The sequence below is a fragment of the Leucopleurus acutus genome, assembly GCF_964270905.1.
Source record: "Leucopleurus acutus genome assembly, chromosome: 1".
Classification (NCBI taxonomy): Eukaryota; Metazoa; Chordata; class Mammalia; order Artiodactyla; family Delphinidae; genus Leucopleurus; species Leucopleurus acutus.
The window spans coordinates 43833489-43977667 of record NC_139142.1 but is presented as its reverse complement, the minus strand read 5'-3'; the positions used below and the strand labels follow the sequence as shown (position 1 = coordinate 43977667).

Sequence of the window (144179 nt, the reverse complement as noted above, 5' to 3'; positions counted from 1 at the left end):
CAGATCTTGTTTAGAATAACATTTAAAACCTGGAAATCAAATGATATGTCCAGATAATTTCTGTGGTAAACCGCAAACCAGTTACGCTTCGGGTTAAGCCTCTGCATTTCTAAACAACATGCCTTTATTCTCTCCAGGCCAATGCTCGGACCTTCCTGCCAGCAATATCAAATAGCAAGAGGCTGAATGTACCCTCTGTGTGAGCATTAAAGGATAAGCAGGCGAGGAAGACAGCGCCTCTCAGCCGAGGACATCTCCATCTTTGAGACACCGCCTCAATACACATGTCCAGCTGGCTTCATTCGGTTCCTTGGTTCCTTGAGTTATTTGCTAATCTCTAAAATTTGAAAAACAAACCAAAACACGAAACAAACCCCCAAACATCCCATCACTTCATACAAATAGAGCTCTTAGTTTTCTGAATTTCTTTTCTTTATCCCTCTCACTTGAACAGATCTCTCCTGGTCATTGAATGGCATCTTCTTGCTGTATCCTGTTTCACAGGATCAGAGTTTGGATGCACTAGGAAAACTGACAGAACCTCCTGGTGACCCTCTGGGGCAAGAAAATTAATCCAATCCTGACAACAGGGCAAGAAAAGGGGCAGCATTGGTTTATGTCATTTAATCCTCATTTTATCATGGAGGAAACCAAGGCCTACCAGGTAGTACAGTGTCATGATCAAGCTTGGAGGATGCGTCCGTGTTGTTGACGGGGCCTGTGCGAATGTATGTCCCTTATGAATGAACCCCCTTTTCCCAGGAAATCGCTCTGCCCTTCCCTCCTGCCTCCCATAAAGGAACCCATCCTGTTAGACATGTGCTCATGGTCACATCAGGCACCAGGAGAAGCCTTGAAGCATCCACACTGGTTTCCTCTGGATCCCTTCCACTTAAGATCAGAGCTCATGAAATGAATTGCTAAGGTTTTCTGCTTCACATACTGCCCCAGAGCACTATCTGATGCAGAGAGGGAAATGTATAAACTCGGACAGCGAGCACATTTCTGTCCATTGGGGCAGGGACCTACCCTCTGCAGAAGTCCACTAGGCATCATTTTATCACTTTCGAAGTAAGAGAAGGATATATTTTTTTCCCCTTCGGGTAAAAAATGTTGCCGTAGATCCTTTTGCTAAAAGAGTCATTTAAATATTACTGGTCACGTCACATTGTAGTTGTTTGGAAATAATTATATCCATATCACAGACAGTAAATAATAGACGTACCTTCACTAACGTTTTATTCCTGCTCTGTTTTAATATGGCAAACTTAGAAGTAATTTAATCTCCCAGTCAATTGAAGTGGTAGGGGGTTCTTCACACAGAAGACTGCACGTTATTAATTCCGGGCAGTCTTCATCTTGCACAATTAGTCACTGTTTGCAGCCGGCAATGTTTTATTAATTTTCCATAGTAGTGGATTTTCCACAGTTTTCTCAGTTTAAATTAAGCAGTGAGAGCTGCTGTTTCTTCTTAAATAAATTTTCTTTCCACAAAAATACATGCCTCTGGCTGTGTCAATTTTCCCATTTGATTAAAGGGCCACCAGGCAATTAATAACTGAATGCATTTTAAAGTACTTTTGGAAAAAGTAATTTGAATCGCCAAACTTGTGTATTTGAATTGATTGTTACAGAAGATTTAGCAGGCATTTGAAAACCCTAGAACCTTGGAAAGGACAAATAGAGCCCAGAAACCAAGTCTGGCGGACTGTGGGGTGGTCTCCCTAAAAGGCACTCACACTTTGGGGTGGTAGGGGCAGGAGACCACCACTTTGCAGGAGGCTGGAGCAAGAAAGGCAACCTCAAAATGGGGGTGTACAGAAGACTCTAGGCTACGATGGTGCGGTCTGAGTGGGAAAACCATTTCAAAAACAATGAGACAACATGGGTGAAGCTTGAAGACATTATGCTAAGTGAAATAAGCCAGATAAAGAAGGACAGATATTGTAGATTTCACCTATATGAGGTGCCTAGAATAGTCAACTGCATAGAGACAGAAAGTAAAATGGTGTTTGCCAGTGGCTGAGGGGAACGTGGAATGGGGAAACCTTAGTGTTTAATGGGTACAGAGTTTGTTAGTAGTGATAAAAACAAAGTTCTGAAGATAGTGGTGATGACTGCACAAGATGAGACTGACTGAATGCCACAGAATTATACACTCAAAAAGGCTTAACAGGGTAAATTTTATGTTATATATATTTTACCACAATAAAAAAAAGCAATACAGCCTTTTTTCATGTTCGAGATGTGGAAGCAAGGATGTGGTGGTTCCTCCCATGCAGAATTCTGCATTTCTGGGGTCTTCTGGTAGGAACCATGATGAGCTATGCTGACAGCACGGGAGCCAAAATTCTGTGTACTATCTCTGTGTAGTGGATGGAGGGACGGTTGAACAGATTCCTGCTGCTGATGCAGGTGACATGGTGATGGCCACAGTCGAGAAAGGCAAACTGGAGCTCAGAAGGAAGATACATGCAGCAGTGGTAATTCAACAACGGAAGTCATCCTGGAGAAAGATGTTCCTTTATTTTGGTATCATGTGGAGGTCATAGGAAACAGTAAAGGCAAGAGGAGAGGCTCTGCCATCATAGGGCCAGTTGCAAAGGTATGCGCAGACTTGTGGCCTAATTGTGTCCAATGCTGGCAGCATTGTATGATTCTCCAGTGTTTTTGTTTAAAAAAAACCCATCCCATTAAAAATTATTTGCTCCCAACCCCCCCCAAAAGTAAGTAATGAGGATATTCAAAGCTAACTGGTTTCCTTTTTTAAAGAAAACACACACACAAAAAGGAAAACATGCCCTAGTGTCATCTATGGTGAGAGTTAGGGCTTCTGTTTGACAGTGGGGTCTCTAACTGACCTCTGCTTAACGGACTCAGAGGATTAGCCAACGCCATCTGCTGCATCTGTAGGATCTACTGACCAAGGCTCAGGAAAAGCTGATGCGCCTCACCACTACATATGCTTGTGCATTCTGCTTCCACCGGTTTGTTGAATGCCTCCTAAGATTCGGTTAGGATTGTCCCCAAACCTGTTTACACCAGGTTATTTTAATTATACAATTTAATTAGATATTATGTAAGATGAAATGTGAGCTCACAAGGAAAGAGAGTTGTTTCTATGAAAACCAGATTGAATGCCTTAGTAAAACTTGATAAAGTTGGGCTCTAAAAAATATCGCAGGGCTTCCCTGGTGACGCAGTGGTTGAGAGTCCGCCTGCCGATGCAGGGGACGCGGGTTCGTGCCCCGGTCCGGGAGAATCCCACATGCCGTGGAGCGGCTGGGCCCGTGAGCCATGGCCGCTGAGCCTGCGCGTCCGGAGCCTGTGCTCCGCAATGGGAGAGGCCGCAAGAGTGAGAGGCCCGCGTACCGCCAAAAAAAAAAAAAAAAAAAAATCGCAGATGTACTAGGTAGGTGTGGACAAAGTAAAGTTAAACTGAAGGGGAACATTACAAAAATAAAAAGGAATTCTGAACTTAGGTTGCTTTATAGGTGTCTGTAATGTTTGTACTTTACTTGAAAGACACTAACTAGGAACCATGGGGGAGGCAACCTGGGCGTGTTTTAAACCTAGATGACTGGAAACTCCAGCCGACTCATACGCAACAGCCATGGCTCCCATCCAGCCGCATTGGATAAAATAACTGTCACCAAACTTTCAAGCGTCCAGAGCAGGGCACCAATAATCATTTTTAAGGCATAGTCAATGGATTGGTAGGAGCTGCTTAGTTGGTGAGTTGAGAAGTAACCGAAGTTAAATCTGAACTCAGTAAGCAGGAGTGCAAAGAATCAACAATGTTTTTCAGGAGTGTGAAAGGGAAACAGAGTAAAAAAGTACCACATATTCACCACGTGTACTCTGCAAAAAGATAGATAAGCACAAATTAAAAACCAGACATTCTAACTGCTCGTTATTTTCTTTTAGCTCTTTGCCAGATCTAAGCCCAAATCTACTTTTACTCAAATAAAATGGCAGGAGTCGTCCAAAACGCCCTTCTTGTTTCAATCCTAGAGCCATCTATTCATGATCATAATGAGACACCCCTTGCCTTGTGGAGCAGTAAATTAGGTTCCACAGATGCCGTTGCCCTACCCCTCCGAACTCTCTGCTACAGAATATCTTATTTGCTCATCGTCTTTCCAAAGAAATGTCAACGACAATTATGTTGGACTTCTTTTGAAAAGTTCATTCTTAGAAGCCAGCCAACTTATTCCTTCAATCATCCACCTGCTTAAAGAATTTTTAAAAATGTTTTTGAAGAATAACATCTTGTGCCTGGGAGATGGCGTTGGATTATTTTCCTAACACTGAGCTGACACATTCCTGACAGCCCTAGTGTGGATACTGAATCATGTGCATGGTCCCAGGAAAGAAAGGAATGGTGATTTATGTTGTGGGTATCAGTTTTTCACACATCTAAGAGTGTGATGTGCACCAGCCGAGGGCTTCAATTCACTTAGTGCAAGAAGAAATGGCAGCTGGGTTGCATTCATTAAAAAATGTCATGGGTGGGGGGGGTGCTTCCCTGGTGGCGCAGTGGTTGAGAGTCCGCCTGCCGATGCAGGGGACACGGGTTCATGCCCCGGCCCGGGAAGATCCCACAAGCCGCGGAGCAGCTGGGCCCGTGAGCCATGGCCGCTGAGCCTGCGCATCCGGAGCCTGTGCTCCACAACGGGAGAGGCCACAACAGTGAGAGGCCCGCATACCGCAAAAAAAAGCAGATATATCTTTTCAGATTAGCTTTGGCTACATATAAGAGCATGACCAAAAATACCCAAACAAGAAACCAAACAGAGGCTTAAGTGAGATAGAGGTGTCTTTCTTTCTCTCATAAAAGAAGTCAAGGAAAGGGTGATGTTGATGATGAGGTACACTTTGCATATGTAGTGGCAGGGAGCATAGGAAAAGTCTCTGTACCTTCCTCTCAATTTTGTTGTAAACCTAAAAAAATGTCTTTAAAAAAATTTTTTTAAAGAAGAGAAAGAAAGAGAACAAATATTGCAGGTAAATAGCATTCTTGCCCTCAAAGGAGCAACCATAATCTGTGAGGATAATTTTAGAGAAGGTAACTTTTGTACTTACCTTCAAAATTCCCTTGTTGATATTATAAGAATACATACATATTGAGGTGGATGGATCCTTGGAGGGGTGCAGTCTGAGTTTCTTTGCTAGAATTTTGTTTATAGAGCACTAAAGCTGCTCTCACCACCATCACCTCCCCACCAGATGTGAAATGTTTCAGCTAATTCAAGGCGGCAAATTCAGAACACTTTGACAATTTTTGTTTTATTTTGCTTCTTAGGGGAGTCCCAAACCATCCCTGTCCTCCTACCCCATCCTCAGAAAATTTCTAGACCAAGAATCGATTATGCCTTATCTGTTAACACTAAAAAAGGAAAGAAGACCTAGTAATGCAAATTTCTATTTACTGAAAAAGTTAAGTACAGTTTTTATGGATAATATGTAGAATTTAGGAGGATTGCCCTTTCTTTCCGCCATCTGTGAGTGTATATATTTGGTTTTTTGGCGGGGATATTCCCCCACCTTCCTTAATTCTTTCCTCCTTCCTTTCCTTCCTCCCTCCTTTCCTTCCTTAATTCATTACAAAAGATTCAGAGTCGGTGTACAATTCCTGACAAATGCAAAAGCTCTAAACCTCTGATTCTGTGATTGCTGAGGAAGAAGAGTTCCCCTGCTTGGGGCAGCAGGAGACAGCTGTCTGCTGCAGGCTTTGGCACCAGGTCTCCCATCCAGGCGTCCTCCGATGCCTCTGCCCCTAGCCCACTGCCAGCCAAGGGTACTTCAGAGAGAGCATCTCTTTTCTGCCTTTCTGAAGGGTTCTTTTCCCACTGAGTTGTGCCCCTGCCAGTTCTATCTGAGCTCACTTGCATTGATTCCTAAAAATCATCAACATCTCAGCTTTTTTTCTTTATTCAACTGCTTGCAAATATTAAGCATGGGATAACTTTTCTGAAAAGTTAAATGGAAAAGGTGAGTTAACAGGGTATTGAATGTAGAACGCCCTGTACTCTTGGTTGAGGGAAAGAGCATTCTAAGCAATAATTTTAAATCCTTTTTAGTGAATACCTTGAAGCAATGAAAAGAGTAAAAAAGCAAGCTCAGTGGAGAGCATTAGGCAATTACCATTGAAAATTATTTAAGCTTAAATAACTAAAATAATTTATTCTATAAAATCATATGAAGTACTGGAAAGGATTCTGCATGGTTAATTTGCTTTCCTACGTACCAGCTAAAGAGGTTAAGCAAAAATGTTGAATTCTGAAACTCTCAACTTAGTGAATTAATATAGATTTGGGAGTGGCGTTAAATACCTGAAGACGATGAAGAGTGTTTGCCACAAATGGGATTAAATGATTTCCAGTGATATGAAAGCATAATAAAATGGAAACCCTGAGTCCCCCACAAGTGATGAGCTTCTCCCCCCAATTCTTCTGCCATAAAATGAACACTTACTAGTATTTAGAGAGAACCACTGGAGCGTGGTGGTTAAAACATAGACTCTAGAGCCAGATCGCATGAGTTTCAATCGCAGTTCTGCCACTTCAAGCTATATGCCCTTGGGCAAGTTAACTAAGCACTCTGTGCCTTGGTCTCACCTGTTAAGTAGGGCCCATGTGTGAATTACTAGTGTAAGTGCTTAGAGGCGGGCCAGGCACACAGGAAGCACTATGTGTTAGCTATTCCTATCTGTTGCACACGCATTCTTTGCTTGTTGGAACTGTGAGCTCTGGCGGAGCTGCGTCCATCAGCACGCTGGATGCAGTGGTCCTTATAGTGGGATGCTCACATCCCGTGGCTCCTCACCATTCCTGGAGCTGGGGGTAGGTTTATGAGCACTTATACTGGAGGTGGGGGAGTGTCTTCTCATCTCACTGTCACTGCTCAGGAGGTTCACTCCCATTGTATGGAGGGGTCCAGTGGTTGCCTGTTCCTGCCCTCAGGACTCCACTCGATAAAGATTTCTTGAGTACCTGCCATGTGCCTGTCCCTGCTGAAGCACTGCTAATACTGAGACTGACAAGCACCACATATTCTAGAGGCCACAGTGAGACACAGTGTGACATAATGAGACACAGAGACAAACACACAGAGGCAAGCACAAAACACCAGGAGAGCCAACAGAATGTACCAACTGGGCTTTGGAAGGATGAGGAAAGACTTTACCCAGAGGATGACTTACTAATTGAATGTTGAAGAATTGATGGGATTCTCCAGACAAGCAAAAAAGGATTAGACAGGAGAAACCAAGCACCAAGTTGCCTAGAATGTGACTAGTTTGGGGAATAGTAAGTCATGTTCTATGGATCTTGCCCTGGTCTTAGGTCAACTCTCTGGCAAGACTGGCTCGTCCACATGACACTTTCCTAGGTAAGAGGACAGAGTTCAAGCGTGGTGAGTTGAGCACGGGATGGACCACCCCTACTGCTCCTGGGCTGGGAGCCCTGTGCTTTGGTCCTGAGCTCTGGCTCCCATCTGTTGCTGTCGTTCTCCTCAAGGTTAGGGACTACACGTGACTCTTCTCTCTATATCTTCTGTGACAGCATCTCAAACTGGATTTCTCATAGCACCTACAACAGAATCACATGGGAGCATGTTTAAAAATGCAGATTTCCACCCCCTATCCAGCTCTACTGAATCAAGTATACTGGGGTGAGTGACAGAAATCTTCATTTTTAATCAAGAAAAGGGCTAGAGTAGAAATATATTTTTTAAAACATATTCCACCAGGAATTCTGATACTGTAGTAAGGAAACCACTGCCCAGTAGGGCCCAGTAGAGTACATACTCAGTATTTAATAAATGATAGACTAAGTGGCTATCTAAGGGTGGAATGTGATCCAGACCAAGTAGGGCAGAGGAATGGAAAAGTCCCGGAATAGGATAATGGGCAGTTATTTCCATGAAAAGGAAGCTTGACAACCTAAGTGTCTATCGACAGATGAATAGATAAAGAGGATGTGATACATATATACAACCGAATATTACTCAATCATTAAAAAGAATGAAATAATGCCATTTGCAGCAACGTGGATGGACCTGGAGACTATCCTACTAAGTGAAGTAAGTCAGACAGAGAAAGACAAATATCATGATATCACTTATATGCAGAATCTAAAAAAAAATGATGCAAATGAACTTACAAAACAGAATTTACAAAACAGAAATAGACTCACAGACTTAGAGAATGAATTCAGGGTTACCGGGGGGAAGTGTGGGTGGGAGGGATAGATTGGGAGTTTAGGACTGACAATGTACACACTGCTGTCTTTAAAATATATAACCAACAAGGACCTACTGTATAGCACAGGGAACTCTGCTCAGTATTCTGTAATAACCTAAATAGGAAAATAATTTGAAAAAGAATAGATACATGTATATGTATAACTGAATCGTTTTTCTGTACACCTGAAACTAACATGGTTAATAAACTATGCTGATATAAAATAAAAATTTGGGGGCTTTCCTGGTGGCACAGTGGATGAGAGTCCGCCTGCCAATGCAGGGGACACGGGTTCATGCCCTGGTCTGGGAGGATCCCACATGCCGCAGAGCGGCTGGGCCCGTGAGCCATGGCCACTGAGCCTGTGTATCCGGAGCCTGTGCTCCGCAACGGGAGAGGCCACAACAGTGAGAGGCCCGCGTACCGCAAAAAAAAAAAAAATTTTTTTTAATTAACAATTACTCTTAAATTTTTCAGGGTTCAAATTTACATGATTGTCTCATAAATATGCATTTCTATATGTATTATATATGTTAAATAAATACACACACACACACACACACACACACACACACAAGGAAGCTTGAGGTCCTGGGGTGGGGGGGGAGGAGTGGATGTGGTGTGGGCCAATCTGAGTCTCCTTTCCAAGGCAGCATCTAGGTGGAATCCTTGACTCAGAGCCCTCTTCTGCCCATGCCCACATCTCCTTTCCCAGACCTTGCTCTCCACAAGGCACCTTTCCCCTAATTTCTTCTCCAGGGCAGGGTTAGACAAATAGTTATCTTTGTAGCTACAGTGAGCACAGAGACAGCATCACTACAAGCACAAGGTTTGCTGTGGTTAGTGACACCCTGGTTTCTCAGGCTCCACCCCACTCCTCTTTTCAAAAAGGGAAAAATCTATTTCTTCAGACCTCTGCAGACCAGCAGATGAATCAGACAAAATTTTCCACAGGTGATAACAAGATGAATATGGTTGACCATTGAATAACACGGGTTTGAACTGCAGGGGTCCACTTACATGTGGATCTTTTTCAATAAATACTTCTTACAAGGACTTCCCTGGCAGTCCAGTGGTTGGGACTCCACGCTTCCACTGAAGGGGGCCCAGGTTCAATTCCTGGTCGGGGAACTAAGATCCCGCAGGTTGCCCGTCGTGGCCAAAAAAGATTTTTTTTAAAGAAATACTTCTTACAGTACAAAGGTGGTTGAATCTGTGTACACTGAGGGCCACCTGTAAAGTTACACGCAGATTTTAGCCTGTGGGGAGGGTCAATACCACTAACTCCCATGTTGTTCAACAGTCAACTATATATCACAAATTCCTGATAAATATATCCAAATGAATATATTGCAAATTCCAGGTAAGAGCACCGTCCTTCCAAAGCCCTGGTTTTCAACCTCGGCTGCACATTGGAATCACCTGGGGAGCTTTAAAAAGTACTCCTGCCAGGTCTCAAGTCCAGAGATTCTGAGCTACTGGTCTGGGGGTGAAGCCTAGGCATTGGGGATTATTTTAAGTTCCTGAAGGGGATTCTGTTGTGGGTTGAGCATGACTGCTGTAGAGACACCATCATCTGAGAAATTCCAGTGGTGGATTCTTTAAGCCTCCTAACAAGTCAGTCCACGGAAGGGTAGTTGGGAGCACAAGGGCAAAAAAAACCCTCACTGGGGCCACGAGCTGGATAAAGGGAAGCTCAGCAAAACGTGCTCACAACCATCTAAAACATCTCTAGAAACAGAAGGAGGTGAAGAATTGCAACAGGTTGGAAGGAATTCTTAGATAAATAGCTTGATGTATAAAACGATGACTCTCCCAAAGGGCACGTTATGAGGGGCAATCGATGGTTCCAAACTGCCTTATAAGAAGGAGCTCCATTAACCATATGGGTTTTGCTTTACTGGGTGGGAATTAGAAATTTGGGGCCAGAGCTGAATTGTTGATACCAGCAGTTGGTGTTCTCCAACCTTCTCACGTAAAGCCTTTGGCGTTTCTACATTTTGAACAAAAATGTAAAGAATATCACTTTGAAAGGGATCCAAGTTATTAAGTTCTCTTGTCTTAGTCTGTACCTGTCCATCATTCCCTCTACCTCCTTGGAGAAAGGCTCTGGTCCAGGTCCTCCCTCTGCAAAGACAGTGATGTCCAATCCAGACTGCTATTGACAATGAAGGGGGAAGCTCAAAGCACACTTCTTTCTGAGATAGCATTTTTATTACAACTATCGTAAAATCTCTAGCCAATTTAGATTACTTTTAATTGTGCAATTATAAAATACATTAGCCAACATGTTTCCATTTTTTAAGAAATCCTTACTAACGTTGGTACTTAATAAGCATTTTTTGTAAAGATTTTACTTCTTTTTTAAGTCAATTCTTAATCTTTCTTAACAGGCACATAAGTGAAAGGATAGGTTGCCTGAAAAGGGATCCTGAGCAGAAAGTGGCATCTTTCTGGCTATTGGTTGGATGACAAGGTGATAAACAGCTAGACTCCCCAGTGGAGGGGAATCAGAGATCGTGCAACTGTCATCTGAAGTCAACCTGGTTGCAACTACACAGCTAGTGCATTTTCAATGTCATGACCCCTTAGCTTGCATATAAACTACTAAGTAACCTAATTTAACAGCCACGTATTTGAAACCAAGCCCTGAAGTAAGTGTTCGGCAGGTGTGGTCTCTCTCTCTAACACCTTATAATCTTAATGGGGAGAGAATGTACGTTTTTCCATACTAAGCAGTCATGAAGCCAACTCTATCTCAGCGTAGATAGGTGATAGACCATGTACCTACATTTTAACTCCATTATTTCATCTGCAAAATCATGATCCTTACACACTGGGTTGTTACAAAGTGAAATAACTGTACATCATTGAAATAAGATATTTAAATACCTGAGCATTAAGTAACAGCTCAAGAAATGTTACTTCTTCTCCATCTATTAATCAAGGGGAGAAAGAACTTAAAGATCATCTGGTCTAGTACCTTCATTTTAAAGATAAGAAACTGAGGCCCAGCGAAGTAAAATGACTTGCCCAAAGTCACACAGCTAGGAAGAGGCAGAGCAAATAAATAAAGGAATCATATGTATTTTTCTTTGGATTTCTCAGAAAGCGATTGTCAGAGTTCTTCAAAATTGCACATTGTCCTCTAAAATGAGTGCCCCAGAACAATGACCTGAGGTCATTTAAATGACAAAATATAAGTCCCCCTTCTAGGTATAAAGCCACATTCATCTGTTTTCAGTTGAGAAATCTGCTAATGGCTCTTACCACGTCTTTCCCAGCGGAAGCACAGAACTAAAGCATTTGCAGCCTAAGGATTCCCTCCCGCTGTTTGTAGATCAAACACAAACAGAAACAGTAGGAGGCCGGGCCATCTCTAACTGAGAGAATCAATATCAATGAAACAGACAAAATCCCAAAATCTCAAAAATAATGAAAACAAAGATATCCAAGTAATAAAATCTGCTGGAATCACAAAGACAACACAACCCCGATCTCAGCTGGCTCAAAGAAAGTGTCCATTAACAAGGGATTAACACAAGGGAAGTATACAACCAGTCAATAGGAAATGAAAGCATTTCAGTCTAGCCCCATTTGAGCCCACCCTCGGATTATGGATGAGGGTGTGCTGAGATGGTGTCGTTCTGACTAGAGAGAGAGTCTCCAGAAACCGTTAGCTATATGCCACCTTAAAGAAACATCCCAAACCGCTATTAGTTGGACTGAAAATTTGGAACTGATGAGCCAGAAGATGAGACAAAGCGCTGATTAATTGCTGTTTTTAGGCTTGTCCGTTGTAATTTTCAGCAGACCCTTGGAAAGAAAGCCTCGATCACCGTAGTACCTTTTAAAATGTGCATGTTAAAATATCAAAGTTCCAGAATGTCAGAGATTTGGGGGTCTCTGGGAGAGAGGGGAAGGGAAAAATGAAACAAAACAAAGTAAAACAAAAAACTGGAATAAAATTTTATTGTCTTATCATAAAATAAGTAAAATGGCATTCCCCATGCCCTATATGAAGATCATGTGGGCATTTGTCAATATAAAATACCATAGTGTGCATGAAATCAGAAGCAAATCTCCAATGAATATAGTTGACCTGTGAGCATAAATTAGTATAATAATTAAAGTCTTAGAATGGTGGTAATACTTCTAGTTAATAGCCACGTAGCCCATAGATTTGCATTAAACGTATGACATTTATGTGATGAAATTCAAACATTTTACCAAGTGTTAACACATAAAAAGTAAAATAATTCTTTTATTTATTTTTTGCTTATTTTATTTGTGGGAGAAGCTATGACTACATCCATTTGATCAGCATATCTGTAACCAGGTACAATGACTTCAGAGGAAATGGATTTTGTGAGTTTGTTTGCTGATCATTAGGAACGCCAAAAAGAGCCTCCATTTAAAAAGATTGCCTGGGACTTCCCTGGTGGCGCAGTGGTTAAGAATCCGCCTGCTAATGTAGGGCACACGGGTTCAAGCCCTGGTCCAGCCTTGAATGGGGGAAGATCCCACATGCCACGGAGCAACTAAGCCCGTGCACCACAACTACTGAGCCCACGTACCGCAGCTACTGAAGCCCTCACTCCTAGAGTCCATGCTCTGCAACAAGAGAAGCCACCACAATGAGAAGCCCGTGCACTGCAACAAAGAGCAGCACCCGCTCGCCACAACTAGAGAGAGCCCGCCATGCGCAGCAACAAAAACCCAACGCAAACAAAAGTAAATAAATAAATTTATAAATAAATACATGTTTAAAAATAAAAAGACTGACTGGCACTGTGGCCACAGCAAACTCTGTGGTCTGACCTGCAGAATTGCCCTGGCGTGAAAATTTGACTTTTACCCTTGGCAACTTATTACAACAAAAGGAAAAGAGTAAAGAACAAAGAAGAGGGAATGGCCAAACTTTGAATCCCTCACAGACAGCTTAAAGAGGTTCAGGATCATTTTAATTGAAAATGTCCCAATGCTCACCAGTAGCTAAGGGGCCATATTTCACACATGACCGGCTGATCAGGACACACCATCAAATATCTGATCTGCAACAGGACAGAATGTTTAAAATTGGGACTGCCCCAGAAGGTCTGACAAATCTGTGAGTTTCCCTATAATGGATTCTGTTGCTGGCCTAGAAGAAAGTCATGTTTATGATGGCTTCTCCCGTTCCTGGTCCAGGCCAGTAAAAAGAGCACCTATTTGCTAAGGGGCCTGTTTGAGGAATGAAACCTGGAGCTCTGCAATCCAGAGTCTAACTCATCATCTTCTGTCCCTGAAAAATCTTTCCTCCACAGCTTTTGTGTCTACGTGTTTGTATACACAGCCTCACACATGTCACCCACTTGTTTTCCAATTACTAAAATAGTCCTCATTTTGTCTACAGCATCCCATGTCTGCTAAGAAGAAAATGTTATTTTACCAAAAACGTGAAGCTTAGTTCCAATAACTTGCTACCCAAAGGCAAAGGATTTGAGGCAGCTCTTTGGGACTAAAAACACATTAGTAAAAGCTTAGATAGAATAGGGAAAATAATTAGTTTTGGAATTGTTTTCTGTATCTAGCTGTTGGGAGAATCTTTTCATGTAGGTGGTCTCCAAACCTTGAAAAAAAAATCACTTAGCATTCTGTCTTTAAAAAAAAATTTCTCTAAACAGAGACTATTTTAATATTGCACAACTGAACTGCAGCCAATTGTGCTGCGATCACCAACATCCAAGGAGGGTTATAAGGAAGGTGGGATACTAAACCTTCGCTGGTGGGATTTCAACATGGTGCCTTAAGTCAAAAAACCTGTGTGCCTACCTGCGCCCATTGAGTGTGGGAATGTGATAAATAAGATAAGGTCCTCAGGAGGCTGCAAAGCACTTAAGACATGAGCATGGGTTTTGGAATCAGATAACCCTGGAATCCAACCCCAACATGATAGATGCTAAAATTACTTGTCTAATCAGTCTCTTCTTATTCTTTGCTAAAAGAATCCAGCTTTACAGTTCATTGTTCAGATAAAAATACTGATACTCTTTCCTGGCTTTCCCGGCAGACAGAGGTAGCCATGAAACATGCTCTGGCCAATGAGATGCCGGATATGATTCTGGGGAAACTTTTTAATTAAGAAGGGCAGCCGCAGCTGGCAGGGTCCTTCGCCTCTCAATCCTCCTCCCCTCTTCCTGCTAGAGGTCTAGCAGCCACATGGCAATGACGAACCCAAGGACAAAAGCCAACACACTCTGAATGGCGGAGTGGAAAGACACAAAGAGCTGGGTCTTTGAGCCAATGCAGCAACCCTAGGTGGCCTCCCTTCAACAACTTTTTGCATAGACCAAGTAAACTCCAACTTGCATTAAGCCACCAGTTGTCAGGTGTTCTATTATTTGCAACCAAGCCATTTCTGAATGATAAATCAATGTCTCTGAGCTTCATTTCCTTATCTACAAAATGGAGATCTAATCTTTATCAACTTTGAAGATTTGCTGTAAAACCTGGTTGGTACATGTATAATTCCTAGCCCAATACCTGACTCACGGTAATAATTGGAGGCTATTATTATTATTTATTGGTAAGATTGAAATGAGTATTTCTTTTTCTTTCAGGAAACTTAAAGCAGCAGAGCCCAGCTTTCCCTGAGATGGGGACTCTTCTGGGCAAGGTGCTGAGGTCATACTGGGGTGGAAGCCTTACCTAAGTAGGATGGTCTATAAATAGTCAATATCCAAAAACTGCATCCTTCTCTTCTTACTTTAGGAGATTTTTCTGGCTTATTGCTAATGCACACTAGCTGTTTTTTTTGGTTTTTTTGTTTTTTGTTTTTTTTTTTCGGTATGCGGGCCTCTCACTGTTGTGGCCTCTCCCGTTGCGGAGCACAGGCTCCAGACGCGCAGGCTCAGCGGCCATGGCTTACGGGCCCAGCCGCTGTGCAGCATGTGGGATCTTCCTGGACCGGGGCACGAACCCGTGTCCCTTGCATCGGCAAGCGGACTCTCAACCACTGCGCCACCAGGGAAGCCCACACTAGCTGTTTTTAACAGCTTGTTTATAGTGAAGCTGAATTCCTTGGCTATATTTCATTCCTGAGCAGTAATAGCAGCAAACTGCAAAATTAGCATCTAATAGGGCATTTCAATTAAAAACCAGAGAAACGTTATTTGGACCACAGAGTTTTGCCTCCAAAGATAGCACTTCTTTTTTTTCTTTTTTTTTTTTTTTTCTTGAGTATGTGGAATTGCCGTTAACTCTGCTTTATTTAGTGTGATATGCTTTTGGCCTCCTGGTTTCAATTTTGGGGACAAAATGATCAGTTGTTGCTTTTTCACCTTGTATTAATTAGTTTTAGGAGAAGGCTGTTGATATTTGGGGTCCAGCACAATCAGTACAAGGGGCTTAAAAATAAATCATATGTCGTGATTTAGAGCATCCCTGGCCATGTACATCACAGCAGCAAGGCGCTGGGCGTTACTGCCCTACCCCTTCTGTTACTTTGCTACAACTCAGCCCAATAACTTAACAGTAACACCTCTTTTTCTGAACTTCAGCTAAGCTAAATTTGGAATGCTAGCCAATGAAGGGTGAGATTTGGTCCAGGCCAGAAAAAAGAGCACCTATTTGCTAAGGGGCCTGTTTGAGGAATGATAACTGGAGCACATAGCTATAATGAGTCTCTCTGTCAGTAAAGCAGGAGTTTTCCACACTACAAAAATTCCAGTCAACTTTTCCAAGGTATTTTGAGTTTCTCAGTTTCCTAGAGGCAGGTGTATGCTAGCACTGTCCAGCAGAAACGTAATGTGAACCACAAATGCCAGTCACATATGTAATTTTAAGGTTTTTAGTAATCACTTTTTTTTTTTTTTTTTTTTTTGCGGTACGTGGGCCTCTCACTGTTGTGACCTCTCCAGTTGCAGAGCACAGTCATCCAGATGCGCAGGCTCAGCGGCCATGGCTCACGGGCCCAGCCACTCCGCGGCATGTGGGATCTTCCCGGACCGGGGCACGAACCCGCGTCCCCTGCGTCGGCAGGCGGACTCCCAACCACTGCGCCACCAGGGAAGCCCTAGTAATCACTTTTTTAAAAAAAGTAAAAAGACACAGGTAAAACTAATTTCAATAATATATTTTACCCCAAAATATATCCAAAATATTATCATTCCAACATGCAATCAAAAAAGTTAATGAGATAGTTTTACCTTTTTTGTTGTTGTTGTATTAAATCCTTAAACTCTGGTGTGTATTTTACACTTACAGCATATCCCAGTGCAGACTAGTCACATTTCAGGTGTTTAATAGCCACATGTGGCCAGTGGCTAACATACTAGATTGTAAGGCCTAAAATTTCATGTGCTGCCTTGATATCTTTGAGCCTCACAGGGCCAAGTCCTAACTCTGAGCTTTCCTGCTCTTGCCAGATATGCCTCCCCCACTAGGGAGGAAAGGCTCCCTAGCCAGCTAGTTCCCCTAGCAGCCAGACCAGCTGCTCCCTACCTGGTCCTCCACCTAATGAGTTTCACCTCTCTGCAAGCCTGTGGCATTATTCAGACAAGAAAATCACATCCTCCTGTGGGAACCAGACATCATCCCACCCTCTTACTACTACAGAGCTTGTCTCCTACAGTCCCTGCTGCTTCACTTTACGACCTGTATGTGGCTCTGCATGGTATGTGGTGTCCTCCCCCAGGCTGTGAGTACATGGGACCAATAAACTGCTGTCAATCTCATCTGTTGTGTCCAGTGTCACTTATTCAGTTTTCCCTGGAACCTTAGGGCAAGACTCTCTCTTGCACCCACGAGGTTAAGAGAAGATGAGCAAAACAATAGCATGAGTCTATGCTTTTAAGGAGTTTTAGAGTCAATTTTTCAAAATATCTGGAAGAATTTGGACTCATCTCTTAGGTTTCCAACGTTTGCATTTATAGCACATTGTCTGTGATGTACATTGTCTGAAAAAGTTTAGTGGTATCTTTGTCATATATTTTCTTACTTTGTTAACATTTTTGGTATTGCCTCATCTTTTAGCTCAGATTTGTAGGTCGTTCTGTGTTGGTTCTGTATTATCTTGTTGCATCTTCTGTCCCTAATTCCTACCTAAAAGAAATGATAGATTGAATTTAACCTATTAAAAAAAAAACCCACACATTGCAACATAGGACATTGTCCACGAGGAAGCACCTGAGTTCTCCCTCTAGGACCATGCATAATCCCCTCCATCAGCGATGCTAGACATAACAGGTAGCTTTGAGTCATCAGCTGCTCCCAACAGATTTATGTGGGTGATTTGCTTTATCAGTAAAAGTAGCTATAAGGAAAAATTTCATCTATAAACATACGATAAAATAAAAATTGGATTTCACTTCATATAGTCTATTGAGGCTCAGCTTTGTGAGAACCACTCCTAGGACAGTGTAAAGAACACCATTTCTGTGTTCATTCAGAAGGGACTGGAAATCCTAGCTTTATCAATCAGTAGAGATGTTTTACTTCTCTGGCCTCAGTTTTCTCATCTGTAAAATGCAAATGATAAGTTGCCTACCTCCTAGAACTTTTAAAGGATATAATGAGAAGATCCACATTATGTACTTACACAGAACATATAAATGGTACTATTACTGTATGTCGCATGCTTTTTTAAAAATATTTATTTATTTATTTATTTTTGGCTGCATTGGGTCTTTGTTGCTGCACGTGGGCTTTCTCTAGTTGCGGCGAGCGGGGGCTACTCTGTTGCGGTGTGCGGGCTTCTCATTGTGGTGGCTTCTTTTGTTGCAGAGCATGGGCTCTAGGTGCATGGGCTTCAGTAGTTGTGGCACGGGGGCTCAGTAGTTGTGGCTTGAGGGCTCTAGAGCACAGGCTCAGTAATTGTGGCACATGGGCTTAGTTGCTCCATGTCACGTGGGATCTTCCCAGACCAGGGCTACGAACCCGTGTCCCCTGCATTGGCAGGCAGATTCTTAACCACTGCGCCACCAGGGGAGTCCCCACATACTTATTTTTAATTCTAACAACTATCACAGGAATCTGTCTTCGAAAGAAAACTCTCTGATTGGAAAAAAATACTTTAATAAATGCCCACTATAGAATATGGGACCACAAAAGTCTTTTTTTTTTTGGCTTGTTTTTCCATATCACAAGAATACACTATTTATGACAACCCCACCAGTGATTAGAATCAGAGGGGAGCGGTATTTTGCTATCTCCGGTGACTGGCATCTAATAAAAGCAGAAGCCTCCCTTATCTATAGGCTGGTGACTAGGCTTCTGTTAGAGTTTCTTTCCCCATGACAGTTATTTACCTACATTTCTCAGCTTGGATAAATTTCTGTTTTCTTCCTGAAAATAGGTGCTTTAAACAGAAGACACAGGAGCATAGAGACTCACCAGGGAGGGAAAGAAGCATAAGGTGAGGGAATGTGCCCAAAACAAATTTCTCCCCCTTCATCCCTCCCTAAGGCTGGTGCTGAACAAATTATTATCTTAAATAACAAGGAAGAAGGGAGTGAATATTTATTGAGTGTCTACCTCACACGTGTGTTTTGCTGGATACTTTAGATAATAATTAAAACAACAACTTAGCTATCATTTAAAAAATAAGTATTTGCTAAGTATTGTACTAATTGTCTTACATCTATTTTTTTCAGTCCATCCTCATGACAATGTTATAAAGCAGATAAGTAGTTACCTCCGTTTTACAGAGGAGAAAATAGAAGCTCAGAAAGGCTAAGTAACTTATCCAAGGTCACACAGCTAGTTATTCTAATTCCAGCATCTGGAACGGAGAAGTTGGAGCCGCCTGACTCTAGTACACGTGTGTGCTCTTTTCCACCCACCTCAGTACCTCTCAATAGGCAAAGATCTCCGTGGGAAAGACTGCCCTTTCTTATTAATCTTCACATGCCCAGTTCTAGTGGAGTCCCTCACTCATAGTAGGTGCTCAGTAAATGTTTATAGAATGAATAATAGTACAGAATAGACTGGAGAAAAGTAGTATGGTGTGTTAACATACCGCAAAGGAGCAAGCGAGGGAAGGAGACAAGTGGGTGTCCTTCATAATTCAGAGTGACACCATGGAACACGCTGCACCATCCTTGGTCGGCTACATTTAATGACGCCCATACCTGATTTGCATGGTCGGAAATAAAGTCAACTGCAGCGACCATCATTTGGTGAGTCTGGTCGGTCTCTTCGTACCTGCTGATTTCCATTAAACGCTGTTTAGAAAAATAATTGTGTGACTCTGCCCTGTTGGCATTAAATATAAATCGTTGGTTTGGCTGCTAAACTACAACATTCAAGGAGTGCAGAGGCATTTTTTTTTTTTTTTAAAGATCCTTTAGCTGAAGACAGGAGTTACTCGATGGTTTCCCATTGCAATCTGCCACACGTGCGCCGCTCGCTTTGCTGGAGGTGCTGTGCTGCCCGTGTCGAAGAGCCATCAGTCACGGATTACGGCTGCAAGGGGTGCCTGGGTTTAATCTCACTTTTGAATGAATTAATGTTATTAGTTTTGACAAATTAATGGTATTAAATGTGCAAGGTTAGTATGATTTATGTCCACATCCACCTATTACTAGATGTGCCTCATGTGTATGAAAGCTTATTGAATCAATTCAGTGGAATCCTCTCTCTTTTCTGTTTTCTAAATACTTTATTTGAAGTTTTAAAAAATGGACTAGTATACCTATGGACAAGAGTTTACTGATATAAATCTGTACTTCAGTCCATGCTATAAGGGGCTGTATAACTGAGTCAGTCAACAGAGGAAGATAAGATTTTGTGGTAGTTTATTATATGTCCTTACAAATGTAATCACAGGTATGCTCCATCCAGGGAAATCCTATCCTCTAGAAAAGCTTCAAGTCTCCCCTCCTGCCCTTTTCCCTTCCAATTAAAAAAAAAAAAATCAGTGCTAAGATATACACATTTCCTCCACAGGGAAGGAAGGTGGGAAGGAGGGAGGGAGGGAAGGAAGGAAAATAGGGCCATATGCTTCTGTGTATCTTTTTCAATTTGAAACCAATTTTTTTCTAACCTAAGTCTAAATGAAACACATATTGTTAGAGTTGTATGTCAGCAAAACTAAAATTCATGCCCATGGTTGAAGTTTTTGGAGAGATGATGATCAAATGTGAATGACCCCAAATGATTTTTGTAATAGTATTTTTAACTATTAATTTAAGGGGTCATAATGTTGAATGCTGTGAACCTGCTCATTTTCTAACCAGGACACCAGTGCATACGTTGATTGTGGCATACAGCAATTGTCACTTTTATTCCCTGCTTTAAAAACCTCAGATTTTCTTCAGATAATAGGCAGAGATTTCTTGATTTTAAGAAAGGTAGACTCTTCCTACCAGGTCTATGGTAATCTCATTATCCTTTGTGGTGATTCTGGTCAGTGAGATGTAAGAAGAAGGATAAGCTTTTTAACTCCAATGTCAAGTGCAGTGCCTGGTACTCAATAAACATGTATTGCATTCATGAGATATATTCAATCTATATGTTATTAATGGGTATTTAACATAAAGCTGTTCTATACACTTGTATCTTTAATAACTTCTACAGACTTTTCCCTAGAATGTACATATGTGTACTCAAGTGACCTATGATTCCCCTCCTGGATACCTATATCTCTTCATTTAAAACTTCCACCATTTTCCATTTCATTAAAGCCTTTTGCTGACATTCTATAGAAGTGCTATCCAATGAAAACATAATTCAAGCCACATACATAGTTTTTAATTTATTGGTGGCCACATTTAACAAGTAAAGAGAAACAGATGAAGTTAATTTTAGTGTTATGTTTAATCAATATGTTCAATATTATTTTATTTCAACACAGAATCAGTATAAAATTTTGAGATATTTTACTTTCTCTTTTTCATATTAAGTCTTTTTTTTCCAGTGTGTATCATATACAACAGCACATCTCAATTCACAATAGCCATTAGTGGCCAGACTTTCTTTTTCCCAGTCTAATTTATCCTATTGACCAGATAATTTCATATCATGTTCAATGTTTTGAAGTGTTTCCTTCCCTCAGTTATCAAATTTCTACTCATTTTATATCTTTCAATTTAATAAGTATATATTATTTAGTGCCTACTATAAAAACTGAAGGAAATACTTCCTACTTTTGAGCCACTTACCTGTTTGGTAAAGAGAGCCTACTCAGAACTCCTACTTTTCTCTCCCCATCATGCTTTGTATGCACCTGCCTTACAGTAATTATTAGGCCTTCTGCACTTAGGAAATGGCTAGGGAGACAGAGAGCACTGATTCTGTTTACAGGAGAGATTTTTGCCTATGTACTAGTGATAAATATGGTTTTGTATCACGGAGGTATAAACTGGAAGAGGCTTCAGAAGGTGGGAAGGTTTATTTTATGTGTCAACTTGACTGGGCCATGAGGTACCCAGATATTTGGTCAAACATGACTTGATGTTTCTGTGAGGGAATTTTGGGATACGATTAACATTTAAATCAGTAGCTTGAGGAAATGGAATTGCCCTCCATAATGTGGGTGAGCCTCATCCAATCAGTTGAAGGTCTGAATAGAACAAAAAACCGACCTTCCCCAAGTGAGAGTATTCTTCCTGTCTGAAGGCCTTTGAACTGAGACATCAGCTTTTTTCTGCCTTCCAACTCAAACTGAAACATCAAGTCTTCCTGGGTTTCACATCTGCTGGCCTCCAGACGGGAACCATACCATCAATGCTCCTAGGTCTCCAACCTGCTGACTCACCCTGCAGATCTTGGGACTCGCCAGCCTCCTTAAATCACACAAGCCAATTCCTTATAATAAATAAATAAATAAATATCCTATTGCTTCTATTTCTCTGGAGAACCCTAATACAGAAAGCTTTTCATCCAACCTCCCTCATTTTAGAGCAGAATCAGCTAAAGACCAGAGAGATTAGTGATTTGCTCAAGGTCACACAGCCATTTGGGGATGGATCAGGGTCAGAAACCAAGTCCTGCAATTCCTACGTCAGTGCTCTTGCACCCTGTACCACATGTGTACAGCACCACACTGGGATGCTTACACGCTCGCACTTTTTAAAAATGAAAGCAACATACTTCAATGAGAATTTTGCTTTTGTACCCAGCAGGAGATATTTTTGGAACTCAAATCATGATAGAAAGTCCGTCAGTTATATGAAGAGAATTCATTAGCTAGGAGGTGCAATTAAGGTTGGTGGTGAGAAGTCTGAAGCAGCGGGTGGTTTTTCAATAGCAATGGACAAACCTGCCTGGAGTTGTGGCTGAACCTGCGCATCTGGGTTAATGATTTAATGAGTAAGCTGATCTGAGATCTGAGGTTTCTGTTTGGCACATTCTCCTAGTATACTGTGTTCCAACCCAGAGAATCAGAACCTTGAGAAGCTCAGGGATCCATGTTAGAAAATAGCAATGCTGGGGTGAGCTGGAGGTCCCAGCACAGAGGAGACACACAGCTGCTGAGACAGCCTGTCTTTGCCAAGGTGGAGTGAGAATAGTAGCCAACATTTACTGGTTGCCATGGCCAGGCACTCTTCTAAGCCTTTTCCTAGAGTTAACTCTTTTTTTCTTTCTTTTTTTGTTTTTTAAGTCGCATCGCACCACATGCAGCATGTTTGTTCCCCAACCAGGGATCAAACCTGTGCCCCCTGCAGTGGAAGCAGGGAGTCTTAACCACTGGGCCACCAGGGAAGTCCCTGGAGATAACTCATTTAATCCGACACTAATTCTATGAGGAGGTGCTGTCGATACCCCCTTTTTACATGTGGCAAAACTGAGGGACACAGAGGTCAGGAAATGGTGGGTCTGGGGTCTAGCCCAGGTGGTCTGGCTAAAGAGCCTGTGCCCTTAGCACACAGAAGCCTGGGCATGTTTCCTCAGAAAACTTGAAGTTTTATGTTTAATTCAAATATCTGACTTTCTCCACTGCTTCCTGGGTGAGAGTGAGTAGACTTGATTTGGTCCCAGCTCTGCCACTATTTAGCCACCTGCCCTTTGGCAAGTCACACAGCCACTCTAGGCAACCATTTCCTTATATACAGATTATGTTGTTAGTTTACTTCCAACAATCACATCTAGCTATCAAGTTCTATGATCCTAATCACTCATTCTGAGATTATCCTATTTAAAACTTAGTTTTATCATTACATGGATTCTTACTATAATCTTTTTCATTATATTCAGGAGATACCCTTAATAATACATAGGTGACAACTAATTTGTGAGTAAAACTCTGAGGGTATATATTTTATCCTTTGAATGATATTTTAATATCATGCCCTTCTAATATTTTCAAATGGGATCAGAAAAGAAGGATTTCAGAAGGAACGTTTCTGAGACAAGGTTGAGCAATGCATTAAGCTAAGTTTTCTAAGGGTACATGGAAGTGTCATGAGTGGGGAAATACACAGTGCTTTGATTAATAGAGAGTCATTTTTGCCATAGTTTGTATTAATCACTGTCAGTGAAAAGAGCATGGTCTAGGCAGACAGGAGACAGGAACTGTAGCCCCAGCTCTGGCACCAGCTAGACTTGGGATCTCGGACAAGTCCTCTTACCCCCTAGCTCTCAGTGTTTTGGGGGTTTTTTATTGTTTTTTTTTTTTTTTTTTTGCAGCCGTTGCGGAGCACAGGCTCCGGATGCGCAGGCTCAGCGGCCATGGCTCACGGACCCAGCCGCTCCGCGGCATGTGGGATCTTCCCGGACCGGGGCACGAACCCGTGTCCCCTGCATTGGTAGGCGGACTCTCAACCACTGTGCCACCAGGGAAGCCCTAGTTCTCAGTGTTTGAAGAGAGTTGTTTAGTACAACCAATTTCCTTACCAGTATAATGGTGAAGACGTGGGCAGGGCCTCCTGAAAGGGCTCGTTTCTGGGGCCGCTCCCCTAGTGTGGACCACCCGAGGTAATTGCACTCTTGGCATCTTTTACAGGCTCCATGAGATATATCGTTAAAGGTGAAAATTTCAAACTTGCATTGAAATCATGTCGAGAAAAGGGCAAGAGGACATGGTCTCCCTCACCCTCTCTCCAATCCCAAGCACAGGATCCAGGAGAAGCTGCCCAGGGGTCACGCCCAATAGCTAGACTCTAAAGGGTCACCCTTCAAAAGCTAATGTTTTCCTTGAAGTGTAATGGCAGGTTATTGCCTCTTTTGACTATTTCCCTTAGAAGCAGGGCTTTCAGAAACTACTCCCTAAAACCCAGCAGAACCACCATTACCTGAATATTTAAATTCATTTGGCCCTTTACAAGGGAGGTTACTTTACATTTCATCTGGTCTTTCCCAGAAATTCAATTTAATTCCATTCTGTTCAGTTCAGTGTAATTTGCCTCTGAGTACACCTTCTAAGGAGCAGCGTCCCAGTCCTAGCTCTCCCATTCTCTAGTCCCATGATGTTGGGCAAATCACATATCCTATAATCTGTTCTAGCATTTCCCAGTAATGCTCCATCAGAATTCCTAAACTAATCTCTCCATTTTTTCCTGGTTGGAGAACTAGTCAATTAACCACATAAAACGACGTTTCTTTATGTAAGTAGAGACAACTGTTCATCTTCATGATCTTTGTGTGTCCTAAAGCTACTTTCAAACTTGAGTTTTGCCATTCTTGGGCCTCTCACTGTTGTGGCCTCTCCCGTTGCGGAGCACAGGCTCCGGACGCGCAGGCTCAGCAGCCATGGCTCACGGGCCCAGCCGCTCCGCAGCATGCGGGATCCTCGCGGACCGGGGCACGAACTTGTGTCCCCTGCATCGGCAGGCGGACTCTCAACCACTGCGCCACCAGGGAAGCCCGAGTTTTGCCATTCTTAAACAGCTTTTTGGCGCTTCTCTAAAGATTCTGGGTGTTCTTTTTGTACCAGTGTATTTTGTACCAAACCTACTAACCTCCAAGTAGGCACCAATCCCCCACGGTGACTAGCCCTAACCAATATTTAAGTGCTTAATTTTTTTTTCAAGGTCTGTGTGTTTTGCCCATGACACTAATTTACGGTTAGGTTATAACAATGGCTATTTAAATTGCTGGGGACCTTATTTAAGGGAGGAGAAAACCCTAAAGTATTGTTTATTTTTATCATTATTCTTGTTTTAAAATTCTTCCAGGATTTTCTCTCCATACTTCACCTCATTCTAGGTATTTTAGGAATAACTAACAGTGAACTTGTCTGAGTAAAACTGCCCTGAGCTATTCTTTAAGTTAATTATCACTTCTTTTGGTCCTGTGAATTGCTGTTCAATGACTGTCAGCAAGTGGAATGAACCAAATTACTTTAATTATGGAGTAATTGCACGGAGTGATGGTAATTAAATCTTGATCAGTTTAAGTGAGTGAATTAATTGCTCTAACTTGGAATGCACACCACAGCAAGAGGAGTTGTTTTGTAGCTTAATTAACACCATCCACTAAAGTCTTATCATATCTAAAATGTAGACAATTAATGAGTTTGATATTATTCTCACCTTGACAAGAACTAGGACAGAATACATGCTGAGAAAGGTAGTGTACTGGGGCAAAGACAGAAAACTTAATATTCGTGTCACTTGTTTCGATACACTGGTTGCAATCTCTACTTTGCCTTCTGGAGAAATGTGCAAATAGAAATATTTCCATATAATTAGCTTCTGGCTCCATCTCATTTCAGCATTCCCTGAAATATGCAACAGTGTACATTTCCAAATTTGTTAATGTCTTAAATTTCTACCACCTGAATTTCATTGTGAATCTATCCATCATTTCTTTCCTTTTAGTTTGGAGGAGTATTGCCCTTATGAAGGTGTGCCTGGGGTCTTCATAAAATTTGATAATTTATCAATCACTTATTCGATATAGATTTCCATGCTTGTTTTATTATCCATTCGCCAGTCCTAGGAAATGCTTTATGTTTTTAGAGGAACTTTCCTGCCTAAATCTAGATCAGTGATGCTCAGCCCTATGAATTAGACCTACAAAACTTTAAAAAGATTATTCATGCCCAGGCAGCCCTCCAGAATTTAGAGGGTAGACCCAGGCGTGGGTATGTTTCAAAAGCTCCTTCTAATGTACGTCACAGGTCGAGAACCACTGATTTATTACAGCCTATCCATTAACCCTCAGAGGAAGATGGTATTATCACAAATTTTCAGATGAGGACCCTCTGGCTTGGTCAAGTGGTCAGGACAGAATCTGAGGATTGAGACCTGGCTGTAATCCTCAGACCTTCTATCACTGTCTCTTAAGAGCCAATTCTTTATATATGTTTCACAACCATGCTCTAGAATAAATCAAATTGATAATTCCCAGTTTACAAACTCCAGAAGCAAAGAAAATGAACATGATTTATTTACCCATCTTGGACGTTGTCTTATTAAGCTCCAAATAGGAAAAAGATATATTGTTCTCAGCCCCAGGACTATTAATAGGTGTGCAGTTGGTTTCAGGGTTGTTTCTTAAGTGAGAAAGAGGGTGGTAACGATTAAATAGAGTTCGTTGGGGGAATAGCATTTGCTAGTTCAGCCCTAATTTGAGTAGAAAGTAGGCGTCTCAAGGTCATACATTGCAAAAACCAGAACCTGAATCTGGTCTTCTCCGATTTCAATGTCCACAGAGGTTGAGCCTCTACGTCAGAGGCTCTGGCTGAGCGTTAACACAAAACAATGGGAACTTGACCCAAGAAAGTGTGTAGGTTCTTGGAAGTGTTCACACATGACTTGACATGGGAGTTGGATTTTGAAAATTAAGATAGAGTATTCTATGTGGAGAAAGGGAGGAAAAATATCCTGGAAGCCAAGGGAGCTGCCTGTGCTAAAAGATACATGTTTGGGAAACTGCACGTGGGCTTGCTGTGACCAGAGCATCCGCTGTGGAGGGGAGAGATGTGTTAAAGCCCATGGACCAAAACCATCAAGAACCTACACCTGGGCAAAAAGGATAAATTTCTTTAGCTTGTTGTAGCAGGAGAGAATGATCAGCGAAGGTAATAGGAAGTTGAGAGGGGCTCATTCGGGCTTCTGCTGAGTAGTTTTAAGGAGGCTGTAAGCAAGTGCAGGCCTGTTCTGGATTGAGTCCCATCCAGAACGGGCTATTCAGTAGTTGCGTATTTAATTGAATCTAGGAGATGGAAGGATTAAAGCGAGGTTAGCATTGTCGTGGTAGAGTCTTCCATGTTAGTTGGGAAGAGGGGATATTTACTCATTTTTGCGGTTGCGGAGCCTCCTTGTCTGTTTCAGACATGGTCATGGAGAGAAGGTGTCTGATCACTGTTCTGTGAACACAGCTTATGTTCAGTTGGGAGCATCGCAGCCTGGCTGCCCCAGATGCTTTTTACTCTCTCGAGCAACCACTCCCTTGCTATACATGTTGGAGAGTTTTTAAAAGTGGAATAACGTAATAACATTTCTGTTTGGGGAAGACTCCTCTCAGGTGGCTACGTGGAGGATGGTTTTGAATGTGGCAAGACTAGATACAGATGGCGCAACAGGAGCAGAGGAAAGAAAATGCCCTGGGAATGGGGATGGAAAGGAAAGCACTGCTAACAGATGCTTTAAGAGCAGAGAAGAGAAAACTTGTGCTACATAACAATTCAGAGAGAAATAACAATGTAAACTTGATGTCTCTTTATCTCCATTGTTTCGTTGGGGAAAACTACTTTGGGGGGAAAATTGTAAAGGGTTTCCTTTTCTTTGAAAACTAAAACCCGGTGCTTATTAAGTTCCTGCAGGGAAAATATAATTTCTCAGGCACCTGAAACTTGTTTCAGCTATGGTAATGGCCCTACAGTAGCGTTTTCTTATTTCGGATGCAAAAAGTTTGTAATCTATTCATCCTGGTACAATTTAGAGCAAATAGACCAAGCACAGAGACTGCTGATTCCAGGTTTTCTTGGGAGATGGACTCTCTTCGTCCAAGACTGTGAGTCCTGAATCAGCTGCCAGGAGCCTGAGCGGCAGATAGAAAAGGCTGGTGATAAAAGAGAGTCAGGTCGCCCAGCTCCTCGTCCCCAAGGAAAAGAGTAAATGGGCCATTCTGGAGAAACAAGAGATTAGTAGAATGCAGTAGAACCCTGGAAATTAGGAAGGAAGGAAAAGAGGGAGAAAAGAAAGAAAATTTTCTTTAATGTCAGGCAGGAGATTGGTAGTAACTGAGCATAAAGGAGAGGAGACCATCTTAGAGTGCTTCAGATGTAGAGAACAAACATATGGACACCAAGGGGGGAAGGTGGAGGGGTGTTGAATTGGGAGATTGGGATCGACGTTTATACACTACTATGTATAAAATAGATAACTAATAAGAACCTGCTGTATAAAAAATTGAAATTAAATTAAATTTTAGAAAGGAGTGCTACTTATATTGTTGCCCGACTTTTTTATCCATAAAATTGTCGTTTACTGATATAAAAGCAGATGCATAGAGAAGACGCACGTGATAGAGGGGAAAGTAAAAAGAACAATGAAATAAGCAAAATAAATCATTTAGTATTACAACCATGAATGGCCGTAAGATAGAAATTGTAGCCATGTAGAAGGAAAAAGGTTATGGAAAAATCCAGTCTTTCCTTTTAGTCTTGTTTTGTTTGGGGGAGATTGCCTCAAGTCACTTCATTTTAATCTGTGACAGCACATTTACATAAAGAGCTTTGAGCAGAGTGCTCCTAACATTTACTTCTACTCCATTTAACGTAAATATTTTGAGGAGCAGACATTACTTTGAGAGCAACATTTCCTAAAACTCAGATGGCTTATTTACCCAGTTCTCCAGGCCTATCCTACAGATTAATCTTTTCTAAAACTGTCTGTTTAAAGCCAACTGAAACCCTCAGAAAGTGAGGATTCTATTAGTTCACGACCTTATGTTTTAGTGGAGAAAAAGTGGCTTTGCAACCCATAAAATGTATTAATGTAGGGATAGAAATCTTTATCCTTCCACTGATACTAGGTCCAATCGACAAAATGGATTAGACCTTAAGTCATCTGACATTAGTATTAAAACATGTTTAAAAACACGTGTATCCATTACTGGTACACTATGTATGGGGCTTTATTTCTTGGTATTAAGACATATCCTGACCCCAAAAACATTGAGTAGAAATCATGGCTATACGTGAAGTTGGGTAGGGAATACAGATTGTGACTTACATCACTTTTTCAGTTAGTAGCAGAGCAAAGATTTTATGGCCATTTATAACTGATTAGTGAGACAGCGGATTAAAAAGACGGTACCTTGTGACATATTTTGCTTCCCTGCCTTTGAATGTGTCTGATTGCAGTGAAGGACATCTGCCATGTTCAACCAGCGAGTTAATGTTCAGCTTTCACAACCAAACAATGTTTGAACAAGCACAAAAGGCAGGTCCAAGTCTCCAAAAAGCGAAAACCAGCTCTATTATCAACAAATTGGAAGTGGCATTGCAACAGCTATTTGTATGGTTAACTTAAATCATCTTCTGAAAATATGATTTTACGTATTTCAAAATGTACCTCATTTTCCATTCAACTGCCTACATTTTTCCAGTGCCTAATTATGACTAAGTAACTCATTTCTTTAACATATGAGCACCTGCCATTCATTTTCATGCTGACAAACCCCATGGGGTATATAGATGCACATCACATTGTTCCTGCTCTCATGGAGCTTAAAATCCACATGAAGAATCATTAAAGGTTAAATGGTGGCATGTTAAGAAAATAACTCTGAACACATCTTAAGCCACAATATACTGCTTAAGTGTCAAATAAGTGGAAAAGATCGTATATGTGCCCTCAAGCTGTGGCAGGCAGGAGATCACTGAGTTGGAGTTGAAGTTTTATGAGGAAATGAGTATTAAGCTGGTTCAGGAAAGATGGATAGGAGCAGGGGTATGCTGGTGGGCTGGGGGAGCCTGAGCTGTAGCATCCGCTAGTTCCATAAACACTCCCACCATCGCTGATTGAAAGCTACCAACCTGATCTCACTGAACGTGACGTGGGGAGAACTGTTCATAACTGGCTCTTGTGAGCCAGTGCAAGCCGATTACCAACACCACTGAATACACCTACAAGTGACGAAGATTCATTCAGTTCAACAAGTGTTTTGAAAAAAAGAAAAGATGGTGTTGTCTGAGGTCTTCCTAAGAAGTAACTAGCATTTGCCTTATCTCTTTTCCCTCATCGATCCCCAGTTCAAGCACAGTCCTCATTAGAAGTGGAATACTTTTGAAAACTCCAGAAGGATCTTTCCTATTAAAGGTGGCAGTGCTGACCTAGCACCAGCAATGCCCTTGAGGTGCTTTTCCCAGGGGTGGTGGTGGGCTTGCCCTATGTATTTACCCCTTCTTTCTCAGCATCTCTTATGGGCAGGACCATCGGCCCAGATTAGAAGTTCAGGCTGTGTTCCTAAAACAGATCAGAGTTACACACCAGAGCAGAATTAGACTGGATATAAAACTTGGTAGAACCTGGCTGATTTGCTCTCTCTTAGCTGTACATGTGAAGTGTTCGGTGGGGACCCCAAGTCCTGATCCCATCACTAAAGAAATGTTAAAATGCCTCTAGTGGATCTGATTTTAATTCAATGTGACTGCTAAAACAGAGGCTTTGGAAACTAAAGGAGTAGCAAATCTCCTATGTGAGATCAGAACTGGTAGGAGAATATCCTGCAGCAGCTGCTTTGGCTATATGTGTGGATCCAAAAAAATTAAGTATTTCTAGCAACTTTCCAAGTGCAAATGCATGGCTGAGGGGGTAAAGAGGCAATTCATTCATTTGGTTCTAAAAGGATTAGAACAGACCTCATTTTCCTTGCTTCAAACCTTGCCTCCTTTCTTTTTCTTTTTCCCTTTTTCTCCACGTTATCCCGTTTTTGGCTACCTCCCTTGTCCATGACCTTGATTAACAGGCAACCCCCAAGCTTACAAAAACAGCTCTGGAAAGAACGATTCTGACGGTTGCTGGGGTGAGATTGCTCCAGTGATCTCCAGCAAGAATCATGAACACCCAGAGCAATCTCCAACCATTTGCTGCAACGCAAATTTTGCAGCAGTTAGAGATCAAGAAAATTGCAACTTGGGCCAGACCACAGAGTCACATACTCCTCACTTCTCAATTTATAAGACACCAATACTGCTTCCTCTTGGAAAGTTTCTGGGTCTTCAGAGCCAGATTTGTATCAGCTGAAGAAAGGCTTTAACCTCTGTTTGAATCACTTGAACTATTTCTTTTTCCCTCCAACACAACAAATATTTATTGAGCATCTCCTCTGGCCAAGCACTAATCTTGGTGCTTTGGGTACACAAGTGAACACTACAAGGAAAGGACCCCAGCCCGCATGGGGCCTACATTCCAGCTATCCGCAGCACCATGCGCTAACTGATTTTGGATGAGACGACAGGTTTACATGGGGAGTCGAAAGTAAAGGCTGAAGGCAAAATGCTAGGATTTTAGACCCATTGCCTATTCCCTGAATGTTGTTTACGTACCTAATCCTCTCACTGATGTCCCTTTTTCATTCTAAATTGGAATCATGATCTGACTTTTACCAAATACTGGACTTCCCAGAAAGGTGAGTTGAGAGATTGAAAATAGAAAGCTTAACTTATTTGACAGAAGGAATGGGGAAGTCAAATACTTGAGACAGAAAGACACTGATTTCTCTGAGAGTAAATATAAAGCACCCAGCTCATAGTGTTTTGTAAGAATTACTAGGGCAATAAAGGACTACTACCAGGATAATCTTTTATTATCTAGAATTGCTGGTTCACAATGATAGTAAAAAGTGGACTGACTTTTAGTTGGTTTTATTGTTTTTAGATTCTCTCCAGAGAACACCTTCCTTGTGCCTGCACCCGGGGGTAACCACTCTTATGAGTCTGGCCCTCCGCCCCTTGGTACACCACTGCTCTTCCTTCAAACATTTTCTTAGGTTAATTTCATCTATAACATCTTTTTTCGGAGCACAGGCTTCGGACGCGCAGCCTCAGCGGCCATGGCTCACCGGCCCAGCCGCTCCGCAGCATGTGGGATCTTCCCGGACCGGGGCACAAACCCGCGTCCCTTGCACCGGCAGGCGGACTCTCAACCACTGCGCCACCAGGGAAGCCCTATAATATCTTTATGACCAGCCCATGTCAAGCTGACTCCTAGTACTTGTTTCTTCTAAGATCTTGTATAGCCATTATACTCTGTCCATCTTCATTAGCCCTTATCCAAACATAAACTTAAATGTTAATTACCCCTTCCTGTACATCGTGTACCTCCTCAAAGAGCACATAACAAGGATAGGACTGGGTCCCGCATCCGTCACCTGCTGAATGACCTAACAGGTGCACAGTAATTGTTCATCAGTTGGTAGTGGAAGAGGGTGCGGATGGCGATGTGCAGACGAGCACCCCCCCAGAGGCCCTCCTCCTCTCATGGAGGGGAAGCGCATCAGTGTCCCAGCCTGGCCCAAGCTGTGCTCTCTGCAGAGATTCAGCTCTGTGTGCCCAGCAATGTCTAATGACCCGGTGCAGGTGGGGCACAGAGGGAGTCAGGCCGTTAAGCACAACCTGGTAGCAACAGTTAAGGAATAAAGGGAAGAATATGCTTCTGAGTACAAGGCAGGGGCTTATGCCTGTGTCAGAGGGAGAAAAGGAAGCAAGTAAAAGCTTAGTGAGACTTTGGGGCCCAAGCAGTCCTGCCCCGGGAACCTGCGTAACAAAATGTCTCACAGAAGGCTGGGACTCTGCTCATCTTTGCTACGAGCCCCTGTGCGGTCTCCAGACAATGGTAGGAGCATCGTGAGGTAGCAGTGTGATGTGGAAAAAGCAGCAGCGTCGGGAAGGGACAGCAGGGCCTGGCAAACGGAGTGGTTCCTGGCAGGGTGGCTGAGCCGGGCAGGTGTCACCTATCAATGGTAAAAACCCCTAACATTTACTGAAAACATGCCTTGTTCCAAACACTAGGCTAACGTACATCATGTACGTTATTTATTTACTATTCACAATCCTCTGAGGTAGTGTGAGGTCTCAGATACGGTGCAACAGAACAAGGAAGGTAACAGACTGGATTCCTTCAAGAACACACGTGAGCCCACTGCCCCAACCCCAAGAAACAGACACTTGTGGGGTGAGCTCTCCAGAGGCTAAATATTGGGGGTTTTCTGCTGACTATTTTAATCAAACCCCATTGGATTGCATGGGTTGGAGAATAAAATAATCATATTGGGTTAAGGAGAAGGTAGATTACCACAAATCAGAAATAAAGTAGTCCTAGCTCAAATATCCGGAGAGAAGGAGCTGTGCAGTGCTGATGTCCCCGGGGCAGAGATGTAACTAGGAAGAAACTGATTAGCACTGATGGCTGGCAGATTGCTGTTCTGGCAAGTTGGAAAAGAAGAAAGACAAGCCTTGGGGGTGTGCATGAGAGGGGGGTGGGCAGCCTCCCCCCTCCCCTTTTCCTCCCCACCACTCCTGGGGCAGGCTAATTAGCTAGTGCCCATTACTAGGCTCCTTAGCTACAGGTAGACCAGTGGTTCTCAATCTAGGCTGAACATTTGAAGCGCCTGGGGCTTTAGCCCCCACCCACACTCACCCCCTCAGGGATTATCTTTTAATTGGGCTGTAGTGTGGTAGAGGGGGAAGGAGGGCAGAATTGGTTTTTTTCTGAACTCCTCCAGGTGATTCTTTTGTGCAGCTGCCGAGGTGCCAAGTTTGAAAACCCGTGGATTAGAGCAAGTCCTGATGGAGTTAATTGCACCTGATATTTATTGAGCAACTACTATCCCCAGGCACTGCGCTGGGCACTTTACATGGATCCTTTCCAATCCTTAAAATCAACTTGCTGGTAAGTATGCTCATCCCATTTTGAGAAGTGAATACACTAAGCCTTAAGGCTAAATCAGGGTCACAGAGAGTCTGTCCCATCTGCCTGCCCTCAAACCTAATCCTTTCCTGCTCTAACTGCTGCTCCCCTGGAAGGACAGTACCATCATTTCAAACACTGGAAAGAGAAGTAGAAAGAGACCAGAGATGCTCTTCTCAAACATTCTTCATGAGAGACTATAAAGACACGAAGAGAGGCTCTCTGACACCTTTTCTGCCAATATCACGCATTGTCCTTGAACCTAAGTGTCCTTCCTCACAGCTGTGCTGCCATCACCTCTGAAAGGGTTTGCCTCTGAAACTGTTAGTTACTTCATCTTTCTTGTTCTGATGATGGCGCTAGGCTATGTGCTAAGGGGTATACCAAGGAGCTAGAATACGCAGTGCTTGTCTTCGGCAGATCTCTTGTTGAGTTGAATAGCAATTCTTAAATGAAACTACTTTGAAATAATACTGGGGGGAGGGGATGATTATTTGAAAAACCAGTAATTGCTCTAGCCCCTAATTATTATTATTATTTTTATTTATTTATTTTTTTTGCGGTACGCGGGCCTCTCACTGTTGTGGCCTCTCCCGTTGCGGAGCACAGGCTCCGGACGCGCAGGCTCAGCGGCCATGGCTCACGGGCCCAGCCGCTCCGCGGCATGTGGGACCTTCCCGGACCGGGGCCCGAACCCGTGTCCCCTGCATCGGCAGGTGGACTCTCAACTACTGCGCCACCAGGGAAGCCCCGCCCATAATTAAAATGTGGTCCTCAGACCAGCTGCACCGACATCCTCTGGGAGCCTGTCAGAAATGCAGAGTCTCAGGCCCTACTCCAGATCTGCTGGTTCACAATCTGCATCTTACACAATCCCCGGGTGATATATTTACACATTAAAGTTGGAAGGAGTGGTCAGGAGAAATACTGGCATTACTTCTGTCCCACTTTGTTGCTTTAGGAACATCTGTTTTACGCTTTTGCCTAAGAATTTCTCTCATACATGTTTTTTTTTTTTTTTTTAAAGAGCATAGCTGCAATTCTCCCAATTCTCCCTGCCCTTCTTAAAGTACATGAAACCACGATGAGCAGAGAACTGGGATCTTGTTCATAACTAAGTCTTTTGTCAGGTTTCCTTTTATGGCCCCAGGTGCCCTGGCACAGCTGCTGATATTTAGTTACGTTCTGCACCAGCAATTCTAGCATTTGGGAAGTGAAATTCATTTTTCTCTCCCTGGCTTATGAAAGCCTGGGGCAAAGGAGGTGAAGAAAGGGGAGCTTGGAGGAAATCAGCATTGGAAGTACCAGATGTAGCACTGAGGTCAAACCATTTTCGATTTAGGTTCTAGCGTTTTATTTAGACCTTGGCGATCTATCCCTTTAAATGGAGATGGGAGGATTTCTTCTTAAGGCCACACACAAAGGTTTGTAGTTCTAAGGTCTCAACATTTGACTCACAAGTCCTTATATTGAGTTACACCCTAAACAGGGGTTGTGTGCCGCTCTGTGTCTGGAACGATTACTTCGGAAATGTTCAGTGAAGTCCTCCCAAGCGTGATCTTCAGACACTTGTAATGTTAATTGTTCCATTTAATAAGGGAACCGCAGTCCCCCTGAACCTTACATGAAGCTATGATTTGCATTTAGTCGAGTAATAAGGTGAATGGCTTTCTCAGATCCCAGATCTCCTCTTTCATAAACCTGTTCTGCTCCTTGTTTTAGCATTGAGAATAAAGACCTACCTTTGTTATTGAACTGATTCACAAGCAAAACCTACTCAACGCAAGGAATGAATCTGCACATATTGGGAAACTCTTTGGAGTTTAAGGATGTGGGTGACTGAAAGTACTGTATTATTCTTGCAAAGTTGCAGAATTATGCTATATGATGTTCGCATTTGGGAAAGTTAATTATGATCCTAAGTCATGGGTTAGAAATATAAACTGATTAGTGTCATAGGATAAAAATAAAAAGCAAGGCCTGTGACAGCTTCCCACTTTCCCTTGACTCCCCAGAAAGCCTCTTAAAGGAACATTTAAAACATGAGCCTTTGTTCCCTCAATCTATGGTGCTCAGGTCAGGTGGACCCTGCAGCGTGGCTGCAATATTTCAAGCAGGCACTCACAAATGTGTCATTTGACCTGCTGTTCTTCCAAAGAGGTAGGAAAAATGTGTTCCTTGCTGAGATAACTTGACATCAAATAAACATAATCTCTTTAATTCCTTGTAAATAGTTCCATAGTTTAAGTCTAAACACAATAGAACACAAAGCTTCTGGCTTTTAAAAAAAAGTTTTTATTTTTTTATATGTGTGTTGTTGGATTTTTTTTCTTCCAGTTTGTGTTTGTTTGATTTTAAGAGTATAATTTACCTTTCAAACCTAGCGAATCTATTTACTTGGGTCAAGAGTAACACACAAAAGATGGTAACATTGTTACTTGGTTAAGTGGATACGGGTGCTTTTCTAAGAGTGCTATCTGTAAGCAAAGACAGATGTTCTTATTTATATTAACCATCACTTGATAGACCAGAGAAAAGTCTAAACCAAGGCGTGCAAAAAATTGAATATTTCCTTATGTAAAATTGGTTCTGGTCCATTGTTTTTATTTATCTGCAATAATGGTACTCACTCAAGTTTGTAATAACACTGTCATGGCTGAAGGGAGTTTGTTTTAGGTATTATATCTATTATCTGCTTCCTCTCCTTTCTATAAACAGAATCTCCAAGGAGAAAGTCTGAATGTGGCTTGGATTTAAGAAGAAAAGAAAAAACAAAAGCTTTCCTAAATCCTCACTGGGTAGGGTGTTATTTTAGATTGTTTTACAATTTTGAATAATTCTTGTTTGCCTTCGGCATTGAACATTGGATAAAACAGAACTTGCCTTATTCTTAGAGGAGAATTATAAGGCTTGGAGTCATCATAAATGTTCTACTAATTCCCTTAGCTGTTTTGAGGCAAGCCTACCTAACCTTTTGCCCAAACAAGGAATATTTATCTGGCGCTCCCTTGCAGTGGATAAATTTAGCAGTTTGGAAGTATTTGCTTTGCTTCACCACCGCTAGAGTGTGCTCTAGTGCCATAAGATTCAGAATGTTTTCTTTAGGAAGTTGGCAAGGTAGACAGATGAAATGCCTAGAAAAAAAATCTTTTGCATCTAATTTCACAAGTGTCCCTTTAAGTGTCTTCGTAAGGCTGGATTATGTTCGTGGATATGATTAAAGTGGAACCGGAGACTTTACCTTCAATATTAATGTATACTGTTTTGACTGAGTTCATTTTTTGTATTTGGAATTTGCCTCGTTTAGCTCCAATGGTAAGAAATATTTCCCTCTCCATCTACAAGCTATGTTTTCAGGCAGCAAGTCTTGATTTAGAAAATAACCATCACCATGGCCCAGTGCATGGATGTATAGTGACATGACTTGGAAAGAATTCATTCCTTGAGTGTCCCTTGCCCTTGTCTCAAGTTCCTGGCAGAAGACCCCTCCCCCAGTCTTGGACACCCTGATGGTGATGAGAGCACAATCTCAGTCTCCACACTGGGGGCCGGTCATGCTGGAGGACAGCACCGCACTCATCAGTGTGACGCTAGAACGTTTTAGCATCACCTCCTCCTCCTTCAGTCCCACCACTGGAACAGAGTACTGCCTTTCATCTTTACTCTTCCCCAGGAGAAAGTGGCCCCTCATACCTCCACTGACCCACTCTTTTGCTCTTGGGCCTTTAAACAGCTTGAGACCCAGTATAACTTCCTTCTATTAGGCCTCAGTATAGATGCTCCAGCAAAGTCTGCAACACCATCCTTGTAGCTGGGACCCCTTGTCTGCCTGGATGTCTAAGGCTCACTGCCCAGGGTTCAGCGACCACCACCTCTGGGGCTTACATTCTCCTAACCAGAGGATAGCCCAGCTGGGTGGCTGGGTCCTGCCTAGACAGATGGAAACCCAGCCCGGGTCCCACTCCGGAGGCCACCCTGAAGCAGACTGGCCCTAAAGGGACCACAGCCCAGGGTGCTGAGGTGGTTCAGTGTGCCAGGCTTCCTTTGCCCCTGGAGAGACTCCCCCCCATAGGCGCCTAACCACCCCTGTGTGACTTGTGTCCCCTCTCCCTAGGAACCTCAGATTTAGAACAGACAGCATTCCACCCTCTTTTCAGCTGGGAGGTGGTGGTGAACGCTCTTTAGTTCAAAGTTTCTCTTGCACAATGGAGCCACAAAGAGGTAGCTTGGAAGATTTCAGGCCCCCCTCCTCCCTGCAGTCATAGTTACCGAGCAAGGGCTCGCTGCCCGAAATGCACAGAAGCCAGTAACGTGGCACTTTTTGAGAAAAGAAAGAGTATTGCAAGGCTGACTGACAAAGAGACAGGCGGCAAGACTCTCAAACCTATCTCCTAGATCCAGGGTTCCCTGCGAAATTCAAGGAGTTAGGGGAATTTTAAACTCAGAAGCTGATTGGCTAGCCTTGAATCAGTCCATATAAGCTACTCCGGCTGCTCGAAGCCAGGTTTTCCTTATTGAAGGTCTTCTCACTTCGTAAAGGGCACCAGTGGCATCATTTCTATTCTTCGAGCTCCGAAGACGGAAGATTCTTGGTTCTGGGGTCATTCTGGAGGTAAGGGTCCCGGGCTGGCCCACGTGCTGTAAAATAACGCAGGGTTTGATCAATCAACTACCTATTGAAGGAGGCAAACCCAGTTTAAGCTGGTGCTGTTTCAATGTGATTAATCAACCACCTATTGAAGGAGGCAAACCCAGTTTAAGCTGGTCAGTGTCTTAGGTGCTGTTTCATAACCTACACCCAGGCCCTTTCAAAGCCGTCCCAAATAAAAGCAGAATCTAAATAAACGCAGCACACTCGCTACGTCAGTACAGTTTTAAGCCAAGTCACGCGAGGAGCAGCTTCTCTGGCTTCCAAGCAGAGCCCCATCCATGTGGACCCAGGAGCCGTCTTTCTTCCACTGCGGCTCCTGAACAGTCGGTCTTTCTGACTCCCCTTCTAGAAACCCAGGGGAACTAGCCTCTGTGGACTCCAGGTCTCCAGGAGCAAATGAGCACCATCTGTCCCACTCCTGACCCCGAGATTCTATCAGGACCAGAAGCCCCTCAAATACCACGGTTCGGGCACCTCGTTGGCTTCTGAGAACACCCATAAGGATAGTTTGTGTGACAGCAAAGCTCCCACGCTGGTCCTGCCTTTTCTCTCACTCTCAAAGTTCCTTCAGCCTTGTGCTCCTGTGACTTTGGGCAGAAAAAACTAACACAAACCCAGCAGCGTGATGCTAGGTATAGAAAGTGCAGGCCCCAAATTTCTCAGCTTGTCGGTTGTGTGATCGAGGTTTACTCAAACTTTCTCGGCCTCAGTTTCCTTCTTTGTAAAAGAGAGGTCATGTGAGGACCAGGCTTGTGTGGTTCGCTATCAAAAGTGAAAATCAGCGCTGTTAACTCAGGATTCTTCAATCTACAGGATGGTTTCTGCAACCCCATTTGTCAAAAGTGCCTTAAAAAAAGAAGATAATTACTCCTTCTAGGGTTTATATTATTTACCAAACAAGCTGTAATTTCAAAAGCAACAAAGTTTTGACAGACTTAAAAAGAGAAAAGAACTTTGAGATTTGCCCAAAAATAAATGTTTTCCTACTGAACGTATGTTGCCTTTTTAGAAGTCGTTGCAGTTATTTAACATGGGAGAAATTGGCGACATAAAAGTGAAAAAAATAATATGGTTCCAGCTTCTGAGCTGCTCACATCCCACTTGAGGACAGAACCACACACCTTGAACTTGTGAAGAGAGACTTACATAGAATGTATATTGTGCATAATCATGGTTACTCCCAGTTTATGATGATGAATACTATATGATAATGGCATACCAAAACACAAATGCACTTATATTGGGGTGTTTTTCCCCCGAAAGCATTGGACCCATTCAATATAGTGACAGGAAGGTAGAATGTTGTGGAAAGAGCATTGGACTAAAGCCCAGTTCCACTTCTGCCATCAACCAGCTGTGTGGCTCAGGGGAGACGCTTAACCTCCCTGGCATCTGCTTCCTTATCTATAAAATGAAGGGTTGTAACTTTAGATCGGTGGGCCCCAGACCAAGCTAGTCAACAGGTTCACCTGGGAAGCTTTGAAAACGTGAAGACACCCAAGATCTACCTGGAACTACTAATTAAAATCTCCAGGGGAGGGCCCAGGCATTTACATTTTTTAAAAGCGTTGCCCAATGTTTCTGGTGATCAGCCAGGTCTAAGAAATACCACCTTAGAAAACTGGCCACCCTTGGTCTTTCTTTAACACACCTGTTTTCTCATCCTGCTTAAAGAAATCTCTCTCAAATTCATCCCAGTCTCTTCCATCACTTTGCCACTCCTTGCTGAGGGGTTTCATGATGTGCTCCTGTGCACCTGTGGCCACAGACCGAGGTCTCTGCTCCTCCTATGTCCTCAGGTTCCTCCTCCACTGAGAGCCCCGTCACTGTTCCCACTGCTTGGATTCCTGCCCCAACGGCTCACTACCCGCCGCAGCTGAAGCCACTGATAGGATGAACCCAGTCCCTCGAGCACATCCGTACCACCCACATATCCACATACTCAGGCTCCGGGGCGAAGGCTAGCCCAAGACAAGGTCACTTCAAATGCTCATTCAAGGATGTGGTGTCAAAGCAAGGGGTACAGACGAGACAGTTGCCCATCGTGGTTAACGTGTGGGCCCTGAGATGAAATACGTGGCTCCACCAACTAACTGGCAAGTTAACTAACCTCTCCGTAGCTCCCTTCCCTCCTCTGTGAAACAGGAATAAAAATGGTTTCTAGCTCACAGGGTTGCTGTAATGTAAAATGAGATCATGTGACACAGCTAACTTTGTTTTAGGTGCTTACTGCGCAGCAGGCAGCGTTCTAAGCATTGTACGAGTACTGACACATGTCACCAGTGGATGTGGGTCTCCAACCCAGGCAGGTAGGCTCAGACTCCACGGCCTCAGCCACTACTCCATAACTCACATAACACACTTGCTAAAGTGTCTGGCACACAGTAGGAGTTCAATGATATTAATTTAAAGAAAATCTGTCCAGACGACTCCAGGGCTGGCCTTTGTTTGTGACATTTGGACTCATGGATGTTGGCTTGTCCTATAGACGGGGAGGAAGGGCACAAGAGCTGAGGATTTAAGAAACAGAAGTAGCCAAACTAGACAGGTGACAGAGATTTCCAGAGAGACCAGATTCTCAAAGGTTTTCAAGCAGGTGGAGATTCAGTTTCACCTGTTAGCACCACCTGAGACTAAGGACTGATGGAGTGGAGTGAGGGGAACAAGTGTGGGGTACATACACAGAGAGACATCTCTTTGGTATCCAGGTGGGAAAATCTCTGCTGGCCCGAACTTGGCGTTGGCGTAGATGATACCTGCCTTCAAGACACCAGGTGGACTTGAACAACGAGCACATCACCAGAGGCCACCATGTAGATCAAGCCCAGAGTGTGGTGGCTGTATAAGCCCCAAGACTCTCATGTGACCTGGGTGGGATGGAAAGGAGCCCCAATAATGACTGGGTGAATTTCCTGACCACCAAGTGGGATGGAGAAATAATGCCTGCCATACTTATAACTGTTTACACAGTGCACAGAGCCTGGCACACAGATACCCAGCTGAAATTTTTTTTTTTTTTTTTTTTTGCTGTACGCGGGCCTCTCACTGTTGTGGCCTCTCCTGTTGCGGAGCACAGGCTCCGGACGCGCAGGCTCAGCGGCCATGGCTCACGGGCCCAGCTGCTCCGCGGCATGTGGGATCCTCCCGGACCGGGGCACGAACCCGTGTCCCCTGCATCAGCAGGCGGACTCTCAACCACTGCGCCACCAGGGAAGCCCCCAGCTGAAATTTTTGAAGTGAATAATAATAGAACAACAAACACTGCTGTTCTGGCTTACTCTGTGCCAGGCTGGCTGCTAAGCACTTAACCTAGATTATTTAATTCTGACAATATCACCATTTTATACACGGGAAAAATAAGGTAAGAGAAGTTAAGGAACTTGCTCAGCTCGTAAGTGATGGAGGTGGGATTTGAACTCAGGTAGCCTAATTCTACAGCCCATGGACTTAAACACTGCCCTGAAAGGAGCACAGCTCCTGGTAGGCCAGGTACCACCATCTCCCTGGGCTCTAGCAAGACTACCACTCTGCTGAGAGGCCCACCTCACGGTTCATGACCACTTCCTGCACTCCGTGCATACTCTCCGTTCACTCCACGCTCCCCACCTGCTGCTCTTGCAACCTTCCTTTATTTCTACGAACATACATGCTGTATGTGCTACCCTCATGTCCAGGACATTGCCTTCCAAGGTGAACACTCTAGAACTTAGTAACCCCATCTTCTTTCATGTGCACAGGGGAGGAAGGTCTCATTTGCCCCTCAGGTTGCATATTTGAATTTTAATAATAACACTTGATGAATGCTCCCTCAATTAACTCCACTGATTTACCGGCAGCTTATTCCCAATGTCCTGAGCCCAAACTCGTGATTGAACTAAATGATGCACTTCACATGGTGCGTTCCCACAGGGGAGCAAAGCCCTTTTATTGGGTTTGTTGGGGGAAAAATCCCACTAGGAATGGCACTAGTTGCCTAGTCTGCCATACTCCTTCTCCTGACCCCGTGACAGAAGTCTAGTGTATGCAGGCATTCTTCATCTCGGCTTATCTTTGGCTTCACAGGGACCTGCTGTTAACATCCTTCTAAAATGAAGACTCAACTGTCAGCATCCTCACCTTTTCCATCTGGAAACGAGTAGGAGGGCTGAATCTGGGGCATCCTCTTACAGGATGTAATGCCAGCCCCAGAAGCCTTGGGGTGTGTAGGGCTCAGGCTCCCAGAAGGGTCCTCTCTCCCTACTCTACTCAAGCTCCCATCCTTCAGAGAAAAGCCAGTTTCCCACTGGGCTCTATTACCTGGGAAGTAAGGGGCTTCTCCCTCACTCCTAAGGCTCAGGCAGAAGAAAGATGATCCATCTTATCTCACTCAGCAGGACAAATTTAACACTCTTGGGATGTGCTGGTGGGTTGCGGAACACTAAGTTGTCCTTTGACTGTCAACATTTTGAGACACTATTTGCCTTCTTCTAAACCCCAGTTATTAGTGTGTGGCTGATTTCTAAAGGGGAAGAAAAGAATCAGGATCAGAAAATCAGTGATTTTACTTTTCTTCTTCTCCAACTTCCAGGATTAGATCATCACAAGCAAACTGACACGTCTGGAGACAATATTCTCAACTTTGTTGTTTCGTGTGGCTGAATAACAAACCATAGAATTTCGGGTCAGGGAGAAGGTAAAGAACAGGATTACAGCCCAACTGACCACCGGGGTCTTGGGTTATTGACCCTCAAAAAGCACCATCCAGGGACTCCGTTGCCTATACCCAGAAAGACCACTGCATAGTCTATGGAAGGTAGACTTTAATTATATGTGGAATCACTACTTATATGCATATATGTGAAAATATTTAGTTCATCTTATCAACTATGTTAAACTCATCAAGATATTACACATCTATCCTTTGGTAATTTTTCTTCTGATGTTGAAAGTATCAATGCAGGAAACCTGAGAGAGAAGAAAGTCTACCAGACTGGGAGTCAGGTCCTAGACCATTAACTATGCCTGTGATTCAGAGCTTGTAACTCCTGTCACATGGAAGGTCCTATATTTTACTAACTAAATGCCTTTGGTGACTGTGGTATGCTAGTTTGAGCAAGTACACGTGCTGTGCATAAGTGGGGGAAGAACTCAGCGTTTGCAAAGGCAATTTTGAGACGTAAGGGGATGAGGAAGAGAGTGAGCAGGAAGCTGGGGTTGTTGTTTGAACACTTCTTCCCATTTCACTAGAACTCAAGCTTGTTTGGCATGAGTGGATCTCTGTGGAAACTGGAGAAAGGGCTGAGTTTGGGCTAATGCAGCATGATTAAAGAGCTACAGACAGTGTGGGACATTTACAGCAAGATTTCCCACCCCGGACATATTGGAAAGGGCTTTGGGTTGGGGGTTTCACCCAAGTTAGACTAAATCTGTAGGGCGCAAGGAGCTTCTCAGATCACACCTAGGCTGCAAATGGATGGTTCGTTTCTCTCCTATATTTTCATTTCTAGTGAATTAAGTTTTAAATGAAGTAGAAAAGTATGAGTTTCACTTGTCCTATTTAAAAATCATATCCTCGAGTATTTCTCCTAAATTTAGATGATAATAATGATAGCGAATATGTATTGTGGCTCACAACGAGCGAGGCTTCGTTCTTTTCATTATTCTACCTGCTCTTCAGACCAAACTTACGAGGATGGCACTACTGTCATTCTCATTTTTCAGATGAGCCATCCGAGGGCCAGAGAAGTTAAGAGACTTGTTCAAGATCACAAAGATAATTAGTAGAACCAAGACTTAACACAGGTGCTCCCTGAACTACTATGAAAATGCTTAATATAAGTTCCATAATTACTTTCTAAATTACCCCTGTATAGTTATATGCCTCTTAAATTTCCTTTGTCATTTAATTTATCGCAGGTCTGATTTAGGAGAGACCTTCCTTAGGGTGGGTGGTTTAGATATAATCTTTTCTGAAAACAGTTGGCAAAGTTAGATATCCCCTCTACAGCTTTTCTACTGTCAATCATCAAATACTTTGGAGTACATATTATGTTCTAAGTACTATGATAGGCACTGGGGTAAATCCACAGTCCTAGTATTCAATGTTCATTTTCAATCTGATAGATAACTTTTAAATATCATCTTCTTTACTGAATGTAAAAAAGTCATGATTTGAACTGAATTAGAACAAAAAGGTTTTGAAAATAGCTCAAACCATCAAAAACTCTAGTTGAATTAAAGTATAAGCTCACCAGATTTTGGAACAGTTGTACCATAATATTTAAGACTCTTCTGTGTTGGGGCCAGACATTTCTTTTCCTAAATACATATTGGGTTAATGGTTTGAATTTTCCAGACATCTGCCTCAAATGTGTTTTCTTTTGCTCAGGCAGAAAAAAAATAATGTTTGTCCCATATATTTTCTTTATTTTTGTAAGAGGTCTTACTGGAGGATGTATTAAAGATGGCTGTAGGGCTTCCCTGGTGGCGCAGTGGTTGAGAGTCCGCCTGCCGATGCAGGGGACACGGGTTCGTGCCCCGGTCCGGGAAGATCCCACATGCCGCGGAGCGGCTGGGCCCGTGAGCCATGGCCGCTGAGCCTGCGCATCCGGAGCCTGTGCTCCGCAACGGGAGAGGCCACAACAGTGAGAGGCCCGCGTACTGCAAAAAAAAAAAAAAAAAAAAATGGCTGTAAATTCTTTCCTACTCCCTTTGATAGGTGGAGTCCAATTCCCCTCCCCTTGAATCTGGGCCGGTTTTAGTGACTTGTCTGACCCATGGAATACAGTAGAAGGAAAATTCTGGGCTTTCTGAGGCTAAGTCATTAAAACAACAATAACGACAAAACAAACACACACAGAGAAACCTTGCAGCTTCCACCCTTGCCTCTTACAAGTCTCTGGTAAACAAACTTGAACAGGTAATAAGTTCCAGTACCCTGAGACTGCAACATGTGACCACTCAGATCAAAAGTTTCAGCCAAGCCCAGCATTCCCACCATTCCCACCAAAGCATCAGACATGTAATGAAGGCATCTTGGACCTTACAGACCATCTGCCAGCTGCATACCACAAAGTGACCTCAGTCAATGCCGAACAATGCAGAAGAATCTTCTAGCTGAGCCCTGTCCACATTTCTGACTCACAAAATTGTGAGATATAATGAATGGTGGTTGTTATATGCCACTAAGTTTTGGGGTAGTTTTTAACATGAAAACAGATAATTAGAATCAAGATTTTCAAAATACTTTATGAATTTGTCTAATATGGATAAAACTATTTGCAAATTGAAATAGAATGGCTAAATCAGAGAATTTTTCAAATGTAACTAATTAAGAGGGACAAACTTCCAGTTTCAAAATAAATGAGTCAAGGGTATGAAATGTACAGTGTGGGGAATATAGTCAATAACTATGTAACATCTTCATATGGTGACATATTGCAACTAGACTTATGGTGGTGATCAGTTTGAAAATGTATAGAAATATCGAAGCCCTATGCCGTATAACAAGAAATAATATAATCTTGTAGGTCAATTTTACTTCAAAAACAAACAAAAAATAAATAAACAAACATAGAAAAAGAGATCAGATTTGTGGCTACCAGATATGGGGGACTGGGAGAGGAGGAACTGGATAAAGGCAGTCAAAAGGTACTACAAACCTCCAGTTACAAGGTAAATAAATACTAGTGATGTAACGTACAACATGATAAATACAACTAACACTGCTGTATTCTATATATGAAAGCTCTTAGAGAAAATCCTGAGAGTTCTCATCATGAGAAAGAAACGTTTTTCCTATTTCTTTAATTTTGTATCTATATGAGATGATGCATGTTCAGTAGACTTATTGTGATAATCACTTCATGATGTATGTAAATCATTATGCTGTACACCTTAAACTTATCCAGTGCTGTACGTCAATTATATCTCAATAAAACTGGAAGAAAAATAAATAAATAACATGTAATTCAAACAGGAAACAATTGCTTTAGGGCAAATATTTACGTATCTCCTACTATGTTTCAGGCTCTTCACATATATTACAATCTCTAATTCAAAAAAAGCTATGATTTTGGCTTTTTTTTTCATTCTCATTTGTTCCTTTACAAATATTTTCCTATTTTTTAATCAAAATAATACAATGCAGATGGCAAAATATATAGTAGTGCAGAACAACTGTAACAAAAGCCATATCTCCCATCCTACTTCTCCCCTCCCCATCTCCTGTCTCAGAGGCAACCACTTTTAACCTTTTCTGATTTTGGTTCTTCCCATGATTACCTCCCTAAGTAATAGGCCTCTAGAAGATCTGTTGATGTATCACTTTAAGAGATTATCTATTAGTCCCCAGACACAATGAGGATGTGGCTCATTGCTACAATCCTCACCTCCACTTCTAACTTTGATAGTTGTAGGTTTAGCTTTTTTAATTGTTTACTTTTGTGCCTTTAAACAATATTCCTTTTTTGTGTGATATCTTAGAGTTTTGTCAGAAAAAAAATTGGTTCATTAAAACTTTGAGGAATACTCACAGATACCAGACTATGAAACCAAGTATTTATTTTTGCCAAAGATTTTTGCCAAATTGAAGCACAATTCACAAAATTTATGTTTAAAAAGTAAATTGGTTTCATGAGAGAGTTTAGCGCTCTATTATATTATATCACCAGAAGGGATTTTGGAAGAGAATTTACTTTCATGCTGAAAGTTATTTTCCTTAAGTATAAAACACTTCCATATAACCACTTATATTACAGGGAACTAAACAAATGCAGAAATATTCATGAGTTATTGCATGCTAACTCAGGGTAATATTCTTGCTAGCATTCATTACAAAACTATCCATTAGGTAACAGCTCTGCAATCTTCCTTCCCTCCTGTCTACTTTTTTAAATCATGAGTTATATCATATAGATAGGAAAGTATATATTTATAAATAGTTTAAAGAATAATTATAGGACAGTGGAACTTCCCATGTCTGTCATCATTAGAATACCATTTTTTGGATTACTAGTTAGGCTGGTATTGTGATTTTGATTTATTAAAGACTGCAATTTATTTTAAACCAAAAAAAAATCAAAAAAGAATAATTATAAAGGAAATACCCATGTAGCCACCACTCAAGTCAAGAATAGAAACACTGAAGAACAGAATAGCACATAAAGCCCAAATGTACCCCTTCCCATCAAAGCACCCACTCATCTCTAGAGGTAACTACCACTGTCTCAACATCTGAGATGATGATTTTTTATTTTCTTTATAGTTTAAAACTCTATGAATATATCTCTAAACTATTTATCTTTCAACTTTAAATAACTAGAATCATTCTGTGTATATTGTTTTATCACTTGTTCCTTTTGCTCACTATTTTTTGTGGGAGTCCTCTATATTATTCCATGGTAGCTAGCTGTAGTTTGTTCATTGTTATACAGTATTTCATTGTATAAATATGCTAGGATTTATTTCTCTATTCCAGCATTGATGAGTGTCTGAGGTCATTCCTATTTGGGGGCTCTTAGGAACAATATTGCCATAAACATTTTGTATCTGTCTCCTGGCTTCTCTAGGTACAAACATAGAGTAGAACTGCTAAGTTGTAGGCTCTGCATATCTTTGGCTTTACTAGAAAAAAATGTTTGTTTTCCAAAGTGGTTGTACCATTTTGCTCTCCTGCTAACATTTCCATTGTTCTACATGCTTGCCGACTTTATATACAGTTAGACTTTCATTTTTGCTAATCTGGTAAGTGTGTAGTATCCCATTGTGGTTTTAATTTGCATTTCTCTGCTTACTAATAAAGTTGAACACATTTTCATATATTTACTCACAGTTCTAGGTCAAATTATATGAGTATCTTACAGATTGTTGATACACATAGTATATTGCCCTATAAAATGTTATACCAAATTCTTTATCACCAGTACTCTAGAGATATTAAATATCTTTGGAATGGCCATCATCAAAATGTCTACAAATAGTAAATGTTGGAGAGGGCGGGGAAAAAAGGGACCCTCCTACATTGTTGGTAGGAATGTAAATTGGTGCAGCCACTGTGGAAAACAGTAAACTAAAAATAGGGTTTCCATATGATCCAGCAATCCCACTCCTGGGCATATATCTGGAAAAGATAAAAACTCTAATTTGAAAAGATATATGCACCCCAATGTTCATGGCAGCACTATTTACAATAGTCAATATGTGGAAGCAACCTAAGTGTCCACTGACAATGAATGAAGAAGATGTGTGTGTGTGTGTATATATATATAATACATATATACAATGGACTATTACTCAGCCATAATAAAGGATGAAATAATGCCATTTGCAGCAATACAGATGGACCCAGAGATTATCAAACTAAGTGAAGTAAGTCAGACAAAGACAAATACCATATGATATCACTTATATGTGGAATCTAAAAAAAATGATACAAATGAACTTATTTACAAAACAGAAACGGACTCACAGACACAGAAAACAATCTTATGGTTACCAAAGTGGAAGGGGGGTAAATTAGGCATTTAGGATTAACAGAAACATACTACTATATACAAAATAGGTAAACAACAAGGACATACTGTATAGCACAGGGAACTATAGTCAATGTCTTGTAATAACCTATAATGAAAAAGGATCTGAAAAAGAATATATATATACATGTACATGTATATATATATATACATATATACATATATATACACACACACACACATATATATAGCTGAATCACTTTACTGTATACCTGAAACTAACACAATAGTGTATCAGCTACACTTCAATTTTTAAAAATCTTTGATAATTAGAAAGGTGAAAATAGCTTTTCTTTCTTTTATTTTAAATTCCTTTGGTTACTAGTATATTTGAATGTTTAAAATTATTTTTCTAAGGCACTTAACAGGGATGTTTGCATCTTTTGTATTGTCCTATTGTAGATGGCTTATTGGATAGTATTCCATGTATCTAATTTCTATTGTTTCTAATCTAAAATTTCACAGGTATTTGTAAGATTAAGATGCATTTGACTTTATTTCAAGTGGGGTTTTGGGGGATAATGACAACATTTTCAGGTGAATTTCAGTGCATTAATATCTGTGAAGCTGCTCTGAATGTTCAGAAAGAATAAAACAAAGGGGAGGGACTTCTGCTTCCAGAGAGATGGAGTGGCCATAGTTTCCCCTATTCCTCTTGCTAAGTACAACTAAACACCCTGGATATTATATATAAGACAAACGTAACAAGACGGAAAGGTGGAGAGAGTAAGGTAGACCAGACAGGAGCCTTGAAACCTGAAGAACAACACGGTGGTGAGATCCCTGGATTTCTTTTTGCTTCGTGCAGCCCAGACCGTGTGCCAGAGAAGTGAGCAACCCAGAGACACCAACAGCACAGACAAAAAAAAAAAAAAAAAAAGCCTGCTCTCCCTGGTCAGAGGACGAGGAAAAGGCAAGATAGACACATTTAGAAAATAACTCTCTCCTGTAGCCAGAAACCAAAGAGAAAACTGTGGCCATCCACCCCCACTCCAGCAAAAGCTGAGTGGGGAACCTTGACCTCCACCCTCTCCAGTCGCCCCAGCACACCCACCAGGCTGATGGCAAAGAAGGCTGAACAGGGAGCCAGACCTTTCATCCATGGCATCAGTGGAGTCCACGTGGGGAGCACACACTCCCACCCACCCAGCAGTAATGAGCTGCCTGTCTTCTCCCTGCTGTGGTGGTGTTAGAGGGGCCCTAGAGGAGAGTCAGGACTTGTGCCCAGAAAAAGGAGGGCACTTCCCCGCTCTGCCTTCTCCTCACCGTGGTGTCGTGTCGGCGGGGGCTACGGGGGAGCAGTCATGGGCACTCTTACCCCTTTCCCATTTGAGGGAGGTATCTATCAGTGGAGGCCTGGTGGGGAGCCGGGACACCCACCTCTGCCTGGCTGTAATGCGGAGCCCTAGACTGTCCGTAGATGCTAGACTTGGCTTTCCCTGTGGATTTCACACTGGCCTAGCCAGCCCCACAATCACATGAGACAATTCCTTGCAATAAATCTCCTAATATGTATCTCCCACTAGTTCTGTTTCTCTGGTTGGATCCTAAACGATCCACATATTTTTCTGTTGTACACTATGTTTTTTTTATTTTTTATTTTTTATCTTTGGCTGTGTTGGGTCTTCGTTGCTGCATGCTGGCTTTCTCTAGGTGCGATGAGTGGGGGCTACTCTTCGTTGAGGTGCATGGGCTTCCCATTGCGGTGGCTTCCCTTGTTGTAGAGCCAGGGCTCTAGGTGCACGCAGGCTCAGGAGTTGTGGCACACGGGCTCAGTAGTTGTGGCGTGTGGGCTTAGTTGCTCCATGGCATGTGGGATCTTCCCGGACCAGGGCTCGAACCTGTGTCCCCTGCATTGGCAGGTGGACGCTTAACCACTGCGCCACCAGGGAAGCGACACTGTATGTATTATAGTAGCTGTCTCTAACCCACTGTGGAGTGAAACCGAGCATACATAACAGATAAATAATACTCTTTGCATATTTTGCTAGTCTGCCCAAGGATAAGGTCCAACTGTCATGTGTTTCCCTCTTTCTTATACAACTACAACTCTAACATTTTCTGTTTTCATCTCTTCTCTTCTTCCCTCCTTGGTTCCATCCCCTCCATGCTCCAGTACATCTTTATCTCCTCGCTATTTCTCTCCAAATACTCCGTTGGATTACCAAAAACCCATTTGACACTTCAATCCCTGTGACTTCCCACACTACTTCTCTCTTTCCCATCACTGCCAAACTTCTTGCAAATGTATTCTATTTTCCCTTCTTCCATTTCCTCATTTCTTACCCACTATTACCTTGTTTCCATATGTACTACTCTACCGAAACTCCATCCTCAAAGGAGATTAGCCATGAAGCTAACAAAGCTTAAATTTCACAGCCCAAATCTCATGGTTACGAAAGGGGAAGTGGAGGGAAGGGGAGGGAAGGGATAAATTAGGAGTTGGGGATTAACAGATATACACTACTGTACATAAAATAGATAAACAAGAACCTACTTATAGCACAGGGAACTATATTGTAATAACCTATAATGGAAAAGAATCTGAAACTAATACAACATTGTAAATCAACTACACTTCAATTAAAAAAAATTTTCACAGCCCATCACTAGCACAAGCTCCTTCCAATGCCCATACCTAATTTTGTATCTGCAGTTTTGTATTCTTTTGCTTACACGATTCTCCAAATTGTATAAACTTAAGCCCCATAAACTTAGATGTGGCTCTCCTCACCATCCTTCTCCTCTCTGTGACAACCTGACCACACATACATCACTGATACCATTTCATCCTTAGGTCCCTGTGGTGCATCCCTCTCTTCCACTGTTCTCTCCTCTTCTCCTGCCATTCCCTAAATGAAGATGTGGTCTAACATTTGACCTCAACCTTGTTCTCCCTACATAATGCCCCTGTGAACTTATTAATTCATCTCATCCTTACATGACAACTCCCAAATTCAAACTTCCAGCACTGAGCTCTACCTCTCAAACATGAGCAAATGATTATGTGCTTCTCTTCTTAAGGGATCACTTGGAGCCCTTCTTTTTTAAAAATTTTTAAAAATAGACTTATTTATTTTAGGCTATGTTGGGTCTTCATTGCTGCGCGTGGGTTTTCTCTAGTTGTGGCAAGCGGGGGCTGTTCTTCGTTGTGGTGCGCGGACTTCTCATTGCGGTGGCTCCTCTTGTTGCGGAGCACGGGCTCTAGGTGCACAAGCTTCAGTAGTTGCAGCACACAAGCTCAGTAGTCGTGGCTCGAGGGCTCTAGAGCACAAGCTCAGTAGTTGTGGCTCATGGGCTTAGTTGCTCCGCGGTATGTGGGATCTTCCCGGACCAGGGCTCGAACCCCTGTCCCCTGCATTGGGAAGTGGATTCTTAACCACTGCACCCCCGGGGAAGCCCCATAATTATGCTCTTTTGAAGGTAATTGCCATGATAAAAACTTATTTTTTTATAAAGCTCATGAGCAAAAGATGAAATGGATAAAAAAGGAAAGAAGCATATGCTTGGCTCAGTCAGTATTAATCACTGGCATGCTCTTTCAGAAAAGAAATTGAAGGCAGGCTGTCTTAGTAATCTATTGCTGAGCAACAAATTACCCCAAATTTAGTGGACTAAAACAACAACATTTATTATTTCGGTTTTTGCAGGACAGTAATCTGGGTGAGACTTAGCTGGGTCCTCTGCATTAGGGTCTGTAGTCAAGGCTGCAGTCAAGGTCTTGGAGGGAGTTAGTCATTATCTCATGGCTCATGTGGGGAAGGCTCGGCTCCCTAGCTCCCTCGTGAGGTATTAGTGGGATTCAGTTCCTTGCAGGTTGTTGGACTGAGGGCCTCAGCGCCTCGCTGGCTGTTTGGCTGGAGGTGACGCTCAGTTCCTTGCCATGTGGACCTCTCCATAAAGCACCTCACAACATGGTAGGTGGCTTCATCAGAGTGAACAAGTGGAAGGGCAAGAGAGGTAGCACCCGCCAAGGGGAGGGCAAGCAAGATGAAAAGTCGGTCTTTTATAACCTAATCTCCAAAGTGACATCCATCACTTTTTCCTTATGCTATTACAGACAGAAGTGAGTCACTAGATCCTTCCCACACACGAGGGGAGAGGATTACACAAGGGAGTGAATACCGGGAGTCAGGGATTACTGGGGGGTCCATTTAGAAGCTGCCTACCTACTCTCCAGGGCTTACAATATAGCAGAGAAAGCACTATGTAGTACCTGAGATGCTGACACAATGGCTGCCTATCCATGCAAGTGTGTTAGTCACTCTACATTTGAGACTATGTTCCTGTCAGATTGCTTGTAACACGTTTTAGATTGTCACTGATCTTCAGTGTATTTTGAGATGCATTCCAGGGAGGTTGCCCTCCTCTCCTCCCACTCCAGAATAATTGCTATAATAATGTAAAATGTAAGCTTAAAGATCTCGCCAAGAGCCATGCTATGTGGTGACCCAAGAGTCCCCATTCTTTTTTGCATCACAGCTAGTTGGAAAATGCAGTATCTTCAGTTCATTTTCCATCGTGTGGTCAAATCTTCATCTAAATACTTCTCTTCATTAAAGTAGGAGACAACTTTATCACGGTGTAAATTATTTGTATTACTACAGAAACTCAAGTTTCTCAACTCATCTCCCAAGTTTTCCTCATGCTATAAGAAACAAAATAGACCAACTAGCTTATTTTAATCTCTCTGAAAAATAACTCAGCGATTTAACAATTAGCACACGAGCTTATAATTACTCGTAGTAAACATGCGATTAATGTATGTATTGGCTTACTCGGCACTTACTGTGCGCACACGTCCCCTCGGGCTGGCGGTCTGGGGCCCCTCGTGTAGTTCCACCCCACACCGCAGGGGGCAGTCGCGGCCCTTCCTCATGCCCGCTTGGCAACCTGGCTCCTGTCTCTGTCAGACCCGACCAAGTCTCTAGGAAGTTGGGGAGGCCATAGAGACGGAGGCCCTGGGCCCAGGCTTCCTTTCTTAAAAGACTGTCGCTTGTGATGCGCTAGTGGAAAGCATATTATAATTCTGTAAACCCTGGCGCGCGGTACGGGGCCAGAAGGCTGCCTGGGCCTGGCTCCAGCGAGACCCCGCATTTTCTCCCCCCGCGCCGGCGCAGAAGGTGCGGTCCCGTCCGCCCGGCCCGACCCGGAAGCCGCCGCGCGCCGCGCTCGCCCGTCGGTCTGGGGATACCCGGCTGTCCCGAGTCCTGGGGCCTGCCGTGTCCTCTTTCCTCGGTCCCCTCTGGCCCATGGGTCTCCATGGCGACGGCGGGGGCCCGGCCGGGGGGCGGGCAGCCCGAGCGGGGCCGCGGCGCTCTGGGGGCCTCCGCGGTGGCGTCGCCGTGTTCGCCGCTGTGGCTGCCGTGTTCACCCTCACGCTGCCCCCCTCGGTGCCGGGGGGCGACTCGGGTAACGTACTCTCAGGGTCGTGCCTCCTGCCCCCCCTCTCTGGTCCGCACTGTCCCCACGAGGTCTGGTCAGCTCGACCCCTCCATCCACCCGCCGGGGCCCCCGCAGGGTTTTGCGTTCCAGAACCAACCTGTGTTTCCATTCGTGTAATTTTTCTGTAATTCTGGTCTCTTTAGTTCTCAGGCTTTCGAGATGGGGCTGGTTGGTTTCGCCTGATGGGACTTACCGACCTCTCTCTCCACTTCTCCGATCATTTTCCTGGACCTGAGTTTTTGCTTTCCATTCCTTTTTAGTCCGCAAACATTACTTACTGAGTGCTTATCGTGTTCCAGACAAAAAGACTAACAGGAGTGGTGTACAAGTATCTTGGAGAGTGTTGTAATGCGGGCAGAGACAATACTACTGAACAGCCAGCAACATATTAGGTGGGGAGAATTTAGTGGAGACAGAAAGAGGGAAATGTGATTGACAGTGGGGTAGGCAGTGGCTCCATCAGAATGGCTAGTTGGGAAAGGCCTCTGAGGAGGTGATATTTTAGTTGAAACCTGAATGTTGAAAAGGAACCAGCCTTGCAGACTATTTGCGGGAGAACGCCTGAAAGGGTGGAAGCCAGTTGCGGCTTAAAGCTGCTTCTATTGAAAAGCGTGACCCGTGGGCTATTTAAATCACATGAATAATCGTTATGTATTTGGGATGAGAGACAAGATGCAGGCTTTGTTTTGCTGCCAAATTGACCGTCTAATAATGCCTGATAATGATCCGTAATTTTGTTAGAATGGTGCTGTAAATTTGGGTCATGAATGTATAGACTGAAAAAAAACTGAGTGTCCTAGTTCCTGCATAACAAAATACCCCCAAATTGAGTGGCTTAAAACAAAAAACGTTTACTATTTCACATTTTCTGTTGATCAGGAATCTGGGTGCAGTTTAAGCGGGTGCTTTTAGGACAAGGATGCTGTCGTGGTATGGGGTAGGGCTGCAGTCCTCTCAGGGTTCAGCTTAGCGAGGATTAACTTCTAAACCCCATCCAGCTCTTTGCCAAACGGGTTTCTCTGTAAGCTGACTTTTGTCAAGAGGAAGAGATGGCACCTCTGCCTGACAGCTCTGTCATTTCGTAACCTAATCTTGGAAGTGACAGACCACTGCCCTGTTTTATTCTTGGAAGTGAGTCAATATGTCAGCCCACACTCAAGGGCGCGAGGATTACACAGTGAGAATACTGGAGTTGGGACGCTTTGGAGGCCGTCTTCAAGGCTGCCTACCACACTGGGGATCCTTGATGTTCCTTTTACACGTCATTACCTTGACTCTTTCTTTCATGTCCTATTGAACAAATAGGATCAATGTTTCATTAGTATAGTGGGGAACGGAGTTACCGTATTTCTAAGGGTTATACTAAATAATAGAAATAGCTTTATAGTTGTGAGAGTTCTGACATTGGAGAGCATTACTCAGAGGTTGAGTAGTTCTGTAACTTTCAAAAAAACATTGACAGTTCTTTACCATGGTTGTTTGAGCCTGAAGGACGGGATTAGGATGAATAATAATAACACTTATTGAGTACTTACTGCGTGCCAGTGCTGTTCCAAGTGCTTTACGTGAATTATTTTAATCCTCCCAGCTACTACCCTGTGAGGTAGGTACTATCAATTTCTTTATTTTATAGATGACAAAACGGTTAAGCTGTGTCCAGAATCACACAGCTAGAAAGTAGAGGCCGTCAAGGAAAGAAACCAAGTAGACTGACTTTAGAACATGCTCTCTTAACCAGCCTGTGCTCTAAATTCTTTGTTAAATCTGTCATCACGTATTTAGTGATAAAGTCTATTTAAAATGTACAGTTGTGTTACGGAGCCCAAGCGTGGTCTGCTCACCACATGACAGGCCAATAAATCGAGAGATGTGTTGTTAGAGCAAGGAATAACCACTTGAATCGGAAAGCTAGCAGACCGAGAAGATGGCTGACTAGTGTCTCAAAAAACATCTTCCCTCAATCCAAATTTGAGCTCCTTTTATACAGATGGGGAGGAGGAGAGGCCCACTGCAGTGCCAGCCAATGGCTGAGCGGGGCTGCTATAGCTCACACCTGTCCCGCCCCTATTACAGCTGTTGCCTTGTTTTTATTAATACTGTCTTTTTTCCCCAAAAGAATAAAGTTATCTATTCACTTTGAGTTATCAGACTTTTTAGGCATTGTGACTTGTTTAGGTTGACGCTGAATAGTGGTTGCTTCTAATATTTCTATGTTCATTTTTGGGAGTGATAAACTGTTTTCCAAGTGTTGCCAGTAAAATTTGTATAATCATGTCTGATGATTTTGTTTATATGTTGAATGTACTGTTCTCTTTGAATTTTGTGTTTATGAAAAATTTTTTTACCAATAAACAGAACACATCTCAAAACCAACATAAAGCATGTATTCTTCTTCCTGATAAGTCTTAAATTATACTCCATGAATCCATCGCATTGTGTGGCCTTGCCAAAATTTATTTTTTGCACTGCTTGATACACATAGTTGATTTATGGGCAGGAGCACTCCTGGTCCTGTAGAGGAAAGGGTAGGAATCTAGCCTTCACTTCTGTTTGTTATCCTTGGGAAAAATAAATTAGCTTATATATGTGTTTATATATTTTTAAGATACTGTCTTTAACACACTTGATATATGACAATATAATTTTATAATTAATATAAAAAGTATAATATGGAGGGAGCTGGGTTTTTGTAAAGGTGAAGCTTCTGCTAACAACTCTGAGCTTGCCACCCATTTGTGTCCCAGATGAAAAAGCTGTGGTTCTCAAACTTGAATGTACTGGAGAATTGCCTGGGAAACTTGGGCCCCAATGCCAGAGGGTTTAGTGTAGGTAGATTTGGGTTATGGTCAAGAAATCTTCATTTTTAAAAGGCATCTGGGTAATTCTGATGCAGGTTGTAGTAGGACTTAACATTTGAGGCAACCCTAGTGTAAAGGGTTGAGGGAAAGCAAGCACCCTTTTATCATATTTACTTTCTCTTTTGTATCATATTCAATTTTAGAGTCGTGTTTAGCTTTTTATCAAGGGTGCATTCATAGACTTTGAATAGTAGCATCTTTTCTATTTATATTTTAGTTTCACATTTGATAAGAGTTGGTGATGGAGGTTAGTCACATTCCAGATTCATCTTTTTACCAACAACTCCAGCAAAGAATAACAGCATATTGACTTTTCAATGGTAAAAGGAAATTAGAGAAAATAGGCTATTTTTCTTAATGTTAAATGTAATTCTAAGTACATTTTAAATGGAGGAGAATGAATAGAAACCTTGGAAATCTGAACTGAACTGTGCTTCATAGCACCTACAGAAATATAAAAACCAAAAATTGATTAAAACCATTTGGGACTGAAGACATAAAAAGCAAACCCATTCTAGAGTAAAACTATGAAATACTATAAAATACTGGTAACAGCTACAAAGGGAGGAGTTATTTTAAACATTTTAAAACCATAAACAATTTATTTATATAAGATACAAGAAGGGCCTTTGGCTTGTAAGATGCTCTTGAATATCTCCAGTAAACGTCAAAGATGTCCTTAAGTAAATGACTTAAGTGAGCAGTAGCTGTCTTTGGTGCCCTCGGGATTTCTGTGAAGTGAGCAGTCATTCAACCTGAAATGGGGGTGTCTTGAGTAGCAAGGATGACAACGTGATAGGTCTTTTTGTCAGTCTCTAGGTGCGGGGCTTTTCTGTGTGGCACGAGGAGGGAGAGGTGCTGATGTCTTGACAGAACCCTGAAATGGATAGGATATTTTCAACTTAGTGGAAAAGACAAATGAGAACAACTAACCAGAATAAAAGGCAATCTAAGTGCTAAATAGAGAGGTTCCAGCAGGTTCTATGGAGGAGGAGGAAGTGATTCATTCTGATGGATGAAGCTGGGGAAGGGTATTTGTAAGGAAAGGTGTCACTGAGAAGGTACCAACTGACCTAGGCCTTGATGGATTTAGAAGAGAATGCTGGATGAGAAAATGAGTGGTAAGAGGTGCAAAAGAGGACCATTCAGAGGAACAGTGGGTAGTCAGATCTGACAAAGGTGAGCATAGGTTTCATGGACATAAGCCTTGGAAGGGGACCTGGAAGCCATAGAAGGCTTGCATGTCACGCTGAGGAATCAACTTCATTCAGTACACAGAGAGCAGCCATTGAGCAGTTTTAGTCTAAGGAAACAATCTGACCTCTGGGGAGTGGGGATGGCAGTAATTAGTGATTTCAGTAGGAAGATGAATTGGAATAAAACATTGGTCAAAGCTATCGCTGTAGCCCAGGCCAGAGAGAGGAAGGGTCTAAAATACGGTCAGGGCAGTAGAAATGAAGAGTACTGATATCCACTGAAGGATAGAAAATGGACATTAATATATTTCCCAATAGATAATAGTACTTTCATAAATCATCAATTAATATTGATTGATTTCTTACACTGTACTGTATTAAGTGTATAGGGATAATCAGAAATAGTCCCTGTGCTCTGGATACTTAAAGTATTAACAAATAAGCACTGAATTACTACATCATAATTTTAGAAGTAATTACTAATGGTGAGGAATTACGAAGAACTATAAATATTATGATTTATTGGTTTGAAAAAAATGTACTTTGGTAGTCAAAGCTTACCAAAATAACCTGGAGTTAATAAGAATTTGGCAATTGTTTAAAGATATCCAATTGTTTTAAACAATTTGGCAATTGTTTAAAGATATCCAATAATTAATAAGATATCCATAATTAATGTAGAGAATGTATCCAAATGTCAGTTTAGGGCAGAATGGCACATTTTATAGACTGTTCAAATCTCCAGTGTCTGCACATTTTACATATCATAAGGTTGCATCTTTACCGACAGTTTTGTACTAAATTCTTGAGGGATAATACAGCATTTTACACTAATGCTCTGTAAGAATTTTTTTATATTTGCAAGGGTAGACAACTTTCAGGAGGGAAAGTAGGCATATTTTTAAAATTGAAGGATAGTTGATCTACACTGTTGTGTTAGTTTCTGGTGTACAGCAAAGTGATTCAGTTATACATATTACATATTCTTCATTATAGGTTATTACAAGATATTGAACATGGTTCCCTATGCTATAGGACCTTGTTGCTTAAAATAAGCATTTTTAGAAACTAGAATTCACATATATTTACACTGACCAGTTATTAAAAACTAACAAAGATAGTTTGTTCAGTAATACCTAAGGGAGAACATATTCTGAGACTATTTCATGCTGTTAAATCTCCACAGATTTACAGTTTTATCCAGTCAAATTAATGCAAAACCCCAATGCAGGCATTTGGATTTTGAAAACTTTGGAGGAGTGTCATTTTCTAATAGTAATTATTGGTTTTCCATTATTTTTTCACAGGGGAACTGATCACAGCCGCACATGAGCTTGGAGTAAGTATTAGTTTTATTGTTTAATCAATGCTCTCATTAACAGTTTTAGGAATTAAGAAAGTTTAATTAAGCATGGAGTAAAGTAGATTAATTTATTTTCAAACCCCAGTTTTTAGTAACTTATAAGTACAGTACATGACAATTTACTTTAAGTTTTAAATCCAATTAAACTAAATCATAAAGCAAAGCCTTTACTATATATACAGTAGCTGGCTTATTATCACCCCAAATTTTGTATAAGCTATGGAGAATAAAATAAATCGGGTTAACAGTTTTAATAAGTTTATTATTTAATAAACTTTATTGTGGTGCATGATCCCTTTAGGCAAGACCTTAGGACTGTCAGCATGGTGGTAATCCGATAGCAGTGTGGTCTTTCAACTTACTAACCAATACGATATTTCAGAACCCGTTTTTTTTCAATAGCCTTTTAAATGACCCTAATGTACTGTGAACCCAGAGAACAAACTGCTTAAGAACTGACAATGAAATATGTCACCCTTTCTCTAGGTGACACACCATGTGATAGACCCTGCCAAATCCACTAAAGAAAATATTTATTTGTATTGGCACAAGAGGATTACAATAGAAAACCACTATTCAAACATTTAGTCATTGTCTCTTAATCTTTATACTTGCCTGAGAAAAGCGCTGCTTTTCAATTAAAGCCAGTGTGACTCTTCCTTTACTAGATGAAAACCTTCTGACTGTTGCTAATTTTCCCTTAGGTTGCCCATCCTCCTGGCTATCCTTTGTTCACTCTGGTGGCTAAACTGGCAATTATACTATTTCCTTTTGGTTCGGTTGCCTACCGAGTCAATCTTCTGTGTGGCTTATTTGGAGCAGTAGCTGCAGCATTACTTTTTTTCACCGTTTTCAGGTAAAGTAGTTGATTAGTTAATTTTGACTAATTGGAGATGGCCTATGTACATACATTACAAAAAAAAATCTTTTGTTGCTTGAATGGTTTTTCCTAATCACTCATGTGATTTCACTTTCTCAATTTACAGTAATTTCATATGCGTTTGACTGCTTAAATGATTACACAGTTGGTTCTGCTTCATACAACGGAGAGAAGGTGTCACCAGTTCATTATCACAGTTCTCTGGTTAGGCAGAACTAATAAGGTTTGTCATTTCAGGAAGATGCAGATGGGCCAGTTTAATTCAACAATATAAAGTTCATCTTTTGGTAAATGGTAAATATCACTTAATTACTCATAGTGTTGCTGATGGGCAGCTGCCTATCAGGTCCAGAGCTAATACCTAATTATATTGTATTTTAAATATGCACATGTATACTTTTTGAAATGAGGCTGTTAACTAAGGAAATCAATTTGGGTTGTGGTTTTAGTAAGGTTTCACTTTGTTCCATTATTGCTGTAGGGAAGATAGGCGAATTAGACACCACTTACTTCATGATGGAAGGCTTTCTTAGTTTGGAAGGCTATGCTGCTTTTAAAAAAACAGGTCATTAGTTTAGGATATTGCTAAACACATTTGCCTTTGCTGTTTCTCTCTCCTTCGGTATTAACTCAGTCTAACTTATGCCTAAAAGGATTATAGTCAAAAATACAAATTATTTTTCCTGCAAAGGGGAAACCAAGTTAGAACATTTCTTTCAAAAAGTATTACAGATTTTATTATAAAAACAAGTAATTTTTGTATGTAAATAGAGTATAATTTGAATAGACAATTTCAAATGTCAGTTTTGGAGACTAATGTTTTTATTTACATTTGTCATATCACTGCCCTTTGACTAAATTTTTTGTAAATTCCCTTTTGATTATTTGTAGAAAGGTAAAAGTTACAATAATTATGGCTAAAGCTTACTATTAAATCTATTTGTGGAAAGCTTTCAGATTTAAAGTTGTAATTGTTGATCATTTACTAAACTTTAATCTGTATTATTTAATTTGTTTCTATTTCGGTCTTACAGGTTTTCAGTGATAGCCATATCTTTAAGTATGAAATGTTTAAAATAACATTTCTGCTTGGATTAATTAGTGTTATGAATACTTTCTCTTTCTAAATGATTAGAATAATCATTATTAGAATTGTTCCTTCTGATCCTTTATAATTAAGACTGTCATTTTCTCTGAGAGAAAAACTTTTTATTTTTAAATATCTAGGTTGAAATTTAGAACTTACCTGTCTTTTATTAAATGTATGAGTTTTCGCAAGACATTTAAGACAAAGACATTTTAAAGAAAACTAATACTTGTATTTGTTTTGTTAGTTCATCTGTATTTTAGATTATTTCTACAACATATACATATATTTAAATGCTGTAGCCAGCTCTTAAGCAAGTAAAGTGATTCGTTTTCTAAAACTTTTCCATGTTTTCCACTATATTAATTGTCAATGCCCTTCCACATAAAAACCACTGTAAAAATCATATATAAAAATCTTTATCTTTCCAGAATCCGAATAGTTTGGGACAATAATTTTCCTTTGAGTTGTCCACATTTTAAAATAGCTTTGATTAGTTATTATGCTTGATTATAATGGGTTTTAGATTAGCACACAAGCCTGTGACCCTTTTCTTTTAATATACAGTCTTAATGATAAATTTGTATACTTGCTGACATATGTTTTAAATCAAAAACTCTTCATAGACTAAATTGGATATTTGCATGCTTTTACTAATCTAGTACTTTGGAAAAGTTGCTTTCTTTCTGAAAAGGGACCTGACAACATTATCTCTTACATACTTTTAATATGAAAATACTTCATTATTTTGAATACAAATAATTGACAAGGTACACGTCCTTTGGGAACAACCTAGTTCAAGTGGCAAATCTGTTTTGTCAAACAATAGCCACCCTTCAGGAAAGAGCAAGCCATCTCTATGGTAATAGGACTAACAGTAGCCTATTGATCCAGTGGAAGAAGACATTATACAATGTCAGCTGGCTTGTTACAATTTCATTTGTCGTATGACCTGAACCTAGCCTTTAAAACCTTCCTTCTGTGAATATAAGCCCAAGAGCAGGACGCGGTTTTTGTGCAGCCATTACAGTGACGGCTTTTTTCCTGTCCCAGTGTACAGTAAATGTATTCCTTCACAGGTTGACTCCTTCACCAGAACTCATTCAGGAGACATTTCACTACTTTATTCATTTGCCGACCAAGTCATCATTCCATTTTGTTGTTGAATATTGAAGGGTTTTGATCCAGGAGACAGCTGTATTCTTTCTTTCCCCCATCACTTAAGAGAACATTACTGTACATGTAGGATTAGTGCTGACTGGTGTGCAGGAAATTAATTCTTTTAACAGTTTTAGGTTTTTTTCAGGTAATTGTTCACATAGCATTCACTATATTTAGCTCTTGGGGTGGGTATAAAGACCTTCTGTACCTTTTAAACAAAGATTGTATTTCAAAAGCAAATTTCTGTTTAAATATGTTGATGTAAAAAGCTCCATTTTTTCAGTAAACATGACTTAGATTGAAAGAACAATTTATTCGTTGTTTCCAATTACTTTGTAATTTTTGCTTTTCTTACATCTTGCTTTTAAAAGCCTTTAAGATGTCATTAACACTGCATATTTTGTCAATCTTTCCTAATGGTTGGCAAGAGCTCTTTTATATTTGCTTTGCCCTGATGTAGAAAGCATATGAGTAAAACAGTACATTGAAAGCTGTGTCACTGTAGTTTATTGAATTAAAAATAGTAGGATTGTGGCAGTTGTTTCTGCATGTATTTATTTATGTATTGTCCCCTTCAGGGGTATTTTAAAGCATGCACTATGTTAAGGGAGTTTAATCTATTTCATTTATAGGAAAGAGTATTCATTTTATTAATATGTACATCTGTGCATTTGACTGTACTACAATTAGTGATTTAGAGAAACTGGGATTTTCTCTTTTAAGGCCAATGAAGTAAATGATTTTTTAGTATGATATTTAAAATGTCATATTTGAAATTCACAAATCCTATTAATATAAAATTTTAAAAGTTATAGGTATGTTAATCACTAATAGGAACATCATTTAGCTTTCCTTAGTACTTGAATTTCAAAATTGTTTTCTAAGAAACCTCAAACTAGATCCTATATACTTAGTAAGGAAGGAGTACTGAAATCACTGTAATTAATATCAACATGCTTACATTTCATATGTTCTGGTAACACTGAAATAGAATGGAGTCTGTTGATAGTATCATATAAAAATTCTTTACTTCAGGGAAGATTTAAGTTGCTTATGATCTCAGGTGAGGGCATGTCTTGTCTCATGTATTTTGATAGTTACAGGGCAGGGAATATATTTTCAGCAGGCTTGAGAGTCAGCATATCCTTTTCAAGCTAGTATGGGCCAGATGGAACTATAGAAGAATTCATTGAACAATATTTGTTACACACTCATATGAATCGAAAGTAAAATTCCTTCAGTTTTTATAATCAAAATTCAGTGCTTATTTTAAAGAAAGTAAGACAAAGTTACTATTCAATAAACAGTTTTTCTAAAAGGCACTGTTTCAGGAAACTTGCATAAAAACACTTTCTAACACCATTAACATTGTACAGTAAGAAATCAGATCTCTTAATGTCAAGCAGGTTCCCTAGAATATATGAATATTAATTATAATTAAAGGTATCTTGAAACTATGCCTGCTTACTACAAAGAACTTACAACCAATTTCAGTGATATTTAAATATCTCCTGGAAGACTGTTTTGTGCCAGTATTTTATTTATGCATATTTTATTTTTTATAAGTTATGTATTCCTAAACATTATGCCGCTGCTAAAAATTAATTTTATTAAACTTTTGGAACAGGAACACTTGATTCTGAGCACTGTGTCTGCTGTTCTTATAGCTTCAGCTAAGATTCCATTCAGTAAAAATCGAAAATTAAAATGCCATACCTTAGAGAACGTAGAATCTCCTGCTTAAGAGACATTTGGATTTTCCAGCTCAAAGAGTATTTTAGATTATTGCCATAGAGAATAATGTGAAGCTCTTCCTAATTTCAGAGGTAACTATGCATAAGTAACAAATAGTCACCAAGTTTTTGTAGTTGAAGAAGAATGGAAAGTACTGGAGTATTAATTTCTATTCAGGAGAATATCTGTCTTGATCCCTGGTTAATTGATCATATATTTCTCTCATACTTGTATTAAAATTGCATTGACTCAGACTGGCTAAGCATATTAAGAGCTTGGTTCATTTGCATTTTCTTATAAGTAGAGGGACATATTAGGCTCAAATAGCATTTCGTTTTGAAGGGAAAAAAGCAGGGCAAAAACTCTTTTTTAAGACTGTAGAGTCTCTTCTGACAGCTAGTCAGAGTTAGAATTAGTTCAAGGAAATGTTAATAATGCATTGCCTGGCCTAATCCCTTTGATATCACCAGGTATCCTCCTGTTCATGGGTTAATTGCTTTAAAAGCGAAGGCAATATTCTGAGCGGTGGGCCGCTTCACCTTTTCACAGCTGTTACCATTGAGTGACAACTAAATCCCATGTGTAAGATGAGGAAGAGCTCAATCTCCAATTGGGAGAAAATTTATGTAAACCACAATCCCTTCAGAATGTGCGGAAGTCATAGACTTTCTTGATTTACTCTGCTTTTCCCAGAAAGCTCTATTGTTCACTTTCCTAAGTCCCATCAACCCTTTGTAGCAGAATATCACAGCGGCAGCAGATAGCTTGAAATATATAAATGCTATCATAGCTCTGATTAATAGCAGTGCTTATGAGTCAAGTCTGATAACAGTGCAGCTCTCCACTCAATTTCAGATACTGCTAATGGAATCTGTCTTCTCCAATTGTAATATGAGAAGGCCTAATTTGCCATGGAGCTTGGAGCTGTCACCAGTAGGGGATTGTGGGGTCAGATGGGAGCTGCCAGGTTTTTGCCCTGCAGCTTGTATCTCTCACTTTGAATAGAGCAGCCCCCTGCCTGCCAGTTAGCTGATAGGCCGCCGTGGGGTTTATGCCACTATATACAATAGGAAAGGGCTACATAGGCTGACTTTATAATTGTGAAGCTAGCTCATATTTCCACAGCTACTGTGCTGCATAATTTCTAATAAGTGGTTTTAACAAACGTCAGATTATGAAAAGTTTCCTCAATTACAGAAACTTATAAAACATTTAAATTGCTAAATCTGTTTCCTGCCGAGATTTTGCCACTGGAACTAGTCATCAGTCATTATGGCTATAATAATAAATGCATATATTTCTTAAAGTTACAAATAAAATTATAAACCAAACTCATATAGATTTGCTGCTTTTCAAAGCCATAAAAAGTAGAAAATAGTCTTAATGAATTGAAATATTACAATATACTTCATAACTTCGCATAATAAGACTATATTAAATCTCTGTTGTTTAGTAAGTTAGTGTTGCTGATGAAAGTAGTTTAATACCCTCATTCTGTTGATCTTAGTTATTTGGATCTTTTACGTTTACTTCATATACCTTTAGTATATAACATTTTAAAAATTATGCAGCATTTTCTAAGTTTTCAGTTAAAAAGGACTTTGAGAATAATATGCTGGACTATACTTTTAACCAATTTCAGTTTTGCTACTGAATACAAAATACACTGTCAAGATTGAGTAATAAGCTAATCTTGAGGCTTTGTGTGCATGCTTTTTTCTTTTCTTTTTTAAATTAGTTTATTTGTTTATTTTTGGCTGTGTTGGGTCTTTGTTGCTGTGCACGGGCTTTGGGCTTTCTCTAGTTGCAGCGAGCGGGGCTACTCTTCGTTGTGGTGCGCGGGCTTCTCGCTGCGGTGGCTTCTCTTGTTGTGGAGCACGGGCTCTAGGTGCGCAGGCTTCAGTAGTTGTGGTGCATGGGCTTAGTTGCTCCAGGGCATGTGGGATCTTCCTGGACCAGGGCTCAAACCTGTGTCCCCTGCATTGCCAGGCAGATTCTTAACCACTCTGCCACCAGGGAAGCCTAAGGCCTTGTGTGTTTTTAAAAATTTCAAACAAAATTGATGAAAATCTGTAATTTGGGAGTTATTTTAAGCTAGGCTGTACCTTAAGATATTGCCTCCCATAGTGCAAGTCATTTGGCATACTATGGAAACTTGGTAAAATGTAAAGTAAATGATGGTGATTCCTATAAAGCTCAGTTCATTGTTTTCCTTTTAGATATTTGGGTATAAGGTTGGTGAGCTGTAATAAAGTGAATTGTTCTAAGCCTTGACTAGTTTCATCATTTATTGGTTAGTGAACAAATTTTAATTCTAATGGAAATTGTGTAATTACATTTTATTTATGGAAGCTATTCATAATCTTGTTCCTTCCATTTCATTTGTGCCTTTTTCCTTTTCGAAGCCTTTTCCATTTTTTTCCCAAGTTTATTTAGTGGTTTTAAATCAGGAATAATACTTTGTATTTTTCCTTTCAGTGTACTGGTAGTTGATATTTACGTAGCTGAAAATTCAGGGTAGAACAGTTTTCTTCCTTTTGATAGAATCGCATGGAACAGAATAAACCTTGGTAGGATTTTACCTGGAGTGAAAGTAAATTTTTATAAAATATAGGAAAATGGGATTACTTGCAAATTTACTAAAGATGGAAATGTTTTACATTATTTTTTAGGTGCAGTGATGGTGGCTTCAGAGGTAGAACTTTAATATACCATGTCCTCAATTATTGATTTATGTTTATTAGGTCTAAACTTGAAAATGACAAGAAAAAATTTAGATTCTACTGCTCTCCAAATGCCCACTGACTATAATTTGCCCACCTGGAACATGTTAGATACTCAATACGTATTTGTTGAAAGGGTCTTGAGTGAACTGCCACTCAATGAGAAAGGTTCAGCTGAAACTGAAAACCTTTCTTGTCAGTAGCTTAGCTTCCCAGTTTGACCATCTCCAGGTACATTGAAGAGAGAAATATATGGGTGTTGACTTTGTGAATGGGAGCCAGAGATAACATTTGTATGATCTTCATGAACAAGACCCAGAAAGATAAGAACCTGGGAGGACAGGGGCAGTAGATTTGCCACTAATTGTACCCTGCTTTACCATATGTCTTCCCTGTAATCCACTGCATTTTTTTAAAGTTGTGAATATGAGTTGACACTAATAATAATTTATTTAACAGTAATGCTCAGATGCTGCATTGTGGCCTTCCTACTCGATTCTACTTACTTCAAGTAGGAGTTTTCAGTGTTGAAGGAAAGTAGTGTACCCTCCATGTTGGGTTCTTTGCACACAGGTAACACTGAAGACAAATACATTCATGAATTTTATGAGGCACGTCAAATGTGTGTTCTGAAAGAATTTCAGGTTTCTGTTATTTGCCTTTTGATTGAGGGTTAGACAAACATGTGACTACACATGAAAATCAAATACTGTGTAGCGGAAAGAAAAATATACCTTATCATCAATAGCAAACCTGTGTCAATGGTGTAAATTGTAACCTCCTGATTTATCCATTGTGTCAACAGATGAATAGTATTCCATAAGTGAGAAAACTGCTGCACAGTCAGTACCTTTCTTAGGAATCTCATGTAGGCCTTATAGAATTCTGAGCCTCACATTTGTTAGGGTGCTCTAAAAAGCATCACATATTCCTTACCCTAGTGGAGAATTTCTGTCATTTGCATTTTCTGGGGGAAATTTTAAATACTTAACCACCTTTCCCATACTATCTGTCATACTCTTGGTATATCTTTTCTCAGTGACTGACCACTGTGATCTCCTGGAATGTGAACTACATGGTTTTAGTGTTAGCCCAAGTTAAAAATAATTAGGAAAATGTATTTACTGCCAATATACTGCAAAATATATTTTATATATAACATATTTGTAAGATATTTATTTATATAAAACATACTTCAGTGACTTTTAGATTATTTGTTATTTTGAATCATCCATATCATTACCTTACTCTGTTAATGTGAGACCTTGAAAATTAAGCATTCCTCTCTAATAGTGTAAAAACTTGATTTTGATTGTTGGCATGTGACTATCTTTTAAAATACAATGGTTGTTTTAGTAAAATTTCACAGTAATGTTTGAAGTGTGTGTTCTTCATATAGCCTTGTAAGATGTTATCTTTCTGTAAGTCAGGTTAGATTCTGAGAACATGTATTTCACTTGAAGAAGTATCTCCCTTGATATCCTTCTATGAGGCTTCATGAGCCTCTAGATTGGGAATAGAAAACAGTTTTTTCTCATATTATATATAACTTATCATGAGGTGTTCTTTAGTTCAAGTGGAAAACAGTTTAGATTATTTTGCCATTTATTAGTGAGTTCTGCTGAAAACAGTTCTCATTTTATTCACAACCTCACTTGAATTTCCTCTTTTTTTCCCTCCAGCTTCCTATTAGTGTGGTTGAAGTAGGTTCATCAATTTCAGTAGAAAAATGTACGTCTTTTAATTTTAATGAGCTAATTTTAAGATGTCACTTTAGCATATTAAGGGTAAATAAATTCATTAATTCCTTAGTTGCTTTTTAAAAAAATAATAATTACTTAAGCATATTTATTTAAAAGAATGAAATGAAAATTGAAAGTAGGCCTCCTTGACTGCTAAGTGAAAACACAATGGTGTTTTTGATTATGCCAGTTTTCTTTGGGAAAAAAACCCTTCATACTTAGTCTACAGATAGATGACAATTGTTTTGTCTTATTTGGGAGGTACTTATATTTATACTCCCATCTGTACATTTGACTTTATGGATGATACCAAACAGCTCGTTTTGTGGGCTCAGAACAACAATTTCATTTAAAACTCATGTTTAAATAACAATATCAGATTAGATATTCCTTTCATATATGTTTGAAAGAAATATTGCTTAGCCAGAAATTTGGACTACCAATTCATGTACCATTATTTATGCATAGTGTTTCACTCTACTTATATAATGTAACTCTGCCAAAAAATTACAAATATATGTTGTAGCCTTTTCAGGGGGAAAAAAATGCAGAATGTGTGTCCTGGTTAGAATTATTGCCCAAAAGAGTTAGATTACAACTAACTTGTTTAATCACCCATTTTGGGGAACCCTTCATTGAGAAGGCTCATAATTGGTCCAACTCATAACAAAGGCCCCAGCAATCAAAACAGATGATGGATTAATTACAGGCTTTAAGAATTCAGTAGCCAACAAACACATGAAAGAATGCTCAACATCATTAATCATTAGAGAAATGCAAATCAAAACTACAATGAAATATCATCTCACACCGGTCAGAATGGCCATCATCAAAAAATCTACAAACAATAAATGCTGGAGAGGGTGTGGAGAAAAGGAAACCCTCTTGCACTGTTGGTGGGAATGTAAATTGATACAGCCACTGTGGAGAACACTATGGAGGTTCCTTAAAAAACTAAAAACAGAACTACCATACGACCCAGCAATCCCATTAACTGGGCATATACCCTGAGAAAACCATAATTCAAAAAGAGTCATGTACCAAAATGTTCATTGCAGCTCTATTTACAATAGCCAGGACATGGAAGCAACCTAAGTGTCCATCAACAGATGAATGGATAAAGAAGATGTGGCACATATATACAATAGAATATTACTCAGCCATAAAAAGAAACGAAATTGAGTCATTTGTAGTGAGGTGGATGGACCTAGAGTCTGTCATACAAAGTGAAGTTAGTCAGAAAGAGAAAAACAAATACCGTATGCTAACATATATATATGGAATCTAAAAAAAAAAAAATGGTCACAAAGAACCTAGGGGCAAGACGGGAATAAACACACAGACCTACTAGAGAATGGATTTGAGAATACGGGGAGGGGGAAGGGTAAGCTGGGACAAAGTGAGAGAATGGCATGGACATATATACACTACCAAACATAAAATAGATAGCTAGTGGGAAGCAGCTGCATAGCACAGGGAGATCAGCTTGGTGGTTTGTGACCACCTAGAGGGGTGGGATAGGGAGGGTGGGAGGGAGGGAGACGCAAGAGGGAAGAGATATGGGGACATATGTATAACTGATTCACTTTGTTATAAAGTAGAAACTAACACACCATTGTAAAGCAATTATGCTCTAATAAAGATGTTTTTAAAAAAAAGGATTCAGTAGATTCATAGAATTCATGCCATTTTTAAAAAAACTGATAAACAGATTTAAAACAGTGCTTGCTAAGTCATCTTTTCTTTTTAATTTATTTATTTATTACTTATTTGGCTGCATCGGGTCTTAGTTCCGGTATGCGGGATCTTTTGTTGCAGCGCGCAGGCTCTTTGTTGTGGTGCACAGGCTTCAGAGCACGCAGCCTCAGTAGTTGTGGCACATGGGCTCTCTAGTTGTGGCACATGGGCTCCAGAGCGCATGGGCTCAGTAGTTGCAGAGCATGCGCTTAGTTGCCCTGTGGCATGTGGGATCTTAGTTCCCTGACCAGGGATTGAACCTGTGTCCCCTGCATTGGAAGGTGGATTCTTAACCACTGGATCACCAGGGAAGTCCCGCTAAGTCATCTTATTTGCTTAAAAAGTTTAAGACCAGATTCACCTACAGACATATTTGTCAATGTGATTTTTGTAGCATCACTTAGATAAGTCTTCTGCACATTTAATGTCTTTTTCTATCTCAAATTCGCAGTGGCTTATTGATATGAATGGTTCATTGATATTTGGCTCAAAAAGACATAAAATGGAAACTTTGAGGTATTTCGTTTGAAATTTCACAGAAGTTTGAGAAACTGTAAGGGATCTTCTTTACACATCAGTGTGAAAGGCAATATGAGTAACTGTGAACCTTCCATATTTTATTTTTCGCTTTGAAATATTTGTGTTACAGACAAGGAATAAACCAAGTAATATGAAAAAAACTTTTAAAGTAAATTATTATTTCTATACTGTTACCAAAAGAATATTTAAACACTTGAATTAAAGTACAGAATGATGCAATGATTATTCCCTAGTTTCTGAAAGATATATCCATATGGACCTCACTTTATTTTTAAAAAATCAACGTAACAAAATACAATGAATCTTTTAGTTTTTTTCCCTTAATCGCATTTGTTACTAAAACATCACTTTTATAACAGTAAAGGACAGCAGTGATAAAGGACATGGTCCTTAAAAGAAACAAAATTTAATCCACTACCAAAACATCTTTTCTTTCAATTTTTTACAATTAAAAAAATAATTTCTAAGTAATGGCATAAGTTATTTTATAAAGCATTACTAGAGATGGTTGGACTTAGGTTGCAGTAATTAGAAACCATTGCTATTTGGATATTTGAAGAGCATTAAAAACTGAAGATAAAGTATATCTGAAATTATATATATATATATAAACATTTAGTTTTCAAAAAATCATATAGCTTTTCTATATGGGATACACAAATACACATATATGTAAAGTGCAATATACTTTTACCTTTTAAAAAGTGCTAAAATGCTGACATGGCTATCTAGTGGTATCAGTAATCCAAAAATAATTCTCTTGGAGAGTTTTAAGTTCCTCACATCTGGTTTCCTTCCTGTGTTTTGATTAGGTTACAGTTAAAATATTCTGTTCCTCAGAAATACAGAAAAATCTACCTATTCAGTACCCATTTATTATGTTTAATGAGAATCGGGAGATGGAGCAAACTACCCTAGTCTTGGTGAAAGTACTTTCGGGAAAACTTCTTGGAAAGGTGATGCCCGTATTGAGTTGTACACAATGAGTGGCAGTGGCCAAGTGAAGGCAGAACCATGTTCCAGATACAGAGAACCTCCTATGCAGAGAAACCCAGAGGTGGAGGAGAAAGAGCCTGTGAGCACAAGGACTTAACAAGTCATTCAGTGTTGCTGGAGCACAGCTCGAAATGGGTTATGTCAAAAATGAAGCTACAGGTGGACTGAGAGCAGATCACGAAAATCCTTGTCTGTTGTCATGGGGAGCTTGGAATATGCTTGATAGTCAGAGAGGAATCCTGAAAGGATTGGAGGCAGAAAAGTTCAAGATCAGATATGCTTGAGGTCCCTCACCCTGGTGGCAGTGGTGGGCCTAGCACTGGAAGCAGGCAGCACGCAAAGCTGCAGTATTGGTGTGAACCTGAGGTGTGGATTCAGATGAGCTGAACTAGGGCAGTGGTGATGTGGGTGGAGAGAAGAGCGTGAGTTTTTAAAATGTTGATGAAGTGCAGTTGGCAGGACGTGATATGTTTTGCAGGGAGAAGGGGAGAGGAGCTCTGATGATGACTCCTAGGTCTCTTAACTTAGATAACTAAATGAGGAAGATAATGAAATTTACTAAGATAGAGAACACGGGAGCAGGAATTATTTCAGGGAGGGGGAATGAGAAATCAGTTTTGCATGTACGGACACTGAGGTTCTATGGAATGTCCAGAGTTGGGGTGGCTTTGTGGTGACGGTACAACAGTAAGTTGGGGATAAGGTAAGTTCAAAACTAAGGGAGAGGCATTTCTGGAGACATTTGGTTCCTTTAGTTTGTAGCTGGCAGGTGAAATCAAGATGGTGAATAAAGTCACCCAGGCAGAGCAGAGTGAGAACAATGTCCTGAGAAAGAAATCTTGGGAAATGCTGGCTTTAAAGGAGTTAAATGCAAGAAGAGGAGCCATTTGGAGAAAACACATAAGGAAGATCCAGAGCCATAGAAGGAAACCCAGAGGATGTGAGGTCCAGATGTCAACTCAATGAGTGTGGCTGTGGGAGTGGCCCAGGGCAGCAGAGGGGTCCCCAGAGCCTGTTATATTTGGCAGTTAGATGGTCATTGGGGAACCCAGTGAGAACAATTTTAGTAGAGAACCAGGGTGAGAACAGAGGGTGGAGGCTGCAGATGTGGACAGTGTGAAGCCAATCCTGAGCCTCACCATGACCCTGAAACTTGCCTTCAGAAAAGCATCCTCGACATCAGCTTGCTCTTTAGTCATTTATCTCCATCTCAATAAGGTGAAACGAAGCATGCGCAGATAACGTGTATACCGTGAACAATATAATGAGACTGCCTGCCTACAGAGTCAGTGAATGAACTGGATCCTCACCATTGCTGACATTATCCTTTGACGGGTTAGCCAGTCACAGACCCAGCTTGCTGTGTACTCACGTGGGGGGGCACATCTCCTCGTTAGCCTGCGTGTGATGTGGCACTGGGCCACACACCTGTCTTCCTACACTGGGCTCACCCTGCAGACTTATTAGTGTATGATGTACTGCTTGTCTTTTGAGAAAAATGCTTAATTTTAATGAATATCGTATGATTTTGAGAACAGCTTTATTAAACTCTTCCATCACAGGCTCCTTTCAACAGTAGAGTCGTCTTACTTTACAGGCCTGTTCCATCCTTCAGCAAGTTTCCGTCCCCTTTCCCAACCCACTTCCCACTCCCTGCCTGACTTGAGCTTTCAGCTCCCTCATTTCCTCGATGCCCCTACACTTGTCTTCCATTTAATTGAGACCTAGATCCCTTTGCTCGTCTTTTTGATCCCTCCATCAGCCCCCTGCTGGCTCTGCTTCCGTCCCCATCCAATGTAGACCCTGTGGTTCATACTTTAACACCTTTCCCTCTTGTCCTTCTGTCCTGCTTACCTAGTAAAGCCCCTAACCCCAGCTCCGTCCAGCCTGCCCAGGCCCAGCTCAGGCTGCTGCAGACCGTTCCACAGCCATGCGGACCGAGGCTATACTGCCCCATATCCATAGCCCCTGCGGTCTCCAGCCTCAGTTGAGCGTTTATTATTACGTGTTATTTGCTACCTACAAGTCCTTGTTATGTAGCCCTCCTCAGCTTGTGGAGTTTTCTCACAGCAGATGTTTCAAATTATCTCTAATTTTCTTAATCTATTAATTTGTACATGTTACGTGGTCAGTAAATGTTGGTTGATTCTGAATCTTAGTATGAAGTAAACTTTTAAAGGCAGTGTGTTCAAACGTGTGTGTTTGAAGAGACATTCACAGTTTGACTTATAAAAGGCTGTTGGAATCAAAGAACTTCTCAGAGGCTTAGCCTATATACATTATTTTATGGAAAACATAAATACTAAAATGATGAGGCCTCCAAAATGTCTTAGTATGTTCTCTTTATGGATGCACACGTAACTTTCTGCTCTTAAGCATACTGCCGTCTCTTCCGTGTCCCACAAAGCTCTGACAACTTAAGCATTTATTTTCAGAATTTCCTCACAGTTTTTCTTGAAGACTTAATAGAAATAATAAACAGGGAAGGCAGGTTGTTTTAGTCAGGATTCTTGATTGCAAGCAATTGACTCTGGCTGTGTTTAGCAAAAAAGAAACATATTGAAAGGAAGTTGGGAAGAATGCTACAACTCAATAATAAAAAGACAACACAATTTTAAAAATGGGCAAAAGATCTGAATAGATATTTCTCCAGGGAAGATGTACAAATGGCCAATAAGTGCTTAAAAAGTTGTGCAACATCATTAGCCATTAGGGAAATGCAAATCAAAATCTCAATGTGAGGGACTGCCCTAGTGGCGCAGTGGTTAAGACTCTGCGCTCCCAATGCAGGGGGCCCAGATTCGATCCCTACTCAAGGAACTAGATCCCACATGCATGCTGCAACTAAGAGGTCGCATGCCTCAACTAAGGAGCTGGAGAACTGCAACTAAGGAGCCCGGCTGCCATGACTAAGGAGCCTGCCTGCCACAACTAAGACCCAGCACAACCAAATAAATGTTTTTTTAAAAAATGCTTTAAAAAAAAATCTCAGGGAGATACCACTTCACACCCACTAGGATGGCTAGAATCAAAAAATCAGATAACAGGTGTTCACTAGGTTGTGGAAAAATCAGAACCCTCATCCATTGCTAGTGGGAATGTAAAATTATGTAGTGACTTTGGAAAACAGTCTAGCGGTTCCTCAGATGATTAAATGGGTTGCCATAGGCTCCAGCAAGTCCACTCCTAGTTACATACCCTAGAGAAATGAAAGCATATGTCCACACAAAAACTTGTACACAAATGTATATAGGCGCACTATTCATAGTAGGTAAAAGGTGGAAACAATCCAAATGTCCATCAGTGGAAGAATGAATAAGCAAAATTTGGTATATCTATACAGTGGAATATTAATTCAGCCATAAAAAGAAATGAGATACTGATACTACAAGTTGGATGAACCTCGAACACATTGTGCTAAGAAGCCGGTCACAGAAGTCCACATATTCTATGATTCCATTTATAAGAAAGCCCAGAAGAGGGAAATTCACAGACAGAAAGTAGATTAGTGGTTGCTTAAGCCTGGCAGTGAGATTGCGGGTGGGGATGGGGGGAGATAGTTAAAGGAGAGAGAGTTTCTTTCTGAGGTGATGAAAATGTTATAAAATTGACTGTAGTGATCGTTGCATATATCTGTAAATATACTAAAAATATTTAATTGTACACTTTACATGGGTGAATGTACAGTATATGAATTATGTCTCAATAAAGCTTTTTACAAAAGGAAATATTCAAATCTAGTACTGGAAAAAAAAGAAGGAAGTTGCAGAGCTTGCAGAATTTCTAGGAGGGATGGATTACCAGGCTCAGAACCCAAAATATTCAGAGTCCTAGGCAGGTATATGCTAGTGAAACCACCACTGCTGCCATCTCTGGGCCCCAGACACCCCAGCTTACACCACCAACACTGACCTGGATTCTGAGCACTGCCCTTCCAAGTGCTGCCATCGTTGTCTGTGAAAATGATGCACAAATCCCACCAGCCATGTCTGATTCTGTCTCCATCCCTGCTTCTTGGCCTCACGATTTTCCAACTCAAAGAATGGAGCAGGTGATTCTGACAGGCAGAGCCCAGGTCATACACCAATGCTCTAGCTGCAAGGGAGATTGGAAAAGTATCTCATATTTTCAGTGTGTATAATAGGAGGGGGCTTGCCTCATAAACTCATATCCCTCAAGCATAGGAGAGGATTTTAGATGTTAAGCAGCAAAAATCCAGAAAAGGTCCACTACCCTTTTGTCTTCAATTTATATTAGGACTACAACCCAAATTCCTATAGACTGAGTTGATTTCTAAGCGAGCTCATTTGAGATGCTAAAAAGATCATGATTATAGGTTTGATTTCCATTACTGGTTTTATAATCAGTTATCTTCTCTTCTATCACCTTACTCAGCAGTCTCACAAATTATTTCTCTGATACCAAGAAAAATCTAATGAAAGAGTATACGGATTATTTGTTGTAAAACGATCCTGACCTTGGCAGGAGGGTGGTGTGGGACAGAAATCAGGTGGGGAAAATTCAGATTATAAAGACCTTGCTGTTGTAGGATAAGTCTTCAATAAAATGCTAATGTACATAACTATCTGTAATAGTCTAAGGTGACTGGATAAATTTTATCACTGAAGTTGATTTTACCTTTACTCTTCAGTTTCTAAAACCTTATGAAATATTTGAAAAGGCAGTTAACATAGTTCATAATTCCATTAATTAATGTCAACAATTCAAACACTAGGATGTCTTCCTGAGTATAATAATGTGTTAAAAATCATTGTAGATTAGTGAGTCATGAGTTTTCTTCCTGAGGATTTGTACATATCAGTTCTCTTTAATTAACTATTGGGTGGTTTTAAACTTTAATTGCCCTTTCAAAAAAAAAAAAGGTTAAAATCAATCTTGACAGGTGTGTACAATTCAAGTTGGTAGTATGTTGTGTTGATAAAACATAGACATAAACACGATTCTAATAATGGACAAAACTTTTGTTCTGTTCTATTTACTCAAGGAGTGCATACTTAACCAAGTAAAAGTACAATGTATCATTAGTCTGGAATAAATTATTTGACATTAAAACTAAAATAACCATCTTTTACCCCATAATGTCATGGTCCTAAATAGCTAGACTAACAGTTTCAATCCTGGTTCTGCCACTTAATTACCTACCATAGGACTTGGAAAAATTACTTGGCCTCCCTGAGCCTCAGTTTCTTCATTTGAAAAAAGGAGACAAATCATGTCTACTCATAGGGTTATTGTGCATATTAAATGAATTAATATAAAGAAGGCACTTAGAGCAATACCTGAAACACAGCTAGCAAGAAACTCAATAAATGTTAGCAAATTATCTTGGAAATTTGCTGATTTTTTTTTTTTTTTTTTTTTTTTGCGGCACGCGGGCCTCTCACTGTTGCGGCTTCTTCCGCTGCAGAGCACAGGCTCCGGACACGCAGGCGCAGCGGCCATGGCTCACGGACCCAGCCGCTCCGCGGCATGTGGGATCCTCCCGGACCGGGGCATGAACCCGCGTCCCCTGCATCAGCAGGCGGACTTAACCACTGCGCCACCAGGGAAGCCCCTGATTTGTTTTTTTAACTTCTTATTTTGCCGTAATTTCAGATTTATAGAAAAGTGGCAAGAAGAGCCCAACTCTGTCTACCCTTTACCCAGGTTCCCCAGATGTTAGTATTTTACCACATTCGCTTTATGCTTGACTCAGTGAGTATGCATGTATTGTTTTGTTTTGTTTTTTAACCATTTAAGAATAAGCTGCAGTCATAGTATCCTTTTACCCTTAAATGCTTCAAGATATGTTCCTTAAAAACATTTTCTTGTATATCCACAGTGGAGGTCTCAAAGAAATTATCAGTGATACAACACTGGTACCTAACCTTCAGACTTGATTCAATTTTTCCAATTTTCTCAGATAGTGTTCTTATAGTAGAAGAAAATCCTAGATCATGTCTTTTATTCTGTTGTGTATTCCTCTTTAATCTGAAACTGTTCCTCATGATTTTTTTTTGTTTTTTGTCAAGACCTTGACATTTTTTGATACATACGGGCCAGTTATTTTGTAGTGTCCTTCAGTTTGAGTTTGTCTTTCCTCTTGCTTAAATTCAGGTAATGCATTTTTGGCAGGAATGCTATAGAAATGATGCTGTATTCTTTTTATTGCAATAGATAAGGAAGCATATGATGTTTGTTTGTCCCATTACTGGGCTGTCAACTTTGATCATGTGGTTAAGATTGTGTCTGTCCAGTTTGCCACTGTGAAGTTACCATTTCTCCCTTTGTAATTAATCAGTTTACGGGATGATACCTTTAGACTATGTACATATTTCTGTTACTGCAAACCTTTTACCACCTATTTTGGTATCCATTGATTATTGTTATGACAGTTGCCAAATGGTGATTTTAATTCCATCATTTCTTCTGCAGTTATTAGTTATTAGTTGACTTTCCATGGACTTTCTCTTCTTACCCAATTTTTGTATCACTATAGATTCATAGATTCTTATTTATTCATTGAGTTACAGTCTATTACTATAATTATCTTGATGATCAAGTTATCCCCAGTTTGGCCATGAGAGCCCTGTAAGCTGGCTCCTATGTCCTTTTGTCATGTCTCCGTTTGAGCACTTCCTTTCTTTTAAGTAGAGGAAGGAATCTTGCATCTTATGCTGACTGTCCAGAGTCATATTGAGAGCTGAAACTTAGTTCCTTTAAAATGTTGCTAATACTTGAAGATTAATTCATTCTCTCATTTGCTAAGTTTCCTTTCTGTGCTTGGGGCTAGATGCTTCCAATCTAAGTGAAGTTTAACTCCAGTTCATATTTCAAAAACAATGTCAAAATAATTGTTACAGACAGTTAAATGCTATCAATATGCAGAGATGGGCTAGAAACCAGGGAATTGAAGAGAAAATTGAGAAAAGAGCAGAGTTTTAATAAAGGAGCAGCGAAGATATTCAGTTCAGCACTACAGCATGAGCAAAGGTGCAGAGCTAGGAATAGTCCTGTCTTATTAGGGAATTTTGAGGAGCTTGACTAGTTGCTGGGAGATCATGTTGGTAATTAGTGGCTAGGGGTGTCTGGTTTATTGGGAGCCTGGATTCCAGCCTAACTCGTTTCTTATTTATCCTATAGGGATGAAGAGTATTCACACAGAGTATGTTTCAGAAAGTTTAATCTGATGTTATATTGCAGAAGGGTTGGAAAAACATAAGACAAGTTAGGAAACTATTAAAATAATTGAGTCTAAGGCAATAGGAATACAAATCGAAAGGAATCTGGGAAGGAATTTGGAAGGAAGAAATAACTTTAGGGTACTGAATTAGGATAACTGGGAGAATGGGGTACTCTGCAAGAAATAGGAAACTGATGATTTTTATAAGGGAAAGAAAACAGAAAAATTGTAAAGAGAAACTCAAAGAAAAACAAGTTTGGTGATACTGAAATTTTTTAGCTTTTTTTTTTCTATTAAGATGGATTAAAAGCCATGCAGTTACTCCATACTTTTTATACAAAGCAATACAGCTAAAAAGTAATGCCCTGGGACCATATAATATCATAATTATTAGACACAGAGATGCTTGCTGAATAATGCTTGTAAGCAATAGATTTTCAGTAATAGCTTTAATTTTCATAGCTTTAGATTTATAGTGAAATAGGAAGTTGTTTTGGTTTGATATGCCACACTACCAGTCTCAAATCTTATCTCTGAATTGAGATCCAGTTTCCTTGACTGATTTGAAATGTGGGGCTCTTGTTGGCATTTGGGGGCGAGGAATTTGTTTCCAAGTGTAGCATTTGATTCTTCTGGGTTTCTAAAATTCACATTCCCATCCTTCTCTTTAAAAGATATATCATTTTTAACTTTGACGTTGTGTAAAGAAGAAATCATCAGAAACTAAGAATCTAGCTTACAGGATCTTAAAAGCACCAAATATTGTGACCAAGATATATTTTGCCAAATGTTGGGAGATAAATGTAGGAAGTACCTAGATCCAAACATTCCACAATAAGTGAATGTTCCTGAACAGATATTCTGCCGTTTCATTAATTTTTACAGTTAAACGCATTTCAGTCTTAACCAGTCGTTATCATTCTTCTTCTTAGATATAGCAAGAAAAATGACACAGGTTTGTTATCTCTCTAGCTACTGTCTCTTCAGGCTTTCTGAACTGGCTTGAATCCTAAAGGTTACATCTGAGAACTAAACCTCATCCAATCCATAGGATACCAAGCAGGTTTGTTCATTTGTTTGTTAATAGGTTAATATGTGGACTTCATAATTAAAATCTGTTGAAAGGAATTATTACATGAAGTAATGTATTAACCATCTAATGTGTTGGGATAGTGCTGGGCGACTGTCATAATTGCTGCTGCTACAGTTCACAAAAAGGAAAGTAAAGTCGGTCCTTTTGGTTGGGAGAGAAGATTTCATGTTATCTGTATTTGCAGGCTTTCTGGCTCATATGCTGGAGGAATCCTTGCTGCGGGGGTGTTTTCATTTTCTCGTCTAACATGGCAGTGGTCCATTGCAGCAGAGGTTTTTAGCTTAAACAATCTGTTTGTGGGGCTGCTTATGGCTCTTACTGTACATTTTGAGGAGGCAACAACTGCACAAGAAAGATCAAAGGTAACCTATTTTGATCAAAGTGAAATCACTTTTTGTTTTAATTTTTAGACAGATGCTCTATTTCTTTTTAACTTTGGTTTAGATATTGTTTATCTATTCTGATTACTGTCAAGGTAATCTAGGCATGTTGAGAGAGAAAATATTCTCAATTCTTTTATTATGAACGATGAGAGCCTTTATAAAACATGCAATTTTTTTTTCTTTCAGAGTTCAGAAGGTTTTTGAAGAATGAGGGTATTCTGAAATCCCTTTTGAGTCCTATGAGAAAGATAGACTTGTTGGTTAATCCACCATCACGTGTGTGTGTGTGTGTGTGATCTTAAGATGCCAAGTCCTCAGTTGACTACCTTAAATTATTTACCATTATGGCACATTGACTTATTCTCTAATTGCAAAAAAAATCAAATTTGCACTTTTTTTTTAACTAAAAGGAGAGGATCAACTGTAAAATGAAGTAGTCCCAAAGAGATTACAGTGACTTCTAAGGCCAACACTATCATCAAAATAATTTGAAATGTGGAGGAACCCTGTCTTCTAAGGGCTTACCGTCTATACATTGAAGAGTGCCAGATCATCTTAGTATATGCACAGCCTGTGTCATTAAAGATTATAGAAACAAAAGAATATAAAAGTTTATCTGTGGCTTCCATAAACAAACCTGTGGTGCTATTAGAGTTTATTTATTTATTTATTTATTTTGTGGTACGCAGGCCTCTCACTGTTGTGGCTTCTCCCATTGCGGAGCACAGGCTCCGGATGCGCAGGCTCAGTGGCCATGGCTCACGGGCCCAGCCGCTCCGCGGCATGGGGGATCTTCCCAGACCGGGGCACGAACCCGTGTCCCCTGCATCGGCAGGCAGACTCTGAACCACTGCGCCACCAGGGAAGCCCCTAGAGTTTATTTTTTATTTAAAATAAACTTTTTTCTGATTCTGAAAATAACAGATCTTCAAAAATAGCAGAAAGACCACCCATAGAGAACCAGATTTCTAAATAAAAGTGTTATATTCAATTTATTTAATTCAATAGGAGAAAAAGTAAAACAGAATTGTTGAACTTCAGTTCTAGATTTCACTTGAATGAGAATTACACAATATCCTGTTACTGTTAGGACATGTCATCGTATAGGACTTAGTAAAACTTAGTTTGAAGACAGTAATTTAAGGTCACAGTCTGCAATGATTTGATGAGAATGAAAAATAATAATAAAAAATAATGGTGATAAACATTAGTGCATGTTAAAGCATGACTGTTTGCATCTAAGATGTTGATTTTAACCAGACTTATCGTACAGATGCTTAGCTTTAATATAAAGAATAGCTTTTTACTATTGTGCTGTTTTTGGTGAATTTTTAACTTGGATTTTTTTTCTTTTTTTTTCTTTTCAGATAGCTAAAATTGGTGCTTTCTGCTGTGGCCTTAGCTTATGTAATCAGCACACAGTAGTAGTCTATGTTTTGTGCATAATACCATGGATTCTTTTTCGGCTTTTAAAAGAGAAGGTAAGTTTTTCTTTTTTTTTTTTGCGGTACGCGGGCCTCTCACTGCCATGGCCTCTCCCGTTGTGGAGCACAGGCTCCGGACGCGCAGGCTCAGCAGCCATGGCTCACGGGCCCAGCCGCTCCACGGCATTTGGGATCTTCCCAGACCGGGGCACGAACCCGTGTCCCCTGCATCGGCAGGCAGACTCAACCACTGCCCCACCAGGGAAGCCCCAAAGGTAAGTTTTTGAGTAAAAATGAAAATTCTTAATATTTTATTTATGCCCACTATGACATTTAGGGAATCAGAAAACATGGGGCTTGCTTTATTTATTTATTTATTTCATATAAAGCTTGATAGGAATATCATTGAATCTATAGATGGTGTTGGGTAGTATGAACATTTTAACAATATTAATTATTTTAATCCATGAACATGATATATCTTTTCATTTGTGTCTTCTTCAGTTTCTTTCATCAATGTCTTATAGTTTTCAGTACACAGATATTTCACCTCCTTGGTTAAATTTATTCCTAAGCATTTTATCTTTTTGATGTTATTGTAAATGAGATAGTTTATTTTTTTCCAGATAGTTCATTGTTATTATATAGAAACACAACTAATTTTTGTGTGTTGATTTTGTATCCTTCAACTTTCCTGAATTTGTTTATTAGTTCTAACAGCTTTTTGATGGAATCTTTAGGATTTTCTATATAAGATCATGTCATCTGCAAACAGAGATAATTTTATTTCTTCTTTTTTTTTTTCTTTTGGCTCTGCTGAGCCGCATATGGGAGCTTAGTTCTCCCACCAGGGATCGAACCCCTGCCACCTGCAGTGGAAGCGTGGATTCCTAACCACTGGACTGCCAGGGAATTCCCACTTCTTCCTTTCTAATTTGGATTCCTTTTATTTCTTTTTCTTGCCTGATTACTCTGAGTAGGACTTCAGTACTATGTTGAACATGAGTGGTAAGACTGGTGAGTGGGCACCCTTGTCTTGTTCCTGATCTTAAAGGAGAAGCTTTCAGTCTGTCACCACTGAGTATGATGTTAGCTGTGGGCTTGTCATATATGGCTTTTATTACGTTAATGTATGACCCACATCCATTAAATCAGAATTATTTTAGATTGGGCTCAGCCACTGGCTCGGCTCTGCAGATGGGCAGAACTGCTGGCTAAGATCTCTGCTCTGCCACTGCTGCAAGCAGGAACGTGGTCTGCCAAGATGGGAGACTGGTTGCTGTAAGCCTTGCTCCCCTTCTCCGTCTCTATCTGATCCCCAATGGTTGAGCCCTGAAGATCCCCCCAGTAGTCCCTCTAAGGTGAGAACTGAGTGAGCTTCCTGGGAAGCATCCTGCAATGCTGGGGGAGTGGGATATCTACCTTGGGCTCTCTTTTCCCACTGGAAAAACTGTAGTCCTAGGGGAGTCCTCTTGGTGCAGTGCTGTGCTGGCCTAGGGGAGGGGTGACGTGGTCAGGGTGCCCCCTGACACTTCGAAAGTGGTCTTTCTCAGTCTCTGTGGTCCAGGAGTATGCTTTAGCCTCAACCCCAGTTTCTGGGATTTTCACAGTGGGGCCATGTCTATGGATAGTTGCTGATGGTGTTTTGTGAGGACTGAAGTTGGGAATGATTTATGTTGCCATCTTGATGGTGTCAGTCTTAGCCAGTCTTCTGATATCACAGGAGGTGCATTTAGATATCAGAGAGGTACATTCTTTGGCATGAACTTAAAAATCTTTTGTGTTAGTTCTTTGAAGGGAGAGCTGTATTCTTATATAAAACATGCAAGACTCAATAGTTGACAAGTTAGGAGCCTGGTCTGAGAGCCTGTTTACTCTGTACTTAGATCAGCTACTGATGAATGACGAAATTTGGGAAAGTATGACTCTTCAAAGGACCTTTTATTTTCCTTATTTAAAGAGCAGAGGCTAGAAAATAAGATCTACCAGTGAAGTGACAGGGAGTTGGATCTCACTGGTCAGGTGATCTAAGGCAGAGCTGGAGGTCCTGAGTCAGTTGGTTGCAACCCTGACTGCTCACTTAAATTATCTGGGAAGCTTTAAGAAAGTAAGTAAGAGAGAGTGTGCATGTGTGTGTGGCTGTGTGGCTGTGTGTATCTGTGTGTGTGTGTGTGATCCCACCACCCTAAAATAATTCTGATTTAACTGATTTGGGGTAAGGCCCAGATATTAATATTTTAAAAAAGTTCCCCAGGTGATTCCAGTATACATGCAGCTGGGACTCAGAACCTCTCTCCTGTACTCTCTGAAATAGATCTCATGTGATTGTTTCCCTTTTTATTTCCCATACAAAAGGAAAATTCTGCAGCAACTGCATCTTGCCATTCTAAACTGAACCTTATAATATGCAGAAACTATCAAAATCTAAACATTTACTTTCTTTAAAGGTACTTTTAAGAATAGCAAAGGCATATTTTTCAATTAGTTATTTCTTATACTTTTTTCATCCCATCATTTTTATGAATCTCATTACCACTTTAGAAATGTCAAACAAAATTAGTACTATAATAAAAACACTCCATTTTCAATTAAGAATGTTTATTTGAAAATGCTGATGTAAGTCAACTGCTTTTCTACTTCTGGTGAATGCAAACTTTGGTACTCATATTCACTGTCACCTATGAATTTTCCTTTTTTGTAAAGGAAAAATGGGCAATTTCCAATCACAATATTTGTAAGAGACCCTTTTCCCAGTTACTAAAGCAACCACTATTTGAATCTTTCTAGTATACCAGAATTCTTCTGGACTTAATCTTTATAAAAATTTGGCAGTGTTGTCCTTTGTTTTAGAAATGTGAAGATGAGAAATATATTCTCCTTGAGGCAAGACTGTTGCATACAACAACAAGTTTCCTTCCTTCCTATGTAAATTGAGAAAAAAGAACATTTGGATGAACTGGGATGTTACTTAAAAGCTAGCTTCATTTGTGCCAAGTATTTTCATTAAATGTCCAAAACACTTGTAGAAAGAACATATTGTCAGTGTACAATCATAATAAAGTATATAGTTGAAGTCTGCTCCTGATGATGGGAATGAAGTGAATCAGTATTAGAACAATATTTTGGGCATTTTCAAAAACGGCCAGACACCGTAATCACTTCCAAGTGGGTTATCTCAGCTGTGCAATGCTGCATGTCATGACATGGTTTTAAATGTAAAAGATGCAATAGACATGATACTCATGAGTCTTTGCTAATATTATTTGCTTCACTCAGATTTCACCTGCCATGCAAAGGAATTCAGACTGATGCAATTTTCTAGTAATCCACAGTAATCAGAAAGTTTAACATCGTATTCTGTGGTGACTTAATATAAATTGAGAGATCAGCTCTGAGTAAACATATTTGATGTTTTCCTTGATGTGTTCTTGAAGTTCCAGGATGAATCTGACTAAAATAAACATTATTATACATGTGACACCGTGTGCTCTGATGCAGGAACTCTCCCTGGGCTCTTTGTTGAAGTTGGGTCTGTACCTCTCTGCTGGTTTGCTGCCCTATGTCTACCTTCCTATCTCATCCTACCGCCATCAAGCCCGTTGGACCTGGGGAGACCAGACAACATTGCTAGGATTTTTGACACATTTTCTCAGGGAAGAATATGGAACATTCAGTCTGGTAAATTTATATTTCAAGCCCTTTTAAGGAAATAAGTGGCAAAACTTCAGTGTTCTGCCTGGACCTTGAGTGGAAAAAAAAAATCAGTGTTTTTGTATCAATGACAGTACCTGGAATTTTCATTTGTTATTTGTATAGCAGACTTGCCTCTTGGAATGTAGCCTTTCACATATGTTAGGAAAAAAAATGAATCACTTAATCCATCATCCTGTTGTATATCCTGAATGTGTTTTTCAGGATAACAAGCAGTAAAAAGACTGCTGCCCGCAGTTGAAGCATTTCAGTCTTGTTAGCATTGGGTATCACTTGGGCTCTTGGTCTGTGATTAAAAATATTTGGAAATGATTAAAGGGAAAAAAAAATCTCAAAAATTTTAATATACCTTAATGAGTATATTTGTTTCTTTTTTTAAAACATATTTGATGAACAGTGTTCATGTTAGTATTCAGTGGGGGATCTAAATATGTAAATGCTTCATAAAATATGATCTCACTTAATGGAAACTGTATGTTCTAAAGAATTTCAAAAGGCCTTTCTTTCCCTAAGACATAAATTAGGGGAAAACACTAAATGTGGTTGTAGGTAATGGCTATCTGAAAAATGAAAGGATAAATAGATGGGTTTTTATTTTAAGAAAGACAGTTGTATCTGATTTTTCTTTCATGGTTTGCACTTTCTGTGTCTTAAGAAGGCAAATCTCAGAAGACTACAATATTATATGATACCATTTATACAGAATTCTAAGCCATGCAAAAACTAAACAGTCTATTGCTGAAGGATACATAAAAAGTAGTAAAACTATATAGTAAAACTGTATATATATATACAGTTACCACTGGGGGACAAGAAAGCCCCTTTGAGAGCTTTGTGAGATACCTTATGGTATTCGTGCAGTTCTGTTTCTTCAGTGAGTGGTGAGTCTATAGATTTTTTAAAACTCTTTATTCCTTAAACATATATTATATATGTTTTTTGTATGTAGGAGGTATTTTATAATAAAGTCATTTAATAAAAGGATAATTATTATTTTTTGACTTAGAAAGTTTGTTACTTTAAATTTATACTCTGGTTTACTTACATTGGTTATTCCATTGAAATATTGCTTGAGGGCCATTCCAGATTTGAAATGTGTATAATTCACACATAATTGTGAAATTACAGGCAGGCGATAATGAGCTTTAACCAAAGTGCCCAAAAAAAGAGCTTAAAGAGACTTTGTAATGAAAGTGTAAAATCTGTTAGTTCATTAATGTGTTAATCATTCCTGCTGGAAGAGTTTAACTGATTTTTAGCCAATTATTGTCTCTGAAATTATTCCTAAGGGATATCTGTGTTTAGTTTTCACTGACTTCTCCTAAAAAATCCAATAAGGCTCTGAAGTAAACACTTTGAATGAAGAGACAAGTTGCATTGTATATTTAAACATGTATCTTTTAAATCAGGGTAATTAAAACACAATAGTCTACCAAAGCTTCAGTTTAATGCTCATGCAAATAAACTTTTTTATGTTTAGGCCAAATCTGAAATAGGATCCAGTATGTCTGAAATATTGCTGTGAGTATGAAATATCTTAAACTATTTTTAAATGAATTCTTTATTAGTTCCTTTAAACGATTTTAGGGATTTCTGAGTTTATCTCTTTGTGAAGCAGTACGTCTGAGATGTAGTTTTCACCTCTGCGGTTAACAGTTTTTGTGTATAATGACAAATATTCCAGCATTTCCTTCAATAAGATAAAGCTTAAAATGAGTAATAAATAAAACAGTAAATAAGACTATTAGGAGACTAAATAGAATATATAAAATGAAACTGTTTCAACTTTCAGTTGTATACAAAATTACCCAATGTATTGTTGCTTTAGAAATAACTTCTTCTTTGTTTATATCTTCTTTCTTTTGGAGACATTTTAGAACATTGTATTTAACACAATTTGAACAAATATTTTCTTGTTATTTTGGTTTGAGCTATATTCATTTAATTCTTCAAACATTAATTTATTTAATGTTTTTTAAGAGTTCCTTTAAGCTGTCTGTAAGCTCTATTTTTGACTTGCATATGTTTAAACATCCAGCCTTATTAGAACCAGCTTAAGCAAATATATTTTCATCTATATTATCTATTAGAGTTCTTTGAAAAATGGGTTAATATTTGCTTTAAAACCTATACAAAGCTGGGATGAAGTGAGAGAGTAACACTGACATATATACACTACCAAATGTAAAATAGATAGCTAGTGGGAAGCAGCTGCATAGCACAGGGAGATCAGCTCCGTGCTTTGTGACCACCTAGAGGGGTGGGATAGGGAGGGTGGGAGGGAGATGCAAGAGGGAGGGGACATGGGGATATATGTATATGTATAGCTGATTCACTTTGTTATAAAGCAGAAACAAACACAGCATTGTAAAGCAATTATACTCCAGTAAAGATGTTAAAAAAAAAAACCTATACAGATTAAGGCAACTTGAAAAATATAAATACCAGTTCTGTAATATTCTTATAATATTTTCAATATAAAATTAGGGATGAATAGGTTTCTCTAACACTAAAGTGAACTAACTATTAATATGGAATTCACAGGACTACTTGAAAACTATTTTTAAAATATGGGGAAAATATTTCAAATCTATATGTGAGGTAGTTCACAGGTTCTCACAATTTCTGTCTTGTTCATTTGCTAGCTTGCTTGCTTCCTTCCATACTTCCTTCTTTTCTTTTTAAATTACTTTCTTTTTACTCCGAGAAATGATACATAATTATTACAGAAAATTTAGCAAATACAGGCAAGCAAACCAAGAAATTAAAATTACTATAATTCCAACATGCAGAGATAACCACTGTTCTTAATCCATTAACATTTTTATCTATATCCTTCCAACATTTTTAATATTTTTGCTTGTTTTTGAAAATGTAATCATAATGTATACTCTGTTTTGTTAGCCTGCTGTTTTTCATTTAATACTATATCTTGAAAATATTTCCCTGCCACCAGTTATTCTTATATAACCTTTTGAGGTTCTTACAATTGACTTTAAATATTTCGTTTTATGTCTGACAGAGACTTTTGTGGCTCCTTTTTCTTTTCTGTTGGGAAGAAGGTAGTAAGAAGCTCAGTTCCCCTTTTAAAGATAAAGACAACTTTATCAGTGTCTCTGGGCTTCTCCTTTGTTCTGCTTTTCTCCATGCCAAGACTCCCTGCGGGCTCTTTTCTACCTACCTTCCAAAGTTGTCACATTCAGGATCACTAGTATATTTTGTCTTAACAATCCCACATGAACTCCAGAGAAGCCTCAAGACTAATCCTAGACCATACATCTAACTCTCATTAGTAGCACATAAAAGTCATTTATTGGGGAACTTAAAGGCCTCCTTTACATTGAAATAATAGCAGTTAGGTCATATACTTAGAAAAAAAGACTTGACAAGAGCGATGACCACTCACACCGACACTGTTTGCTCAGACGAAATCGTAATACGGTATGGGGGCATAATCCTAGCACTCTCTGAATGAGTGAGAGAATTTCTAGTCTTTGTTTCAGGTGGACAAGAGTATTGAGAAAGGCAACTCATAATTAACTTACTAGAAAATCCTTCAACATGATGGAACCTAATCATCTTCTCTTTTCCAGTCAAGCAAATTACATTCTTTCTCCATGCATATCTTTAAATTGCAATCCTGTTGAATTGCATTCTGGAAATTATTGAATCTAACCCTAGGCAGTGACCATGTTTTAGAGCTTACATTTAAGCAACAGATCTCCAAGAATAAATTTTGAGACTGACTTCATTCCTTTTGAAGAATGGTTTGAAATGGGCCTCATGCTGGAATCAATTTTTCAAGTGTATTTGAAAATGAGTAAGGATATCTTCTCATAGTAGATAAGTTTCCATTAGTAAAATACACATTGTGTAGTTTCCATAATTATGGCATCACATTTTCTCCAGTAAAATTGCCAGTAGGGAGAAGAAAGTTCTTTGAGATAGTGTATAGTCATTTCTTTTTTAAAAATTGGAGACTGCTAGAGCTATTTGAGAACTCAGGTAACACTTAGAAAATGCTTATTAGTTAATGAAAGAATTTAGATCAATTGTAGGGGAAAAATACATTTCTTGGAGATTGCTTAAACATTTTTTGAACCAAATAGTATAGAAAACAAGGAAGCCTTTTACGGAAGAAGATAACCTAGAAAAGGATGGTTAGAGATCACTTCTCTTTCCTTTTTTCTTCATGATTGGATCTCCAGAAAATTATTTGAATTGTTTTATTTTCAGTTTCATATGACTTCTTATCAAACTAATCTAGGATACAAATTGGTTTATAATATCAGTATAGTATACCAATATCAAAAATAGCGAATAATTATTTGTTCTTATCTCAGGTCAAATTGTGTAAGTTGTTAACCAAATGTTACAACTGGAAAATATCTTAAACTGTTTAACTCTTTCTTGTGGTACTTTTTCTCCCCAATTTAAAAGAATACAAAATTTTAAAATCTGACTCAAAGCCTTAAAATTATTCATTGCATAATCAGATATAGTCTATAAAGAATGCTTTATTTGGAACTAACAAATTTGGTTTTTGCCAACAATAAATTAGATTGTCTTTTACAGTTCTCAGGTGACAAATATGAGGACCCAACTCTCATTCAACATTCAAGCCCTTGCAGTTTGGGCAAATATATGTTTAGTAAGAAAGTGAGTAAAGTAATTCCTTTTTCCATTATTTTTCCCATGTTCATTAATTGAATTAATATATTCAATGTCATTATAGAACATTGCCAGCAGTATTTTATATTCCAAATAAATGACTCTAATCAGTTGTATTAAGGCAAATATGTATTGCTTTTTTGCTAGGTTTTTTTTCTAATTATAAATTAATGACTTTGGAACATTAAACAGTATATTATAATCTAACTAAGTGGGCCATCTGATATCTTAAACTTCTGGTTTGATCTCTTACTATCCCATAGCCAATTATTGTTGCTTTGCAAAAGAGGCAAACAATTATTTGAACTCCCCTGAAGAAAAAAGTAACCTCCAATGATAAAAGGAAACCTAAAAAAATATAGCACTATTTACCTCCATTATTTTCTTGTTCATTTACTTGCTAGCCTTTTGAGTGTATTTTATGTAAATATATATTTGTATATACATTTATAGTTTTATTTCCTTAACATTATATTTTGAGCTTTTTCCCATACCATAAGAGATACTTAGAATCATTTAAATTTCTGTGTAATATTCCATACTATAACCTAGGACAATTAATTTAAATGTTCTCCTATTTGAGGGTCTTAGATTGCTTCCACTTTTTCCACTTTTATAAGTAATACCAAAGCATTGTTGTGGATTAATTCTTATCCACATTTCTGGTTCTTGCTTAAAAATTTATGCCCACATGTCAAATTACTGGGTCAGTGAATGTGAATATTTTCTTTAAGGCTCTTGATATATATTATCAAATTAACTTTTCTTGAACATTGTACTAACATATATTCTCATACAACTGCATTCTCACCAGCACTGAGATTTGTCATTTTTAAATCTTTATTATTTTGATGCATGAAATTACTCTTTTGTTTTGCATATGTTTAATTGCATCTTAAATTTAACAAGATTAGTAATTTATATTTCTTCTGCAGATTTTAACTTCGTATCTTTTGCTGCATAGTTCCAAATTATGCTGTCGACAACATGTAGTGCAGTGTATGGTTTATTACTATGCTTTGGTTATCTATTCCAACTCATATTTTTAAACCTAAGATCTTTCTTTTTTCCTACTTAAAAATGGAAAGTTTTTTAGTTCCAAATTTTTTTTTCATAGTTTAAAACTGTGTAATATTATTATTGATATTCATGTCACATAAATAATTTTGGACATATTTTAATTTTTTTTATAGGGACAGACAGAACTCATCATTAGTATGGCTTTTTACTGGAATGTTTTGCATTTATTCATTGTTCTTTGCTTGGAGGGCAAATTTAGATATTTCAAAACCACTTTTCATGGGTGTGGTAAGTTTTACTTAGATATATCCTTTGACCAGAAAGTTAGTGAAGAATGTACAAATTTGTCTTTCATGAATCTTGTAGAAGAGCAAGTTATCTCAGAAATAGTTAAAATTGTATATACATTATTATAAATCAAAATTTAAATTATTGAACCAGTAAGGCTAAGCCTTCTTTTTTTGGGGGGTGGGGGGAGGGGGGCGGGAAGCATTGTTTAGTTAACACAATAGTTAAATAGAAAAATAAATGTAAGGTAAATTTCAGTGAGTCATTTTTATATGTGTGCTTGCAGATATAGGTACTACTGTATTTCTCCTGGGATTTTCTTTTAAAAATAGCAAAGAAATGTGGGTTGTAATTAGGGGCTCTACCAACACGTTCCCTTATTTCTTACCTCACCAGTCCAAGCCTGTGCAAAAGAGCAAGTATATTTCTGTTTTTCCCAGACTACCATATCTGAGATTAGAGTATTTCTTCTCCTTACAGCAGAAACTATATAAATGTAGATAGCTCTTTTTTGAACAGCTGAAACAGAGTGTGTGTGTGTGTGTGTGTGTGTGTGTGTGTGTGTGTGTGTTCAAGAGGCCTGATGATAATACCTTACTTGAGAACCTGAGTTCTGAATCAGTCGAGAACACGATAAACCACTACATTGGGTGGGAGAATCACCTTTGTTACCCATAATGCTGAGATTGGAGAATGTGGTTAATATCTGTGGGGAAGGGAGTCTCCTCATCCTGCATCCCTGAATGGACTAGTCACAGGCAGTGCTGCACAGGGCAGGCCTCTCCCCTCCCCAGCTCACCTCACCCCAGAGTCTTCCCCTGGACAAGTACTTCCTGTGGGCGGCTCACTTCCAAGAGGAAAAGAGAGGAAAGAGGAGGGCTATGCAGGCCCAGTCCCAGCTCCCAAACTCCCCAGTCAGCTCAGTCCCTACAATCCTTCAGGAAGAAATAAGTGAGGGTAGAGAGAGGCCAGGAGTGTTATACTAGAGGAGCTAGAGGAAGGAAACATCAGGAGTTAAGCAAAAGCATTTCTCCACCTCTTCTGCTTTGAATGTTAGAATAAAGAGTTCAAGATGAAGTTTGTAGTATAGAAAAGAATGTGTGGATCCAAAAAGGGAGATCCACACGTCAAACAGGGAAGGAGGAATGCCTGAAAATTGAAAAATAAAGTGACATGGAGTTAGGTTGGAGAAGTCAGTTAAGAATACCTAAATGACACAGGCATAAGCAGCTAGATACATGCAATATATTTTAAAAATATATAAATACCTGATTGATTGCATGAACCAATCAACTGGATGCACTGTTTGCATGCCTCTTTCACAGGTGGAACGGTTCTGGATGCAGAGCAATGCAGTGGTGGCTGTCCTCGCTGGCATCGGTTTGGCTGCACTTGTTTCTGAGAGTAACCGAGTACTGAACACCAATGGGCTTCAGTGTCTGGAATGGCTTTCAGCAACTCTTTTTGTAATTTACCAAATATATTCTAATTATAGGTAACACATGGTTATTTTTATGAAAAGTAGCATTCAAGCCAGAGGCATTTGGATATTTAGATTCTAGGGGTTTGTCTTATTTTTACCTTCCACTAGTTTTCAAAGTGAGACAGCTTGGTCTGAATGCAGTGGTTCTTAAACTTTTGAACAAGAATCTCAGCATGAGTGATGTGTAGTTTCAGGCCATTGCAAACAAGGTTTTGGCTGGTGCATGTAAACACTCTGTATATTTTCCACTAAGGAATCCTAGAGATACTTTGTAGAGTCTGGAGTGTACCTAAAATTCCATGATCTGAAATACCACTTAGATGGAGACTAAAGACATTTGGGGTTTTTTTGTATGCCCTAAAATAATTCACTTTATGCTTCAAAGATTTCATCTTTTGAGTAATCCTTGGCCCTTATCTCGTATTCTCTGTAGTAGTGTATATTAAGTATTTTAAATAATCAAAGTTCTAGAAGTTTCTTAGCCCTGATGCATTATTAGTATTATATGTGTTTTTCAAAATCTGCTTAATAACCATTATAATGAAAACTTCAGTCTAACATAAAAGATGTAAAAGTTTAGATGATAGTTCATTTATTTGCAGCAGTATTGAGTAAACATTACAGAAGTGGAAGAGTCCATTGGAGTTTTGTTACACTGAGATTTGATTGGTACTTTAAAAGGTTACACTCCCCCTTTCAACTTAACTTGAAAAACTGATGTTCTTTATAATACTGAGGAAGAGCCGGTGTTAGGAAGGCTGTGTCACCAGGAGGCCTTGTGGGAATGGGATGCAGGTCCCAGATACAACTCCAAGTTCAAGAAGGGTTTGCCGAGCCCATAGTGTGTTTCCCACCCTTTTTTAAAAAAAAAAAAAACCTTAACTATTTATTTGTTTTTTTTGGCTGCACTGGGTCTTCGTTGCTGTGCACGGGCTTTCTCTAGTTATGACGAGCGGGGGCTCCTCTTCATTGCGGTGCAAGGGCTTCTCATTGCGGTGCCTTCTCTTGTGGAGCACCGGCTCTAGGCGCGCAGGGTCAGTAGCTGTGGAGCACCGGCTCTAGGCGCGCAGGGTCAGTAGCTGTGGCTCGCGGGCTCTAGGCGCGGGGGCTTCAGTAATTGTGGTACATGGGCTTAGTTGCTCCGCGGCATGTGGGATCTTCCTGGAGCAGGGCTCGAACCCGTGTCCCCTGCATTAGCAGGCGGATTCTTAACCACAGTGCCACCAGGGAAGTTCCACTCACCCTTTTTTATCCCAGTCTTCTCGTGGCTCAGGTCTTTAGGGCAATTCCAGTTCCACACCAGGGATGCCTGCACAGACTGGGTGGTTTGGTTTGGTTTTGACTCTTTTTTTACCCCAGGTGAATGGAATAGACAGCAACTTTCCTGGGTGGCAAAATGTGAGGCATCACCCTGCAATGTAGGGAATCACAGTAGAAAATGGTTGCATCAGTTACAAAGGCAAGGATAATATTTTGTTCCCGGAAGTATTCATTTGCTTTGTGATGCTAACCCAGTGATTCAACTTCAGGCTGTGTTTTTCAGTGCCATTACATGTAATGGACCTGATAATAACAGGAAGGACATTGCTTCTTCTGTTTTTCGATACGTTTCCTTTCTTGTATTCTTTTTCTTTTTTCACGGAAAGCTCTCAGAATTCATGCCAGTTTTTTCTTTGAAGTTAGAAAGTCCACTTCATCCCTGAAAAGAGTTGTACTGCTGTTGTTGGCAATGGCAGATTATGCCTGGAGAGAAGTAAACATCTCAACAAATTATTCCTTCCCTTCTTTCTCATTGGTCTCATTCTCTAGTGATTTCTCAGTCTAGAAGGGAGAGAGGAACACAGGGAGTCTTTGGTCCAGGGAAGTGGTGGAAAGGATCAACCTCTATGTGCAAGAGAGTCAGACAAACGTGCAAATTTATGCCAGAAACTGGCAGATTTCCTTTTGCATTTCGAAAATTCCTTTGAGCTAAATGGAATTAACATGAAATTACCTTAAACTCCAAGTGGAATCAGAAACCTTACTTCTTTTTAGTGAAATTGGATATGCTTTTAGGAAAAAAAGTACTTATTGACCACTAACTGATTCCCTTTTTTATGGAAATGATAATGAATTCCAGAATTAAAGCAGTATGCTGATTTTTCTCAATTGCACAATTAGTTCCTTCTTTTTTTTTCCCAGTTAATAGTGTTCCCTTTTCAAATATATGCATCCTCTTAGAAGATATGTTAGAATATTTTAAAGCACTAAATGTAGATTGTGTGATGGGAAAGGAATGGAGCAGGAAATAAGCCCAGTCTTATTAAAACTAAAACAATGTGTTGCTATTTTAATATTTTGTAATCCTTTTATTTAGCATTTGTGACCAAAGGACCAACTATGTGATCGATAAGTTTGCAAAGAATCTTCTAGCCTCTATGCCTCATGATGCAATTATCTTACTCAGAGGAGATCTGCCAGGGAATTCTCTCCGTTACATGCATTATTGTGAGGGACTGAGGCCAGATATTTCATTAGTGGATCAGGAAGTAAGTATATGAAAGATACACTTAGAATACAGTAGTAGCCATCATTTTAAAACATATGTTTTTTAAAGAACTATTTTTTTTAAGCATTGAGTGGGTACAGTTTCTATGATCACTCTTAGGTAAAATATATATCACATTCTTTTATTTATTTTAACTAATAGGAAAAGTCATGAGTTGCTTCTTTCCTTTTTAAACTGAACGTTCTAAGAATTAATGTGTTTCATATTAGATTCAAACAGCACCCTAGGTCTGTAGTTCACGTGACAGACCATGACAATGTTGTGTTGTAAATTTATTTCTAAATTGTTCTTTTACATCCAGCTAACTCAACCATTCAAATTAACACTTCCCAGTGATCCAGGGATTAAAGTAAATTAGGCTGACTATAAAATAAGTCATACTGCAGGTTGGTATACATTTCATGCAAAATAGAAATTATTAACCACAATTCTGCTATAGAATTTATTTGTAAATTTTGTTGCTCTTAAGACAAAAGTATTTTTGGAGAGGACTTGTGAAAATTTCAAGGTCTATTAAAACAATCTTCTTGAACTGAAAAAAATATATGTAAACTATAGGGTTTATTGTTTAAGCCATAAATAGTTAAAGGGAACAAGTCTTTCTCTGGTGTTTTTAGAACGGTTGTCAGGAAAAGAGAAATTCTTAACCTTGAAAAAATATATTTAGTTTGAGCAAACTATTAGGCACAATACTTACTTAATAAATTTAATTCAATTAATGAATAATTAAAATTTTTTGAGAATACTATAAACAGATTTGAAAATATAGGGAAATTTGAAAATTACACATATTTTTAGAAGGAGTTTGCATTTATATCATGTACACAAATGATTAATTTGATCTTCAGTCTAGCATCTGACCAAAGCTAGATCATTTGTTGAAAATATGGTATCATAATATGATTTTAAATACTATTTGAGATGACAGCTACTATGATTGAGAAGCTTGGATTTCAAAGTTAATTAGACCCAAATTCAAGTCCTCATCCTCACTTCCTTGGATGTGTGACTTGGGTCTATTGATTTTTCCTCTCAGAGCTTCTGTTTCCTTATCTATAAAATGGAAATGATCATTAGATAAGTAAGTTAGGATGCTTCTGAATGTAAGGAACAAAATCCCTGACTAAAGAGTAGCTTAAACTATGGAGTTTTTAATCTCATAAGACAAGTAGTCTGGAGAGAGGAGGTTTTAGGATTGATAATACAAGCAGTTCCATGATGACAGTGTTCTGGGGCAGCTTTTCTGCAGGCCTCTTGAACTGATGGATGCCTGGTTCCAAACATCACATGCAAAGTGCTTCTCCTGGGGTCTCTCTCTTTCTCTCTCTCTCTCTGTATTGGGAGTAACATGTACCCCAGATGCCCCCAGCAGACCTCTACTTAGGCCCCACTAACCAGTATTGGGTCACTTGACCACTCCTAAACTACTCACTAGCAAAGGAGAATGACTAGAACTACCTGATTAAAACCAGGATTGTGTTAGTTGGAAAGGATTGGCTGTTGAGTGGGCAATCAACAGTGTCTGATATAACTTAATTATTCTCACATAATAAGGTTATTATGAGAAATTAGAAAGAGTAAGGCCATAGCACACAGTGGGTAGTTAATGTTACTGTACCCAAGAACTGAAACTATTGGGTAATAAACTAATTCAATAAGTATTTTTTGAGTATTTACAATGTACACTTAGATTAAAATTAATTTGTCACTTCTAGTTAAATGATTTGTGTAGACAAAACATAAGCATAATTGCTCAAACGATGATACCCAAACTTAATGAAGCTTTGAAGGTGTAAATAGGAGTCTTTTCTTTAAAAAAAAAAAAGAAATCTGTACATATAAAAGTATAGAATGAAGTATATATTAAGTATAGAATTAAGAAAAAAAATTTGATACTAATGATTTATTTTAATCAAAAGACTATGTAATTAATTTGGAGCTACTAATACAGATAATTTAGCCAAAGGGTTTTTAATTTTGAGGCCTAGGTTATCATATAATTGAGCTTCTCAAGGGCAGGGATTGATATCTTCTTCATTATAGGTGAGCAATACTTGTTTTTTGAATGAATGAATGAATGAAAGAACAGAGTAATGACACGTCTCTGTATTTTGCCTAGGTTGTCTAGTCTGGCCATCAGAAAGACTTTTCAGGTCCAGCAAACATAGTTTGGGAAGTATTCTGTGCCAGGCAATGTGATAGGCGCAGAGGCAGTGAGATGAAAACAGCCCTTTTCACGTAGGAGCTTGCAGTCTAGTGAGGAATAGGCTAAGAGCTATAACTGAGGTAGGTACAAAGTGCTATAAGAGCATGGGACCTGGGGAGGGCATCTGAGAGGCAGTGGTGTTTAAGCTGGTTCCGAAAGCTCAGTACACTCTCTAGGCATGGGAGCGGGAGGTCATTCTGGGTAGTCTGGCAAATGCATGGAGGTAAGTGAAACTAGGTGCTGCTTTTATTGATGGCTGATAGTTATAATTGAAGGCATGAAACCTAAGGTCTAAGGCATTAGAAGAAGAGTCAGTGCCACATACCTCAGTTGCATTTGTATGTACTTTTCAATTATGTTTATATTTAATGAGTACCTCCACATTTTAGAACCTTTTCATTGTCCTTGATAAACTTGATTCTTTTTAAAGAAACATATTAAAAGCATGATACCATATTTTATCTTTCTGGCAGATGATGACTTATGAGTGGTATTTACCCAAGATGGCAAAGCATTTACCAGGCGTCAAATTTCCTGGGAACCGGTGGAATCCTGTGGAAGGAATATTACCTAGTGGAATGGTCACATTTAATCTTTATCATTTTCTTGAAGTAAATAAACTGTAAGCACTCTTTTCATATAATAGCTTTTCTAAAATCTTAAGCTTTTCTAAAATTGTTTATGTAGCAGCTGTGCTTCATCCAAAAGACCAATTTTCTACACCTATTTCCCTGTCACCGGTGAGATTATCTCTGTAATTAAATTGAATATCTGTGCATAAATGAGGCCAGGCAGAAATAAATGTTATTGTTCTGGGTAAAAGAAAAATAAAGACAGATTAGCAAGAATAGCAAATAAGATCTTAGTACAATTCAGAGAAATTGGAGATGTGCCTGCCTACTTGAAATCATTGCAGGTAGATCGCAAGCAATTATAGTTTCCCCCTGATCAACACCATGGCCCCCTTTTAAGTTTAATGCAAACGTTTTCCAGGAATAATCACTATATAAAAATAGCTTAAGGATTTTTTTCTAAAGGATAAGCCATTTTTATAAATAAGAAAAACACCTACAGTTATGTTGGCTGAGATAACATATGAGAATTGTGAATTCTATACTTGAGAACATAAAATTATTCATAGTTAAGGTCAAGAATAAATAACTCCTTCAGTGGTAGAGTGTTACATTTTTCCTGTCCGTGAAATGCTTGGGATTGTCCAGAGCGTGAAGAAGAAAACTTATTTCATAATTTCTATTCTCTTATAAAGGGGACTTCAGAAATGCTTTGTAAAAGTTGAACTATTCCTTACCAAGAACCTAATGATGTGGTACTTCTGGTGTTCAGAGCCTGAAGTTTACTCTGGCTCATGAAGTAATATGAAGGTGATAGGTATAAATGTGCTGTGAGAGTAATATTTAATTGTTCTATTGTGGAATAAAATGTTAACAATTAACATCTCCAAATCAGCATTTTTTGGTGAATTTTATTTAATTCAACCTTATAAACATTAATTGAACCTACTATGTACCAGTTTGTATTAGGCAATAAAGTGAGACAGTTCCAGATTTAAGTAAGACTACAATCTACACACAGTTGTATCTACACACAGATATGAATACAATTGGCCATAATATGATGGCATAAGCTCTATACTAACAAAGCCTTGTAAAGTGTGAGACACAGTAAATGTTCAATGTGTGTTTACTAAATAGATGATTTAATTGACAGTATAAGCCAAGTGTTCTGGGAGCATGGATGAGGAAGCAATTAATTCTTCCCAGGGGCATTCTTGCAGTATTTATTTAATAAATATTGGGTATTCAAAATGTCCCAAGACCTATACTAGCTGCAGATGCATGGGTGTGAATCCCTGCTGTCGCAGTCTTTCAGAGAGGTGTCAAGTGGTACCTTAAACATGAAACTGATAAGTTATAGTATCAGCTGGCAAGCATGATAATAGTGGTATGGATAAAATGTTGGAGACTTAAAGGCTAAGTAAGAATTTGCCAAGTGGGTAGGAACAATTAGGATACAGAACACATCCATGACCCCAGAAACTCCCTTTCGCTGTCCTGTGTCATCATACTGTCCCCGAAGCCCTAACCCTCACAACCACTGATCTATTCTCTGTTCCTATAGTTTTAACTTTTCCAGAATGTCATATAAATGGACTCATAAAGTATGTGACTTTTTGACATCAGCATATTTCACTTAGCATAATGCCTTGGAGATCCATACAAGCTATTGTTGTATATCAATAGTTTATTCCTTTTCGTTACTGAGTAGTATTCCATTGTATGGATGTACTACAGTTTATCCATCCACCTGTTGAAGGACATTTGGGTTGTTTCCAGTTTGGGGCATTTGTGAATAGAGCTGCTATAAACATTCATGTACACGTTTGTGTGTAAATATGTTTTCATACCTAGGAGTGGGATTACTGGATTGTTTGTTTTTTTACTATTGAGTTGTGAGAGTTCTGTGTATATTCTAGATTCAAATCCTTTGTCAAATACGTGATTCATAAATATTTTCTCCCAGTCTTTTTGTTCTCTTCAAAGTGTCTTTTGCAGATAAAAGTTTCTTTATTTTGATGAAATCCAACTATCATTTTTTATTTTATAGATCATACTTTTTGATCTCATATCTAAGAACTCTTTGCCTAATACCGGGTCACAAAGATTCTCTCATGTTTTCTTCTAAGCGTTTTATAGTTTTATGTTTTACATTTCAGATCAATGGCCCCTTTTGAGTTAACTTTGCAAGGCTATTGCTTAGAACAAAGGTCTTTTTTTGCATATGAATATCATTTGTTGAAAACATTATTCTTTCTTCGTTGAATTGCATTTGCACCTTTTTCTATATTTAGAAAAAAATCCTTCTGGGTTTTTGGTTGGCTTTAATTTGATTAGTGTTTTCATGGTATTTCTCTTTTTATCCTTTTGCTTTTAACCACCTATGTCACGTTTAAAGTGGGTTTCTTGTAGACAGTACATATTTGGCTCTTGTTTTATTATCCATTCTGATAGTGTCTATGTTTTCATTGTGTATTCAGATCCTTTGCATTTAATGTAAATATTGATATGTTTTAGGTGTACATCTATCATTTTACTATTTGTTTTCTGTTTGTTTCTCTGTTTTTCATTCCACTGTTTCCCTTGCTGCTTTCTTGGGATGCTTTGATTTTTTCTAGTATTCCATGTTAAATTATTTTTACTATGTCTCTTGGTAAATTTTTTCAGTGGTTGCTCTTGGAATTACAGTATACAGACATACTTAACTTTTTACAATCTACTTACTACTTCAAGTGAACTGTAGAAACCTTAGTGGCATATAAGTTCCTTTAACCTCCCCAGTTTTGATTGAGTTGTCAAATATATTGGACGTGTGATAATTTTTGTTTTCAACCCTCATACATATATTTTAAAATCTAAGAGAAAAGATAATCTAAAATATTTGTTCACATATTTACCAGATCTGTTGCTCTTCCTGCAATCCTCCTATTCCAAGCTGCCCTCTTGTATCATTTCTCTTCATCTGAAATTAGTCCTTTAGCATTTTTTTTAGAGCAAAACTGTTAGCAGTGAATTCTCTTAGTTTTCCTGTGTCTGAAAATGTCTTTATTTCACCTTCATTTTTGAAGGATATTTCTGGATATGGAATTCTGGCTTGATAGTTCTTTTCTTTCCCCACCACTTTAACAATGTTATTTTATATCCTTTTGACATGCATGGTTTCTGATGAGAAATCTGCAGTTATTCAAATCATTGTTTCCCTTGTGTGAAATGTGTTGTTTTTCTCTGGCTGCTTTCAAGATTTTTTATTTGTCTTTAGTTTTCAGCAGTTTGATTATGATGTATCTGGGCATGACTTTGAGTTTAACCTCCTTGGGATTTACTGAGTATCTCGAATCTGAAAGATTATGTCTTTCACAAAATTTGGAAGCTTCCTGACATTATTTCTTTAAGTAGTTTTTCTGCCCCACCTTCTTTCTCTTCTCCTTCTGGGATTCTGATGACACCAATGTTAGACCTTTTGATATTGTCCCACAGGTGCCTAAACTCTGTACATTTTTCTCAATATTTTTTCTCTTTGTTTAAATTGTATAATTTCTCTTGATCTGTCTTCAAGTTCACCCAGTCGAGGAGTAATAGGAATTTGCTCCCAACCTTTGGAACCACAGCTCCTCTGATTAGTGAGAAGTGTTCCCCTTCCTCAGAGCTATAGGGACCTGCCCAGCTGCCACTGCTGTAACTGTGCTGCTGCTGGCACAGTATTGCCCGGTGCCCAGGGAAGGAAAGAAGGGAAAACATCCTGGGGATTTCCTCTGCTCTCCTCAGTCCGTACAAGTTCCTTTTCCTGCCCTTTGGACTAGGAAAAAGGGAGGGGGCCGGGCTTTTCTTGGAGTTCTTTCTGTCCTTACTTGGTATGTACTTTTGGGTTTCAGGCTTCCTTTGAGTCCAGGCCAGGTAATCCTGGAAGGGGAAAAGGGATAAACTCACTGCGGATTTGGTGGAACTTAGAACTCTGCTTTCTTCCTTCAATCTTCTTTCTACCATTTACTTTTCAGAGTCTTCAGATAGTTGTTCCAGGTCTTTTGTTCAGAAATTATAGTTGTGTGCAGTGAGAGAGACAGAATAGAATATGATGACTCCATCTTCCCTAGAACCAGAACTCTATTATGTTTTACTTTATGTCAGATATCTCATTTGATCTTAAACAGCTGTGAAAGATAGTTCATACGAATTTCACTGATGAGGAGACCAGCCACAGGTAATTAAGTGATTTCCCCAAAATCATAGAGGTAATACATGGTGGAAAAAATCCAAAATTTAAGCCAGAAGTGTCTTGTTTCAAAGTTCATGAAGTTTTTACGTTCAAGGAATTGCTCCTAATATGCTCCTTTATTTTTCTGCTTGGTAATAGCTGTTAAGGTATACACCAAAAATTGGAATAGAACCAGTCAATTATAATGTTTTTGAGCCAAGCTTATTTAAACCATTTCTATTACGAATTTTTGCAGGATTTGAAGATGCTAATAGTTAGTCAAATCTAATTAATTTTATTCAGCAAATATTCTGTATTAGCTATGCATCGTGCTACGTGGGATTTCGAATTAATTCAGAGATAGAGAGCCTATCCTCAGGATGCTTCTGGGCTTCCCCGAAAGATTTATAAATGAAGATAACAAGTTCAATAAAATAATGTTAAAAGAGATTAAAAATAAAATGCAATGGAAATTTGAGGAAGGAGAGATTAGTAGTAGTAGTAGTAGTAGTACTACTACTACTACTATGAAGACATATTTCCACCTATAAAATTTTAAAGGTATCAAATAATATGTATATTTACACATGAGACAGAACTACAGAAGCGTTCCTTGTAACAGTGCTTATCCCCAAGTGATTTCTTACAATGTCACAAACAGGTAGTTTTATCATTTATGTCTGTGTGCTTCGCCTCAACCTCCCAAATTGCATTTTTTACACTAATATCAATGTAAATTTATTTACTTTTAAAATTTATTTATTTATTTTTGGCTGCATTGGGTCTTTGTTGCTGTGCACGGGCTTTCTCTAGTTGCAGCGAGCGGGGGCTACTCTTCATTGCGGTGCATGGGCTTCTCATGGCGGTGGCTTCTCTTGTTGCAGAGCACGTGCTCTAGGTGCGTGGGCTTCAGTAGTTGTGGCATGCGAGCTCAGTAGTTATGGCTCACGGGCTCTGGAGCGCAGGCTCAGTAGTGGTGGTGCACGGGCTTAGTTGCTCTGCGGCATGTGGGATCTTCCCGGACTAGGGATCGAACCTGTGTTCCCAACATTGGCAGGTGGATTCCCAACCACTGCACCACCAGGGAAGTCCCTCAATGTAAATTTAAAACAATCTATTTGGGAGAGATTTAAATAAACCAAAGTGTTCACAAATGGTTTATTGGTAACCAAGGTTTAAAGAGTCAGAAATGACCCTTCATGAGTTATACTTTAACATTTAGAACTTTAAGTTAAAAATGCATATTTTTCTGTTTTCAATAGAAAAGAAACATTTGTTTGCATAGGAATTCATGAAGGCGACCCAACGTGGAAAAAGAACTATTCACTTTGGCCATGGGGTTCTTGTGACAAATTAGTTTCTTCGGAGACTGTATTCGACCCTGAGGAGTGGATTAAACTTACGAGAAACATCTATAACTGGACTGAAGACTATGGAAGGTATGGAGAGCAGTTATGCTTTTCATCAGTGTGTAGCCATTTTGTGTGCCTAAGAAACTTAGAGATGCCTTTTAGTTATTTGATGTATTTTGTGTTTTTTTATTACTAGTTAATATTGTTATTTGCTGCCCACAGAGTATTGTAATAGAGAAAGAGAACATATATTTCTTGTCCTCAGGCTTGGAGATGGAGGAAGGGCGGTGGTGGTTGATTGGGCACCACAGTAGTTAAACATGTGCCACCGTCCACCTCCAGCTGTTGTAATGCTACACGGTCCGCCATCCTGTAGCTTAGACCCTAAAAGTGGAAGAGATTTATTAGCTGCAACAGAGCTTTAAAAGGCACTCACCCTGTTGCCCATGATAGTTTCCACCTGCATAAACTCATTTTTTTTTCCTTCAAGAATGGCAGATCACTTCTCTGTAGGGAAGCCTGGGATTTGAGTAACTTTTTCTTCAGTTGTTTGTCATCAGCCTTGGTCTGTCGTTTTGGGCATGATTAGTCTTCCTGGAAGCATTTCTACCTAGTCTTGACTCTCTCCCATATGGAAGATGAGTCACCATCTGAAGATAGGTGTCTCCATTGCCTATTTTTTAAATTATGAATTATTCAAAGATTAGATAATTATTGCTTATAATTTAAGAACAACAGTCAAGATCATATGAACAAATGGTACCAAAGTTTTTTGAGTCAATATGAGCAAATAGACCACATTGCTGTGCACCAGCGAGAGCTGGATAAGTAGTTCTACCTCAGAGTACTCTGTGACAGGAATTCCCTGGCAGTCAAGTGGTTAGGACTCAGCGCTTTCACTGCCATGGCCCAGGTTCAATCTCTGGTCAGAGAACTAAGATCCCACAAGCTGCACAGTGCGGCCAAAAAAAAAGTACTCTGTGACCATTGCGAGGAAAAGTTAGAAAATCACCTGTTCTCCAAACAGCTAACAACAGCACAGGTACATGGCATCACTCATTATCTCCATTCTGTCAAAACAGATACATGATAAAAGAAATTTTAATTAAGTGAAAAAAAATCAGCAAATGGTTCAGTCAGTGTTTTGGGAGCAGCATCCTAGCTCCAGCCATGATTTATCCAAGCTGGGAGTCCCCTCTCTTTACAGCTCAGTGGCTCTTAGCTGTGTCCATAGAGTGACCCAGGCCTCAGCCCTGCCCCATCGCCCACCTGACAGTTCTTAGGAACAGCTGGCTCCCCAAATGCCTCCAGCCTCTTCCCACTAATCTTTAGTTTGCCCCCATGAGGCACTGGGGCTCATTATGCAGATTAAGAATACATTTACCCAAACCTCAAATTCCTAATGATCAAATTTTTCTAGGAGAATAAGTTTGTTATTTTGGTCTCTATCAGTACTTCAGGATGCAGCCTATTTTATTTGCCTTGTAAGATTATAAAACAAGAATTACGTGTCCACAGCAATAAAGGTAGCTAGCAGAAACATGTTACCGTTTTCTTGTAACTGCAGGTTTGCTCCATCTTCCTGGGAGTCTGTGGCCAATGAAGAGATGTGGCAAGCCAGGTGAATAATGTACACGTGTGTGTTTGCAGTCTGTTTGTAATGCAGCAGAAGAGCCTCTGGTGCTTTTCAACTGGGGAGTAGTGGTGCGTGGGGATCATAAAAATAATACTTATGAGCAATTATTTTGTTTGAGGCATTGTACTAATCATTACCCATGCATAATCTCATTTCATCCTCACGATAACCTGTGAAGAAGTTATTATTATCCCCGTTTTACAAAAGAACAAACCGGAGGTAGAGAGGTTACTTGTCCAAGGCCACATAGTTCTACCAATAGAGTCCAAAACTCACATCTGTCTGACTCTAGAACATTCCTAATTCCTATGCTCTCCTATCTCAACTAAACCAAAGTGAGTGTAATTGACTGAGGAGAGTTGATAATTACAACCCTGTCTCCATGTGTAATGTGCTAGTTAATTATTTAAGCACTTATTGAAAACTTCGTAGAGACCAGGCACTGTGCTAGGCATGGAAGCTACACATATGAATATGACACAGTTCCTACTCTCATGGAGCTCAGTCTAATGGAACAGACAGACATGTTCAAAGAGATCTGACTATTCATGTGCTTGATACTGTACTTTCCTGTTGTTCCTGTGTGGAACAAACACTTCATGGTGACGCTCTTGACTCTCTGGGTTCCTGTCATTCTTTTAAAATATTCAAAACATATAACACTAACAGACTTTGGCCTAAATATTAATGTAAAAGTCTTAAATGATGCAGACAGGGGTACCAAGTATGAAGTGCTTCCTCCAGTAAAAATGCATTGATGCCCACTCTGGGCCAGGGACTGTGCTTTGCACCAAGAATTGAGTTAGGGTGTAAAGGGCTTACATACATTTAAAGAGGTTTTTTTAAAAAATTGTCAAGAGGGACTTCCCTGGCGGTCCAGTGGCTGGGGCTTTGCCTTCTGGTGCGGGGGGTGCGGGTTCGATCCCTGGTTGGGGAGCTGGGATCCCGCATGCCTCGCGGCCAAAGGGCCAAAGCATAAAGCAGGGGCAACGTTGTGACAGATGCAATAAAGACTTTGAAAGTGGTCCACATCAAAAAAATCTTTAAAAAAAAAAATTGCTAAGAAATGGTTCTTGACAAAACAATTACAAAAAAGATAGTTTTTGCAGTAGTGTTTTTGAAAAATTCAGCAAATTGCATATTGCAAGTTATCAGCCCAGTTATAGGAACAAATAGTTGTTTTGAAGAACTAATCAAAGATACACCGAATGTCTCCACAATTCCTCACTGTGACTGAATGCGGGAAAGCTGGGGGAGAAATCACATAAAAGAAGAAAGCAGGTCATTATTCAGGCAGGTATTGATTTAATTGGTGTGCTGACTACAATTTGGATGAGTTCATGTGGTCAAAGAGTCCAGCCATCTTTGAAGAAGTGGTCACACGTGGCATGAACTGTCACGATGGGTACCTTCAGGGATATGCTGACAAACTCAGCAAGTCTCCGCCTCCTAGCTGCTCTTGCATAATGAAATGTACATCTGGAGGGAAGAAGATGTACAGTAGGGATGATGAACATAAGCTTTTTTCTAAGATTTGGCACTAGATGTGAATGCAGTGTCTTGGGATGGCGGGGGAGGATTACCGTTGGTTCAGAGTAAACTATTAATACGAGAGAAGTGAAAAGAATACAATAAATGGTTTTGTATGTTCCTTATCAATGGAAAAGTCTGGCAGATTTAGCTTTGAATGTAAAATTGACATGAACACCCTCCCACTCCCAGGATGAAAACACCGTTCTTCATCTTTAACCTGGCAGAAACCGCAAGTTTGCCTTCAAATGTGAAAGCTCAGCTCTACACTCACGCGTATGACGTATGTTGTACTTTTACATATATAAATTTATTTGGTGGGAGGGTGGTGGCTGTTTGGGATGGAGAAAGGGTGTATCACAGTAGAGTTTTTACTTTTTTGTTTCCAGCTTTATTTGGCATTATAAAGCAGTATAAATGGAAAAATAGTCATGTGTAAAAAAAAAAAAAATAGTCATGTGTATCACAAATAATATCTAAAGTAAATGGCTGTGGTCCGCAGATTAATGAAAGAAGTTCATGTCCTAATCTCCAGAACCTATGAATATATGGCCTTACATGGCAAAGGGCACTTTGCAGATGTGATTAAGGATCTTGCGGTGGGGAGATTATCCTGGATTATCCGGGTGGGCCCAACGTAATCACAAGGGTCCTTAGAAGAAGGAGGCAGGAAGGTCAGAGTCAGAGAAGGAGATGTGGCATTGCAAGCAGAGGTCAGAGAGAAAGACTTAAAAGATTGCCACACGTACGGCCTGGAAGATGTTGGAAGGGGCCACAAGTTTGGGAGTGCAGGCAGCCTCTGGAAGCTGGAAAGGGCAAAGAAATAGATTCCAGAGCCTCCAGAAGGAACACAGCCCTGCTGATTTTACAAAAACCTTCATTTTTATGACTTTTGACCCCTAGAAGTATTCGATAATACATTTATATTGTTTTAAGCCACTACATTTGTGGTGATTAGTTACAACAGCAATAGGAAACTAATATGATGGCTTTATTTAAAAAAAGAAACAAGTTCTGATGGGTTGCCCTCTACGCAAATCATGACCCTGGCTGCACTTGAAATGATCGGGCCGTGGCTGATTGGGATCTCTTTTTTTTTTTAATTAATTTTTATTTATTTATTTTTGGCTGCGTTGGGTCTTCGTTGCTGTGCACAGGCTTTCTCTAGTTGCGGCGAGCGGGGGCTACTCTTCGTTGCAGTGCACAGGCTTCTCATTGTGGTGGCTTCTCTTGTGGAGCACGGGCTCTAAGGCGCGCGGGCTTCAGTAGCTGTGGCACTCGGGCTCAGTGGTTGTGGCTCGCAGGCTCTAGAGCGCAGGCTTAGTAGTTGTGATACACGGGCTTAGTTGCTCTGGTGCATGTGGGATCTTCCTGAACCAGGGCTTGAACCCGTGTCCCCTGCATTGGCAGGCGGATTCTTAACCACTTTGCCACCAGGGAAGCCCTGGTTGGGATTTTATGAGCGAGATAAAGGGTCATGGAGAGTGGCTCTGTCTTCTGATGTGGCCCCAGGAAACCAAACAGCCTTCACATCCAGCCACACTGAGGCTCTTGCTTAGCTGGTCCTCTGTGATGGCAAGGGGAGTCCAGAGCAGAGGCTTGCTTTGCTGTAGCACTATGTTAACAAGTCCCTGCTTTTCTGAGATTTATAGCACTGGGCTGTTCATCACCTTCAGAGATAGTCTTGGAGCCTGCTGTGTAGGAAATAGACATCCTGGTGAAGGCCAATAAGAACAGAGCCCCGGAGCTGTATGTCTAAGCAAGTGAGGAGGTATTTCTGCTGTCTCTGGGCTGCTGTAGATCTACTCAGCCAGGGCATGTGTTTGGTGCTGAGTCAAAATTGCATGATGTCCAATTAGTATGACAGATTTTACTCCTCAATTTTGTGCTCATTGGTCCATTGTTTATTCATTTATTCATTCACTCATGGAGCATTTATGGAGCACCCAGTCTGTACCAAATACTGTGATGGAGACAATCAGGAATATTCCCTGCTGTCAAAGAGGCACAAGCTAGAGAGAGAGGTGGAAGATAAGGTCCTCAGTTAATTCAGTCGCGAGAGTTACGAGAGGTTTGCAGAGGTGCAGTGGGAGCAGAGAGCAGCACATGAGTACAGCCTTCTGGGGAGGGGCTGGTGAGGAAGGGAGGGAAGGCTTCTAGAGGAGATGTCACCGCAGTGTCATCCTGAAAGATCAGAAGGAACTGGCCAGGCAGATATGGGGCAGGGTAGCGAGAAAGTGGGGGAGGGCGGACAGTCCGTAACGACGGAACCACAGGGACAAAGGTGGAAACCTCCTAGGTGCCCACTCAAGGACAGCCAGGGACTAGTTATAGGAAGCGGCATGCTGGAGTTCTATCTGGCAGTCAGGAGGTCCAGGTTCAAGGCCTGCTCTACCATTCACTGTCAACTGTGAGCCAGTTAACCTTTCCAGACCTCTATTTTTTCTTTAAAAAAAAAAGTGGACTGTAAACTTTATAGATTATCTCTCATATCCTGGTCATATCCAGTTCATCTCTAATACCCTGTATAATTCTGTGAAAAACAAGTAGTATTTAGTTGGGAGAAATCTGAGACTTAACTAGTATTTTATATTCTCATCAGTGATCTGTTCCATGGTCAGTTGTTAGGCCACCACTGAAGCTAATTCATGGATTTATTGTCCCTTTGGGCCTGTAAGCATTACTCTGTTCAGTGAACACAAGTCTGTAGCAGTCTATAGGTATCTCCTTCACATATGTCTCCAGATGTGTGACACCATTTGCAAGACAAATGAGGCCAAGTACTCCATGGGTCAACACAAATCAGCCCCTAGTACAGGTTTTTCAAGAACAGTCTTGTTAGCTATAAAAGATATTTTTGTTATTATTAAATTATCCTGCTCAGTAGCTTATACAGGACATTAAGTTCAGGTATAGTGGGAGAGCAAGAATGATCTTTGTTATCTTTAGGAATACATCTGATACATTGAAGATTTCCCCCCAAGACAGAATACGTTCCACTAACACTAATGTCACAGTGATACACGCCTAGAGGGGGAAATGTAATTCCACATGATGAGAAATGACTCTTAGCTTCTTAAGATACAGCACATGTGGCCTAATGGGCCATCCAGAATGAGTCGATGTTCTAGAAAAGGGTAGCGTAGTTGTTCTGATGTCTGCAGACTGAAGCAGGGAGGTCATGAGCTGCCTCTTATTCTCTTGAGCCATTGGGAAATGAAGTGCTAGCGTCTGTCTTGCACTCCAGAACCTTATCAGGATTTTGAAAACTTGGGGAAGAAAAGAACCTGAGCAGTTCCTGAGCACCTGCTTTGTTCCGGGCAGCCTGCCATGCAGTTTACAGATGTCCCTCATCAGAGGGAGGCTTGGGAAGAGGAGCAACGGATAGGGAAAAAAAAAAGCCAAAAACTATGAGGAAAGGTAGAGAAGCTTTGAATATTTTACCAAGAAAATAAACGGGTAGGAGGCTGACTTAATAGCTTTGATGTCTATGAAAGTGCGAGGTGACTCTCCTATTTTATGGAGTGAAGAGAACTAAGGGGAAAATAGCTTTAAAAGGCAGCTTGAGGCCTGAGGGTTATTAAATATCAAAATGACATATCACATACGGATTGGGGACTTTTTCATGGGGATGTTGTTTTGAAACAGATTAGGTAGGCATTTGTCTGCTCTGGAGTAGGGGTTGGGGAAATAGATAATATAATTGGGTCCCTTTCAACTGGATGATGTAATGAGTATAGTTCTAATTCAGAAAGCCCTTGTCCCTGGAGAAAGCATCATTGCTTGTCCTGTGCTCTCATGGAGGCTACTGGTTAACTCAAGTGCCTGTGGATCTGACTCCAACTTGATAATCCCCAAGAAGGCTGTGAAATTCCCAAATATGCAAGGATAATATTCTGTTTTGTAGATCTGCATCTACTTTTTGGTTTATTTGTTAAATTTTGATGTTTTTCCTCTGGAAAAATCAATATTGAAGATTCTAACTCTATCCAATTAATACTATCTCTGATATTGAAAAACAAAACTCTGAATTCCTGTGGGCAAAGTTTTAACTATGAACATTGTAATTTTAGGACACTGTGAAGATTTTCAATATCTCACTTTAAGGATGTCTCTTAAATTCTATTATGCCCAGTCTGTTTGATGCTGGATTTGTTTGATGTGTTTTATTGTCGCTATTGTTATTACTGTTGTTTATAATATAGAGAGAAATTTATGTAAAAATGAGGGACAAAATTTACATTTCTTCAAGTTCTTTTTCCGTGCAGTTTTCTAAAGAAAGCTATCTTTTTCTCCTATAGCTAAATTTAGAGTTTCATCCTTTCTGCCTGTTGAGTAAATAGCTTTCCATGCATTAGAACTAAATCCCTTTCTCAGAACATCTTTCTGGAGGAACAGCATTTTGTCCTGACACAGTGTGTCTTAGGTTCCCTCTGCAACATCCAAAAAACCCCAGAAGCAGTTTTAGATGAAGCACATGTGCCTCCTGCTACTGTAATAATTATAGTAACATCCTTGCATTTTCTGCATGGCCTAGCAACAATTAGATTTTTACTGTAGGCTGGTTGGATTTTTTTTTTCTTGTGCTAATTTCTCTGTGTTTTCTGTGTTTTTTTTTTTAAAAAGTCAAGGGATAACAATGAAATACCAACATTTTTGCTGTCTTCCAGCTTTATAAGGAGATTGTCTATTTACGAAAGGAACATCCAGTGAACTGGCATAAGAACTATGCCATCGCCTGTGAACGGATGCTGCGCCTTCGGGAAAGAGGTGCAGACCCTGAAGTCTTGTTATCTGAAACCATCAGACACTTCCGTCTCTACACTCAGAAGGCCCAGAATGATCCACAGCTGGCCGATATTTCAGTTGCTCTAAAACACCTAAGAAAAGAACTGCAAAGTCTGAGAAATATGAAAAATGGCTGAGACAGCAAACCGTGAAAAACCTGCTTGGCGTTTGGCTTCCAAAATCTAAAAGTTTTTCATCCAAGAAAAGAAACAGCATAAAAAAACGGGGGCCTAAGTCATCTCCCAGATATAAGTACATGGTGCAGCCGTACTGTTTCGGGGTGGGGGGGGCGGTTAGAGACCGAGATGTGCTATTTATGCAAATTCTATTTAGCCCATGTTACTGAATTAGCATTTCAGCGAGAATATTTTGAAAAATCTTCCTACTTCCACAGTCTTTCACCAAATGAGTTGCTTGATTAGATTCTAGAAGAGAATGAACTGTTTTCATATACTTAACATATTGACCATGAATCTTAAGGGCCCTGCTTATTGGGATTGGGATTGAAATTAAATTCTTCAAACATTAATACCATACCAAAAACATTCTTTGCTTTCGAGAAGTGAAATCATTTTTTTTAAGAATGAATCTTGTTATGCTTCAAGTTAGAATACTGTTGTTATTTTTTGTTTTTTTTTTTTTGAGTAGCTGTGGTTGTTACATAATCTCACACTTCAAACTAAATACCAACCAAATGGTATTTTGAAAAGGTTGGGGTTTTATTGTCTTAGATCATTCTCTGAAATCACTAAAAAATTAAGCTAATTGTTGTTTGCTTTTTTTTCAGTTGCTTAAACTGATTGGCAAGTAAAAAGGATTTTGTCTTTCCTTAATTAATTTTATATTCATGTTTTACTTCCATTTGGGCTCATAAATCTGGGCCCAATAATTAGTCCTGCTGCCAAAATGCCAAAAAAAAAAAAAAAGGGCAGGGGCTCGGGGGGTGTGGGGAAGTGGTTCAGTAAATTCATTTCTGTTACAAGCATCTTTTATACATATTACTAAAGAGAACATAGTAAGAAATGCAAATAATAGTTCTTTATTTTATTATGACAGTTAATTAATAGCAACCTGTTTTAATGAATAAAGTCACTCAGAGTCCTTCAGCACTTCCTAAGTAGAGGCCTGAATCTGTAGGGATTCTTTTCCCCCCAATTGTATAGCTCCTAGACTCCAAGAACTATATAGGCCCCTGTATAGAAATGCTCACTAATGAAGAGGGAGGGCTAGAAGCTTGTCTGCATTCAAAGATCACTGGTGAGTCATTCAGCAAGAAAAGGCCCCTTACCAGGAATAGTCACAGTTCCGTGGCATTGTACTAGCAAAAGGGTCTGATCAAAGGTCTCCTGTGGAGCTTGCATGGTTCCCTTTCATACTACGACCATAATTAAAACCACTAATTCTCTTTTAAAATGCTGCAGGATGCCATGTAGGCATCTGTCTGGAGTGTCCTTTGTGATGTCATAAGCTGTTAAGGACCAGTGCCGAGGGCTTTTGAGTGAAATGCCAGTCATGAAGGTGCTTCAAGACAAGGGTGCCTCTAAAAGCTTGACAGGGCCTTGACTGCACAATTCGAGCTGAATTTGCCCCTTGTCAGCTGCCAGTAAATAAATCTCAAAGGGGGAAAAGCTGAAGTTTCATTACCTGATCCATGGGGCTTTGTTGGTTTTGGCATCACACAGGGGAAGCTCTTGCCCCTCCATTCTCTGGATTTGAAGATGTCCATTGGAGCCTGCAGTGCCTGGACGGGGTTCAGAGCGGAACCTTTTGAAGAGTGTCAATAGTTGTAACAGTTCAGCTGTTAGGAAGACAAATAAATGGAGGAGCTCATTAATCCGCTTTTGGCTCTCGGTGCCTTTTGCCCTTTTATCACAGCCTTATTAGGCTCCTACTCATCTTGAACCAGAAAAAAATGAATTGAAGTTGTTGAGTACTAATTGGCAAAGACTTTTAATCATGGGCCAAGAACTTTCACTGACTTGAAAGTAACTTCTCCACAGGGAAGAACCAAAAACCTGGTTTACCTTAAAACAAAAACCTGTTGGAGTGCAGTGTGGTGTAAAAATTTAAGGAAGCATTGATAAATTGTCTAAGTTGATCCATTTGAAAGAATTATATAGGATGATGATTTCCACTTTTCTTTAAAAAGAGTACAATAAAGTTCATATATGCGTTCCCTGGAAATGCACTGTCTTCATTATTTCAGAAAAGAGATTGCATGCGTATGTGAGATGATCATATTGGTTTTGAACACCTACATATTGTATATGGAATAATATGCAAATATTATTATAGCATCTACATACACATCTGGTGTTGGAGTAATATTTCCTATTTATGGCCTTAAGAATGGAAAATGAGGGCCTCTTTTTGAAAATATCTGAATTTTAAATGTGTCTATAATGTGGTACTACATATATGCCTGAATATGCTTTGCGTATTGACTGTTGTCTGATGGTACATAGATTATTCTGTATTTGTGCATCAGTGGCTTTGGACCACTCTCTGTTTGAGAAAGCAATGATATGATGGCCCACAGTAGACAGGATCATAATCATTTAAATTTCCAAAAACCAGCAGTGAATGAAAAAAGAGCAGACTGAGCTGAGATTTTTGGGATGTTGGGCTTCATTCCCAGATCAACTACTTTTTGAAGAATTCTTTCCTTTCTACTGTGTGAGGTTAAACAAGTTGCTTTCTTTTCCTTTCTCTTACTTCTCCTTGGCTAGTACACAAACACCATAAAATCTGACAGAAGGGGTATCCTTTAGTCTAACCCCCGACATGGAAGAGGACGTGAAGGAGGTGACTTCTGCAGCTTTTGGCTGGCATTCTCCTAGCAGTGTCCCTGGAGTGCCGAGGGTTGGCAGGATGACAGGAACCCTGCAAGGCCAAGTTCTGCCTGGACTTTGGCCTGAGGAGCAAGTGGGAGCCAGCAAAACTGTCTGCCTCTCCACATGCTGTGGTGCCCTCCTGCCCGGCACCGAGGCTGGCACACACCAGAGAGCGAGTGGAGAGGAGACTGTGGCTTCCACGTTCCCTAACAAACCTCCCCAGCCCTGTTCCCGCTGATGGAGGTGTGCTTGCTTCTTGCTGTTGACTTTCCTCTTCTCTTTGTTTTTTCAAAGGATCCTTTTTTTTTTTTTTAATGCTTTTGTTCTATGACTCAAAATGCAGCCAAAATAGAAGTGAGTCAATGACTAGTGTCCTATTTTGAAGTCTTCTAATAGAAATTGTGAAATGTTATTTCTGCCTATATTCGTAGTCCTTTCTAATGACAGAACCATGATGTTTAGCCTTTTTATTATACTTAAATAAAGCCATTTTGAGTGTTAGGATTATTGTATGATACCCTGCTGATTTCTTTAAGTCATCAGATTAGGATATGAAGAGTAGTTTTTTAATTTATATTTTGAAAGTTAAACAGTGTGAGTCCTTTTTCATAGTTCCTACCAATATCCCTCAGAATTTAGAAATGTTAATACTTTTAATATTCAGGACAAAAAGTTAACACCAAAGATTTTTTTGAAAAGTGGATCCTATTACAGCAAATCCTTTTACTCTGTTTTAATTCTGGTATATTTTGTAAAAGCACCAATGTAGAGTATTACTTAAAATTCTGTTCTTCTAACTGGCTCCAAGTCCTATGGTTCGGTAAAGAAAAAAAAACTCAGTAAGAGATTCACACTGCTTTGTTCACCCTCATATTTTGCTGTGAATGCAAACCCATTCTAAGGCTTATACTCACAAACAAATAAGTAATGTTTCCAGGGATTCTGGAAACATCTAAAGGCCAAGATCTTGGCACAGCATTACAGAGCAAACGGAGCTAAAGCTTTAGCCGCGATCATATTCAATGAAGACGTCATTGTCAGTACCCTCTAAAGGTCTGTTTGACTTGGATCAGCGTGGACGGTATAAAACAAGCCTCAGGAATAGCACGATGTGCTTACCTGGATATCGGAAGGTAAACTAGTAGGAATATATCTTGAGGAAGGGATTTTTCTGAAAAAAAAATAATCTGATTGCTCTTCAACAATGTAACATACTTGTATATCCTGGAAAGATTAGCTTATGTCATATCGCAAAAAGAAAAAGATGGGAGAGACAGGTAGAGGTTACAAAACTGTAAACACAGAGCCTGAAATTATTGCCCTGCAAATAGAGTTATCTGGATCTTTTCCACCGATCCCAAGTGTTATTGGTGAGGGTTAATTTTCAATAGCACAGATATTGTGATGATTTTAAAAAGTTGATAAGGTTGAGAAAGTTTCAAGATACAGATCGAATACAAAGACAAATAATTGGACCATGTTCCCATCCACGTGATCCAACTTCACAGAGCACCTAAGTAGTTGCAAGTCTTTTTGTACATAATTGCCATTAGATGAGGTTAATGTTAAATAAATGTCTAATAAAAGATAAATAGAAATAAGCCCAATCGAAGTTTTAACCCATTCAGAACGTTAATTGTTCAGAATCTGTTATAAATCTGTACAAGTAGTATGGGGGGGGGTGACATAGGTGAATTATAATTTTTATATTGGTAAATTCATTATATATTATAAACTAATAAATGAAGATTACATCCTGTTTTTTAAAATATGCAAACAAACCATAACCATCTTCTATTTTAGAAATGTTATCTGGGGACTTCCCTGGTAGTCCAGTGGTTAAGAATCCGCCTTCCAATGCAGGGGATGCAGGTTTGATCCCTGGTCAGGGAACTAAGATCCCACGTGCCACAGGGCAACTAAGCCCTTAAGCCTTAACTACTGAGCACATGAGTCACAGCTAGAGAGAAGCCCATGTGCCACAACTAGAGAAAAGCCCGCGCACCACAACTAGAGAGAAACCTGTGCCACAATGAAGAGCCCATGTGCTGCAACGAAGATCCCGCATACTTAGCTGCGTTGCAACTAAGACCCAACGCAGCCAAAAATAAAAAGTAAATAAATAAATATTTTTAAAAAAGAAATGTTGTCTGAGGAGTTATTTTATAATATAACCTTTTAAAGAAAATCTTTGGAGATTTCTCTCATATAAATAAGATATTCCCTAATGGTTGAACCATTGGAAATACCCTTAATACCTGTGGTTGTCACTTATATGCAAAAGTATGTGTGATTAAAGCCACAAGGGAACAATGCTTGTGAAGTCAGACCCAATATTCTCTTCCTTGGATTACAGTGTGATGGAACCTAAAAGAATCACTTATTACCGCACATCCTTGAGTACCATCTGAGACACAAGAAATCCCTGTAATATCTGGCATGCCAAGACTTTTACTCAAAAACTGCCACAGAGGATTTGAGGACAGGGTAAAAGATGCAAGGACTAGAATCTTGTTACAGTATCTCCCCAGAAAATGGGTTTTGAAAGTGGAAGGAAAACATTATATAATTGTTTTATTTATTTAAAAAAAATTTTTTTGCCTGCGCCATGCGGTTTGCGGGACTTTAGCTCCCTGACCAGGGATCAAACCTGGGTCCCCTGCAGTGGAAGCACGGATATCCTAACCACTGGACCACCAGGAAATTCCCTAAAATTGTTTTATTATTAACAGTGCTTTTAAAAGTTAATATTAAAAAAAATCAAGGGCTCTTTTAAAATACTCCAGCAAAAGCCACAGAAGCTTTAAAAGGGGTGGTTTATAAATAGAAGATGATTCATTTATCAAAACTCTAGGTTCCTTTGCTTGAAGACTTAAAAGCCAATCTACCAGGTGAGAGGAAGTTTCAAAAATAGATTTGCTTATAGAAGAATGAAAAACCAAAGTTCAATTATGCAGAGTTTAAAATGGGTAAGTTCACTGATAGAGAGTACTTGTACTTAGTGGTTGTTTCTACTTAGTGTGTCATAATTTTTCACTAAAATTAGAGCATATTCCTTCAACATGTGGACTGGTATCCACACAGTTTTTATATTTTTCTTTCAGCGATCAGAGTGTTAACCATTAACCTGTGCAGTAACCTGCATTCATCTGGAGGCAGCTCCCCAAAGTGCAGGACTGTGCCTACTTACAGTAATAGTAAGGCTGGGTCATAACGTCAATTTAGTGGAAATTGACCAGCTTTTTCATAATGAAATAGAATAAAAAATATAATGCATCAGCGGTAACAAGGGTAGCTATTGTTTCACGAAATTTTGTTTCATTTCACATATATGTGTGTGGTTTATGTACAGCACATATATCATACTATGATATATAGATATAGATACAACATTTACATATAAATCGATAAATGTATGTGAACAAGGTCATAATATAAAATGTACTTCTTACTATGGATCACAGTAAAGAATAAATTTGAAAGCCGCTGGCCTAGGAGAATTTATCCAAGTTTATTGAATATTAATGCCAAAAAGGTTGGCTAAGGGATCATCTAGTATAACTAACACAACTAATCTAGTTAGGGACTAGAAACAAGGTTCTTGGCTCAATCTGGTATACTTTCCCCTCTTCCATCGCAGTTAAATGAAACCAGTTACATTCTACTATCAACTGTGTCACATTGACCCAAATTATGCAGTCATGTTAAAATTATGATAAACTTTTCTAGCTGTAAAAGGTGTGTGAAATGAAGAACTATGTCGTAGGAAATTGTTTAAAAGCCATACACTGAACTTCGTTCTCGCCCTCCTCCAAACCTCTGGAATATAATTTCTTTTTCTTTCTTCCTTTCTACACAGGGCCAGTTGTATCACTGGCTTTTGATAGAGAATTTTCCTACCCATTCTGGACTTAGGAATATATATCCAAATTAAAGGTTTTAGTGTGATAAGAAAAAGTCACTTTGAAATCCAGGGACTTATTAGCATAAATTACATTCCAGCTGAATCAGCTACTGAAAGCTCCGTTTGAAAAATGTCGCTCTAGTTTATATTCTCCTTCCCCCTCCTATGCAGGGTTCAGAACATAATAGTGTTTCTATGTTTTGCAGAAGGAAATATGTCCCAGCTCCACTGGAATGTTCATTGAGTTGGGAATTAGACTTTTCCTCCCAGAAACCAAAACCACCTAGAGCCAGTGTTCATGATTGTTCTGTTTGGTTCAGCCACTCTATTAAAAATTTCTGACAGTGTCCAGAAGGTCAGAGCCCTCTGTGAAGAACTAAATATCTGTTTTCCTAATTGTGAGCCTGACCAATTCAGTGTTTAGATGATAATGATTTCTTCCAAATTTGGTTCTGAAGTCATAACTATGATTTGTAAAAATGTATAACAACAATAATAACAATGATTGTTATAACAACTAATTCCATTTAATATCCATTGAATGGCTTCATTCCTGCATTTACTGTCAGAGCTGGAAGTAGTTTGGCTTTTCATCTTTGGGAGGCAAATAAACTTAGTGTCATTCGTGCAACAAAGACTCCTTCTGATGTGACCACACAAGCCATGCTGCATGCGTTTATGTGACGATACTTCTCTCCTTTCACATGTCCCCTTGTGAACAATTAAATAGTTGATCTACAGAGCCTAAACCTGTTGAGTACTATGAGCTAATTTGTACAAGATAAATGTGGGAGCCTGTGCAAGAATCAAACAAAACTAGAACTTTATTTTAAATCAATGCCATAAGATTTCTTAATAACTGTGCTTATAATTGTCATGTGAAACATGTGACCTGCTTGAAATTTTGTAAGATAGACCTTTTATGTTCCTTTTTTATTATAGTGCTGCTGGATTAAAGAAATACTTTAACAAACACCTTCATCTCATCTGAAAGCTCCCCCAGCAGTGTGCAGTCTCCTGCAGGAACTCACTGTCACCTCCCATGGAGGGAAGGACAACTCGAGATCTTGTTGCCTGCGTGAAGCAGTACACACACACACACACACACAGAGGGACGTGTGCCTGGCGGGGTCATTGTGTCCCTGAAACAGCAGAATCCTAGTCCTTCCCAACTCTTCCATTCACATTTCCAGCTGCCAGGCTGTTCCAGAAAGCACAGGCCTTTTCTAGACTGCACTAGAACACTGTATAGTACAGTGGTTAGGGCTGGACAAGGGCTCTGCCACTTGGTAGCTGGATGACGTGGTGCACGTGTCCGTGTGCCTTAACCTCCTCATCTGGAGAAGGGAGTTATAGCAGACTTACCTCACGGTGTGTCTGTAAGGACGAAATGGGCTGACGCAGACAGCGTGCACGGAAGCGTACCCGGCGCACAGCCACTGTTCAGGGTGCTGACTGTTACTAATGCGCCAGAACACCAGTGCTCCACTCTCCACACCTGAGTACACTAAGTCTTCAAAGCCTCCTGCTGCTTTGCTTCTCTCCTGAACGTTTAACAAGTTCTCACTAAATATACATCTGAAAAACAATTCAATTTAAATTACAATGATAATTATAAATAATGTGTTATTTAAATTATACTGGCAATTATAAGAGCATAACCAAGAACTGAACACGTGAAGAAATGAAGGCAGTCCCATCAGTAAGGGAAACACGACTCAACCTGCGAGTGCGTATGTGCGTGTGTGTGCGCGCGCGTGCGCACGCGCGCACACACACACACACACACACACGAGTAAAATCCATTCCATGCAACCCCATTACCATCACTGTCTTCCCTTCTTTACTGGCTTCCCCAAACCATGGTCCACGAGGCAGGAGGCTCCAACATTACTACTATTTGCCTCTTCCCAAAATGAGATTTTGCCATCTACACGTTTGATCTGATTCCACTTTCCCCCAAAGAGTGTAGATTCCGTTGTAGACTCCCAGGACCTCTCAAAGAACAGCCTCGCCACAACACAGCTTCGCCAGGCACTTTGAGGACAGATATGGGTCGGAAAGCTTGGAGCCCTGAACTCACAGCCACCACTGGGCTTCCAAAACCGTGCTGGGGGCGGGGCCACAGACTTACAATAAAGAATGAGTGGAGTGCCCGTCAGTGTGTTTTGTAAGTGAGTATCTCATCCACTCAATTTTTTAAAACTCATTTTTAGGGCTTCCCTGGTGGCGCAGTGGTTGAGAATCTGCCTGCTAATGCAGGGGACACAGGTTCGAGCCCTGGTCTGGGAGGATCCCACATGCCGCGGAGCAACTAGGCCCGTGAGCCACAACTACTGAGCCTGCGCGTCTGGAGCCTGTGCTCCGCAACAAAAGAGGCTGCGACAGTGAAAGGCCCGCGCACCCGGATGAAGAGTGGCCCCCGCTTGCCACAACTAGAGAAAGCCCTCGCACAGAAACGAAGATCCAACACAGCAAAAATAAATAAATAAATAAATAAACTCCTACCCCCAACATCAAAAAAAAAAAAGTTTAAAAAACACCAGGAAATAAAAAAAAAACCTCATTTTTAAACATTCATTCATTTAATCAATAAACACTTTTTGAGCTCTACAGTGTTCCAGGCCCCGGGTACTAGGTTTTCAGAGGGGGAGGGGAACCAGACAGACTAGGGCCTGTTCCCTAGGGAACTTCCAATCTAGAGAAGGAGAAAACCAAAATGCAAGCATTTAAAATCTACCCGAGGGTCCTTTTGTACCACCACTACATTTAACCCCACTGAGGAAATCAAACCTGCCGTCTCATTGTTACAAATGCTGATTGAGAAATGTTTACCACCACTGCCTCAACACAAATTAACACGGTTCCCACCCACGGAGACGTCCTCATCTCACTCCTAGGTCATAGAGAGCCCTGCTGAATCCACAAACGGCTGCACTGGATCACAGAGCAGTTCCTTTCCCCACACTTCCATCGTGGTCCTCCTCTCCCCACACCTCTTCTCCCCCCAGCATCCATAATACTCTGCTTTCCTCGGCTACACCTTGTCCTTCTGCACCGGATTAAGAAAATACTAGTGCTATCTGCCTACAGAGAAGAAACCTTCTCACTTCCCCATTGCCACCATGGTAACGGAGAAGGGAAGAGACAGGTAAGAAAAGCATGCTGAGTGCTCTCAGGCTCAGTGCCTGACTCTCTGGGACCCACCCCCCAGGTTCTAAGAGGTGCAATGGCTCCCTCAGGCCCTCAGCACATGCTGTTGCTTCACTCCGTTGCTGGAAGAGAACAGGCCCCTCTTCCACAAAGCAATGAGAAGGAATCAGCACTTCTGTAACATTCTTGCCAAAAATGTATAACCTCAATGTAGTCACAAGAAAATAGCACCCAAACCCAAATGAAGGGACACTCTGCAAAATACCTGACCAGTACTCTTCAAAAGTGTCAAAGTTGTGAACGACAAGGAAAGACAAAGAGTGTGACACAGATTGAGGGGGACTGAGGAGTTGTGACAACTAAATGCAATAAGGGATCCCGGATTAGATTCTAGAACGGAAGAAATATTAGTGGAAACGCTAGTGAAACCGAATCCAACTCTGCCGTGTAGTTAATAATGTTGCACTCATGTCAGTTTCTTGGTTTTGATCATTGTACTGTAGTCACGTAAGCTATTAAATTAGGTGGAATCGGGGGACGGGTATACAGGAACTCTCTGAGTTATTTTTGCAACTTTTTTATAATTCTAAGATGATTTCAAAATAAAGCGGTTTAAAGAATTTTTTTTAAGGCAAAGCACTTCTTTTCTCTCTTAGTCCTTGTCGTTCTTTATTGAAAGCTTTAAGCCTCAAGATGAGCAATAGCTAGCACAGTGGTCTTTACTACCTGGGCGCACCAACGATCAAAGAGACAAGATCCTTAAGGCCAAAGGCCACAGCCCTGCCATTCGGGTAGGTGGTCCTCACTGGCCCTGGGCCTGAGTCCCCTCCTAGGGGCTGTCCAGTGGGACCTGGGTGAGGATTGGGCATCTCCAGGGAGCCTGAGGCTCTGTTGCAGCATCTTGTCGGAGGCTCAGGAGAGGTCTGTGGGATTAACTTCCCCGAAAAGCCACTGGACTCACAGCCAGTTTGAAGACAGCAGGATCTCGCCTTGGATTACTCCCGTGGTCTGGGTTTCTCTCTTCAGGCAGTCCTTCTCCAGGAGAAGAGGGAGTGAAGGCAAAGCACCCTTAATTCCCTAATTCTTTCCGAAGATGATTCAGGTTTTTGCAGCTTCATTAGCATTTGCAGATAGAAATACATTTTAAGTGGCATTATGCTAAGTAATTATTCTTACAGGATGTGAAATTAAACACATTTTACTCAGCATGAAATTATTCCTGCCATGTACAGAGTTTGGTGACAGCTTGAGAGTTGGGACAGTGGGTTGCACGAAGGGGAGAAGCAATCTATGTATTAAAAAAAAAAAAAAAGGCCAACCCAAAATATTCCACCAAAGGTAAGTCCTTGTAGCAAAATAATTTTGGCTGGATGGAATATTAAACCTGCTACTATAAATTTCACGCCTTGCATTCTTAAAGCAGATGCAGAGGGATGATGCCAAAAATGAATTGGAAATAATGCGACTTGTCTTGTGTACTCTATCCAGTAGAGGGCATAGCAGATAAGCGTTGTGTGTGTCGGTGACTTAGCGACTGATAAGGCTTGTTTGTAATTGCTTCTGTAAAGATATGTGGCAGCATGCTTGGTTGCTTATTTACATTTAGGAATGTGGTTCGGAATAGGAGGTTTAGATTTATAACTTTGTTTTTGTCTGTCAGCACATGGGAGACTTTGGGTCGTCGTGAGCATTATATTTACCAATGCGTAATGTTAAATCGCTGGATTTAATTGTTACAGTACAGTGAATTATTCTATTATTTCTTACTTTTTTATCCTAAGGAAAATTCAAACTTTCCAGGCTTTAGGGCAGGATAAAATGGCTCTGAGCATGTCAATGTCTCAAGAGCACATTATTTTCTTATTGGATTGTATTAACTTTACAGATGGAAATTTGAAGGAGAATTAGAAGGCTTAGAGATGGGAAATTTGGAGAAGAAAAGAATAATGTCTTAAGATTTCTGGAGGGGTTAACTGGTAAGTCATTTTGAAAGCTGCTGATGCTAATTCTCATAGCAAGGGACATAGCAGACGCTAAAATTATCAGGAACGAGGCACGGAACTGCTAAGAAGAAAGAGAATCTTGTGTCACACTCAGAACTGCCAGAGGATTATTCAGGTTTTCTGTCTCTGTGTCAGTCTCTGGCTCTGGCTCTCCCTCCCTCCTCCTCTCTCAATACCTGCTATAACTGGCACCGATTTTTCTTCCGTAAACTCCTAATAGGGCAACTTTCCATGATCTGGGCAGAGGGTGTGTGGCAGTTCCACTTAGTTTAAAAAACAAACACGGCCTCCCGCCTCAGATGCATGTATTTGGACCTGAAAGGACAGCAACATGACATATATAAACAAACATTCATCCATAAGCACTCTAATTTGCAGCTGAAGGGAAAGCTGTGGGAATAAACCACAACATAATAAAACCTAGCAGACAATAACCTTAAAAGGAAAACGGCACAGGCCCGCCTCCTGCCAGGGAACCGGCTATTTCCTGAGGATCAAGCGGCTGGGAGGCGGAAAGCACAGGTGTCCTGTCCACGCTGCGGGATCGGATCTCGGCCAGGCACCAGCCGGCTGGGCTGGAGTCCTGGCCGTCACCGCCTCCGCCGCCACCACGGACGCCCCTTCCTCCACCTTTACCCCCAGAGCTCTTCCCCACCATTTCAGAGGCTTCCACGCAATCCCCAGGTCAGAAGTGCCCCTTTGGGAAAACGAGCTGGGGAAGAAACTCACCACAGTTCTGGCTTCTGAGTCAGGGACGAGGAGTGTGGGCTCCAGGGCGGCAGGAGACTTGCTGTGTGCCCGTTTTTGTACCATGAGCAAGTATTGCCTAGTCTTAAAAGTGTAGAGAAACAGAACCTGAACCTAAGAGAGATGAAGAGAGACTTGCCCGTTCTCGGACCTGCTCTTGTCTACTTGGACCTGCTCTTGTTTACTGTCTCCTTGCCACATTGTCTTTCTCCCCTTGTGCTTTTCATAAAGGAACAATGAGCCTTTCTCCCCGGGACAGACTCTACTGCAGATCTTGTTATTTCTCCCTGGAAACTTTAATTTGTTGTTTATAGCACTCTGTTTCTTTACAAATGGACTCCTCCCTTGTGTGTGTGTGTGTGTGTGTGTGTGTGTGTGTGTGTGTCTGTGTGTGTGTGTGTCTGTGTGTCTGTGTGTCTGTCTGTGTGTGTGTCTGTGATGGGTGACGGGTGACTAGAGGTGGTGAAGGACCCCTGTAGGAGGGGAGGAAAGGAACCAGAGAGATGACAGGGAGAGAATGGGGAGGGGCTGCTCATCATTGGAAAAGTTGGGGCAGGAGAATGCAACCTGAAAGCTTATAAACTTAGGGTTGAGTTTTAGGATAAATTCAAGTTAATGTGAAAGTTAGGGCCTCCAGAGCTCTGCCTCCCATCCATCACTCAAACCCGTATTGGCACAGAAAGTTATATACACACCCAAAATGGCAAGAGCCTCGATTTGGTTCCTACATAGCTGCAGCTGCCAATAAAAAGCCTGAATCGGGCTTCCCTGGTGGCGCAGTGGTTGAGAGTGTGCCTGCTGATGCAGGGGACACGGGTTCGTGCCCCGGTCCGGGAAGATCCCACATGCCGCGGAGCGGCTGGGCCCGTGAGCCATGGCCGCTGAGCCTGCGCGTCCAGAGCCTGTGCTCCGCAACGGGAGAGGCCACAACAGTGAGAGGCCCGCGTACAGCAAAAAACAAAACAAAACAAGCCTGAATCTTGCCTCTCTTCTTAGATAGCTGCTTCTCTTGCCTTAAAATCTTTCTAAGCAGATGCTATATTTAATATTGCAAATAACTACTCCCATGGTTTATCGGTCAGGGTCCCCCTTGCAAAATCCGGAATCCATTCCAGCTAGTGTCAGCAGAAAGGGCCTTAGTACATGGCATTAAATGGCTCACAAATTAGCAGAGACAGGCTCTAGGTTGGTCCTTTCCAGGATGAGCTCAACACTGCTCTGCAGAGCTGGGTCACCAGCAGAACTGTGGCTTCCACCACCAGGAAGCTCTCTGCCAAAGCAGGAAGCTACTCCAGAACCACAACACCCCTGCTGCCCTCGGGAAGCCACCGTGGTCAGGAAGCCCCTGCATCTGCTACAGCCTGAACCACCCGAGTGGACACTAGAACCCACACCCGGAAACAGCTGACCTGCCATAGCTTTCAACACACAGAGCCAGTGATCAGACACAGCGAAACTAAATGTGCATGACCACACCTCCTGCGAAAAGAACAGAAGCAAGGGCTGTGTCTCACTCCTGCCTTCCAAACCCCATGCATCTGAATGGCTGGACGGAGCTCACTTCCAGAACCCCAGCTGCAAGGTTGGTGTCTGAGAAATACAGTTTTCATTTCCCAGCCTCTGCAGTATGGAAGGCATTCTAGAAGGCGGTTGGAATAAATGTCAAGCATCAGTACACTGTATCTGCTACACTTCAAAGAGTTACAGGGCTGAAAACATGGTTTTTTGGAAAAAGCTTATTTACAAATAAGAGAAAATAGTTTCTTTTGAACCAAAAATAAATGTGCATCCTGAAACGGACAAATTCGTAAAGCGGGATTGTCCCAACCAGAATTTATAGGTATTGAGGTCAACACACAAAGAAGCTGGGGATGGGAATTCTTTCATTTCCTCTATCCTAGTAATAGAGAAATCAGCAAAGGCCAATATACTGTAACTGTTTATGTGATATCTGGAGCATGGTAAACAGTACATTATTAGAAGATGGAGCAGAAGGGCAAGGAGCAGCTGATTTCACCTAGTAATGGCACAGGAACTGGCGTGGACTCACCTGTTGTGAAGGCTAGAACTGAGAAAGGAAACTATTACATCACCAATAGAACGGGTTAAAGATGTAAAGTGGTCACGGTGGGAATTGGGTCTGCATACAGGAGTAGTGGAATCAACATGCCTCCAACAAGATCAGAGGGCCTGCTGATAGGAGAGAAATACGTGTTGTATTTCTTTTCCATCATCACTTGAGAAGCCATCTGAGGACAACTTGGGCATGAGTGGGAGTATCTCCCTGGGCCACTGCTGGAAGGCAGAGCAGGAAGTACCACTCAAGAGTCGGAACTAGGACAAAGTTGTTTTTGCTGCAGGAAAAAAGCAGCTTAAAAAAGAATTTCTGAGAACTCAAAATCCAATAACCCAAGAGACTACAATACACACACTGTCCCAACACTTACAGAAGCTGGAAGACCACTTATAAAGAAAAGCATAACCTATAACCAAATAACAGAGGCCACAGATTGTGGAAGGAGGTGGATAGAGCAAAAAGACAGCAGAGATTATCCTGTGGGGAACCCTTACAAAGCCTCGCGCAATTTATGATGGAAAGTCAGGAGTCCAACTGAGAACCAGAGCGTGAAACAGGTAGCTGAGTTGCGATGGCCATGCAGAGTGAAGTTCCCTGATGTCACAGCATAAAGTTCAATCGCGTCGTGCCTTGAGGGGAAGCAGAGTCAACTGCTCTAAAGCTTTGCGTTACTGACGACCTTCAGCATAGACATTAACTTGTCTTAGTCTTTTCATTTATTTACTTTTTTAATAGATATTTTTTAAGTATCCACTATGTGTAAAGTAATATGAAAACCATAGGTATGGTACTTTAGGGGGGTTATTGCTTTATGAGGGCCAAATAGAAATGAAAAAGCAATTACATTGTAATGTGGTAACTGAAGGAGAGCACAGAGGGTTATGCAGGAAACCCACCCAAACTCGGAGTGAGGGAATGGCAGAGAAAGCTGCCTGGGGAGGAGACACTGGGAGGGGAGAAGGAGAGTCAACCAGGCAGACAGCGGAGGGGGCTAGAGCAGGAGGAGAAAGTATTTCAGGAAGAAGGAATAGTGAGTGAAAAGCCTCAGAGTGGAGAGAGAGTGGAGCACATTCAAGAATTTATAGTAATCTTGGATGTTTGAAATGTGGAATTTGAAGTAGTAGTGGCAAGAAATGAGGCTGTGAAGCGAGCATGGACCAGCCCATAAAGGACCTGAAGACTCACATGAAAGAGCTTGGGTTGTATGTTAGGGTGATGGGAAACTACTGGAAGAGTTCTACGCTGGAGTGTGATGCCACGTGAATTTAGGATGATCAGAGCGACAGCAGTGTACAGAATAGACTGGAGTAGGGGCAAGGTTGAGAAAGAGGAACCCATCAGACGTGGCTGCGGTCACACAGAGGTGATAATGTGGCCTGAGCTGGGGCGACAGTGAAAGGCAGAAAAATGGGCATATTCTAGAGAACCACAAACCTGGAAAGGGCTCTTAACTCTCCTAGCAATCCTGGTAAGCTTGATCTCTCTCTCTCCAAGACAACTATCACAAGTTTCTTCTCTCCTCTAAACTCCAGCTCCTTTCCTGCTTTCCTCTTAGCTATCTCCCATTTAATTGAAAAAATAGAAGCCATTAGAAAGGATTTCTCTTTTCCTCGCCATCACACCTATCTGCTCCTGTGCTCATCTTCCCCTTCTCTGCTTTTGAACCCTCCTCCTATCACAAGCCAACCCTGTCCCAACCGTGACATCCTACGATGGCCACCTTCTCAAGGACTCTGATCCTTCGGACTTCTTATCTTCCACATCATTCGTACCTCATTCCTTCCCTCTCCCTCTCCCTCTTTCCTCCACGATCTGGCTTTGCCTCTCTCTGCTAGCTTCCGTGGGTCTGTTCTACCTCTTACACCTACACTTTAGCCACACTGGCTCCAAACACTCCAAGCTCCTTCCTACCTGAAGGGCCTGTGCAAAAGCTGCTCCACCTACTTGGAAAGGATCTTGCCATTTGTACTGGGTTGAATCGTGTCTCCCCCAAGATTCATGTCCACCTAGAATTTCAGGATGTGAACTTATTTGGAAATAGGACCTTCGTAGATATAATTAATTAAGATGAAGTCATACTGGGTAAAAGTGGGCCCTAAATCCAATGACTGGTATTCTTATAAGAAGAGGAGAGGACATATAAAGATATAGACACAGAGGGAAGGGGACCCTGTGAAGATGGAGGCAGACGTTGGAGTGGTGTGTCTACAAGCCAAGGACTGTGGGTAACCATAGCAACCAGGAAGGGGCGACAAAAAATCCTTCCCTAGAGCCTTTGGAGGGAGCATGGCCCTGCTGATACCTTGGTTTCTGACCTCTAGCCTCGAGAACTGTGAGGGATAAAACTCTGTTGTTTGCAGCCTCCCAATTTGTGGCCCTTCGCTATGGCGCCATTCTCACATGACCCATCCCTTCTTAGCCCTGTGCCTTCCCTAGGGGGCTCTTCCCTGGCCACCTTATCTAAGAGTTTCTCTCATATTTTTTTCTTTGCTGAAACAAGTTCATTTTCTTTATAGTCCTTATCATGAGAGGATGTCATATGTGTATTGGCTTATTTTTGTCTATATTATCTATTTCCCACACTAAACTCTAAGCTCCAAGAGGGCAGGGATCACATCTGATTGTTTACCTCTCTAGTACTGGCCTAAAACCTGGTAAGTATTCAGTAGATAGTTGGTAAATGAGTGAAATAATAAATAAAGGAAGGAAGCAATGAGGTACTTAGAAGTTGGAGTGGACAGGATTCATGACTGGTTAGATGGAAAGGAAGGGGGCTGGAGTGGTCAGGAATTCCAGGTATCCCACTCAAGTCCTTGGTGGATTCAGCTGCCTTTCACTGAACTGCAGAGCATGGGAGGAAGAGCAAGTTTGGGGAAAGGTACTGAGTTCGGTTTTGGAGTTTTGAGTCTGAGGTGTCTGTGGGTCATTCAAAAGTAGAGGTCAACTAACTGGCATCCCTGTTTCTGCCTTCCCACCTCCCCCAGCCTGCCTGTAACACAGCAGGCCAGGGGAGCCTTTAAAAACACAAACAGATGACATCCCTGCTCTGCTTACCACCTTCCAGTGGCTCTCACTATTTATTTTACTGGTTTATTCATTCTCCAACTTCTCTGACTCTAGCAAGATATTTGTTCCATGAGGGCAGGGCTTTCTGTCTGTTTTGTTCACTACATATATCCAGTACCTACAACAATGTCTAGCAGGTAGGAGGTACCCAATAAAATGTTGGATAAAGCAACAGGATTCCGTTAGGACTCTGGGTTATGGGTCTGGCACTCAAGGAGTGAATTCTGGGCTGAAGATGAGGATTGAAAGCCGTTGACAGATGATAGATTAGATGGGTAGATAGATAGGTAGGTAGAGAAAGCTCCCGCAGTGGATGTGATCTCCCTTGGGCAGGACATAAAGTGGAAGAGAAAGTGGGTTAGGACCAAGCCCCAAGAAACATGAACCTTTAAGAGAAGGGCAGAGAAAGTGGTATCCTCAAAGGAGACTAGGAGGCAACAGCCGGTGTGGTATCAAACAACCAAGGCTAGAGAGCATTCCATAGAGGGAGTGATCCACAGTCACGTACGACTGGGAGGAAGCAGACAAAGAATGGCAGCTTCATGAGATGGTAGAGGTGACGATCCACTTTCAGTGTGGAGGAATGAGTTGGAGGGAGGATATGCAGACAGGGAGTTTAGCAGCTGGTATGGACAAATCTCCAAGAAATCAGACTGAGGAGAGACTGGATGATTACTGGGGTCAATATGGAGGTTTTCATTTAATGACTGGAGAGAGTAGAGCCAGCTTCAATGCTGATGAGAAGGAATAAGCAAAAAGAACAGTCGGTGGACGTAGCTGAGAGCCTGAAGTGCCTGTTCTACAGCAGTGAGAATGGGCTGTAGAACAGGTAAAGAAAAGGGACAAGTCCTGTGAAGGAGGGGTCAGAGAAAGGTGGGGCAGTCGCTTACAATGGCAAGAATTTGTTTCTCGCTCACAGTCTGTAATTAGATTGGAGATCAGCCGATCTAAGTTGGAGCTGGCCCTTGGCTCCAGGCTGTTCAAAGAATCTCTCATTTTCTGGGACCAGCAGAGCATGTTCTTATTGCAATGGCAGAAGCCAGTGGAGAAAACCCAGCCATACAAGCACATCTCTAGCCTGTGCTGACATTCCATATGCTATCATCCCAGCAGTGAAGGACGTCACTTGGCCAAGCTCAAAATCAAGAGTTGGGGAAAGGATACTTTGCCAGCTTGAGGCCATGGCGAGGCTGTGAATGTGTAATTCTATTATGGGGGTGGGGGCGGCTGAAGAATTGAGGATGATAGTATCATTTTTATTTATTTTTATTTTTTATATTTTGGCCACACAGCTTGCAGGATCTTAGTTCCCCGACCAGGGATTGAACCCACACCCTCAGCAGTGAAAGCACAGAGTTCTAACCACTGGACCACCAGGGAATTCCCGATATTATCATTTTAATGACTATCACCTCATCTAGGCTGTATGTGGTACAACTGCTGTAGCTCCCAACCAGCCTCCCCACTTCTGATTAATCCTTTAAGGCATCAGATTCATCCTTCTCACATGCCATTATCATAGTGTCACATCTCTTTCCAAACCCTGCCTATAAGATAAAGTCCAAAGTCCTTGGCCAGGTATCCAAAGCCTCCCAACCCAACTTGTGCAGTGTATTCCCTTCACTCTCCAAGATGTAAGCTCGGCTTGGGCCAGTTTAATACTACTCACCCTCCCCCAAACACTTCATTTCTTAACCACTTCACCACTTATCTAAAGTTTCCTTATCCAAGGTCTAGCTTCCATGAATTCATCCCAAACTCCTCCAGCCCCTCTTCTGAACTCCTATAAGTAAACGTCAACTGAGTTTTTACTACCGTTTTAAAACTTAATTATATAGGAACTTAAATATAGTGACTTAAATTATGAATATGTTTTGTTTACATATTTGCTAAACAAATAGTTGCTCTTTTCAGCCTCCATTTGTCAACCAACTAATATTGTGATTGGCCTCCTACCAGGAGCTGAATGCTTATTGGAAACCTGGCAGAGCCCTGCCCCTCAGGAGTCTCCAGTGGAGTACAAAAACAGGGCAACGGGTACTTGCAATGCAATAAATGCTACCCTGGGGGGGAGCATGGAGAGTCCGTAGGAGGGCACTATTCCAAGTTAGAGGAAATGGGAGGCTTTCCAGAGGAAGGTGAGATAGATCTGGATGGTCAGGGGCTAACTAAGTCTAAGAGAGGGTAAGGTGGTCCAGGCTGAGAGGACGGCACTGGTAAAGGCATGGAGGCTTAAAGGAAGGCAGTGTGTTTAGGGAATAAGGTCTGTGTGATTCCTAAGTAGGAGCGAGGGCTGGAGTAACAGGGAGATGGCATGGAATGGTGGGTTGAGGCCATCTGCTGAAGGATTTTGTGTGCCACCCGCAGGAATTTGAACTTTATCGGGGAGTGGGGACGAGATGAGGCCAGAGAAACATATAGGGTGGATTGGCCTCCCCTTTATGTTTCTTCCCAGGGTTACGCATGGCAGTATTTGCCCTCCAAACGGCAGCCAAGGGATGAACATACAGCGAGAGCCCCGTGCCATCCTGGAGCCTGCTTCCCCTCTCAGCATGTCTCAGCCCTAAACTGAAAGGGGGATCTTTGAGATGATTTAGCAGTTTCCCATTGCTAGACAGTCCCCGGATCCTCTGTCCTACCCACCTCCCGGGATGATGAGCAGTGGGTCCCCATTCTGGGGTAGGGCTGCATCAACGCCTGCACGGCCCTCTTCACTCCTGCCCGTGGCAGCCAGGGAGTGGGCTGTCCTTTTAGGATCTGTTAACGTAGGCTTGATCTTCAATTTGATCTCCAATTTATCCCTAATTTAGAGGCAGGGAAAAGTATTTCATCTCCTCCATCTTTTCAAAGTGTTTTCAGGCACCGTCCATAGGCGCCTTGGCTGCTTGGCGGAGAGATCCCCTTGGAAACTGGCGCCCTCCGAGGCTGGCGGCAACTGGAAGTCCCCATCACGGGGTCACCTCTCAACATGGCTCTGTGTGTTCTGGAGTTTGATAAATACCAGGAAAGATAAATTTGATAAATACCAGCATCACAACGCTGTTTCCTTTGTTAACTCATTCGTATGCTGTCACCCTTCCTCTGATCGTTCCATGCAGGTGTGCATGGTTCATTCACAACGTTGTCCCACTGCCCCCAGGCCCTTCATGCCCTGGCCCTGTGCTTGATAAGGTGGACATTGCCTTCCTCTCATCTGCCAGAGACAGAAGCAGGACCTCCCCAGCATCCACAGTTCCATGGTCCCCACTTAGGAATGCCCCACTCAATACTGCTTTCTGGCTACAGCCCCTTTCTTTGCCTTCAGAGACTGGCAGAAAGCTTCCCACATAGCTCTCTACCTACACATTCAGAATGACATGTGTAATTTTATTGTAACCTGAGATGTTTCTAGAGGAGGTCAGTGAACCACACTGAGCCTTCGAACATTCCTCACTAAGTCTTTTGCCCAACACACCTTTACATCTTACCGCCACAACCTGTTTGCTTTCTTGAGATGACTGCGCATCTCCCTGGTTATGAGGACGGAGCGGGGCCTGCCGGCTCCAGCCTCCAGTTTGCGTCTCTAGGCACTTCTTCCAGGAGGGCTAGCCCTGGGTGAGGACCTGGCGTGTGGCATGTGGTCAAGAGTGTGAACTCTGAGCCCAGGGGACTTGTGATGCCACCCTCCCTTCTCATTTACCAGCTATGGGGGTCTCTGAGTTGAAGCCACCAGCAGGTGGTAGGAATTCTGTTCTTCCAAAGCCCTAAGTTTGAATACCAACTCTGCCATCTTCTGGTTGAACAATCTTACCCAAATTCCTGAACTTCCCTGAGCTTCTTTTGCTACCCTGTAGAATGGGCACACTACTTACATGGAACTTATACATTGGAAATACACATGGGAGTTAATACTACAATATCCATTTCATCCCTCTACCATTAGGTAGTGGCAATGTTACCATCTGGAGAAACAGGGAAGCTACCAGAAGCCATCCTATAACTACAAGGAGAGTTCTGACTCTGTGGAGTACAATCAGCAAGACTGAATGAACCCAAAGTCTTTAGTAAAATATTTATAATGGTTGTTTGAATTGTTGTCTCTCCAACAGACTGTAGGTTTCTCTAAGATAGGGACTTTGATAGGTCTGGCACATAACATAGGTAGTATCAGTCCTCAAACTTCATTCTTCTTGAATATTGTGTTGACTCTTCCGGGTCTTTTGCCTTTCTATATAAAGTTTCTAATCAGCTTGCTAATATTCACTTGCTGGGATTTTTTTTTTTTTTGGCGGTACGCGGGCCTCTCACTGTTGTGGCCTCTCCCGTTGCGGAGCTCCGGACGCACAGGCTCAGCGGCCATGGCTCACGGGCCCAGCCGCTCCGCGGCATGTGGGATCTTCCCGGACCGGGGCACGAACCCGTGTCCCCTGCATCGGCAGGCGGACTCTCAACCACTGCGCCACCAGGGAAGCCCTCTTGCTGGGATTTTGATAGGAATTACATTAAATCTATATAGATCAAGTTGGGAAGAATTGACTTCTTAACAATATTGAGTCTTCCTAGCCATGAGCACTGAATACCTCTCAATTTACTTAGATCTTCTGTGATTTCTTTCATCAGAGTTTTTTGTTTTCCTCATATAGATCTTGCACACGTTCGTTAAACATATACCTAAATATTTCATTTTTATGTGCTAATGCAAAGATTGTTAATGTTATGTTGTAGGCAATAGGACGTCAAAGAAGTGGCTAAACAGAGGAGTAACAATGTACATTAATTTTTAAGGAGATTGTTCTACTAACAGTGTGAAAGATGGATTATATTTAAGTAAAATTAGAGGTAAGAAGACCAGTCAGGAGAATTATTTTTCAATGTGTACAAGTGGAAGCAAAGACCTAAGAGAAGTAAGTAAAGGCAGAAGGTATAGGAAATGTTAAATCTGACTCAAGAAATAAGGCGAATAATAAGGATGCTCTTTCTCTGAGAAAGCCAAGCAGACAGATGTTGCAACAGCCTTGACGACTATTCACCTACACCAGTCTGCCCAGGGAAATGGTATTTAAAGACCAAAAATGGCAGTGTTAGCTGTCTACTCCAGCATCCATTAATCCCCTGCCCTTTTTCCTGCCTAACACAATCCCAGTTTTGCTCAGGAATCCTCCTTCCCCACCTGGCCAAGAACTACAGGGTTGGCCTGCTTGGTCTATGGGTGCCCCTATCCCCCTTGCCAGGACGGAACCAGAAATGGGCAAGTGGGCCAATTCTGGCCAGTGGGACAAAAAGAGCTGTCTGCTGAATGGGGTGGGGACGCAGCAATAAAATAATTTTCCTCCATCCTAAGTGAAAGCCGCAGGAAGAAATGGTCTCCTACCTTGCTCTGGAGGTTGTCCTGAATTTGTGACTCCTAGAGCTACTGTATCCAAATTGCTATCAGCCTGAGGATGGAGCCAACAGTGAAGGTAGTGTAGCACAGGGAAAGCACTGTGGAGCTGCTGAATCAAAGAAAGCACATTTCTTTATTGGTTGAGCCAGTATAAGTTGGGATTTCTGAGACTTGCATCTGAAAGCATCCTCTCTGTTACACCTGACCTTATTCAGCAGCTAAGCTAAAGAAAGCTCACCTGCTACCCACCCACCCCTCTGAGGATGCTAAGTTCTTTTCTAGTGCCAGGTTAGATCATACCCCTAGAGTAAGGACTTTGCCTGCTTGTTTACTGCTCTACTCTCCACATCTAGAACCTGACATTTAGTAGGAACTTAATAAACATCTAATATATCAGTGAATGAATCAGACACTGAAGAGCTAAAATTTGAATCACATTTGTTTGGCTACTCCCCACCCCACACTCTGTTTTCTCCCATTAAAACTTACCATTATTGGGCTTCCCTGGTGGCACAGTGGTTGAGAGTCCGCCTGCTGATACAGGGGACACGGGTTCGTGCCCCAGTCCGGGAAGATCCCACATGCTGCGGAGTGGCTGGGTCCGTGAGCCATGGCCGCTGAGCCTGCGCGTCCGGAGCCTGTGCTCCGCAACGGGAGAGGCCACAACAGTGAGAGGCCCACATACTGCAAAAAAAAACACAAAAACTTACCATTATTGAGTTGTGAATGTTGTATGCCTTTGACAAGTGACAAAGATTATAGCAAGAAATAGCTATATCAGAATAGCCTCTGCATTTGCTATATGAAAAGACAGTCCAACACACATGTATGATGTTTTCAGAGTTCCTATACAAAGTCTTCTACAAGAAAATTAATGCCAGAAAAAAAGCATATCTCTCTTGGAGAATTGTTCTACTTCCTTCCAGTAGGTTGTATGGATGATCTAATTGAATGTCCTTTTTCACCCTGGCTGCCAGGAAGCTCAAAGCCTAATCTGATGCTAAATCACAGTAACTCTATTACACTTCACAGTCAATGCTTGCTTCTTCTTCCTTTCCATGGCTCTGCTTTTCTAATTTTAGTTGAATGACCTTATTGTGTTTGCCTTTATTGTAAGTTGCTTCAAATCCTTTTCAGAAAGAGGTGCGTATTTAAAAAAAAAAATTAACAACTCAATTCTAAAAAGCCATGCAGAGCCTGAGTTGGCACCACTTGCTCTTTGTAATAGCCTGGAAGGGCCCCCAAAGTAGCCTGGTGCTTTATCTTTACAAACACATGTCAGCCAGAGCAGCGGTGCTCACCGGAGATCTCCCGAGACAAGGGCAAAAATCACCCGTCATTTTCTAGTGAATGGGTGTCTGGAGGACCATTCAGTCTCCTAGTGGCTGGATTTGGTGGGGCGGATTAACGTGGAGAGCCCTTGGAAAAATCAGCATCGCCCCTGCCTAAACCAGCTATTGTTCCAGAGGTGAGTGTTCTGTCTAGTTTTGGAGATAGAATCTCTTTCCTGCCTGGCCCCCAGCCCCGCTGGCTTTGTATGCAGAGTCCCGTGCCCTTCCCCTTCCCCGCACACCCCCTCCCCCGACTCTGGACCTCAGGTCTCTCCAGCCAGCCCTCTGTGCCAACTGGCAGAGGGTGCTCTTGTATAGCAGATCTGAATCCCTCCCCACCAATGAGCTCCCGATGCCTTCCCGCTCCAGCCAGGCTGTCTCCACCAGCTGGAGGCCCTGGAACCCTCACGTGGGGCAAATTGCTGTTTTTCTTTCCAAAGACTGGCCTAGGCCATGCCCCCAAACACTGCTGAGCTAGCCTCATTCCCCTGCAAGCTTGTGTGCCCCTCTCTGCGCTCCAATTTCCCCACAGGTGGAACAGAATGAAGCGAAATATGGGAGGACATAGTTTGATTTGTGATATCTATGTTGAGTCAGAGAGAGAGAGAGAGAGAGAGAGAGCGAGAGAGCCCTCTCCGAGCTCTGCAATAATACATTCTGTGATTTAATTGGAAATTTAGTAAATCTGCTAAAACATTTAGTGGTTTAAATTTTTCCTGTTCTGCAAAGAAACAAAGGCTTCTGGTTTACCCTGTGTCTTTCAACAACTTTAATTTCATTTGTAGATTATGGATGGAAGTAGCATTTCCACTCGATTGCATACTGGGCATTAAGAAGACAAAAACCTTCATTGTTTGCAGCCCTCGGAATTTTTTTTCAGACATTAAGCTGTAGGTGGCATTCTTTATACCTGACATCAGAGCACTTTTGTCAGGCGTTTAGTTGACAGGATTTACTGCAAGCCCATCCTAGGTGTGTGAAGCAGAGAAAACAAGAAAATATTCCATTCGGGTGGGCAGACAGAGGAGTGCACAGGCCCATCAGCCTGACTGGGTAACCGCTGCTTTTCAAACTGTGTAATTAAAGATCTTTAGAGTTCTTTGAAGGGAATTAATTAGTAGAGAAAGGCTGTTTTGTTTACAGTCTTTATCATCAACATAATCAAAAGCTAGCCTTGATATTGGTGGCAAATTGGACTGAATTCTCCCGAAGCGAAACATGCTTCCTGCAGAGCTGTTCTTGTTTTTTGGAGGTTTGTTCCATCTGTGTGTTAGCTTGCCATTGGGTGGAGGGGAGAGGCCGGTGGGGAAACAGAGCACTGTGTCTGGGGCGGGATTGCCAAAACACCCGTGGCCCACGTAGAGGCCCCATCACCAATCCCCACGTGTGGATGGTGTGTTGGGAGGTTGCGGTTAGTGTTTAGGTTCACCTGTTTGGATGCTTTGTCCCTGGGTAGCTGTGTTTTCAGGTCTGGGAAGCCCTAAAGAAATCATCTGGTAATGTGTCACAGTGGATCTCACCGTACTGGCCTGGTGGCATCAGTGCTTCGTAGTCAACGCTGACATCTGGGCCCCACTCAGACCTACTGAAGAACCTCCTGGGATAGGAATCAGGACTCTGTTATTAACTCACTACCCAGGTGCTTCTGATATGCAGCCAGGTCTGAAATGTCGAACTACTGACTCATGCCCATGTCCTTTTGGTGAGAGGACTGGGGGCAGCTTCGGCCCCATTGCTCCCCTTCCCCCAAGAACCCCATTTCATGGTGCCAGGAAATGTTCTAAAGGACCAGCATCTTAGGGGAGGGAGCTGAGTTGGTCATATGTTTATCCGAGTGAGAAGCAGGTCTCAGTAGAATCTAGGTTTTATAGGCCCAATTTCATCTGATTACGTTATGATCATATTCCAGAAACTATCTTGTCTTGGTCATTACAAGAGCTCAAAGACTTCCTCGGTTGCCCAAATTGTCTTTACCTGGCCACCTCTGTAATCCATACCCACCAGTCCTATCCCTTTACTTTAGTTTCATTTTCAATGAAAAGTTTCTATTGTAGAAATAATACAAGTGTGTTGTTAGAAAGAATTTTCTTAAACGAGAGAGGTGTTCAAAGTGGGGAGGGAAAGCTCTCCCTGCAATCTCACACTTCAGAGAGAATCCCTGTCAAAGGTGTCAACAACCTCATTTCCCAGATGTGGACACGAGGGTCCAGAGAGGTGAAGTCAGTGATTCTGTGGCAAAGCAGGAACAGGGGCCCCTGACCTCTCCGCCCAATGCTCTTTCCACCTATTCCTCTTTGAAGGAGGCCTCTTCCAGCACCCCAAGCTGTCAGAAACTTTTCAATGCTATTGACAAGGAGATGACTTACTCATTTCTCATGAATCAGTAAAGGTGATCAACACACTTCTCTGGAAGCCTGAAGCCACACCTCAAAACCGATTCTTCGGGATTACAGGAAACATCTCCTGTGGCTGATTTCTCTTCCACCCCTCTGGCTTTTATACCCATCACTTTCTCATCACAAGACTTCACTTTTCTGAGCCAGGTTCCCAGAGGTTACAGATTCTCAACTAGGAAAGCAGAACTGAGCATGCGTCATCCCTGTTGGCCAGCTGGGACCCAGAAGCAGAGCACCTGCAGCCATGCTGAAAGATGCCGTGGCGAAAGGAAAGAGGATACGGCAGGTGGAGTTGAAGTCCCCTAGCAGAGCCCACTATGCTTTTCTAAGAGTTCTCCAAAGGGATTTTTCACTTTTTCCCAACATTCGTGGGGACTCAAGCCTCCCCAGGGTTGTCATATCTTTCTACCACACACAATCTGGTGAAGGGGTCGTGAGTGGAGAATTAAACATTCTTGATTCCCAAGTCCTGGGGGGCATCCAGGCGCAGTTTGGTTACAGTGAGAGTCTTTCAACGACACTAGAAAAGCGGAGGTTTATGCTTCAGGATGTGTTTTGTTTTGTTTAACAGACCCAGTGCACAGGCACACTCAGCCCGGTCCCCAGTACCTGCAGAGTCATAATACAACAATAGTAAGTTTCATTGCATTAACTCACGTATTAAGAATCAAGCATGTGCCAGGCACTAGGCTAGCTGCTTCACATAAATTACCTCATTTAACCAACTCAAGCAGAGGGAGTTATTATCACTTCATTTATAGATGAAGAAATTGAGACTCAGAAAAGGTACCCAAGGTCACACAACCAGTTGACAAAAGAGTGAAGTTTCCAGTCCAGGTTGATTTCCTTGCAAAGCTGGGGAGTTTATGAATATAAATGCAGGCCTGGTGTCAGATCTCAGCCTATACCTCTCACACCCTGAGACAAAGCTCATGGGGGAAGGCAAGGTTGGCTAAAGTGAGGACTGGTTTCCCACCCTGCACCCCGAGTAGTTGATGAGCCATGTCCACCTGTCGTGTTGGGAGGAACTTTGGGGGCCACCATGTTACCTGAAAACATGACAACTGCAGACTCAGCTGAGGCTGGGAATTGGTTATTCTGCCTTGTTGATTTGTTTATTTTACATTTAATCCCGTTTTTCCCTAGAAAACTAATCTCCACCTCTTTTGAAGCCCTTTACCAATAGTTCTGTTAACTGCAGTTATGTATACTGAGCACAGCAATTGATAAAGAAATGAAGGCTTCTGTCAGATCTCAGGGTGGAGGGAAGCCAAGGGGGCACTAATCAGCAAGGGAGACCTGGCCAGCTTGGAAGTAATTTTCAGGCTAGCCAAGAGCCCAGAGTGGTGGGGTTTTTTTCCTTTCCTTTTCTTTTTTTCTTCTTTTACCATTTTAAATCCATGTCAGCAGAGTCAGGTTCTTGGTGCACCCCTCTGAGAAACTTCTTGCTTTTCCAGCTTAGTCTGAATCTCCCCTGTATCGGCCATGCCATTATTGAAAGAGACCTCAATTTTAATTCTCTTCTCTTCTGTGGGCCCCTCCTTCTTTCCCTCCCCCCCAAATGTTTTAGCATCTGTTAATCCCAGTTGGAAACCTTAGCAGATAAAAGTCCTGTTCTGTGTAGATTGCTTCCAGAACAAATACGGGGTGGTAGATAATTTAGCATTTGGTTTCAAGAGGGCTTAGCGTGGGGGCTGCAGAGGACACCACCTCTTCCTCATAAGACATCCAGTAAAAGCAAAAGCAAAGTTAATTCCCAAGCTCAGATGGAATGCATGTAGATCAGGTTCATTTCCAGGACGGCGGCTGCCTGCGTTTAGGTGATATTAGAAGCCACCATGATAGCAAAGTAGTTCTATGCGTAGCGGCTTAGTGAACACTCTGAGAACTAGTTTTTAGTGAAGCTATCAGGTTGAAAAACACCAAGTCACAAAGTTTTAATGAAACTAAATGTGGATCAACGTATCATAAAGAGCATCCAGGACGACTTAAAAGATCCACGGGTGGAAATTAGAATGGATCTTCAGGATTTATTTGGCAAAGCCCGTCTATTTTGACCTTTTTTCCGTTTCATATTAGGGCTACTCAAAGTGTGTTTTGTTTGGCTAAGGCTGGAGGAGTTCAGCAGCTATGGGGCTGTTACACTGATGCCGCCACTGAAGTTTAGCGGCATTAATTGACTGATAAGGGCCCGGGCATCAAACAGCAGAGAGAAAGGCCATCGGAGATTTTCTTGCTTTATTTCTCTCTGCACTTCATTTACATCTTAAGCCATATTGGTGATCCAGATTTGAATAAAGCCACAGCTTAAGCAGTGATTAGATCTCAATAGCTTGGATTTTCTATGAAATTGCAGCATTTTTACTAGATGTATTTAGAAATACTGGTGAAAACTGACACCTTGGGTAACTTTATCATTTAAAATGGAGTTTCGGGTAGATAAAAAAAAACCCAGCTAAGATGTGGGTATTAGTCGCCAGGCCTTTGACTCAAGCAGTGTCAGAGGTTAGAATTAGACAAAAGCCAAGCTCAGCACGACTTGGGCAGGAAAGAATGCAGATAAGTCAACCCACCACCTTCCCCATCAGCCTACTCTCCCCCCAAATGTTAATCGAAGCAGTGATCCTACAACCTGAAGAAAAATAAGGAAGCCGAAAGGAATATATAATGCAACAAGGAGCTTTTTTTATTCTGAGATTTTTTTTTTTTAATCACGAAGCAATATTTTTAACTCTGAGGTTAACCTGCTAATCCTTAAGCTGGTGATATGACAGTGTCAAATGTGATGGGATTTTTGTGATTCTCATTATTGTTATGTATTGTTCTTTCCCTGGTGTTCCATATTAATATTTATAAATGCCCTTTTTATAGAACCAAGAGGACCAAAACCCATTATTAAATTTTTAAAATGGACAAACCTCACATCCAATATAGTTGATTACAATTTAGAACAAAAAGGATTTGGGTAGTAATCCACTTCTTGTTTCTCATTGTTGTTGATTTGTGTAGACAGCAGAGCTCCTGACGTTATAAACTACTGTTTGCACAAAGTAACATCCAAACGACAGAGAATAACAGAATATCGATTGTGCTCCACAAGAAGGAGGTGAAAGGCACCGTGAGTAGGTAAGAGGGCATAATGGAGAAAAGGTGTGCATTTAAAATGCTAAGTCACCCGCCAAGAGCAAGGGCAAAATGAAAGAATCGATTAAAATTTTTAAAAGAGGGGTTGTTCATTCAGTTGTTTTCAAGTGCCTCGTTTTACTTGACAAGTGGCCTCTGGAGGGTTCGGTAGGCATCCACGTATGTGAAGGAGGAACTCGTGTAATAAAGAGAGGCAAATCAATCCTGCCATGGCCTAACCATAGACCACAGTCAAAACTCACAACTAATCTACCCAGTACCTTCTCCTTTCAGCACCACGGGATGATGCAATCAAACATCCTTTGGAGTCAGAAGGAAGAAAAAGTCTCCACCCAGCTCAGGGCAGACTGTGTTCCCAGCACTAGGCAGCCAAGAATAGTCTTCAGCCCCAGAGAGGAATATTCATGGAAGGAAGATATTTCATGGCCGACTGGCCCCACCACTCCCTCTGCATTTAAAAGGACCTAAATAACTCAGCATAATTAGCCGGAATGTGTAGGGCTAATTGGTTGTGGTTTGGGGGAGGGGTGGGGGTGGTGGCTAGGTGGCCTGGTTTTGTAGAAGAACAATCATGAAAGAGAAAAGGTAGCATCTCTGCTCGTGAGGCTGAGAATCCGAAGCAATTATGACAAATTACTAGAAACGTCTCAACTCTTCTTAGCCTTTTGGAGAGAAGGTGTTTTCATGGGGGATATTTTTATTCTTGTTTATAAAAATCATTTTTTCCCAATTCAATGTCCAAAGCCTGGGCTTCACAATCAGACCTAAGTGTGAGTCCTGGATCTTCCCCTTCAAGCCGTGTGATCTGGGGCAAGTCACTTTGTCAAGCTCTCTTGATTATAAAATTGGGAAATGGGGAAGGATAAATTAGGAGTCTGGGATTAGCAGATACAAACTACTATACATAAAATAAACAACAAGGACCTACTGTATAGCACAGGGAACTATATTCAATATCCAGTAAGAAACTATGTATAATGGAAAAGAATATGAAAAAGAATATATATAACTGAATCACTTTGCTGTATACCAGAAACTAACACAACATTGTAAATTAACTATACTTCAACTAAAAAAAAAATGGGGAAATGAACACCTACTTCATGCTGTTGTGGTGAGGATTAAACAAGGAGATGCATGTTATGTGGGGCCTGGCACACAGTGCAAGCATGCAAGAAACGGCAGCTCTAATTAATAAATCTATGACTGGAGATTTGAAACTGTTTCTTGTGGATGATTTTCTCTCTTTTATCCTCTTCTGGTTTAGGAATTACAACCCATGCATATGGATCTCTGTAGGTTTGCACATGCGAAAAATAAACCACGTGGGATACTGTGGAGGCCCAGGCTGCTTGAAGAATTCCAGGCTATATTTGGCCTTCTGGGATAAAACACTTGGGCATTTATTTTTACTTGCAGTTTTTTA

At 40.7% G+C, this 144179-nt stretch overlaps 1 protein-coding gene across 3 annotated transcripts; it reads left to right on the top strand.

Moving 5' to 3' along the window:
* Positions 1-54281: 54281 nt before the first annotated feature.
* Positions 54282-114910, top strand: TMEM260 (transmembrane protein 260; the record flags this gene model as incomplete). 3 transcript variants are annotated; one of them, XM_082838887.1, is made up of 16 exons in its annotated part: positions 54282-54314; positions 59998-60029; positions 60758-60909; positions 81114-81291; positions 82680-82793; positions 86235-86414; positions 87928-87968; positions 91023-91106; positions 92312-92426; positions 93752-93921; positions 96266-96437; positions 99137-99285; positions 104693-104869; positions 106350-106403; positions 108141-108231; positions 112619-114910. In XM_082838887.1, 13 exons carry the CDS (start codon positions 81238-81240, stop codon positions 112871-112873), a joined length of 1656 nt encoding a protein of 551 aa, XP_082695013.1. In that variant the 3' UTR covers positions 112874-114910. The 3 variants fall into 3 exon arrangements, with proteins under 3 accessions (XP_082695013.1, XP_082695011.1, XP_082695012.1); XM_082838885.1 differs by lacking the exon at positions 54282-54314 and adding an exon at positions 54444-54603; XM_082838886.1 differs by lacking the exons at positions 54282-54314; positions 96266-96437 and adding an exon at positions 54444-54603 and having other exon boundaries at positions 93752-93892.
* Positions 114911-144179: the final 29269 nt, after the last annotated feature.